The sequence below is a fragment of the Microcaecilia unicolor genome, chromosome 2, assembly GCF_901765095.1.
Source record: "Microcaecilia unicolor chromosome 2, aMicUni1.1, whole genome shotgun sequence".
Taxonomy (NCBI): domain Eukaryota; kingdom Metazoa; phylum Chordata; class Amphibia; order Gymnophiona; family Siphonopidae; genus Microcaecilia; species Microcaecilia unicolor.
This window is the reverse complement of record NC_044032.1, coordinates 555,471,997-555,616,175: the sequence shown is the minus strand read 5'-3', so window position 1 is coordinate 555,616,175 and position 144,179 is coordinate 555,471,997. Positions and strand designations below refer to the sequence as shown.

General features: G+C 43.5%; 1 protein-coding gene across 2 annotated transcripts; it reads right to left on the bottom strand.

Moving 5' to 3' along the window:
• Window positions 1-37,018: 37,018 nt before the first annotated feature.
• Window positions 37,019-117,974, bottom strand: PDGFRA (platelet derived growth factor receptor alpha). Of its 2 annotated transcripts, XM_030191392.1 has the most exons (24): window positions 117,784-117,974; window positions 116,731-117,298; window positions 88,280-88,343; window positions 86,258-86,575; window positions 84,157-84,423; window positions 81,905-82,035; window positions 77,351-77,522; window positions 77,047-77,236; window positions 74,862-74,977; window positions 73,175-73,301; window positions 72,849-73,042; window positions 72,209-72,303; window positions 70,998-71,130; window positions 67,701-67,805; window positions 67,071-67,181; window positions 64,572-64,725; window positions 58,911-59,077; window positions 55,086-55,201; window positions 53,069-53,191; window positions 50,342-50,453; window positions 46,626-46,725; window positions 46,373-46,478; window positions 40,265-40,500; window positions 37,019-37,202 (listed from the first exon to the last, which is right to left on the bottom strand). In XM_030191392.1, exons 3-24 carry the CDS (start codon window positions 88,329-88,331, stop codon window positions 37,055-37,057), a joined length of 3,273 nt encoding a protein of 1,090 aa, XP_030047252.1. In that variant the 5' UTR covers window positions 88,332-88,343; window positions 116,731-117,298; window positions 117,784-117,974; the 3' UTR covers window positions 37,019-37,054. The 2 variants fall into 2 exon arrangements, with proteins under 2 accessions (XP_030047252.1, XP_030047251.1); XM_030191391.1 differs by lacking the exon at window positions 116,731-117,298.
• Between the last annotated feature and the right edge of the window lie 26,205 nt (window positions 117,975-144,179).

Genomic DNA, 144,179 nt, shown 5'->3' with positions numbered 1-144,179 from the left:
TGAAAGTCTTTCAACAATTTACAAAGTAACAGTTTTGTAAAAGCTATTAATGGTACAGTAACTTGGATTTTGTTTATATAAAAGTATCTGACCGGAAAAATACTGTAAGAACAACTCAGGTACAAGACCTTAGGTTACCAAGAGGATAGGATGTATATGTTAGACACAATGATCTGGTTACTGTCAGGATATATTTTTTTTAATTTATGAGATTTTGAAACTAGCTACAGTATGTTGGCAGAGCACACTAGTCAACTTTAAAAGACCAGGATCATTCTTTGAAGCTGGATTGACCTGTTCCACCTAACAGAGCTTATGGAAATGAATAGAAAAGATACAAGTTGGGTGCTAATAAAAAATGAAAAAGCACATTCTGTTCATATTCATGTTTAACGTACATTTAATATACTGCCTGGTCTGAGCGAGCAGGTCTAGGCAATGTACATAATAAAATAAATAAAACTGGACAGGAACTCCAAAACTGGGATAAAACAGATGCAACCATACAAGAAAGAACACACTGTAAGTTAACGACAATTAATAGATAACTTAAAATTTATTCTGCTCTTGTTTGGATCTCAGGACTAGACCACTGGGTAGATTGCACCATAAAGGACCTTCAGAACATTTGTCTCCTGGTGCCCTTCCCTTCTTCACTCACCATACATGCACTCATCTTAGGAACAGCAGGTTGGATAAGAGGATATGTCTTCAAAGTCAGGCGTAGATTTCCCCTTTTTCCCGTAAAATGATTTAGCGACAGATATGGGTGCTCCAACTGATTTTACAGAGAATTGTGCAAAGAAAAAAAAAGTCACTTTGAGGTAGTTTCTATTTAATGAGTTTGTACAGCATTACATAAATATTATTTGTTATCCCCTTCATCTGTTTCTGTAGCCTCTTTCAACAGTGGGAAAAAGTGGCAACATGTAGTAGCTTATTTTTGCCAGAGATCCCTAGAATTGGTGGTGAAGATAGATTTGCTTGGTTGGGATTAGCCGAAGAAACTATGTATTTGTAAGGCTCAGCCTTTGAGTTTAGTACACATATCCCGTGTGAAGTCTGCCTTAAATATTGAGCTAATTATCCATGTGTGATGAGTGTATGTGTATACAGGCCAGAGAATTTTGCTACCCCTTTGCTTGGTAAATCATCCAGTAACAAAAAATCACAAATATCCACTGGTATCCAAATAAGCAGATAAGCTACAAGCTGGGGAGAACAAGAATCAAACAAATTCTATCAAAACATCTTCAGTTCACAGTTCACCCGCTGTAGAGGGTGGACAAGCTTTTCGTTCATTGGGTCTTTACACTGCAATTTGGCTCTTCACCGACCCTACGAATAATGCCAGTAGTCTAATAAAGAAACATAGACCTTTTCTATTTACACTGTAAGCTATATATAAACATTCACAAGATTCCTCCTAAAAACAGTAATGATTCTTATAATATAGATGAACTAAATTCTACTAATATAATATCAATCATGAAATCATCAGGAAATTCCAAACACAGGACTTCTCTTAATGCTACCAAGTAATGGCTCCTGTACCCGGTAGTTCTGTAGTCAATGCACCTACAAAAATGTTGAACCAATGTTCAAATAGTACTGGGAAACATTCCTCTCCATAGCTTCCCTAGACCCAGTGGTGTGCTGGAGCCGGCTCGCACCGGCTCGCAAGAGCCGGTTGTTAAATTTTGTACCGACTTGCGAGCCGGTTGTTCCTTAGTGCGAGCCGGCTCGCCTCCCTCCCTCTCTCCCTCCTGATCCGGTCCCTCACGTCACCGACCTGACTCTTCTAATTCTTCGGGGCAGGCAGTCTTGCCTGCCCGCTGCCAGCGCTGACTCTCCCCCGCTGGCACTGCCGGTTTGTGCTTTAAAAATGGCCGCCGAGACTTCCAGAGGCGGCCTTGCGAGACTTCTGCTGAAGTCTTGGAGGCCGCTCTTGTAAGTCTCAGAGGGGGACCGGGGAGAGAGCCTGTTGTTAAACATTTACCAGCACACCACTGCCTAGACCCCTCTGCTTGGGGCAAGAACCCAAGGAGTGAACTGGAGAACTTGAACCACTAGCTGATGAGAAGAAGGAGAGGGGGAGAAAGAGAATCACCAATCAGGAATTTGACTACAGGAAAAGGTACTGGGTGGAAATATTCCTCGAAGGAGGAGGAGGGGGAGGGAAGAGAGAGAATGAGAGTCTATGTGAAGAGAATTCCAGAATGGAGGGACTGTAGGAACCTGAGTTTTGCACAGAATTTGTGCATAGAAAGTTCCACCAGGTTCCTCTAAAGAAAAATATATTATCTCACTGGTTGCCATGCAGAAAGGTACACTTAAGTGAGCTGTAAGCATTGTTCCTTGTAAGCTGAGGGGGGATCCTACAACTGCATTGCTACCAGTAGGGGGTGGTTCTTCAATATTGTGTTTTCAAATGCTAGAGACAGGCAGGTTACCTGGAGTCCTGCAGAACTTGCCTATCCCTCAGTATTCAAAATATGATGTGGATGGGTATTGTTTTGTCAGAGCAAGTTAGAAGGGGGGCTATGGACCTCATTGTGGGTGGGTGAGGGGGGATCAGAGGGAAATGGGTGAGTTCTGTCATGTGACTAAGCTGGCTCTCCCTGCCATCCTGCCTTGTGGCTTCTTCAAGTACCTTAACTTGGGCCTTAATGGTAGCCACTTTTTTCTCTTGCCAGAGCACCTCCAAGGCAAAGCCTAACTTTACCTTCCTGTGTTCAGAGGCAACAGCAGTTGCAGTGACAACGCAGCATCAGCCACTGCTTTCTTTCCATATTCTAGTCTAAATTTCTGAATCTTTATGGCTGCTTCTGGCCCATGTTTCAGCAGATGCCTGCATAAGGGGTCACAGATAAATTTATCACCAAGTGCAATCCAATGCAAATCTTCCAATACAGAGTTATAAAGAGGCACTCCATTTTTATGCAAGCTGCACTGGTTGCCCATTAAGACCAGGATTAATTTTAAATTATGTGTTTTTGTCTTTTAAATATTATATGGCATGACACCAGATTATATGCAGCTCTTAATAACTATTCCCCTACGCAATATAACCTCTGGTTCTAGGGCTACCTTAGACTTCATCTTCCAGATTGCAAGAGAGTGCATTATAAGTCAGTTCACTCTGCTGACTTTAGATACCAGGGTGCTAAGTGGTGGAATTCACTGCCAATGTCAATCAAGGGTCTGCCTGATTATTTGGTATTTTGTAAAAGACTGAAAATTCTCCTCTTTGAGAGGTTTCTATCCAATGATGGAGTATCTTAGATTGCAGCTGGCCATCAATGGTCTATATTTGATATTTTGTTTATGGCTTTGTAAAACTTTTCTGTTGTTTATTTACTGTTAGCCACGTTGAACTCAAGTATGCTTGGGATAATGTGTGATATAAATGTCAAAATACATAAATAAATGAATACCACAAGGGAAAACGACTCTAGTACACACAACTAATGCAGCATCCTGGTCCTGTGTACTGCTGAAACACAGGGCATGTCGGGTCCTTAATAAAGTCACCTCAAGAAATTTGACCACGTCACTTCTTATCTTAAATCTTCACATTGGCTTCCCATTTCTCATTGTATCACTCATAAAATCCTCCTGCTAATTTATAAAACTCTTGCTGTCTCTGAACCTCTTTATCACCTGATAATGTAACAGGGGGTTAAGGTAAAAGGAGAAGAGAATAAATTAAATATTTACCTGGGGTGCGCTGTTTGGGGCCGATTCGTGGGGCCGTTTTCGGGCTTCGGGCCATCTTTGGGGGTCCTGCGGGCTGTCTTCGGCCAAGAAAAGGGCCGTTTTGTGGCTGAAGGCTGAAGAGGAGCGCTGCAAAGAGCCAGCGTTTTTTTAAAGATGGCCGGCGATTCGAGGACGTCGGCGCGAGAGTGCATGAGGCGGCGCGCCTCATGCACACATCGCGAACGTGCGTTTTTCCGTTTAGGCCGAAGCCGGGGCCTAAATTTTGGGCCCGGCTTCGGAGCTTTTTTTTTTTTGCATCCGGTTTTGCGGGAAGACAGCGAGGACCGGAACCGAAGGCAGGGGTCATGTGAGGGGAAATTCCCGGTCAAGGTGAGGGGTCTTTTGACCCGAAATTTTAATGTATTTATTTTTAAAATGTGTAAATTTGGTTTTTTATTTTTTAAAAATCAGGGTTTTGTTTAATTTAAATTCTGTTTTTGGATTTGGGGTTAGGGAATTTTTTAGGATTTTTGTAGTACTTTAGTTTTTCAATTTTTGTATTTTAAATAGGAGTTTTTGACAGGAGTGGGTTTTATAGGGTTAGGAAAGGGTTAATTTTTTAAATTCGACAGGGTAGGTCCGGGAGGGGAGTTGGAAATTTTTGGGATAGTTTTTAATTGGATTTGGGAATTTTAGAGGGGTCTGGGATAGTTTGTTTGAAGGCGGACGTCAAAATTTGGGATTTTTAAAATTGGAAAACAGGGATGGATAGGGAATGGGGAGTTTAATTTTTGGGTGAAGTTTGAAGTGATTTGAGAAAATTTTAAGGTGATTTTGGTTAATTAATATGATTTTCTATTAAAGTCTATGGGGTTTTATTTTTTAAAATGGAGCTGTAGCAGCGCTGGCCAACATTCCGCAGGTCAGCTCAGCCAGCTTGGAATGTTTAAAAGGGATAGTGATTGGCTGAGCTGGTCTCGGAATGGCAAGCCAGCGCTGGTCTCCCTGGAAACGGTGGTTGAGGCAGTTGGTCAGAAGGTGTTGGTCAGTCAAGGAGAGAGGTGTGTGGTGTGTGAGGGGAGAGAGTGGAAGGTGTTTGAAGGGTAAAAGTGGAGGAATTTGAGAAATTTTGAAGGTAAAAATAATTAGAGAATAGTGTATTATTGAGGGGGTTATAGTGGTTTAGTGGGGAAGTTTGGTTAAAATTTATTAAGTTTAGGAAATAGGATTACTAGTAACTGGGTTTGTTAGGGGTGCGGGTTGTGAGTTATATAAGGGGGTGTTTGGGAATACAGTAGGGGTGTAATAGTTAAGGAATTTTTGGAATTTAAAATAGTTTTTTTTAGGAGTTAAGTGTTAAATTACTGAAGTGGTTAGAAAACAATATAGAAGTATGAATGGAATGTAAAGTGATATAAAGTATTGTGAAAGAGTAGTGAAAGTGCCTAAGACCGGCCAACACTATTACACTAGGGTTAGTTAGGGAAAGAAAAAATAGTTAGAAAAGAAGAAGACTTGAGAGATAGGGACACACTATACTTATTTTAATTTTACTAGTCAGAGGAACCATAGTGTAAAATCTTCCTAGCAGGCAGAATTTCTGCCGTTACTCAGAGCAGACAGGGTTTTCTCTCCATTTACTTTGTTTTGAGGGGAGGTTTAGGAGGAAGACCAGCTGTGCATTTAAGAAAATCTACAAGGGCCCCGGCGCAATAAAGATTTCACCGGCACGCTTGGAAACAAAGGAATTGAGACCTCGACAGCTAAGTGACTTAGACACTGGGACTGAGTATCAAGGGAAAAGTGGGTGCTACTTACTTTAAAGGGAAAAAAAGGGAAAAGAGAGAAGAGAAAAAAAATCCAAATCAAATACTTACCTGTTCCAGAAGGGGGGGGGAAAGAAAAGGAGAAGTTTCCTGCAAAACATAGAGGGGAACACAAAGTATCAAATTCCGGAGAAACATCTTTTGGGAGAGTACAAAGAATTGTTAACAGGGGAAAGATTTAGTGAAAACAAAAACATTATACTTATCTGATGTCTGTTCTGATTCTGCTGTAAGAATACCTGGAAAGAAAAAAAGAAGCGAGTTTATATTTCTTTTTAAAAGAAATAATTTTGTAAGTTGTCTTTAATTTACTTTGAAGTTGAATTTAACATAAATACCTAGTTATTGCATTGAAAAGAACTCTGTGGCTGATTGAGTTGTGTGGGAGCCCAAAAGGGAGAATCCTAAATTTAGTTTCATTTTCCTCTTCCATTCTTAGAGAGTGGAAGACGAGGATAATGATTCTAACACATTTCCGGTAACTTATAGTGTGCTCGCATCCAGGCCCGATTACAAACACCTGAATTTGGGTGAGCACACAGTTACAGCTGAGGTGTCGGAAGTGCCGGTTAGAATATATCTTACTTCTTATACTCAAACACAATCACTAAGATCATTGCAACTCAACCTTCTCGCCATTCCATTGCATAGAGAACTTTTCCATGAACACAGAAGACACCCCATGTTTGTATTTCAAGGACCTAAGCTGTGGAACTCCCTGACATCCTGTTTGTAGAAAAAAAGCTGCCGGTACTCATTATGGGCGGGGTCACCACATATGGTTCCACCTCTATGATAGCCACACCCCCATTAGCCACACCCCTTATACCAGCCATGGCGCATATTAACAGACCTCATTGAAAATATTATACTAGTATAGGAGTAAAAATAATGTGATTTTTTTTCATGATAAATAATTTCTGTAAGCTGTTATAGCTCCAGTATACCCAGTGCAAAATAAGACAGTAGATGTAAATTCTCAAATTGGACATATTCGAAACACTAAAATGAAAATAAAATTATTTTTTCTACCTTTGTTGTCTGGTGACTTGTTTTTCTATCCATATTGGTCCCAGGCTCTGATTCTGCTGCTCTCTGTCTGTTCTCTTAACTCCATTTCCAGGGCTTCCTTTCCATTTATTTCTTTACTTTCCTCCTTTCTTCTTCATTTCTTGCCCTACATCCATAAGTAAAAGCTGGGTCCTCCTCCTTGGAATTGACTGGAGGAGGTATAATGTGAATCCAGCTTTTGCCTATTTTCTCCATCCATGTGCAGTTTTTCTCCTCTCTTCCCTTTCCCTCATCTCCATCCATGTGCATCTTCTTCTTTTCTCTTTCCTCCCATCCATCCATGTCCAGCACTTCTCCTCTAACTTCACCTTCATCCATGTCCAGCATTTCTCCTCTCTCTTCCCTCCCCTGTATCCATATAAAACAATAATTCTCTCTCCCCTCTCCTCCATCCAAGTCCAGCATTTCTCTTCTCTCCCTGCCAACCCCTCCATCCAGCCATGTCCACCAATTCTCCTCTATCTCCTGCTCTCCTCTCCATCCATTTCCAGCATTTCTCCTCTCTCCCCTGTCCTTCATTCCCATCCATCTGCATCTCCTTCCTGTCTTCCCTTCCCTCCATCCATGTCCAGCATGTCTCCTCTCTTCCCTGCCCTCTCCTTCCATGCCCAGCGATTCTCCTCTCTCCCCTTCCCTCTCACCGATGTTCAATGATTCTCCTCTCTCCCCTGCCCTCCCATCCATGTCCAGCAATTCTCTCTTCCCTGCCCTCCCCTCCATGTCCAGCAATTCTCTCTTCCATGCCCTCCCCTCCCATCGATGTCCAGCGATTCTCCTCTCTCCCCTGCCCTCCCCTCCCCTCCATGTTCAGCATAGGCGGTCGGTGGCCCAACTGTTTGGGGAGGCTAAAGGGGGTGGGGTTAGGGGGTGGGGCCAGGGGTGGAGCTTACATCCATAATTGTCTAACATAGAAAAAAAAATAAGTTAAAATAAAATAGTCACAATTAATACCATTTATTAAATTTAGATATTAGATATGTATCATATGACAAAGAATAAAGTGGTTGCTCAAAGCATATACTAACCACAATCACTCAACTGCAAAACACTATGCACAAATTTGTGCAAAAACACACTCAGAACCTTACTGTACCATAAATATTACACTGGGCAATATACCAATATACCACCCATACAGATAACATCACAGACCATCAACAATATGAAACAAGGGATCATATCACAATTCTCATGTACAGCCACAAAACATCCTTTTAGGGTGGATAGTATTCACAATGAGCTCCTTTTATTAATGACCAGGTAGATAAGAGTGTTCAAATTTCAATTTTGGCACAGTATCTCATCACAAACAAAATATAAGAAAACCAATGGACTGCATTAGGGGCTTATAGCCCATTTAACTATGTTCAAACAAAAGAGATCTGCATGAAAGAAAATACTTCTTTTTTATTTTGACTAATAATATAAAACTAAACCTGCCTCAGAGTCAGCACCTCTCCTTCTGAAATCCAACATATGTGTGGCGTGCCCTCAAAATAAGAACTGTAACCGTCGGAGCCAACTTTTCAAAATTTTTGGGGGTGCTAAACCCAGTGGAAATAATCCTTCCTTGGACACATACAAGGAATATTCTCAATATTGGGGGTGCTCAAGCTCCTATGATTGTAACTCATGCAAACTCAATAATAAAGATTTTAGTAAGCTTAGTTGCAGGAAGGAAGGGTGATCAGAATATATCTAAAATTCAATTACATAGATAATTTCATTTGGACTGTAGGCTGGGATTAGAGAAACAGCTTCCTTGTGTTATCCAGATCCGGGGCTATTTCCCCACCATGCAATTTACAGGTAACTTAAGTTTTGTAGTTTCTTGCTAGACCAAAAGCAACTTTTCAGCAGTCTACAACATCCTCGTTTTACTGGGGAAAAATGAAGGAACAGGAATTTTAAAATAATTTGTTACCTATTCCCCCCCCCCCCCCAACACACACACACATACACACTCGCTCTCTCTCTCTTTTTTGTTTTTTAATCCGCCTTCCATAGACGTCCCATGGCCAGTTAACTCTGAACTATGGCTAGCATTAGGGACTGGAGGGAATCGTTTATTCCAAATATCTTTGTTCTGATTTCCTTTGGATTCTGTGGGTGCGCCTCCTGTTAGATACTAGGAATTATGTCTGTAAATTGTTAGTGAACACCCTGACCACAGTTTGAAAGGCAGTGGAACTGAGGCTTGGCTAAAAATACCATTAATTGGAAATGTGATAAATTTTATTTAATCTAAGCTGATTGTTCTTTCATGGCCTCTGCATTGCAGCTTATATTATGGTATTTCACTTCCTGGAACCTTGTCTAAAAAAATAAAAATAATTGAATTTTTAAGAAATGGATTTCTATGACATTTGAATTGGTTCTGTTATTTTACAAAAAGCAACTTAACTAGAGCATTTTTTTTTGTTCAACAACTTACTGAAGGGTCCCATTGAGAGAACAAATCTGCTACTTGACTTGATGAAACAAGGCTTCGCCACAATTTCCTTCTGGACGCTCTGGGAAAGTATTACAGGCAGCCACTCTTAGCCAGAGCCCAGCCTTCCCTGACGGTGACGTGACAGGTTCCGTCCGTGCGCTCCCGGCGCTTTTGCATGATGCAATGACGAGAGCCCTGGTAGGGAAGGCGCAGGCGCTGAAGCAGATGAGATTGTTATCTAATCGATCGCTACAGTACCGCTACTGGTAGCGTAGCGATCAAGGGAGCAGTGGAGCACTTAGCAGGACTTGATGGCAGCCCAGAAGTGAGTCATGCAGCCCGTGCGGGGGAGGGAGAGAGCGAGGAGAAACCACGGGGCGCTGCAAAAAAGAGAGTGGACTGGCTAGCCTCCCCAAGCTTCTTATACCGGGCGCCTATGATGTTCAGCGATTCTTCTTCCCCCAGCCCATTCTCCTTCTCCACTGCCTGCCAGTCAGTGAAGCAATAAAGAAAGGCTGCCAGCGTCGAAACTTCCCTCTGCGAGTCCCACCTACTTTGTTTGAACTTCCTGTTTCCGCATAGGCGGGACTCGCAGAGGGAAGCTCCGATGCTGCCAGCTTCTCTCAATCGCTGCACCGTTCACGCTGCTGAGTCCATAAAAAAAGTAAGAATGGGAGTGGGAGGAAGGGTGCAGGAATCGCCATGGAAATAAGGTGCCAGTACGCCGTACTTGTAAGTACCGGCACAAAAAAAAGCCCTGCCTAAAGTCTGTTTTTTTTAACAATTGCTCTTACAGGCTTTATAATTCTGTTATTCATACACTGCATGCCTTAAGACAATATACTGTTTTAGCCTTGATAAATTTCCTTAGAAAGAGTGCTTTCTTGACTGTATTGAACTGAACTGGATTTAGAGCTAATTAAGTATGTGTCCTCTGAAAGCAGCATACACTGTATAAACTAATGATAGCATTCCTGTCACCATACATCTGATGCTTTGAGTAAATGCACTGAGACATTATTAAACTGAAGTCCACTGAAGAATCCCAAGATTTTTACTGAGACCAAAAAATGTCACTACAACTCACAAGATTTTACTGTTCTGCCCTCTCACTGGGATGATTGGCATGCATTTTAAACCAGAATATAGAACATCACTATGAGAAGACTCAAAACTCTTGAACCAAAATCTTCTTTAATGCAGTAATCAAATAAGGAAAAAATAACTTACATTTTAGATATGCTAGGCAAGAGTTCTCCATGCAGGGGAGAAGCTGGGAGTAATTTGACAACACACTGAGAGTAATGCTTTTTATACTTTCACACTGGTAAAATCTTGATAGCATCACATTAGCCTGAAGGGAATCATGCTGCAAAATATAGCATTGGCAGTTTCAGTTCACAGGGGAGATATGCTGCAGACTAACTCTTACAGACCTGAAGGGAAGAGAAAAGGGGGGCAACTTGCCCAGCCTGCACAGAGAACAAGGCAAGCCAATAGAAATAGTCCCATAAGACACAGGGAATGGGACATGTGCTCTGAAAAAGCCTATCACAGGGAACTACAGGATTATAAGGATTTGTAGTTCAAGGGCATGACCCAATTCCCTGCCTCTATGCAAATGGGGACAGAACACTTTTAGTGACACTCATCCATTTTATCTGTGTCACTTAACCCATTATTGAGCTGCTTCCAGTTTCCAACAAAAACTTTCTTTTGAGTAAAATCATTGAAGCATGCATCATAAGGTGGTAACAAAGATGGCTGGTCTTTGACATTTAGAATTAATTCAATAAGACATGATTTTGAAGTTAACAAGGTGTAAAGTTTATTTTAACAACACAATTGCTAGAATTTATTTTTATATCCAACAATTATAAAGTAAAACGCGGTAGTATATATATTTTTTTCACGGTAACTTAACTTATTACTTTTATTATGCAAGTAACTAGTAACTGTAGTATATTACTTTTTCCTTGCAGAATACTAACTTTGATATACTATTTTTAGAAAGTAACTTACCCAGCACTGCTGCTGCTTCTTCTATGTCATGTCATCAACCAAGGAAGCACCAGTAATTAACACTGCTACTCTCTTATGCCACCTGTTGACAGGAGGGAGGATAGGATGTGTGTAGAAGGGGGGAAGGAGGGTATCATAATGTGAGAGAGGTCTTCAGCTAGCTGTAGAGGCAGGACAACTAGAGGCATATATGTTTCCTCAAACTGAGTGCTTGTTTTGATTATCTCCCCCCCCCCCCCCCCCCCCATCACCACCAAGAATAGCCATACCCTTGGATACTGACTCATTTCTTGCTAGAAAAATAAAATCACTAGTTTTAACCCTACCTGTGATCTATTCTCTCCATCACAACAGGTAATTGTTGTTAGTACTTTAAACTTTCCAACAAACTGTCATGTTAAATGTCCCACCTTACTAAAGCTGCTTTTAAATCTTTATTCCTGTTTCTCTTGATCATAGCCTTGTCAATTTTAACTATTTCCTAAATGAAATTCTCAATCTTACTTATGTAACCTATATGCCCTTTATTTGGCAGACTGATCTCTAATATGTACTACTGACCTACCACTAAGAATGAAATGCTACCATTTTGAAACATAGTGAAGCCAAGACAGGAGCAACTAGAGATTGAGCCTATCCTCTATGGATTTCAGACTTCAGGAACCAGGGCAGAGACTTGACTTATTTGTGAGGGAAAGGTCTAAGGCCATGGAAGGGAATGGCTATCCAGAGAATGTTAGATTAACTTTTGCCCCATACCTAAGCAATGATGGAGCACTGTTTTGGCCACTAGCTCATCTGGGATTTCAAAACTGCCCTGCTACTACTTTGTGAATGGAAGTATATCAAGTTTTTGGAAATGGAAAAAAAAAAGCCCTTTGAAAGGGGGTGGGGAGGGGTCCTTGATACAGGATTGAAGGTAGAAGGGCTAGTTGCTCACTAGGGAGTGTAATATTTGTATTAAAAAGGGGTACTAGTGGAAAATTAAAAAAAGCAAAACAAAACAAAAACCTAAAGCCAGGCCCCTTAAGAACCTTTCTGGGAGCATTGGCTTCATCATTAAGGAGTTGATGGTCCTTGGGAAAATTAATTACACATCTGCAGTTGTAAACTTTTCCATTGCAATATGCAGCAAATGGGATAACACAAGCATGTATTAATTCTTTACATGGTAATGAACTGATTTGCATGCATTTGCCTGCAGTATAGCTCATTATCTTGCTATACTTTGGCCCTGATTATTTTGGCATTAAAACTATGTTAACATGCAGCTTAATAAGATAAATTATATGTTGACAGAACTACCAAATTGATGACTGTGTATCATATATAGAAAGATAAAGAGTAGAGGTCTTTCTCAGAATGTAAACTGAGATCAGCGTACCTATGGAAACAGAGCCCCCCAGTGGAAGATGTGAGACAATACAAAATTAAAAGAGAATAACAGAAATGCAGTTAATGGAAATAGCCAAGGAAGTTGAAATTATTTCCACTTAATCATGCTTGATTATACAAGACGTCTATGGTCCCTATCAGTCATGTTTGATGGAGTCTCATCCTCTTCAAATTATTCATTTTCTCCTAAATATGTTATTAGTAAGTGTTAGTCTAGTAATGGCATAGGATGATTGGGTCACAACAGAGACATTTACTGAGTTCAATTATACTGTCTTTTCATCTATCATTGGGTCCATGAATCAGCTATGCCTTCTACTTAAAAAGTATTAATGAGCAAAAAAAGAAATGTTTTTCAAAGATAGGGGAGCTATAGAAAACAGAGAGTAGGGTTAAATGGTCAATATTCTCAATGGAGAAGGGTAGATAGTGGGGTTCCCAGGGGTATGTGCTGGGACCGCTGCTTTTTTAACATATTTATAAATGATGTAGAGATGGGAGTAACTAGTGAAGTAATTAAATTTGCTGACAACACAAAGTTATTCAAAGTTGTTAAATCATAAGAGGATTGTGAAAAATTACAAGAGGACCTTACGAGACTGGGAATCAAAATGGCAGATGACGTTTAATGTGAGCAAGTGCAGAGTGATACATGTAGGAAAGAGGAACTCAAGCTATAGCTATGTGATGCAAGGTTCCACACTAGGCGTCACCAACCAGGAAAGGGATCTAGGTGTCATCATTGATGATATGTTGAAACCCTCTGCTCAGTGTATGGCGGCGTCTAAGAAAGCAAATACAATGTTAGGTATTATTAAGAAAGGAATGGAAAACAAAAATGAGGACTTTATAATGCCTTTATATCATTCCATGATGCAACTGCACCTCTAACATTGTGTGAAATTCTGATCACTGTATCTCAAAAAAGATATAGTGGAATTAGAAAATGTACATGAAGGGCGAAGAAAATGAAAAAAGGGATGGGACAACTTCCCTATGAGGAAAGGCTAAAGCGGCTAGGGTTCTTTGCCTTGGAGAAAAGATGGCTGAAGGGAGATATGATAGAGGTCTATAAAATAATGAATGAAGTGGAACAGGTAGGTGTGAATTGCTTGTTTACTCTTTCCAAACATACTAGGACTAGGGGGCATACAATGAAGCTACAAAATAGTACATTTAAAATGAATCAAAAGAATACAAGAAACCTGTGAATGACGTTACCAACTACAGTCCAATTGCATCCATACCTCTAATCACCAAATTATTGGAAAACAGAGTGACCTCACAACTTAATGAATATATTCAGAAATTCTCCATCCTCCACGAGTCCCAGTTGGGCTTCCGACCTGCCCACAGCACTGAAATGGTTCTTCTAACCTTAATATCTAAATTCAGACTTGAAATAGCAAATGGATACAACATCATCCTCTTACAATTTGACTTATCCAGCGCTTTTGACATGGTTGACCATTCAATCCTTACCAAACTCTTGGACAAACTTGGGATCGGTGGAAACATTATCAACTGGATTAATAACTTCATTACTACCAGATCCTATCAAGTCAAAGGAGCTACAAATCTATCATCCCCATGGCCATCAGAATGTGGAGTACCACAGGGATCTCCACTCTCCCCGATACTTTTCAACCTTATGATGATCCCCTTGGCCAGAATACTAACCAAACATGGTCTAAATCCTTTCATTTACGCCGATGACGTCACCATGTATCCCCTTTAAATTCAATCTATCTGAAATCCACGACAAAATCAATACTGCCATTACCATTCTAACCTCCTGAGCTAATGCTTTTAAATTGAAATTAAATAAAGAAAAAACGCAGTGTCTGGTTCTCTCTTCCCAATACTCCCCTTATCTCCCGACTACTCTCAACACCCCTGATGTCAAACTCCCCATATCTGACAACTTAAAGATATTGGGAGTAACGATAGACAGCCATTTATCTTTTGATAACCACGCTAAGCTCACCATGAAGAAAATGTTTAATATGATGTGGATATTGAAACGAGTGAAGCCTTATCTCCCACTCAACACTTTCCGGAACCTGATACAGTCCACTGTTAGTACCCACGCTGACTACTGCAACAGTGTCTTTTTAGGATGCAAAACCTAAATACTGAAGAGACTCCAAACTGCCCAAAACACGGCTGCCAGACTTATTTTTGGCAAATCAAAATTCAAAAGTGCATCACCTCTTCGAGCAAAGCTTCACTGGCTCCCCATCAAAGAAAATAAATTTTAAGATCAACACAATGACCCACAAGATCATCCACGGCGAATCCCCTGGCTACATGAATGAATTGATCGACCTCCCTGCTAGAAACAGATCTATTTCTTCATGAACTTATCTTAACCTACACCTTCCCAATTGTAGAGGAATTAAATACAAGACCTACTACGCATCCAGTTTCTCCTTTTTGGGCAGCCAGCTTTGGAACGCTATACCCAGACCAATCCGATTAATAAACGACTTCTTGCCCCTTAGAAAAATGCTGAAAGCTCATCTCTTTAAGCAAGTCTACCCAAATGCTCCAACCTAATCTCACCAACTTCCACCCCTAATTCTGTTCTGACTTAAATACCAACCTCCCATCCTTCTCTTTCCATCTCTCCTTAATTTTATCCCTCCTTACCCTTTCTCCCAAATTACACTATCCTATCCTGTCTACCCTCTTTTATCCTAGTCATATGTTATCTAGCTCAACATATCATACACTACTAAGCCCAACTTTACATTGTTTTACTACTGTTTTATTAAAATTCTATTAACTTTGTATTTCAAATTACTATGTAAGCCGTATTGAGCCTGCATTGTGTGGGAAAGCGTGGGGTACAAATGTAATAATAATAATCAGAGAAAATATTTCCTCAATCAACGTATAATTGAACTCTGGAATATGTTGCCAGAGAAAGTAGTAAAAGCAGTTAGCTTATGGGGTTTAAAAAAGATCTGGATAGCTTCATAAAAGTCCTTGAGTCATTATTAAAATGTACTTGGGGAAAATCCACTGCTTATTTCTAGGATAAGCGGCATAAAATATATTGCAGTGTTTTGGAATCTTGCCAGGTACTTGTAACCTGGAAAAGCAACATCATGAAATACTTTTTCAAGGAAACTCTCCTGGCATTTATTTTTATTAGACTCTTGATTTATCACCTTTCCAATGGTACAATCAAAGCAGTTTACATATATTATGTGCAGGTGCTTTCTCTGTCCCTAGCGGGTTCTCAATCTGAGCTTTCTGCCTGGAACAAGGGAGGGTTAAGTGACTTGCCCAGGGTCACAGGGAACTGCAGTGGGAATCAAATCTGGTTCCCCTGGTTCTCAGCCCACTGCACTAACCATTAAGCTACTCTTCCACACAGGTTGGGACAAAAACAGTATGACTCTGGCCACCTTGCTGTACAGATTAGATAGACCATGCTAGACTTTATCTGCTGTCTACTACTGTTAGGTTAGAGTTTTAATGAATTGTTTTCTCTTGTGTGATGCTTCCACCTTGTGGCCTTTTGAGTCAGGAGACTTGGCATCTGAAACTGTGAGGCAAGAAATAATCCTTGAAATTCTTCATATATTGATAACATTATATATTACTTTTATTTATTTATATACACCTTTTTTATTGGTAGGTCAAGGTGAGTAACATTTAGGTAGAGTAGGTATTTCCCTGTACCCAAAGAGCTTACAATCTACATAAAGCAATGGAGGGTTAAGTGACTTTCCCACAGTCCCAAGGAGTAGTGGTGGAATGTGAATCTTTGTTTGCTCTGTTTTTAGCCCACTTCTCTAACCAGTAGACCACTCCTTCACTCCTAGTAATATTCTTAAAATTAATTAGCATTTTGTTTATTCATTTAGGAGCCCTTCTATAAAATAAAGCATTAGTAGTAAGGTACACTAGTGTTATTTTAAGCTTGATATGCTATTAACATGGACTTGTAACATGTTGCAACTCCAAAACTAATGCTGCTTCTTGAAAGAGAGTTCATTTTTTTACTTAAGGTATTGCATTAACATTCAAATTAACACACAGTACCTGTTCCTGGATAACGCAGTTGTCCCACATTTACTCTGACTTATCCAGTTAGCGTATGGTAAGTGTAATGTGCTAGCTGGCTAATGCTTCCATGCCCATTCTTCACCTATGCCTTGCCCCTGATGGAAAAATTCAGCAACACATGGTTTAACGTGAAGGAACAGGGAAACTGCTGCGCAATCCCTTAACACAGTCATGCTGCTTTTTCAGTGTGTCGATGCTGTTTAGTAGAAGGGCCAGTTAATATGTTTATATTTCACTTATAGAAAGTCTAAAGTGGATTGCAGTAAGACATAAGCTGGCCAATATTCAAAGCAAGTTAACCAGCTGGGAATGGCTAGGGTTACCATATTTTGTCCCCCAAAAAGGAGGACACATGCTCTGCCCCCACCACACACCCCACCCCACCCCTTTCACATCCCACCCCCTTTCATGCCCTCGCTCCACCCCTGTCACATTTTCCCCTCCCCCCCTGTCACACACCTGTCACCCCCTCCTCGACACCCCCCTCCCCTTACCTTACTACTGCCCTGGTGGTCTAGTGACCTCTTTGGGGCAGGAAAGAGCCCCCTCTTTCCTGCCCGGAGCACTGCCCTGCATGCATCCTTCCTGTTGTTGATCTCGGCGCCGATTCAAAAAGATCAAATCTGGATTTCAGGCTGGTTTTGGCATTGAAACCGGAACCAAAATGAAATTTGGTCAGCCTCAACCAGACTTGAATACAGGGTTAAGTCTTCCTCTTTTCTCTCACAATTATCTTCTTAATTTTAATGTATTTGTTGGGGGTGGGGGGGGGTGTAGGGAGAGGAGAAGATTTTAACCTTCAAAGCTCAGGCAAAGAATATAAATATTCTAAATATAAGTCAGTGGTGTTTGAGCATAGCTTTTACTATCAAAATTGTTGCTAAAACAATATAGCACCAAGAATGGGTTCTCTGGGATACATCTACCCTAGCAAACAGAAAGTTAAGTACATATAAGTGTCTGTCTGTGGTACCTTGAAATTTCTTTTCACTGAGCCCTATTGTCCCTCTGCTGTGTAAGAGTCTGTCTGGGCTCTTTTGAGTGGGCAGCTCCTACTTCTTAGAATCTCTGAGGCTCCGATGCTCAAAACTCTGGTGCTGTTGTGAATAGCACTATAAAAATACTGCCAGAGCACTGCAGAAGAACAATGCCCTAATCCTCATCGCTAATGATATGCAAATATAGGCTCGCTCATAGCGTTGAGCATGAGGAAGTTTGGCGGGAGGATTGTGCTTGGCGCATGCACAGAAGAGTGCCATGGTAAGCTTGGCTCCTGTGCACATGCACCTAGTAAAACCCAAACGTGAAGCACGAATTGGCTTCTGTTTTCTGCGGCCTAAATATAAGGGTTTATCATTTTTTTAAGGCTTGGATGCTTATATTTACATGCAGGAAACAGATGCCAATGTGTGCTTACACTGGGCATTTTTAATATTATTTTTTTATGGACGCTTTAAATTTAGACGCAGGAAACAGATACCAATGTGTGCTATTGCTTGGGTCTGCTGTTTCTCACAACCAGTGCTTAAAAGCTTCCTTCTGCTTCCAAAAGCAATCAAAACCAGCAGATTTTGCAGAAATAATCATGAGAGAATCATGAGAAATCCTCTCTTCCAACCTCCTAATGCCTGGTCCGACCTGGCGTTATTTGTTACAACAGTACGGCAGCTTTGTTTTGGGCGCTCTTTTCTGAGCATTTGGGGGAGGAATATAAAATAACCTCGTTTACATAAGATTGACTACATACATTTATTTATTTAGATTTTGCTCACACCTTTTTCAGTAGTAGCTCAAGGTGAGTTACATTCAGGTACTCTGGATATTTCTCTGTCCCAGGAGGGCTCACAATCTATCTAAGTTTGCGTACTATCTGCGCTAATGCCTGGCTCGCTCGTTGTTTCCCACACTAGACCCCCCCTGAACATTCTGCACAGGTAAATTTGGGCGCTTTTACTTTTGAGCATTGGGGCCTGAGGGAAAGGAAGCGACTGTAGAGCTGAACAGTTGGTACAGATGGGCAGACAGGTCTTTTTCGCCCATCATGCTCTTTTTTCCTCTATTTTATATATCTATCTTGGTCATCCCTTGCTGCATGTTATGTTCATACTGACAAATTTGTAAAATGTCCCTTCTAGGAGACTTGATATTTAGCATTATACATCCAAGAGGCCAAAAACAATTTGGTGAATTGTGGGGGTAATGTTATAACTGCTAGCTTTAGTGAAAAGTGTATATTTTCACTATATGAAACCTGTCAGATTTTGAAAGCAAAAGTACACACATACGTTGGCTATGAAAATAACCCCAGGAGAATTATGTGCTCATTAACAGGAAGGTCATGGGGAAATATTGGTGACGCACACTGCTGGAACAGCCATTTGGCAAAAACAAAAAACAAACAAAACCTCATTAAAAAAAAAGAGCATCTTCACTTGGGTTCATGAACATGTAACATAGTAACATAGTAGATGACGGCAGAAAAAAGACCTGCACGGTCCATCCAGTCTGCTGAGGAGGAAGGAGGTGTTTTAGAGAGCTCTGCTGACTTCCAGTGGAAAGGGAGTGAGACCTAGCTCCCTCCCCAAAGATGAGGAGGGTCCCTGGGGAGAAGGCCTCAGGAAAGTCCCAGGCTATGGGGCCTCCTGGGGCCCGGGACCAGAAGGCCGAAAGGAGTGGCTCTCTCCCTGGTTTGACTACCGGGAGAAGGGAAAGGAGTCCAGTGGACCGAAGGGAGAAGCAGCCCAGTGGAGGCCACCAGAGCATTTCCCCCTCCATGGCCCAGCTTGCGGAAGGTAAGCGAGAAGACAGTGGAGGGGGGAGGAAGATAGTACAGGCCCCAGAAGGGCGCTTCCAAGGAAGGGAGAAGGAAGAGGCGATGGAAGTTTGCCAGAAGCCTTTGCTGGAGGCAGCTGAGAGTGAGAGTGAGGAGAGTGGATCGTCAGATGAGGAGTTCCTTGAAGTGAGCTATGACCCTGATGATCCAGCAAGTAGTGTGGTAAATATTGTAAGACGAATTAAGCTGGTGGAAAAAGAAGTAGTGGAGCTAGGAAAACGTCTGAAAATGGCAAGAACTATGTGTAAATTTGCCCCAGCGGAGCACAGACAAATGTATGTTAAAGAGGAAGCCCGGATATCAAAGTTGTTGGGGAAAAAAGAACACTTGTTGAACTGTTTAAAAAAGGGCTCTGTGAATCCTTTGAGGGAGCTCTATGTTAACCGAGAAAGGATGGCTTCAATACCACAGTCTGGGGGTTCAGGAACACTACAGTTGCAGCAAGCTTCAGTGTCTTCAGCAGCATTAGACTCAAAAGAGTTGTCTGGGTTCAGAGGTGACCCCACTTTAAAATACATGAGACAGTTGGCAACACAGTCTAGAGCACTTACCCAGCAGCCAGAGGATAAGGAGGCAGCGGCAGGACATGGCTCTGAGGTGGGGGCTGGAGTAGAGATCCTACCTGTGGAGGGGAGGACAGAACTCAGTAACTTTTCAAAACTCCAGATAATGGAGGCAGCAGAGGGAGACGCAGGTAGCAGCCTGTTTTCTACAGAGGTGGTGGTCGAAGTCTCAGAGGGCTTACCTGCAGTTGTGCAAACAGCAGAGACAGTTGCCGTGAAGGAGGCCCTGTTGGAAAAGGGTCAGCAGAGGCAGACTCCGGTATTTTTGGCTGGGTCTGCAATGACTGAAGTGGAAACCGAAGCAGCATGGCATCTGGAGAAGCCCCGCCCACGAAGTCCGGGAGCAGGGGAGGTCTTCCCTGAGCATGGAGTAGCTGGCGGTTTACAGGAGAGGGGTCGGAGAGAGAGGAATAGGAGCGGGCAGCAGCTGGGAGCTCATTTGACCAGCTGTCCATTACAAGAGGTGAAATCGGGGGGTGCTAACAGCCAGCCTGTGGCGGAATCAGGAACAGACAAGCCATGCCCCCGGGAAGCGCCAGCCATTGGGAGAACGCAGGAGGGACTGCACCAGAAGCAAGGGGGAAGTAACCCGATTGTTGAGAGACTTTCGTTGACTACAGAAGTGGACATGGCAAGTCTAACAGATGTGCAGCAGGTGGTGGAGCAGACCTGCCAGCAGGACGGCTGGGAGCGAGGAGCCAAGGGGAGCGGCGGAGTTCCGGAGGCTTCGCCCCTGGTGCCGGAGGTTGGAGGGAGTTCGGGGGCAGAGCGAGCAGGGAGTCTGGTATCGCCAGCTGCAGACCTGACTGGGCAGGTGCCAGAGTATCGCCAGGAGACAGAGGAGAGGAGGCGATTAGCCCAGAGGCTGGAGCCTGCAGTGGCAGGGACGAGCAGGGATGTTCCAGGAAGTGGAGATGGGCAGGACAATCAGTTGGAGGCAGCCCAAGCCGCAGAACTGACTATGGACGTTGCTGGATGTTTGTCTGAGAGGGAAGGGGACGGGGGACAACGGGAGGGGGAGGGGCGGTGGATATTGAGGAAGGGAGAGGGATGAGGGGAGGGGCAGAGGGACAGAAGGGGGGGGAGGCAGAGGGAAGGGCTGGAACAAGTGTGGAGGGGGGGCGGTGGGGGCTGGGGTCCAAGTCCTTTGCGGCAGTAGTCCAGGGAGGGGGAAGGAGGGAGGGGGGGAGATCGGGTGGTTTTGAGGGCCCAGGGAGGGGTTGGGGGGGAGCGGGGACAGGGGGTGGACAGCTGCCTAAGCGGCGAAATGTGGTACAGCTCAAATGGATAGGGGAGGGGGCAATGCCCTCCAGGGATCGGGTCTTGAGGCTGGTGATGGGGATGGGGTTTATACCCGAGGACTTTTACGCGTGTATACACCCCATCAACATCCCAGAATATGACTTGAGCTTCATGACCCAGAGGGGGATGGAAATATTCTGGGAAAGGTACGAGGGGGTGAGGGGAAAGGGGGAGTGGCGGGACCTCAGGGCCATTCCAGTCAGCAAGCCGGACCTGGTGCAGATCACCCTGCTCGTGAGAAATGAGTCTATCTCTGGGGCAGATTTAGCCTACTGGCTACAGAGGTACGCGGAGCTGAGATCCCCACTTACAAAGTTACCGGATCCAAGCAGGGTTTGGGCAGGAGGTTGGGGAGCCCTGGTCAAATTGAGACAGGAGAGCCATGTGGTCCAGCACATTCCTTCGGCTGCCTTTATCGGTCGTGACAGGATACTGTGCTTTTACAAGGGGCAGCCGCGGCAGTGCTTCAGATGTGGTTCGTTTAGGCACTTCAGCATGTCATGCCCAGTGGTAAAGTGTGGAAGATGCGGGGATCAGCATGCCACAGAGGACTGCACCGCGATCAGGTGCAACCTCTGCGGCGGGTTAGGCCATGCATATCGGAACTGCCCTAGGGCGGCCCATAACGAGTGGGATATGTGGGGGAAGGGACGGGGAGGGGGGGTAATGGAGGAGGGGATAGGGCAGGGGGTGATAGGCAGGGAGGGGCAAGGGGAGGAGAAGGAGGGGATGCAGGAGGGGGGGCGGCAGGGGGCTGGGTCAGGAGTGGAGCAGGGGGGAGAGGGGGAGTGGGTACAAGTGCCACAGAGGAAAGGGAAGTTTCGGAGGGGGGGGAAAGTAGGGGTGGGCAGGGAGGGGTCGCTGCAGGGGAAGAGGGGGGGGAACAGATTTCAGGTGTTGGAGGAGGAGGAGGAGGATAGGGAGGTTGGGAGGGAGGAGGAAGAACAGGGGAAAGGAGAAGAGGTGGAGTTAATGGAGGAAGAGGGGGCGGCAGGGGGGATTGGAGAGGGCAAACGGAAATATGAGGAAGCACTGGAGGAGGGTACTGGTGGTAGGAAGAAGGGCGGGAAGGCTCTGGGGGGAGGGGGAGGGGTGAGGGAGGAGGAAGAGGGAAGGAAGGGAGGGAGGGGAAAGGGGAGGTAAGAGGAAAGCTGAGGGGGCCGGGCAGGTGGTGAAGGCCCAAGTGCAGGCTTGGGGGGACAGAGTGGAGCTAGAGGAGGATCTGGAGGACTTGGAGGACTTGGGGGAGGTGGAGGACTCGGAGGAGGAGGTAGGGGGCGGGGGTGAAGAGGGGAGAGGGAGGGATCAGGGGGTGGGTCCGGATAGAGCAAAGAAGAAAGGAAGGAAGAAAGGGGGAGGGGGGGGGTAAGGTGCAGACAGGACGGCTGCAGGGGGGGGAGGGGGATCTGGCAGGGGATGATGTAGACCGCATAGCAGAGGACCTGCTTCAGGGTAAGAAGGGGGTATCCCAGGAGATAAGGAAAGAAGTTGGGAGTGAGCAGACCCGTGACTCGCAATGAGGATGGCAGGCTTAGTGTTGACATTTGCCACGCTGAATGTGGCCAGCATCGCCTCTCCGAAGAAGCAGTGTTTAGCGTATGACTGGTTCGCGAGGGTCCAAGCAGATTGCTTCCTGCTCCAGGAGACTCGGCTGCGGTCCATTGAGGTGATCAGGCGGGCAAGGCGGGCCTGGAAGTGGGGTCCCTCGGTGTGGGGGTTGGGCGGGGGAGAGGTATGGTGGGGTGGGGATCTTATTTAAGTCCCACCGGGTGAATATTCAGCGAGTGGTGGAGCTGGGGGTGGGGAGATGTCTTGTTGTGGATGCGATTTGGGAGGATAGAGCACTGAGGGTGGTGAATGTGTACGGGCCCCAAAGCAAGAAGGAAAGGGTGCTCCTCTTTGGGAAGATCAAGCCCTACCTATACACTTCGCGCCAAGTAGTCTGGGGGGGAGATTTTAACACCATATTGCGGAAAAGGATAGTGGGGGACGATCGGTACAGGTGGGCTATGATGGGGTGAGGCTGGCAGGGATCATGCGGGAGGCGGAGCTGGTAGACGCGCATGTGGCCTTCTGTGAGGAACAGGAGGGGTTCACGTTCTTTCGAGGGCAGTGTAAAAGTAGAATCGATAGATTCCTGGTAAAGAAGGGGGTTTGTCTGGGGGGTCCACGAACCGTGGACGTGGACTTTTCAGACCACCACATGGTCCTCCTTCAGGTGGGGGGGGCGGCAGCGCAGAGGCCAGGGAGGGGGTTATGGCGACTAAATTTAAAGTGGTTAGGTAGCGAGCAGGTGCGGGAGGAGTACCGCCGGTTTTTGGAAGATCAGGTGTCAGTGCAGGGGGCATTTCAGTCATTGGGGGAGTGGTGGGATACAGTGAAAAGACGAACGCGGGGATTCTTTCTCAGACAGGCGAGAAGGGAGGGGAGGGAAAGGACAAAGTTGGGCATGGCAATAAAGAAAAAGAGGGACACATTGATTTCACAAGGGGGGAGGGAGGAAGAAATACATGATCTCCAAGCACTCCTGGAGCAGGTACAGTACAACCGCTACACCTCCTTGGTGTATGAGCGGGACTTCGGGAAAATGTGTAGCCCGGACCCCTTCGCATGCTGCCGGGAGCGGAGGGCGCGCAGGGTGATGGAGGGGGTGCGGGATGCACAGGGGGTCCTGCAGGACACCAAGGAGGGGATTCTGGGGGCAGTGAGGGACCACTTTGCGGCGTTCCTTTCAGCCCAGCAGATTGATATGGAGCAGATGGAGTGTTATGTGGAAGGAACCCCGGGGATAGGTCACGGGGGACCCCAGCTTCAGGCCCTCTTGAACCCGTGGACAGAACAGGAGGTGGAGGAAGCCATCGGGGCGCTCCACAGGAAGACCTCGCCGGGGCCGGATGGGCTAACAACTGAGTTCTACCAGGCCTTTAAGGAGCAGCTGGTGCCGATCCTGGTGAGGGTATGGGGGGCAGCCCAGTTGGAGGGTTCCTTGCCTAGTTCCTTGACAGAGGCGGCTCTTATCCTACTAAGTAAGGGGAAGGACCCGGCGATGCTGGCCAACTGGCGGCCTATAGCACTGCTTAATACGGATCGAAAAATCTTCGCGCGAATGCTATTCCAGAGAATGAGGCAGGTGTCTGGGGATTTGCTAGCAGCCTCGCAAGCATGTGGGGTTAAAGGGAGAGGGGTCTTGGAAGCTGCAGCGTGGGTGCGGGAGGGGGTAGAACGCAGTAGAGTGGGAGGGCATGGTAGGCTGTTGGTAACACTCGACCAGGAAAAAGCGTTTGATAGAGTGCAGTGGGGTGTCCTATGGAGCATTCTGGAGCGCTATGGGTTTCCGAAGGGTTGGATAGAGCAATTACAGCTACTCTATCGGCATGCGGGGTGTTTTCCCCTGGTTAACGGGTGGAGAGGGCAGGGGTTTGAGGTAGGGGCAGGGGTCCGACAGGGGTGCCCACTCAGCCCGCTGTTGTATGCATACGCCATCGACCCTTTTATAAGACGGCTGGAGAAGGGGGGGGCGGAGGGGCTGGAAGGGGTGGAGGTGGGGGACAATAACCAGTTAAGGGTCGTGGCGTATGCAGATGACGTTACAGTGTGGGTAGCGGACCAGAGGGAGGGAGGTAGATTGCAGAACCTGATCCAGGAATACTCGCAGGCAACAGCGTCGCAGGTCAATTTTCAAAAGTCCAATAGCCTGTGGGTTGGGGATCAGGGGCTGCAATTTGAGTTGGGAGGTAGGTTTCCTACAGCTGTGGAACGTATACGGGTCTTGGGAATATACTTCGAGAAGGGGGATTATAGGCTCTACAACTGGGATAGGTGTCTCCAAGAAGTGAAGGGGAGGGTGGATAGATGGAAGGGGTGGAAAATGACCATGGGGGAGCGGGTACAGCTCATCAAGGCACACTTAGTTCCTTTGTTTCTGTTCGTCAGTTACATCTGCCTGCTGCCGGAGAGCCGGTACGCGGCCTTGTATGGGGTGTTCTTCCGGCTGCTCTGGGGCAACAGGACGAATCCGGTAAAACGGAATGTTACCTATCTGTCTAGGAGGGAGGGGGGGGTGGGCATGATAAACCCAGTCCTGTTTTTCAGCGCTTTGTTCCTGCAGTTCAATCTGGGGAGGGCGGTAGGGCGGGAGCCACCGGGGTGGGCTAGGAGTGTCCTGCAGTGGTGGCCGAGATATTGGGACCTATGGCGGGAGGGGGGGAGGGTAGTGGCACTGCGAAGGGGGGCTCCGGGGGGGGTGAGTTATTGCAAGACCCTAGTGAAATTGGTGAGGGTGTGGGGGCTGACGGTGGGGGAGGTGAAGGCAGGACAACGGGGGGTCTGGATGGACAGAGTACGGGCGCAGGTGTTCTCAGCTCCTCTGGCGCTGAGGGACGCGCCGGCCCCACGGATGCAGCAGGGGTTACGGTTGATTGCTTCGAACCGCATCCCGGTGAAGTATAAAGACCTGGCGTGGCTGTCCTTTCACGGTAGACTGTACGTCCGAGGAAATTTGAAATATCGCAATGTGCGGGATAGAGGGTGCCCACGGGAGGAATGTGCTGGAACTGAAGAGACGATGGAGCATTTCCTGGTGAGGTGCCCATTTACAGTCCAGGTCTCTGACCGGGTTTCCTCGTTGCTGCAGATCCCCAGTTTCCGCAACTACAGCTATGCGGACTGGGTGTATGGCCCAGAGGGTGGAGAGGGACGCGGGGATCCGGTAACACGCTTTCTGATTTCGGTGATATTGCGGTACTGCCTCTGGATGGCGCGCTGCAGAGTGTCCCTGTACCAGGAGGTCCGGCCGGCGGAGGTAGTCAGCTGGGATGTGGTAAGGGCGGTGCAGGAAGCGGCGAAGTGGGAAAGGGTGGAAAAAGGGGTGGGGGTGGCTTCGAGGTGGTGGAGACACGTGAGGCTTAAGCCGCCATGAGGGGACATGCTTCACAGGGGATTGTGTGCCAGTTGTCTGAAGGGGTTGTGGGGGGTCGGGGGGGGGGGTTGATCCATTGTATTATTGAGGAGGGGGTGTACATAGATAGGCAGACCATGTCTAGCTAGGAGCCTGGGGTTTGATTTGCATGTCCGGTTTTTTTCTTTGGTCTTTCTAATAAACAGTTTCCACTGTACTATTGAGGAGGGGGAGGGGGTGTACATAGATAGGAGGACCGTGTATAGCTAGGGGCTTGTTTTTGATTTGTATGTTATTTGTTTTTAGTTTTTTCCAATAAAAAGAGTTTTCCAGTCTGCCCAACAAGACAACTCATGTATTCTACTTTTTGTGTATACCCTACTTTGATTTGTACCTGTGCTCTTCAGGGCACAGACCGTATAAGTCTGCCCAGCACTATCCCCGCCTCCCAACCACCAGCCCCGCCTCCCAACCATCAGCTCTGGCACAGACCGTACAAGCCTGCCCAGCACTATCCCTGCCTCCCAACCTCCAGTCCTGCCTCCCACCACCGGCTCTGGCACAGACCGTATAAGTCTGCCCAGCACTATCCCTGCCTCCCAACCTCCAGTCCCGCCTCCCACTACCGGCTCTGCTATCCAATCTCGGTTAAGCTCCTGAGGATCCATTCCTTCTGAACAGGATTCCTTTATGTTTATCCCATGCATGTTTGAATTCCGTTACCGTTTTCATCTCCACCACCTCCCGGGGGGGGGGGGGGGGGGGATTCCAAGCATCCACCACTCTCTCCTTGAAGAAATACTTCCTGACATTTTTCTTGAGTCTGCCCCCCTTCAATCTCATTTCATGTCCTCTCGTTCTACCGCCTTCGTATCTCCAGAAAAGGTTCATTCGCGGATTTATACCTTTCAAATATTTGAACGTCTGTATCATATCACCCCTGTTTCTCCTTTCCTCCAGGGTATACATGTTCAGGTCAGCAAGTCTCTGACTTTTATGTTTATTGTTTATTGTATTTAGAAAATAAGAATAGCCATACTGGGTCAGACCAATGGTCCATCTAGCCCAGTATCCTGTTTCCAACAGTTGCCAATCCAGGTCACAAGTACCTGGCAGAAACCCAAATAGTAGCAACATTCCATACTACCAATCCCAGGGCAAGCAGTGGCTTCCCCATCAGGGCCACTGAGAGGAGGGTGCGGGGGGGGGGGGCAAAATTCCCCGGGCCTGGGCCTCCAGGGGGGGACCCGGCTCTGGGGTCAGGCCGCCGGCGCTGCAGTTCCTGGACTCACCTGCCTGCCTCCTCGGCTCCAGGCCCTCTGCATTCGAAGCGGCAGTCACAGATCGCCTCCCTTCAGGCCTTCCCTCCCTGTGTCCCACCCTCGCGGAAACTGGAAGTTACATCAGACGAGGGCGGGACCCAGGGAGGGAAGGCCAGAAGAGAGGCGATCTGCGACTCAAGAGAGGCAATCTGCAACTGCCGTTTTGAATGCAGGGGGCCGGGAGCCGTGGAAGCAGGCAGGTGAGACCGGGGACTGCAGCGGCGGGGGTGCTATGGGGGCGGCAGCAGCGGGGGGAGCGATGGGGGACGGCAACAGCGGGGGAGCCTAGTCTCTCGGTGGCCCTGTTCCCCATGTCTGTCTCAATAGCTTAACAATACAGTACCAAGTGGTGTACAATACTAATAGGTGCTGTTTGAGGTGCTGGCACATACCCGTGTAAGCCACAGAAAAACTTTGCTATCTACACATACTTGACCATTTCTGGGAAAAGGTCACTAAAGTCTCCAGAAGCAAAACATGAGGTTTTAATTTGTAATACGATAGTTCAAACCCCATCCTTTTATGTGAAAAAAATATAAAAGTTCCAGAAATTCACTTTAACAGAATGTTTGCTGGACCCATGACATGATTCAACCATTCTCAACATTTTAGATCTGCTAACTTAGTCCCCCTTTCCCCAGAGACAGTCACAAGTAAGTGCTGTATTTTGCAAAATTGCACATCCTAGGGGAGCCAGTTAAAGGATAAAGCTCCAAACTCAGTTTTGGGCTGTTTGAGTTTTTTTTTTTGAACACCCATGAGATGAATACAGTTCACCACTCCTTCACTACTCAATACCCCAGGTCCAGACATAGCGGGACATAATCGAACGGCGCCGGCCAAATCTATGGCTGGCCATCTTTGGGGCCGGCTCCGTAAGGGGTGGAGCCAAGCGTATTTTCGAAATACGCTTGGCGCCGGACAAATGGCTTGCCGGATTTAGAGTAGGATCGCTGGCGGATTGCCGGGTTTACATGAGATGGCTGGCTCCAATTTTCAGCCATAATGAAGTAGAGGAGTGTGGTAGCCGTGTTAGTCCACTCTTAAGGTTATCAATAGAAATCAAACAAAATAAAACATGGAAAAGAAAATAAGATGATACCTTTTTTATTGGACATAATACATTTCTTGATTAGCTTTCGAAGGTTGCCCTTCTTCGTCAGATCGGAAATAAGCAAATGTGCTAACTGACAGTGTATATAAGTGAAAACATTCAAGCATTACTATGACAGTCTGACAGGGTGGGAGGATGGGGGTGGGTAGGAGGTATGCATGGGGACATCAAAGCATATCATTGATATTCTAACAGGATGGGTGTGGATAGGTGAGGGGTGGGGTGATCAATAGAGAAATACAGCTTTATGGTTTATAATGGGCTAGGAACCCCAGATCATTGTTAAGTCCTTTCTGTTGGGTGTTAAAATATTCAATCATTCTGACTTCAAAGGTCTTACGTTCTTGTATGGTTTTAAAGTTACCTTTCAGGATTCTCACTGTGAAGTCACTGGTACAGTGTCCTGGTCCTGTAAAATGCTGACCAACAGGGGTGGGAGCCCTACTGGCACCAGTATTGTTCATGTGATGTCTATGTATCAGCCATAATGGAAACCGGTCCCGTCCATCTCAAACCCGGTGAAATGCAAGGCATTTGGCCGTGGGAGGAGCCAGCATTTGTAGTGCACTGGTCCCCCTGACATGCCAGGACACCAACCGGGCACCCTAGGGGGCACTTAACAAAATTTAAAAAAAAATAGCTTCCAGGTGCATAGCACCCTTACCTTGTGTGCTGAGCCCCCCAAATTCCCCCAAAACCCACTCCCCACAACTCTACACCATTACCATAGCCCTAAGGGGTGAAGGGGGACACCTACATGTGGGTACAGTGGGTTTTGGGGGGGTTTGGAGGGCGCAATATTTATCACCACAAGTGTAGCAGGTGGGGGGGATGGGCCTGGGTCTACTTGCCTGAAGTGCACTGCACCCACTAAAAACTGCTCCAGGGACCTGCATACTACTGTCAGGGAGCTGGGTATGACATTTCAGGCTGGCATACAGGCTGGCAAAAAATGTTTTGTTTTTTTGGGGGTGGGAGGGGGTTGGTGACCACTGGTGGAGTAAGGGGAGGTGATCCCCACTTCCCTCCGGTGGTCATCTGGTCAGTTCGGGCACTTTTTCAGACTTGGTCCTAAAAATAAATGGACCAAGTCTGCCCGGCGAAATGCTTGTTTGAGCCGGGCATTTTTTTTCATTATGAGGCGAAGCCAGCCATCTCGTAACCCCGCCCCCGCCCCTTCCCGCCTTCGCTACCCTACCAACACGCCCCCTTGAAGGTTGGCCGGTGTCGCGATGAAAAAGCAGGTGGGGCCGTCCAAAATTGCCTTTCAATAATACCGATTTGGCCGGGATCAGGAGATCGGCGGCGATCTCCCGATTTGTGTTGGAAGATCGCTGGCGATCTCTTTTGAAAATAAGCTCAATAACATAAATTATAATTAGTTGACAACTATGTGTGCCTCAAAGTAGATGCAAATGCAGACAGGGAAATTTTTGGAGCTATCCCTAGGATTATATATATATAACAACTAACATTCCGCACCAAAATCCAAGCATCTTCTATAACAATGCATTTAACCTAATTGACTTAACAAGCCAATTAGCATTTTTAACAGCACTTACCAAGCAATAATGACCACTAATTGGCAATAATTAGAATTTACATGCATAACTTGCTAAGTGTATTCTGTAATGCACAGCTCCTAAATTCTAATGCACGGAGTCAAAAGGGGGCATGGTTATGGGTGTGGAAATGGGCATTTTGTGGGCATTCCAAAATTTATGCATACTGTAACAGAATATGGCCCTCTGCGCCAAAATGTACATGCCATTATTTACGCCATGATTTCCTTGGTGTAAATGGATGCGCGTAGTTCTAGGCGCTGCGATATCAACAAAGTGTATTCTATATACACTTATAGAATACGCTTAGGCGGAAATTTATTCCATGTGGATTTTTCAGGCGCCATACATGGAATCTAGCCCTATATGTGGATCACTGTTGCAAAATAGAAAACACACATCTAATTTTAAGGTCTACCTTAAAATTCAATGCAAAGAAATGCAAAGTGATGCACTTAGGGAGTAGAAATCCACGGGAGAAGTATGTGTTAGGCAGTGAGATTCTGGTATATACAGGCAGGGAGAGGGATCTTGGGGTGATAGTATTTGAGGATCTGAAGGTGACAAAACAGTGTGACAAGGAGGTGGCTGTAGCCAGAAGGATGCTAAGCTGTATAGAGAGAGGTGTGACCAACAGAAGAAAGGAGGTGTTGATGCCCCTGTACAAGTCATTGGTGAGGCCCCACTTGGAGTATTGTGTTCAGGTTTGGAGGCCGTATCTTGCTAAGGATGTAAAAAGAATTGAGGTGGTGCAAAGAAAAGCCACAAAAATGGTATGGGATTTGCATTACAAAACATATAAGGAGAGACTTGACCTGAATATGTATACCATAGTAACATTAGTAACATAGTAGATGACGGCAGAGAAAGACCTGTACGGTCCATCCAGTCTGCCCAACAAGATAAACTCATATGTGCTACTTTATATACCCTGGAAGAAAGGAGAAACAGGGGTGATATGATACAGACGTTTAGGTATTAATCCGCAAACAAATCTTTTCTGGAGCTAGGAAGGCGGTAGAACTAGAGGACATGAAATGAGGTTGAAGGCGGGTGGGGGGGCAGACTCAAGAAAAATGTCAGGAAGTATTTTTTCACAGAGAGTGGTGGATACTTGGAATGCTCTCCCGCAGGAGGTAGTGGAGATGAAAATGGTAACAGAATTCAAAAATGTGTGGGATAATCATAAAGGAATCCTGTTCAGAAGGAATGGATCCTCAGAAGCTTAGCGGTGATTGGGTGGCAGCACCGATGGTGGGAGGCAGGGCAAGTACTGGGCAGACTTCTACGGTCTATGCCCCAAAAATGGCATAGTATATATATGGTCAGGTATATATATATAAAGTAGCACATATGAGTTTATCTTGTTGGGCAGACTGGATGGACGGTACAGGTCTTTATCTGCCGTCATCTACTATGTTACTATCGTAAACCACATCCCCTTAAAGTTTGAGTGTGCCATGGTACACATGGGTACACATGTTTGCATGTGGCTTTTCTAGAATTGCTGCTTATCCGTGTATCCCTTTTTATGTCTGAAAATTAGGTTTTTACATATATAAATTAGGACCCTGTTTACTAAGGCACGTTAGCATTTTTAACGCGCTTACAAACAAGCGCGCTAACCATGTAGGCGCCTATAGGGATATTGTAGGTGCGTACATGGTTAACACGCATACATGGTTAGCACGCGTTAAAAATGTTAACTCGCCTATAACGCGGCTTAATAAACAGGGGTCTTAGTGCCTTACTTCACTAAAATCCACTCCAACATTTTTAACTTTCTACAGCACTCACAAAGGCAATAAGTTGGAAACACTTAGTTTTTATTACTCTAAAATATCATTTTAAGACATTCAAAAGTGCATCAGTTAACATGCCTGTGGAGTATATCACAGTCATAGAAAAAAAAAACAAACAAACAAAAAAAATCAATGGCAGTGATACAGCTTAGCATAAATGTTTTGGCAGTATTCCAAAAGATGATATTGACATACATATATACAAAATTGATGTATAACATCATTGTAATTTCCATCCTATATTAGATAATAGGACATTTTAATTCATCGGACCTCATTTTATGGATACTATAGGCATTACAAAAATGAAATTGTTCCTCTGGCCAGACCTTTTGATTGTCATTTTATATTTATATAAAACAGGAAGAATCAGCAGTCAATCTTCTTTACACATGCAACCAAAAAGAAGTTAATGGACAATGTGCAACCTAGCAACAATATCACAATGCAGATCCTCTTCTTAGGATCTGCCATTTTTTTAATGGCCTGGTTTTAAGAAAACAGAAAAAGCATAGCATCAGATCTGAAATATTAATTTGTTGAATTAAGAGCTAAGTGATTTTAGAATGATGAGTAGTTCCCAGAAAATCAGGCTGTACCACTAAATAATTATACCTGCCTCTAATGAGATACCCATAGCTAAAAGCAAGAGGTTGATAGCAATTATCAGTGTAGCCACATGGCGTATCACTTTCACAAAATTAAAAATTGAGGGGCTCTTTTTGCTAAGCTGGGTAGGCACCTGAGTGCCCATGTGTCAGTTTTGAGTTACCGCCCGGCTACCGCTTGGCCCTTGTGGTAATTTCATTATTGAAGCATGTCTGCTACGCGCATCAGAAAATATTTTTATTTTCTGGCACACAGGCGGTACGTGCATAGATCATTACCACCCACTTACCGCGTGAGACCTTACCACTAGGTCAATGGCTGGCGGTAAGGTCTCAGACCCAAAATGGACGCACAGCAATTTTCATTTTGCCGCACGCCCATTTTCAGTGAAAATAAAAATAGATATTCTTTACAGGTGCGCTGAAAAAAGATTCTGTGCGCGCCCAAAACACGCATCTACACTTCCGCAGGCCATTTTTCAGTGTGCCTTTGTAAAAGGGCCCCTGAGATTGTTACAGTTTGGTTATCTTTATATTGACAGGCTTCTCTCAACCGACAGCACACACCAAAACTCAGAACCAATGGCCTGCTGAGGGCAGAAAAAAAATTGTAATAGAATACAAATCTTATTTCAGGAACAGGCATCAGCGGCCAGAAAGGAAACATCTAGCAATGTCAGTTCCAGAATGACCCAGTCTAAGTCCTAATGTAATTTTCCTGTGCAGCAATTATGTAAAAAAAACAAAAAGACTTTTAAAATTTAATAGATATGAACTGCAGGTTCTATCTATTATCTATCTATCATATCTATTAGCGAGAACATTTCCACATGTGCAACACACAGATCTAATTTCTACAGAGTGACTTTTATCCCAGAGTCTCATATTAAGTAAAACTCCTTACACTAGCTAACTTCATAGATGTTCCAAACTAATGAGGAAGTCAAAACAATTATACTGACAATGGTAGAATCCCCTATGGAGGCAGATGTTGAAATTACAAGGGCTTTCTAAACATTCTTTCTTCAATCTTCCTCTCAGCTCTAGGATTGCTAACTGCTTTCATTCTATCAGGACAGGTTGGTCCATTCCTGGATTCACCCTATTGCAAACATGAGTTTCTAGTTTTTTTCCCTATAGACACTCCTTAATGGTTTTTTTTTTCCAGAGAGACCAACAACTCAGTAAGGGACCTGTTTACTAAGGCGCTTTAGTGTTTTTAACGTGCCCACAATTAGTGCGCGGGCTGTGTAGGCACCTATAGGGATATTGTAGGCATGTACATGGTTAACGCAAGTACATGGTTAACATGCATTAAAGATGTTAACGCGCCTGTAAAGTGACTTATTAAACAGGGACCTAAATACAGTGAGAAAAACCAGGCCCAGATCCACAATCCCTACTCAACTGCCACTTTAACCATGAAGGTTCATCAGACTTCTTTAGTGAGATGATATCTTCTAGAACTCATAGAGGGCTGGTTGTCGTATGCATTCCATTCTTTAAAAGAAAAAAAAAAAAAAGCAGAGTGAAGAACAGAAGAAACTTACTTGAATTCTTCTGTATCATGAAGTCTAACATCTATCAATCAAGGAACTGTGAAAATCAGCAGGAATTAGGCTGTATTGCAAGTTGACAATGAGCACTGCAGTGGCTTAAGTGTGTAACATGCACCTAACAAGTTTTGTTAATGTTCCCTGAAGAAGCTTGATTGAATAGGTGAAACAGGCCCTGTTGGGTTTTTGGAAGATAAGTGCGTGTCTTTTTGTCTTTTAAAAGATTACTGGAAAAATGTTTCAATTAAGCCATTCTAAATATAGGGGTTTTCTGGACCAATGAAAGAAAATTGAACCAGATTAAGTTGCAGTTTTGAAAAATGAATGTCTGCATTACTGGTGTCTGAGGTCCTTTCCTCTATTAATACAAACTATTAAAATTTATTTTAAAATATTAAAGAATTCTGAAGTGGTTATTATACTGTCTCTGGTAGCCAGACTTTTTCTATTTTGTTGTCAAGTCAATTAATTCCCCACTGCCTCACGTCCCAGATTGTAAACCCTCTAGAGCATGAAAATAATCTATTGTACCTGATTTAACTTGTCATGATCTACAATTGAAAATGGTGTGAGCTAAATTCAAAATCCCTTCCCCTACCACCCACCATAGTTACAGTGAGGTATATTTTTTTTTCCTGTGAAATTTTCTTCATGAAGCAAATTTTGAGCATAGTTGATCTATGTTTTCATGGGTAAGTCATCGTTTTCCATGTTTTTGCATCACAGCAGTTCATGTCCAACCAGAAAGCTATGTGTGAAATTTGAGCCTTTGTAACGGAGAAATAGTTTTCAAAGATGGCTCCATGCACAAAAACAGCAAATAGTGCCCGCTATTAAAAATAGCATGCACTATTTCCCATTAATGCATGCAAATCCATTTTTGTGAAGTTTCTCCCCTTAGTACATTGGCTTTTTAACATGAAGATACTGATACAAGACTTAGGCAGTTGAAAGATTGAGGGGCCCTTTTACTAAGCCGTGAAAGCATCTATGCGCACCCATGCGCACCAAAATGGAGTTACTGCTCGACTACCCCGTGGCTCTTGAGGTAATTTCATTTTTGGCGTGCGTCCGATACGCGCGTCTGAAAAATATTTTTTATTTTCAGGTGCGCGTAACAGATGCATGCCAAGTGGCATTTGACACGTGTAGGTCATTACCGCCTGGATTCTTTACCGCTAGATCAATGGCTGGCAGTAAGGTCTCAGACCCAAAATGGACGCGCAGCAATTTTGATTTTGCTGCACGTTCATTTTTGGCAAAGAAAATATGCTTTTTTTTTACAGGCACCCTAAAAAATGGATTGGCGTACGCCCAACACCTGCGCCTACATGTACCACAAGCCATTTTTCAGCGCGTCTTAGTAAAAGGCCCCCTGAATGTGTAATGGACCTGGCATTTTCATTTGATCAATCTTAAAAAAAAAAACAAAAAAATCACATATCAGTAATAAATACAATATGAGCTTATGGGTTACATGATTCCAGCAATTAACACATATATCAGATACAGTGGTTTTTATATGCCACCACTGAGATCTGCTCATCACAGTAATAAAAATCCGTTTACATGAGAAGTGATCACTTCACATCTTTAGGACCTGAGAAACTAGAAAGCCAAATTCAACGGCCATAACAATACTGTTTGCTATAAAATGTAGTTAAGATGTTTACATTTGAAATCATTCATAGATACGACCACTTTTAGCTCCCAGACCAGCTCTTCTTAACAAATAATCTTCCTATTTTGATGCACTATAAATTCAGTCCTGAGATGTGTGGCATTTTATTGAGAGTTGCATATAATTGAGAGTTGCATCTGTAATTTTTGCAGTCCTGTTTCAGTTCTTGCACTTCCACTCTGAATTAAAATGAGAATTTCAGAGAAAAAGAGATGAACACATTAAAAAAGGGGTTACTGATATTTTGTTACATAAAAATACTTATGTACATTTTAAGATCCTTAGTACCACACTGGTTATTTATTATCTACAGTTTTCTATCCACGTGAATGGGGAAAGGTCATATGAGTGGTCAAGATAATGTTGACTGATTAGACTAACCAAAGTTTTTATGATACATGTGTGTCAGCTAGTTTTAGTCTAGAATAAACATTAGTGTAATTGACCTAACCACAGAACTGAATTCTTTAAATTCATAAAAATATATGTTCAGCTACTCGGAATGTTAAACAATTGTGCTTTTGCTGGCATTTGAGTTATCAAAAATACATTTTCTATTCATTAATGACAACACTAGAAATTAATTATACAAAAAGTTATTTGTAACAACTTGATAAGGTATAAACAAACTTAATATCCACAATCCCTTATAGAACTTTGTAATTATTATTTTCTTTTTTGCCTTTATCCACTATAAAAAAAATAACACTTGATCTTATTTGTACCTTTAGATTTCAAAAGTGGTTTTAACTGTCCTTTCAACAATATAGCATGACTCAATTTTAGGAAGGAAGAAGATTCACCCAGGAAACATTGATTGGTTTGTTCTGCAAGTCCAATAAAATGTTTACCTCAGATGTGAACTCATTTGTGATTAGGCAAAATTATTTACATAATTACATTAGTGAAGATTAACTGCAGAATGAATCCTTTTCTTCAGTTATGAATGCCCTTGAATCACAAAACTGCATTTGTATGGCTTCTCCCTTTGTTCATCCACTCTGTAAAACTATGACTGATATTGAGATGCTACTAAAGTACCACAACAAGGGACTGTTCATAAAAGTTTTGATGTGTCCCATTTTTCACCAGGTTTTGGACAATCTTTTCACCATCAGTCGACCCCTTGAATTGACAAATCATATTTTCTTAAATCCTTTTGTTTGTTTGTTTGCAATGTGGTAAGTGGTTTTTTTCATTAGAAAACTCAGAAGTCTGTAGATGGTAAGGCAAGTTTCCCTTTTTTAAAAAATTATTGGTAGATGTCCACTCATCATGTGCTAAAGGTTACAGGAAGCTGTCTTCAACAAGATCTGTGGAATCGATTCCTATGTCATCCATCATCTCAATGTCCTCCATGGTCTCATCCTCTCGCTTGATGAAAGTAGAGCTGCTGGAGCCAGTCTCAATGGCACTTTCATCGGAGGTCTGAGAGCTGTGAAGACACAAGAGCAATCTGTCATGTAATAAAGCCAGAATAGTGCTGGGACAATGCTGTGTACCTAACACCTGCCACAAAGGAGCCATAGGAGCACTTTCACTACAGTAGGGAAATAAATTTCACTTACAGCATGTTAGTTGCAAAAATTAACACATAGTAACTGCAAGACCTCCTCGCTAACAGTTGGGACCATACTCGGCATCTTCTCATATAGAGCCCCTTTTACCAAGCTGTGGCAAAAGGGGACCTACGCTGGCATTGGCGCGTGTTTTTCACGTGCGCCGAAGCCCCCTTTTACCGCAGCAGGTTAAAGGGAATTCTTTCTTTCCTGCAGAAAATGGCTGCGCGGCAAGTAAAGCACTTGCCACACGGCCATTTCATGGGGGAGCCTTTACTGCCATCCATTGAGGTGGCGGTAAGGGCTCCCGTGCTAACCAGACGGTAACCAGGCAGCCCGCAGCACTACCTGATTAATGCCAGGTACGTTCATTTTGTAGCACCAGATATGATGGCACGCTAAGGGTGAGAAGTACCGCCGGGCTGCTGCGGTAGCCCAGAGGTGCTTCCTGTTTAGCGAGCCTGCGTTGGGCTTAGCGCTGCTTAGTAAAAGGACCCATTGTTAACAGAGACAATTTATTTAGCATTTGCTAACTGCATTATAGATAATGCATATGCACTTAACACCATCTATTAAAATATTGTTTTATATAACTGGGCACCATCACTTGGATGTTTCAATGATGCATGGCGAGAGCCTATTCTATAACAGTATCTGAGCATCTAGATTCTATTTGTACTTCTTTTAGAGATAATGGAACAAGATAATGTCTAAGGCAAAAATTAGGATGTTTTTATCTGGACTTCTTTCAGTCATCACTAAATCACAAAAAGGAGCCATAATTAACCAGCTGACCATTGAAGGGATTAAGGCATGACCCCCCCCCCCCCCCCCATTAATCCCCCAGAGGTCAGAAACCTCTCCCACTCCCCAAAGATGTGACAGTGACAGTACTTCCCAGGCTCAGTGACAGCTTCCGATATTATGGCCATTCCTATTACAGCAGCAAGCTGGTACCAGGAACAGGCTAATGGTCAGTTCAGTGAACTGTAGCAAAAGGGACCCAAGTCAATATCCCACTTAACCAGTACACTTGTGGTGGAAATTGTGAGCCTTCCAAAACCCCCAAAATACCAACTATACCTATATATAGGAGACATCTGCAGACCTGAGATGTACAGTTAGGTACAGTAGATTTTCAGGTGTTCCTGGAGGGCTCACAATACAAAATAAGGGTGTTAAGGTGAGATTTATACATGTGTCCCTTTATGCGAAGTCCACTGCACTGACCACTAGGCTGCCTCTCTGCTCTGCTGGGATGTCTGTGTGGCCAATTTACTAGGAATGGAGCCATACAGCCATCCCTATGGCTTGTTTTAGTGCAGTGGTTCCCAAACCTGGACCTGGAGGCACCCCAGCCAGTCAGGTTTTGGAATATCCACAATGAATATTCATGAAAGAGATCTGCATGCAATGGAGGCAGTGCATGCAAATCTCTCTCATGAATATTCATTGTGGATATCCTGAAAACCTGACTGGCTGGGGTGCCCCCAGGACCAAGTTTGGGAACCATTGTTTTAGTGTGTTTTCTCTAGGACTTATTTTTTAATGGTACCTAAAGAATGTTTGTACGTTTTGGGAAGCTTGCCAGGTGCCCTTGGCCTGGATTGGCCGCTGTTGTGGACAGGATGCTGGGCTCGATGGACCCTTGGTCTTTTCCCAGTGTGGCATTACTTATGTACTTAAAGAAATACATTCTGAGCACAAAAATGTCTGGAAAAAGCTGATTTTGGGAACAAAAAAAAGACTTTTTCCGGTTCGAAAATTACTGTGTTCAGGATGAGAATTTTAGACATATTCAGCCAATCATCTACAATTGAACTTGCTTCTCCACATTACTTACATGGGCCAAATTACTTTAAAGTCTATACCTAAATCAAACGACTTGGATTTGCCATTAACAGCTAATTTCAGGCCAAGTGCAAGTATTCCTCTTACTGAGCTGATCGACAGACCCTATTACAACACGTCGGTAAGCCCAATGCAAGCTTACCACACGCTAAATCGGAACTACTGCTGGCCCAACTCAGCCGCTGGCAGTATTTCCGGTTTGAATATACACCATTTCCAGCATGGCACTAACCCGGTGGTAATCAGGCATTGCCACACGCTGCCCGGTTACCGCAGGAGCCTTTACCACCTCCTCAATGAGTGGCAGTAAGTACTTCCCACCGCATGGCCACACAGTAAGAGTTATCTTGCCGGGAGGATTTTTACCCACTGCAGTACAAAGGGCCATATATTCCGATGGGTGTCTCTAGTGTTAGCGTGTGCAGATTTTTAGCACATGCTAAAAACGATAGCACGCCTATAGCATGGCTTACTAAACAGGGCCCCTAGTATTTCACTTTATTTCAGTTTGACATCTAGATTGTTCAAAAAAAAAAACAACTTATCAAAAATACTTCAGCACAGTTCATTTTTCAGATTAAAAAATTTGATAGATTTTCTCAATTTCTTGTTAAGCTACATTGGCTCCCCATATGAGCCAGTATAATTTTTAAGGTAGCATATGTTGTTTTTCAAACTTTCTATGGTTTCACTTCTGAACTTGTGGTTAATTTTCTGGAACATCCATTGTCTAGATGTTCTTCTCAATCACAGGACCAATTTTTATTACACCGTCCCTCTATTAAAGGTGTGCACTGTAAGCATTTGTTTAATTCTTTTTTGTAACAAGTGATATCTGTTTTGAATGGATTACCTATATCCATCAGAGCTGAACTTTTTGTAAGAAATTGAAAACTTTTTTATTTGATAAATTTTGAACAATTTATGATGGATCTTAGAGTACTAGGAACTCGTCGGCCAATTTTCAACCAGCGAAGGTCAGTGTTGTACTTGTGAACCTTGCTAGTGATTAATTTACCTCCAAAGAAAAATTATTTCCATCCTATTTCATTAGAAGTCCTGTCTGATAATATGTACAGTGTGGTACCTGTGCCTGTTCCTTTTTCCTGATTCATCATCTGAGACTGGGTCAATGTCAGGCAGGGGAATGATGTAACCGCTGTCTGCGCTTAGCCTCTGCTCATCAAATCCACTTTCACGGTCTTTCAGCTTATCGTCATTCTTGTACGTGACGCCACTGTATGTGTTATCACACTCTGATCTCATGCGTGTGACAGCAGGATGGTCGCTCTTCAGGAAGTCACTATGGATTCTTTCATAGCTCTGTAACAAGAAATTAAAAAAAAACAAACTTCTATATAAGTATATCATGTGAATAGTTAACATTAAGTGCAACTCACCTCTAATCTAACATCTTTCAGCTATTTCTCACTTAGCAAAATGTTCCAGTAGCCATATTTTCCCTATGAAAAATTTGCTTCTTTATAAGTTGGCGAGCAGTCTAAGGCACTGGATTAAGGCTACAGTCTCTTTGGAGGCATGGGTTCAAATCCCACCACTGCCAAACTTGCCCTTCTTTTTGGGATCTTGCCAGTTATTTGTGACCTGGTTTGGCCACTGTTGGAAACAGGATGCTGGACTTGATGGACCTTTGGTCTGTTCCAGTATGGCAATACTTATGTACTTATGATATTTTCTTTTCATTTATCCAAAGATGTTGAATGGAAGCTTTCCAGACCCTCTGAAGATGAAAAAGCTGAAGTATATCAGCCCCTCTGCATAATCCTTAATTTGGTCTTTATAATGATATCACAACCTGCAAAGAATCCGGTTTATAGTTTAACATTTTATTGATGACTCGTCAAGGAAAATACAGTCAATAGTTAAGTACACTGAAAATCAAAGAGAACCATACACTCATTGCATCCAAAATAATGCCTTGCGTCATCCACATTTTTGTTTTCAAACCCCTCCCCCCACCCCTCTATTGAAAAGTACAGGCTGATGATATGCTCCACAATGTAATGAAACAAACAGTCATCATTTTACAACTAACTAGTCCTAGTACAAACTTACAACTGTCACAACTGTTGCCTCCAACAGTTCTTACTTTTAAGTTTAACTTTGTTATTGATGACACTTCACGAAATATCTCTTTACATTCTCATAATTAATATAACTGAACATACTCTTGAGAGCACTAGAGCAATACAACCAAGAAACATATCATCAACATTTTCCATTTACTTCCCCCTATCTATCCTACTCCCTCCCTCCCTCCCTCCCACCCCTTATTCCCAACTTTAATATACCAACAGCTTTTATTGTAAACAAATCCAGTTACTCTTTTTCCATCTACAACTTCCTTAGCAGGTTATACGTATCAATATGTGTATATAATGACAGTCATCAAACTATTACAAGTTGCCACCCCTTCCTCTACCCATTTTTACGCCCCTAGTCAAAGGCCTTTAACCAGAATTAGCTACAATCCCTAGGAGCCCTCGTCCTGGGGAAAGTCCTAGAGCCTTTGTTCTTATGGCCCCCTTCCCCCATTCCGGAGAGCATCGCTCTTATTGTGGCTGACTTAACAGCTGAACACCAATCCACCTTATACACGGACTGTCGCAGGACCTAATAACATTTATCCGGTTTAATCCACTAGCAGATTGATCAGCTGTGATGGGATATAATAATAAAAATGTTTGAAACGACAAACGCAATGAATCTTTTTCTTGTACTGACCCACCTTCTTGGGAATGCATTTGCTCTGTTTACAAAAATCTGCAGCTCTCAGTGACTTTAAATCTGCACCAGATGGATGTCTGATAGCTACATATAGGACACTTTCACTAAATTGCATTAGATTTTGCACATAATCAAAGGAACTCTATATATGAGGCTAGATTCAAAATATGGTGCCTAAAGAATCGGCATAGAAAAATAAGTCATACCTAAAGTTAAGTGTAGTTTATAGAATTAGCCCATATTCTATAAATTACATGCATAAATTCTCAGAATGCCGCCAATCTGCTCATGACCCTCTCATTGTGGACTCATGCGTAAAATTTAGACACAGATCCTGTGACTAAATTTACATGCATACATTTCAATTAAAACCAATTAGCACTAATAATTGTTGCTAGGATGCCAATTATCAGCCCTAATTGGCTCATTATTCAATTAAGTTGTGCATGCAAATTGGGCACATGCCCAAATTTGTGTGTACAACTCAAAGTGCCATATATAGAACCAGGGGGGGTGGCACCTAACATTGGGGCCTTTTTAACCCGCTGTGGTAAAAAGTGCCTCAGCATGTGGTAAAAATGGCCTTTGCTGCTTCAGTGGGGCACTTTTTACCAGAACTTGAAAAAAGGACCCCATTATGCACTATCGGCACAAAAAAGCATTATAATGAAAGCAATCAGCAAAATAAGCCAAAAATGGCAGATCTGCCACAGAATAGTTCCATAGGGGGTCTTTTACTAAGGCGCGCTCACTTTTTTAGCGTGCACTAAAAGTAGGCACATGCTAAATGTTAGAAACACCAATGTATTCCTATGAGTGTCTCTAATGTTTAGCACGCACCTGTTTTTAGTGCACACTAAAAACGTGAGCATGCCTTGGTAAAAGACCCCCTCAGTGAGTCCGTGTGGATCTGAAAAATGGGCATAATGATGGAAGAAACACAAGAAAAGCAAACACTAGGCCTTCAGGATTGAGAAAAATGTTGTCCTTTATTCCGACAATAACCCGACGCGGGCAGTGTTTTGGCATGCAAACGCCTGCATCAGGGGTCAGAAAAGTCCTAGAGGTATGCTCAAGGACTAATAAGATAAAATAGAATAAACACTCAGGATATGTATCCCAATGTCTGTAAGTAGTCTTTATACGCTGCGAAAAACGCTGTCAGTGATAAAACCGCAAAAAACGGTTTACTTACAGACATTGGGATACATATCCTGAGTGTTTATTCTATTTTATCTTATTAGTCCTTGAACAGACCTATAGGACTTTTCTGACCCATGATGCAGGCGTTTGCACGCTGAAACACGGCCCATGTCGGGTCATTGTCGGAATAAAGGACAACATTTTTCTCAATCCTGAAGGCCCAGTGTTTGCTTTTCTTGTGTTTCTGTTTGTATGCTGTTACCCTCTCTTTTGTTATCATAATGATGGGAGAAAATGGGCGGCTCAGGAACGTTTCCTTAAATGCACACAGTGGTTTCAATCATAGGAGCTGACTCTGTGGGTGCTGTGGGTGTTTGAGCACCCCCAGTATTGAGAAAATTCCTTGTATGTGTCCAGTGAGGGGTCATTCCATTGGGCTTAGCACCCCCAATAATTTTGAAAAGTTGTCTCCTATGGTTTCAGTTGGTATAAATCCTCACACCCAATGTTGGACGCAGATTCCAGTGCTCCATGCTATTCTATAAAGGGTGCCCATCCTTAGGTGCCCTTCAAAGAATGCTATTTAGCACCGATTTTTTTTCCAGCACTGATTTTTTGACACCATATGCTGAATCTATCCCAATGCGCTTTACGGCAGGAAATTAACATACATCAAGTGCAAAATTAACATGGCACCTAGTGGGGAGATGTGCTCAGCATGTAACTTGCAGTTGTCATGTTAAAATAAATGTATTTATTTATTAGGATTTATGTACCATCTTTTTGAAGAAATTCACCCAAGGCAAAGGACATAGAAAATAAGTAATTAAAGCAGTAAAAATATTCAAGTAACAGTACGTATTATGGCATAGAATGTTATTTAATCTCAATACAATGTACAAAAATGCCCATTAGGGCACAGTACACAGGTTGAATTTAGCACGGAGGCACTTAGGGGCTTATTTTCGAAACAGAGAAACATCAAAAAAAGTGTCACAAACCATACTTGGACATTTTTATTGCCAAAACATTCAAATCAGTATTTTCAAAACTCATTTAAACGTTTTGATATGCAGTTTCTCAGCAATACATCCAGATCAAAGGGGGCATGTCGAGGGCAGGATTTGGGCGTTACTAACACTTGGACGTTTTTCCACCATAATGGAACAAAACAAAAAGGTCCACAGCTACAATCTAAATGTTTTGGTCTAAAACTGCTTTTAGAATGAATAAGGTACAAAAAGGTACTTTAAATGACCAGATGAGCACTGGGGGAATGAAGGCATGAACCCCTTCACTCCCCCAGTGGTAACTGACCACCTCCCACCCACCCACCAAAGATGTGAAAGAAACAGTTCATAGCAGTCACTATGACAGCATCAGATGTGATGCATGGATTTAGGCACACTGGGACATATTCTATAACAATGCATGTACATTTTGAACACCCATTTCCCTGCCCATAAAAAACACCTCTTTTGGCTGAATGCATTAGAATTTAGGCACAGTGCGCTACAGAATATGCTTAGCAAGTTGTGCACATAAATTAAAATTATTGCCAATTAGTGTTCATTATTGCTTGTTAAAACCTGCTATCAATGTTGATTAGCTTGTTAAGCCAATTAAGTTATGCACATTGTTATAAAATATGCTTGGATTTCAGCGCAGAATACTAAGCTTGCTATATAGAATCTGGGGGTTAATGTACAGTTTAATGTGTGGTAAATGCTAGTACACAACCATGTTAAGGGGTTTTTCAGTATTTAGAACATAAGAACATAAGTGTTGCCATACTGGGACAGACCAAAAATCCATCAAGCCCAGTATCCTATTTCCAAAAGTGGCCAATCCAGGTCACAAGTACCTGGCAAGATCCCAGAACAGGAAAACAGATTTTATGCTGCTTATCCTAGAAATAAGCAGTGGATTTTCCCAAGTCCATCTTAATAATGGCATATAGACTTTTCTTTTAGGAACTTGGTGTAAATGGATGCGCATAGTTTTAGGCCCTGTGATATCAACTAGGCCTATTCTTTTTACCATGCCTAAATCTAGGTGCCGCTTACAGAATACACTTAGGTGGAAATGTTTTCCCAGTGGCGTTCCTAGGGGGGCTGACACCCGGGGCGGATCGCCGATGCGCCCCGCCCCCCGGGTGCAGCACAACCCCCCCCCCGACGAAAGGACACCCCCTGGCGAAAGAACCCCCCCCGGTGCTCGCCGCTGGGGGGGGGTGCCGCGCGCCTGTCCGCTTCGTTCGTTTCCATGCTCCCTCTGCCTCGGAACAGGAAGTAACCTGTTCTGGGGCAGAGGGAGCACAGAACGAACGTAGCGGACAGGCGCGCGACACCCCCCCAGCGGCGGACCGCCCCCACCGCCCCCCTCCTTGGTACGCCACTGTGTTTTCCTTGTGGATTTTTCAGGCACCATATATAAAATGTGGCCCTAAGTGCTTAACACACTTTAGTAAAAGAAAATCCCTATGTTTGTAAACCATTTGATTCACTACTTATGTAATTATTCTGTGGTGGTTGTATTATTTCATTTTCAACATGCTCATAAGCACTTCACCTCCCATATTATGAAAGGCAAAAGTTGAGCTTCCTCTTCTTTTCCCAGTCAACAAATGGAAATTAAAACAATTTAGGTGCGTAAGTGTCTATGAATGCCCAACGCGTGCCAAAATGGAGTTACCACACGGCTACTGCGTGGCTCTTGTGGTAATTTCATTTTTGGTGCACGTCTGATATGCGCGGCTGAAAAATAATGTTTATTTTCTGCTGCGTGTATCAGACACGCGCCAAGTGGCATTTGGCATGTGTAGGTCATTACTGCCTGGTTACCGTGTGAGACTTTACTGCTAGGTCAATGGCTGGCGGTAACATCTCAGACCCAAAATGGACGCGCAGCAATTTTCATTTTGCCGCACGTCCATTTTCAGCAAAAATTTTTAAAAGGCATTTTTTTTTGTAGCTGCGTTGAAAAATAATTCTGCGTGCACCCAAAACACGCGTCTACACTACTACAGACCATTTTTCAGCAAAACCTTAGTAAAAGGACTCCTTAATGATTTAATGAATGCCAGGCACACTGGGTAAATTCATGGTAATGTAAAATTAGAAAAAAATCCATCTGGCCCAGACCTGTTGCTACATTCATTTACTTACATGATAAATCACCTCTTTCACTAAGCCCTGGACTCAAACCTTTTGTGCAAACAGCACAGAAGGCAGAATCAACTTTTCATATAGCTCCACCAACAACTAAATCAGATCCTATAAATACTGAAGTATAATACATTTACCTTCTTGTATTCCCCAGGCAAAAGGTTTTCAACAATTTCAGTCAGATGATAAAAAGAAGGTCTTTTTTCAGGTTCTGTATTCCAGCACTTCACCATCAGCTCATACCTGAGGACAGGATAGAGACCAGGGTAAGCAAATAATTGCAAATAATTCAAGTTTAAAAAAAACCCACAATAATAAATCAATACATTTAATACTAGAGGAATATGTAACTAGGGTAATAAAACAAAAAGAAAAAAATCATTTACATACACTTCATGGGTAGCATGATCAGGTTTTGCCATTCTGTAGCCACTTTTGATCTTGTTGTAAAAGGTAGAATCAACCATCATTCCAGGATATGGTGTGCCACCTAGAGGCGAAATGTTAAAACTAGAATTATGAGAAGATTTAAATTTGTTGTGTGTTTAGGATCACAGAGCACAGATATTTCAGAATCTATTTAAGTTTTTATAGTGCTGAAACATTATGGCCTATGTATACTAAAGTACAATAGATTCTGCAGTTCCCAAATGATAGTAAAAATATAGAGGAAAAAAGGCCTTGATGCCTGCCACTGCTTTGACCAAAATGTATATTTCTATCAAAGAGGAAAAAATGGATTTATATATTAAGTACATACAACCCACTGGTCTGAATGCAAAAATTGAATGACGTTATGTGTTTTGCTTATGCTACAGCATTCCCTTTTAAGATCATTAAACTTTTGACCACAATTCTTTGAAATGATTGGTCTATTTTCTAAGCATTCTAAAATTGTCACTCATTTAAAAATTATGAAGTGGTAAGAGCTGATTGTTTCTTTCAAAAGCCCTGAAGGGATGGGGGCAGGCATATGAAGTTGTAGGATCTTTTATCTCAAGCACGCCAGACCATTCATGTAATCTGATGGTTTATTTTGAATAAGAAGCCAGACTGGTTGGTTTTTGGTCACATGACTTACACTGGCATTTTAAAATGTTGGTTATCATTCTTTGACAGCTTTAAATGTAATTATGTAAACTGACAGGAGAGTGTTCTTAAATACTTTTTTTTTGATTGGATGTTTTTTGTAATGTGATAGCTCTGAGTACTCTGAACAAACTATGAGAGACATATAAGCAGGGCTTTTTTTGAGGGGGTACTTGAGGGTAATGAGTACAAGGCACCTTTTCCATTGTCTGTTAAAATTGACCCATGGACCTCAAGTTTTAATGAAAGAGCTCAGGCTCTACACACCAATTCTGCCTTGTCATAGATTCTGTGACTAGTTGCAGGGGGCCTGGCTATTATGGGATGAGCCCCTTAGTGATCATCCCACCCCTGAAGAGTGGCCTAGCATTTGAGTACCGGCACCTTTTTTGCTAGAAAAAATGCACTGCATATAAGTTATTTTTTTGACAAAAAAAACTAGCTATTTCGAAATGACAAGAATATATAACATCTTCTTTTGTCCTTTCCATAAAATTTCACCTCCTTAGTCATATTTGGTAGCTCAAAAACTTGTTTCACCTGATAAAGTCACCTCTTGACAGGCCATAATTGGTGATAGAGTTGATGACATTATGGATAAATATCACTGTTATCAAAATGAAGATTATTGAGGTATATTATAAACATTAAAGGTTGTTTTAGATCACTTTTATTGAAAAATTAATTCACACAAATATGATGTTGTTAAGTTATGGAGGTTTTTTATGACTGTGTGTGTTTTTAAGCCACAAATTATTATTTAACAACAGTGGCGGACACTTTTCAGCAAATGCATCTTGGAATAAGCTAATGTCAATAAACTAGGTGTATATCATCCCTTTTTGATAGATTAACTGAATAAATTTGTGACCAAACTCAAGGTTATGCTCTCTTCACTGGGTCAGTGCATCTCAAAGGGGTATATAGAGAAAGTATATTGAATTCAAAGAAAGGCTACCAAGATGGCACTGACTGTAGTATAAACTTCATGAGAGTAGACTTGAGGACTTCAATGCATATACCACAAATGAAGACTAGCAATTGAGGATATATTAGAAACTTTACAGTAGAACGAGATTTAAATACAAGAGAAAAGAACTTCTGAGTGGAAATGTAGATCCAGAATAAATAGTCATGACAGACCAAATATACATGGACCAGTAATGTAAGCAGTAATATAAGAAAGCATTTCTTTTACAGAAAGGGTTGCAGACTCATCGAGCAAGCTCCCAGTGGAGGTTGTAGAAATAAAGGGAGTATCAGAATTCAAGAAGGCATGAAGCAAGTCCAGGAATCTTTGGCAACAGACAAGTGAGAGTAAAGTTGGAAATCAAGTAGAATGGTAATGCATTAAGTAGGAAAAATGAACAGCTTAGATGGGCCCAAAGATTTTAACAGCCATCAATTACAATATTTAAAGTTTGAGCTTCCAGCTCAGTCAGAACCAGGGCAATTCACTCAGAACCACATTGGGGATAGGGGGGGGGGGTCCTCTATTTTATATCCTCTCTCAAGTCACGTATCTCAGTCATTGCAGTGGCAAGCCTTGATCAAGGAAAACACACCAAGGATCCTTCCAGAATTTTGAAATCATAAGCCCATAAACTGAACATTAAGTATCACCGTTGCACAATGAATGAACCTCCCTCTCCTCCATGGACTGAACTCTATTTCCATATTATTCCTACCCCTTTCTAACACAAGGAGGCATAAGATCCGACAAGAGGATTGAACCCAGGATTTTCTGCATGGCACCAGGCTAGCCCCTTTTATCATTTTGATTGGTCTGGCTCTTTTCATTTCAGGCGTACTAACAAGAGAGCTGCATGGGAACAGTATTAGAGGAACCCTGCAGTGACCGCGGGGAATCCCTCCAGGTCCACGGGACTCCCATGGGAATCCCCTCCAGGGCTGCAGGAATCCTGAACGGGGATGAATGCAGTTCTTGCGGCGTTCCCACGAGTGTGCACCAGGTCAGCGTAACTGTAATCCTTACAGGTTCCAGGACTCCTTGTGCCATGACCACCTGCTCTGATCAGCGCAGCTGCAGAAGTACAGCCCCATCAGGTCACCTGATCTACAGGCACATACGTGTAGCAACTGGTGATTGGTGGCCACTTCCCAGTCCTGCCTCCTGACTCAGCGCCATATTACTTTTCCTCTTCCACATGCACGAGAAGCTACAGCTAATTTGTTTGGCACATCATACTGTAAATCGTCAACAGCCTTTTTTTGACATGCACACTGTTCTCACTTTCTGGAAGAACATTCTCCTGAGGGATTATTTTGCTTTTCTGAGTCTCTCACGGTGAGATGCACGCATGGTGGAGATAGTTTGTAGGCAGATACCAACGTTTGCAGTGCAGACCGTTCTGGAGGCAGGGGGTGGGAATCAGGGGATCGGGGGCAGAACAAGAGCTGCTCCACTATCAACAACCCCCTTCCTCAACCAGCCGCTGTTGTAAATACTGTAATTATGTGCAATAGAATGTGCAATGTATGGTTCCACTACTCTGCATCACTAGAATCAGATTAACTGTATGCTCTGGTCTGGTGCAGGACAAAAATACTATACATTAATTTAAAGACGTTGCATACTTTAACAGGTTTATTCAATAACTGAAAATAATTTGCCGGATTGAATTTTGCAGGTCTTTTAGCTGAATGAAAACTGCCAAAAAGTGAATACTTTTTATTTTATTTATTTATTTTAATGGGAATGAGCGGGGATAGTGGAGATTTGTGGAGACAGGCAGGGATGGAAGAGACTCCAGTGGGGATGGCCGGAGACGGGTTAGATTCCAGCAGAGACAGGTTAGATTCCAGGGGTGGGGATGGGTGAAATTTCTGTCTCATTGCAACTTTCTAGTACTAAGGATATACTCCATGATATCAAACTTTAAAGTTGCACAATATTTGATCTAAAGTTGACTCCAAGTGACACCCTTCAGTCTGTAAAAAATGCATGCAACTTATGTGGAGACATGTTATTAACTAGAAAAATGACCACTACATACCCAGGGAAAAGATTTCCCACAGCAGAATGCCATAAGACCACACGTCGCTCAGTGTTGTGTACAAATTGTCAAAGATGCTTTCAGGTGCCATCCATTTCACTGGAAGAAACGTCTGCATCAAGCAAACAAGCATGAATACTTAATAACAGATTATGGTTGCCATATTGGTTTAATAGAGAATATACTACAAGATCATCATTGACAATCAAACACCAGTAAAGTACCAGTAGGTGTCTGATGTTTACAAGCTTTGAGCAATGTTAACCTTCTTTGTCTTTCTCATTAAACTTGTAACAAACTGCATAAGCAACTGCTATTTAACATCTTAGCAAAGCACAGACATATATATTAAGAAGCCCTTTTACTAAATGGTGGTAGAATTTAAACTTAACAAACATTAATAGCAAAGATTAAGGTGCAGTTAATGCAAAGCCTGTGTGGTAAATGCAGAGGACATACCTTGTATCTGCTCTGCATTTACTACGCTGGGCAAACTGGTAACACAGAGTACCACATGACCTGGAGTAGTGGATAGCGCAATAGTACCATGCTGTCCACCACTGCAGGCAATGCACTGTGGGTCCCCATAAAATAATCAGCCTGAGTACTGCTGCGGTGGTGCACCCTCCCCCACACCTCTTCCCGAGATCTGATCCCCACACACACACACACACATCAGTTCTCCCTGCCATCCCCCCAAAAGCATTGATCCCTTCTGAAAAGCTCTGATTCCCCCATAGTTACTATCAGTTCTCCCTGCCATCCCCCCCCCCCCCCCCCGAAAGCATTGATCCCTTCTGAAAAGCTCAGATTCCCCCATCCTCCTGCCAAACATCCAATTGCACCCTTGGTGACACCACCAGCCCCAACCTACCCTGTGCATAAACCCTGCCCTGTGCTTAAAACCCTGTTCATCCCCCGCCCCCCTCCCCAATTAAAATATCCCCCCAGAGGTCTCCCCTACCCCACCAACCTGACCTCCTTGGAACCTACCACAGGAGCAGTCCATCTCTTCTCCCACCCAGACCTCAGCCAGTCTCCAAAATGGCATGATGCCCCCTAGCAGAATCACTGTGGAACTACCACTAAGAATTTTGGTGGCCATTTAGGAGTCCTGCCGAAGCCCAGGCGGGAGCAAAGGGTGAAAGCTCCTACCTGGGACTGCTGAGCTATTGCAGAAAATTCACGGGTACTGACTTGTGTGGTAACTACCACAGTCGGCCACACCTCTGTCCATTTATGCCATGCCCATCTTCCGTCCACTCCTGTGATAGGCAACTATCATGGCATTTTTACCACACACTGCTATTATTAATTCTGTAGATAGTAGTGTGTGCCTATGTTATTGCCTACCACATGGTAAAAGGCAAATTAGCTGTGGAATAAAGTTTAGTAAAAGGGCCTCAAATGCATTTCTGTGTCTTTAGAGACAACTAGGTAACAGAACAATAAAAATTTAAGGAGAGCTGCTTTTTAATTTTATATAAATATTCTTCCCTTAAATTTAAACACCATGATCAAGACTGAATTCAAACCCTGACTGCAGCAATTAAATCTATAGCTGCATATTAGCAGCAGTTAATACCTGAATATCGACACTGAATATCTGGGTATATAATGGTCGCTGGAAATTAAACGAATATTGCTGATATTCAGCACTTGTACTTGCATAATTATCTGGGTCAGTCAGGACAGCATGTGGCCTGGATCATTATCTGGGTACCAGTGCTAAGAATCGGCATCACTCAGATAACTTCCAGCTCTGCCTTGATTCTGCCCCTGGACTGCCATAATTCTATAACAGGGGCACATTTTTAGGCACCTAGTTGAGCCTATTCTATAAAGGGAAGTAAGCATCTACTTTCCTTTATAGGATATTAGCACAGCAAGGCAAAGATGTGATCCCTTATACCAGCCATAGACTAGTGCAAATGCTCACACCTAGGGCTCTGTTTACTAAGCAGCGTTATAGACACGTTAACATTTTTAACGCACATAAGCCATGTACACATATTAACCATGTTCATGCGTACAATATCCCATATAGGCACCTACATGGTTAATGCATGCGCTAATTGTAGGCACGCTAAAAACACCAACTCACCTTAGTAAACAGGGCCCCTAGATTGCTAAATTTACATGAGTTATTGTGTGTGTCTCCACTTAGACTCCACTCATTTGTACACTAGTGGCATATTTAAACTAGGTGTATGTGTTATGTATTCACTCCCTGTCAGGCCTTATATCATTTCTGCTGCATTCTGACCCCAGGCAGCAGCAGCGGCACTCATAGGATTTCCTCTCTATAAACGTCCCACCTCTTCTGATGCAACTTCCTATTCTTCAGAGGGCGGGACAGTTCAGAGAGGGCAGGCAGCCTGTGAGTGCCACTGCCACTGACTAGATGAAAACTGCAGCAGAGATGATTTTAAGGTACCAAGGGGAGGGGCACAAGGGGGAGACGAGGGGTCGCAGAGGTGATGCACCCGCTATAAAAAGTTCCAATGCTGTCAGAGATGATAATGCAACTGAAAATCCAGAGAGGGCCCCAGCAAGCAGCATTTTCTGGGTAGGAGCAGCTCCTATCTGGAAAATTGCAGCTGAATATTGATCCGATTGTTCTTTGTAAAAAATAAACTTGGGGATTTATTCTATTTTAGGGTTTTTTTCACCCATATTCCCAGTTTTGTAGACCTCAAAATGTAACCAAACTGACAAAATACTTACACTGCCTTTAGAGACATAGTTGGAGTCATGCATGATGTCCCTTGCCAGACCAAAGTCACAGATCTTCACAATCTTCCCCTGAGCTAGAAGGACATTACGAGCTGCCAAATCACGGTGTACACACTACCCAAGGAAAAGAAAAAAGAAATATCAATGGAGAGATCATACCTACTTGGTAATGTTAGACTGATATACAAATGTATATCATGGGTAAGACATTGTTGACTCATATTAAATTCTCATTAATGTGGGTTCAATGTGTTTAAACTCTGCCTAACCCTTAATGCATGTGAGTACCAGCCTATATTTATATTAACCAAGTGTTATTGCATGTTCATACCTTAAATAATAATGAAGACATTTGTAAAAATTCATCCACAGCACATTAATATATTTTTATTGAACCCTTCCTGAGCATTTTGTGAAGGCGGCATACAAATCAAATTAAACAGGGTTAACTGAACTTGTGTTAAGCAATGCAATTTGCATTAATTCATTAGTTAAGTTTTTGCTTTGGTCTCTGAGGGTAACACACGGCCCAAAATGGACAATAATGACCCCAAAGTCCTCTCTCCCAGTGAAGTAAACAGCCCCTATGAACTAAAAGAGTTCTCTCCTTCTCCTTTCTATCCCCTGACAAAAGGTCCCCACAACCAAAGGAACCCCCTCTCTGGTCTTCTTCCCCCACTCCTCCCTAATAAAGGGACCCCAGAGACCACAGGAGAATCCTCTTTGTCACAAAAGTCTTCATATGTCAAAGGACCACCCCACCCCCTCCAGTTCCTCCTGATTATAATAATAATTTTAGGATTTTTGGCTCACTTTTCCAAATAATCCTCAAAGCAGATTGCAGCAGTTTTAGAATCCTGCTGCGATAAGTTCGAGCTAAAAAAAAAAAAAGCTCATCTCCCCTGCTGGCCCTTCCAGCTCCAACATGCAAAATGGCAATGACTGGCCTTGTGTAGATTTTTTGTAGTAGTTTTTGTTGTTGTTAAAGAGAGTACTTTTATTTATTTATTTATTTATTTTTGGCTTGGATAGCCTTCTATTGTCACTCAGGGAGGGGTGTTTTAGGGATCATCACAGTCCACATCAGGCCTTGTAGTAGCCCCTGGAGCATAATGTCTGTACGTTATTGGCAGTGATAACATAGGTACATTATCACTGGTGATAACACATCCAGAGCAAAAAAGTCACAGCAAAGGAGACAAAATGGATGATGGAAAAAAACTTCTACTGGGCTCAAACAGTTCACAGCATCCTTGTTTTTCCCTATTTTTTCTTTTTTGTTCCCTTAATTTTTATGTATAAATATATTATTGTTGTGCACCAATTTGGTCTTATGTATGCAATGCCATTCCGGAATACTAATGATTTTTCATGTACTTACCTTTTTTATATACAAAAGATTTTCTTTTGATATATACATTTGGTTGTATGTAAATGTCACTTTGAAGATACCAATTACTTTTCCATTTTGTGCACATGTATTTTATTTTAGATTTTATTAATCTAAATTTATCTGTGTCTTTGCTTTGCATTTTGATATACTTTCTATTCTGCTTAACTGCTTTAGATGTTTACCAACATGCTTTTTTACAATATGTGTGCTTTGTACCATTTTAGGGGCTCCTGAGGTAGGCCGGAGTGGCCGAAACATGACTTGTGTCGAGTCCAGGTTTTAGTAATAAACTTTTGCTGTGAACTGTTTTGAGTCCAGTAGAAGATTTTTTCCATCATCTATTTTGTCTCCTTTGCTGTGACTTTTTTGCTTTTTACCTGTGCGAAGGTTTGTGTTCTTCTGTACTTGTTGATAACACATCCACATTATTTCTCAAAAATTCCTGGGTTTAATGTTATTTTGTACACTGCGCACTGAGCATACTCTTTTCCTGGAAATAATGCCAGCATTAAAATTGGTTGTTAATGTGTGTATACTGCAGTTTTAATACTTCTTATTACTATATATTGACTCCTAAGGAAGGGCCAAGGTATGATATTCATAATCTGCACTTACATTTTTAGATGCCAAAAACTCCATTCCACGTGCGACTTGGTAGGTAAAGCTCAACAAATCCAGTAGAGAGAGGCCATCTGAACTGTCATCTGAGAGGAGATTTTTGGTCTCTGGGTCTATCAAAAAGAAAGCAAAATGTTTGTTGTTTAAATATATAGTACAATAATTATGTGTTTTGGAGCATAATTACTTCAGGATTTTCCTAAATTTTGTTAGGTCTCAGATAGCTGAAGGATCCCCATGTGGTTGCATCGTGAGCTGAATTATTATGATGTTTTGATACTGCTCATTTGGGGGATCCTTTTACTAAGCGTTGGTAAAAGGACCCCTGGAGAGGCGTCTGTGCGTGGGTTTGCCACACACCAAGGCCTCCTTTTACTACTGCCATTAAAAGGACATTTTTTTTTTAATGGAAATGGTGGTGCAATAAGTGTAACACATGCCATTTAGCCATTTCCGGGGGAGCCCTTACTGCCTCTTCAGTGGTAACTGGCAGCGCACAGCACTGCCTGATTACCGCCGGGTAAGCCTCTGGTGCTAAAAAAAAATTGTAAAATAATTTTTGGGTGCGCCAAGCCCATGGTAGCACTTCTATGGCTTGGTAAAAGGGCCCCTTGGATTGCTAAAATTTAATGCTGCCTTGATGCATCATCTTTCCTAATTATCTTTAAGCTTTGTGTATGGCTCCTTAATATCTCTCTATATCTTCTCTATTTCTTGGTTATAACATGGAATAAAATGGAAACATCATGGAAAGATTCTTTTCTCTCCTTTTTTTAACAGTTTTACGCTGAAGAACAGATTTTTTTTTTGAGTGTGGTCTTTCGTAAATTTCAAAATGTAAAAGTTTGTAATATCAAGAAAGTTATCCTAAATTGTTCTCTAGTTTCCAGCTCACATTTGAGTATTTCCTCTCTAAAATTTCCATTTCATGCGTTCAGTCACTGAAGAATGAAAGTTTTGATGCCTGCCCATCATTTAGACTTTCCTGAAGACTAATGCTGTCAGCTGCAGAAAGAAAAGAATTCATTTTCCTAGTGCATTAACTAAGTGCACAGAAATTCATGTTAATCATCTACTAGATAGGTCATTTCTGCACAATGACTTTTATCCTTGGAAGAACACTTGAGAATTAGTAAGTGCTATGAATTCTTACATGCAATTGCACAAGACTTGTTTGAATCATATTTGGTCTCCAAAAACTCTTTAGCTATAAATGACTAGTATTCAAAAACGTAAACATAAGTAACGTAAGTTTAGGACGTCAATTGAGGGGATGTATTATTACTAAGAAATCTTGAAGAGTAAAAAGAATTCACTGTATTTAACAATAGTCTTCATGAACTGTTCAAGATAGTAAAAGAACGTATGACAACAAACTGTCATACAGCTCTAGATGAGTCTTTAACTAATGCTGGGTTTACAAATTTCTTTGGGGAAAAAATAGCTAAGCTGTTCTCTAGGAACACCTGATATCATCAGGAGCTGAAACAGTTGAGTTGGCAATTCAATGTGATGGAGATGGTGAAAAAAGTGAATCGGTTGAGGAATCTGTTGATTCATAATAATCATTGGCACAATTTTCAAACTGTTTCTTGTTTTGAAGTTGGCAGATATCTTCAATCTATAAAATCTTCTGGGTTATTCTCAGATTATGTACCCTATTACTATTTGTCTCAATTGAGGGGTCCTTTTACTAAGATGCGCTGAGGTAGTGTAGGCATGTGTTTTGGGTGCGCGCAGGATCATTTTTCAGCGCACCTGCAAAAAAGGCCTTTTTTAAGATTTTTGCCGAAAATGGACGTGCGGCAAAATGAAAATTGTTGCGCATCCATTTTGGGTCTGAAACCTTACCGCCATCCATTGACCTAGCAGTAAAGTCTCATATGGTAACCGGGCGGTAATGACCTACGCACACGAAATGCCACTTGGCTTGCGTCTGATACGCGTGTCTGAAAATAAAAATTATTTTTCAGAAGTGCGTATTGGACGCATGACAAAAATGAAATTACCGCAAGAGCCACACGGTAGCCGAGCAGTAGCCCCTTTTTGGCGCACATTGGACACACATAGATGCTTACGTGGCTTAGTAAAAGGACCCCTCAGTGAATCTGTTGCACCTATTTTTTAGTGTATTTAATAAATCTGCCACTTCAGAAAGGTAGTGTCCCAAGTGGACTTAAGCAAGTTGTCGTTACTCCAATCTTGAAAAAAAGGAAGCCATGAGAATAGTTGTTTTTAGGATTTTTGACCAATTTCCAATTTGGCATTATTGTCAAAGGTACTAGAGAGGGCAATGTTAGAGCAGCTAATCGAGAGCTTCTTTTACAAAGGCTGCACTACCGATTCTTGGTGCGGGAAATGAGAGAAAGCCCATTCAATTCCTATGGGCTTCCTCTTATTTGCAGCGTGGGAATCGCTGGCACAGCTTTGTAAAAGAAGCCCTGAGATTTTGGAAAGGAATCAAATATTACACTACATTTTCTTGATTTTTAAATAGAATAAGTTGGAAGAAAGTTTAAGAAACCTCCTATTCATTTCAAGCTACTCTTGTTTGGAATCATTTCCCTAGGTCTGTTAAGCAGTAATACATAGTAACAAAGTAAAAGATGGCAGATAAGGACCTAAATGGTCCATCCAGTCTGCCTAACAGTCACACTATCAATTCATAATTAAGCCAATAATGAATGTAATATAATATACTTGATCATGGTATTTCTTTGGCATTTCTGGGACATAGACCATAGCTTGGCACTGTCCTTACGTTCCAACTACTGGAGTTGCCATCGAAGCTCACTCCAGCCTATCTGAATCCATCTTGTAATTTGAGAAAAATAGACCATAAAAGTCTGCCCAGCACTGTCCTCACATTCCAGTTACTGAAGTTGTTGCTGAAGCTTTTCCATTCCATTGTAGATTGTCATAAACAGGACACAGACTAGATTTGTGTGTTCTTGGAGTGGAAAGCTAGTTGTGGGGTCCTAAAGGGTTCTTCCCTATTGCTCTCTCTAATATTTATTTGAGTGAGGTGGGATGCATATTGTCAAAATTGGGAGTTATGATCTTCTTACACTGATGATATTTTTCTGTTATGCACTGCTTTGGATACATTGAGGACAATCCTGTAAATTCCATATAGTGCAACTAGAGTTGAATGCAAATCTGGGCGTATTCTGATTTGCGCACACAACTCAATTGGTTAGCAAGCCAATCAGCACCAATTGGATGTTAACAAGCAATTAACAACCCTAATTGGCAGTAATTAGAATTTACACACACTACTTGCATTCAATTCTGGTTGCTGTATCTCAAAAAAATGCTAAATATAGCGGAATTAGAAAAGGTTCAAATAAGAGTGACCAAAATGATAAAGGGGATGGAACTCCTCCCATTTGAGGAAAGGCTAAAGAGCTTAAATCTCTTCAGCTTTGAAAAGAGATGGCTGAGAGGAGATATGACTAAGGTCTACAAAATCCTGAGTAGTGTAGAACAGGTAAAAGTGAATTGATTTTTCGCTCTTTCAAAAAGTGCAAAGCCCAGGGGACACTCAATGAAATTACATGGAAATACTTTTAACACCAGTAGGAGGAAATATTTTTTCACTCTATGAATAGTTAAGCTCTGGAACTCGCTACCAGAGGATGGGGTAACAACGATTAACATATCTGGGTTTAAAATATTTTTGGACAAGTTCCTGGAGGAAAAGTATAGCCTGTTATTGAGATGGACTTAACAGAAGCAACTGCGTGCCCTGGGATTTGTAGCATTATATATTGCTACTAATTGGGTTTCTGCCAGTGCCAGTGAGCTTCATTTCCCAGGTACCTGAAACAGATTTCTTCTTGTATGATGCAGGGCGGTCATACATGGACCTCTGGATATCTGAATATTTGGAGCCCTCCTTCCGTTCAAGCATTGGAACATACTGGGTAGTATCAGCCTGCTTCATGTCCATGTAGTCCCCATTATTCTCAAACGACAGAATAACATAACTGCAAACAAAGAAGAATACAGTTTTCAATTTGTTTCTTGAGGAAAGTACTTTGGTTCCAATGTTAAATCTGTAGAAATAAGGGTCAACCAATAAGCTCTAGGCCAGGGGTGGGCAACCATTATACAAAGAGGGCTACGTGAATGTCAGTACTACTCCAAGAGGGCCGTATGATTACTAGTACTTCCCAGGGGCAGACTAACTATTGGGACAATAGGGCAGTGCCCAAGGGCCCAAGAAGTAGGGGGCCACTCTGCCCTAGCTTTCATCTAGTTTAATCATTTTTGATAGGAGGTTAAGGTCCCATGACCCTTAGTGCCCAGGGGCCTTGATCACTGTCAGTCTGCCCTTAGTACTACCCTTAGAAGGCTGCAACATTATGTAATGTCAGAACCGGAAATGCACAGAGCTCTATAGACCTTCTGTGATAAATTTAAAAAGTACAAATTTAACTAAAAATGATAAAACCAAACTGCTAGAATGACTATTCTGAAAAAAATATTTGTAAAATACAGTATTTAAAATTGCAAAAACTCTGGTTAATGATGTTGTCTGTGTATACGTCCCATAGTCTTGGGGACTACATTTGGCCTACAGTCCGTAGGTTGCCAATCCCTACTCTAGGCTATGCAGACTGTGGTAGCATTCATAAAACCAAAAGAGAGATTATTTTAGAAGAGTTAGGTACCATTTACGCATGTAAAAAGCTGGAGCCTAATAATCCAAAAAAGCTGAGCTCCTAACCAGCCAATATTCAGTCCACAGCGGTGAGCATTTTTTTAAAATGCTGACCATCATGGGCAAACGTAGTCTCAAATATTCAATGCCAGGCCATGGACCACCAGTGGGGTAGTATGGGCCTACAGGAGTGGGGAGAAGATGGGGGCATACAGGAGTGGGGGGAGAATGGGGGCCTCAATCAGCCCTTACCTATATGTGGGGTGGGAGGGTAGGGGGATTGGGGTCACAGGGAAGGGAAGGGCAGCAGGAAAACTAGTGCCACAACCTGGAAGCTAACCAGGCATTGGGCAATATTCAGACGAGTGTCCAGTTAGTTTTGTGGCTAAAGTTAGGACTGCTTTTCTGCTAACCTAACTGATTAGCAGTCTGAACATAGCTGCTAACTGGTTAGATCCCAGCTCTTCCCATACTTCACCCAAGATCCGCCCGCAGATTGCCCCAGCACTAAATAGACAGTGCAGGAGAGGTCTGTGGTGATATTCAGTGTCACTGTTTGATTACCGGTCAGTGCCACTGAATAGAACCACTTAGGCAATCAGAAGTGATTTAATTGGGCAGGAGCCTCTCCCCCAGTTAAATTGCTTTTAATATCAAGCGGATAAATGTTCAGTTGAAAATTCATTTTAATTTAGGAGTTTAAATGTTATGCTTATAAATTTGTATCTGCCTTTCATCTGTCTAGGTTTATGATCCTAATTTATGAATCTAGTGCTGTTATATGTCTAAGATCTTAGAAAAATTAGCATTTACTCAACATACATCTTTCTCTGAGAAAATCCTTGCCTTACATCCCCATCAATCTGGTTTTAGAGTTCATAATAATACAGAAACTGTTATTGTGGTCATCACTAGTGAACTCCACTCTCACTTTGATCAACACAGGGCTATCCCAGCAGTATCCTTAGACCTGTCTGCAGATTTTGATTTGGTTAACCATTCCCGCCTGCTCTCATGTCTATCTTCTTTAGGATCACTGGTACAGTCCTCTCATGGTTCATCTCCTTTCTTTCAAATCATACTTATCAGGTCATTCTGTCTGACGCAACTTGTAAACAGAGGGAGTTACACCATGGGGTACCTCAGGGTTCAATACTTTCTCCACTACTCTTCAATCTCTATCTGAGTCCCCTTGCTGCCCTTATTTAGTCTTTTGGGCTTTCTGCCTATTTCTATGCTGATGATATTCTTCTGCACTATATCCCACTTTCCGTCTCCCCCTTTTTCACACCACTGCAGACCTGCCTTGCATCTGTAGCTAACTGGCTTAAAGAACATCAGTTGGTACTTAATCCTGATAAAATGGTGGCCTCTTTGGCATCTCAATCTCAGCAGTGTCTAGCTTTCGATATTTAGGCATTATACTTGATTCCTTTCTCTCATTTCTACCTTAAATATCGCACTTGAGCAAGGTTAGTTTTTTAGTCCTCTGTCAACTGCATGCAATTTGCCACGTCTTTGACACGCAACATTTTCATGCACTGGTCTTCTCTTTCTTCACTTCTCATCTAGATTACTGTAATATAGCTTAGGCTGGTCTACCCTGCACTGCATTGAAGAAACTGCAAACACTGCAAAATACAACTATTAGGTTACTGTGCTATGCCCACCGCTTCAAACACAATATTCCTTTACTGAAACAATATCATTGGCTTCCCATCGAACAGCGAATCAGATATAAGGTTGCTATTCTCACGTTCAAGGCCCTAAGATTAGGTACTCCAGATTACCTTTCCTCGCTTACTATCCCCTACTGTCCTACTGGGTCTCTACACTACCTAACTGACCACTGTTTAGTTCTGCCCAGCCCAAGACTTGCCTACTTGGAACCTAAACGTCATAGTGCCTTTTTCTTTCTTGCACCCTATACTTGGAATAACTTCCTTCTAACCCTCCTAGTAATCTCTCTTTCAGGAATTTTAAGATATAATTAAAACTTGGCTCTTTCAAATAGCTTATGAACAAGCAGTGTGACTGAATTCACCAGCTGTATTTGCGTAGGCTGCATAAGCTCTTTTCCCCTCTCCCTTTCTCCCCCTCTCTTATTTTCACCCTTGGTATGATTACTTGCTTTTCTATATTTTAATGGAGTTCCTTTCTTGTTTCTTCATGTAGCCTGTACACCGCTCTTATCTGTCCATCAGAGCTGTGTAGAAAGTCTTGGAAATAAATAAATATAAGTACATAAGTAATGCCACACTGGGAAAAGACCAAGGGTCCATCGAGCCCAGCATCCTGTCCACGACAGCGGCCAATCCAGGCCAAGGGCACCTGGCAAGCTTCCTGAATGTACAAACATTCTATGCATGTTATTTCTGGAATTGTGGATTTTTCCCAAGTCCATTTAGAGTGGTTTATGGACTTGTCCTTTAGGAAACCATCTAACCCCTTTTTAAACTCTGTCAAGCTAACCGCCTTCACCACGTTCTCCGGCAACGAATTCCAGAGTTTAATTATGCGTTGGGTGAAGAAAAAAATACTTTTTACGCTCCTAAATCTAGGACTTTACTGAAATTTTGGACCAGACATTCAGCCAGAGGCAATCAGCATGTTGCTGACAGCCACCAGCGTTGAACCCAGAAATATGATGCTGGGTAATGTCCAGGCACCAGTTTTGAATTTCTGGAGCCAGCTAATTATGTAACGTCGGATATGACAGCGCGCTGGGAGTGAGAACTACTGCTGGGCTGCTGCGGTAGACCTGCGATACTTCCTTTTTAACGAGCAATAAGTCCGCATTGGGCTTACCACCGCTTTGTAAAAGGGGCCCTATATTAGGTGTGTATCCCCATTGTTTTATAACAATGCACGTTAACTGTAGGAACACCCCCGTTCTGCCAATGACCCTCCCATTTCTGAGCCCTCTTTTTCAGATCACATATAAAATTTAGGAGTGTAGTTTCTTCTCTGACTTTTTCTCTGCCTGTTTCTTGGTAAGGGCAGTGAGGCTCGGGCTTGCTAACCAGCTTGATTATTTTTTGGGGGGATTCCCCTGGGATTGGTAGTATGGAATGTTGCTACTGTTTGGGTTTCTGCCAGGTATTTGTGACTTGGACTGGCCACTGTTGGGAACAGGATACTAGGCTAGATGGACCTTTTGTCTGACCCAGTATGGCTATTCTTATGTTATTAATTAAATTTAATTAGTGCTAATAATTTACTTATTAAAAGCCAATTATTGGGGCTAATTAGCTTGTTATTTAATTAAATTGCACACACAAATTGAACACAAGCCCAAATTTGTGCGCACAATGTTTGGCAACTTACAGAATTAAGGGAAAGGTGGCTTACTCTAGGCACCTGCTTTTCTTTATAGAATAAACTTCAAATAGGTGCTTTCCTAGCACCTAAATCTTGGCACCTTCTGTAGGATCACCCTCTAAATGCACATTCCTAGTATTTCACTAAAACATTCCAGGGCCTCATTCTGAGGAAACATTAATAACAGAAGAGAAAATCTTCTAGCCCTTATATCAAATCCATTCTTCTTATACTTATGAGCATCATACAGGTAGATATGAGTTAACACAAAAACTAAGGCCCATATAATTATAGAAGTATTTCTCATTAGTGGGCATAAAGCACACAATTTTGGCATAATTTCAGATGTTTTCAACCATGCTAATTTTTTCCAAGATCTGCTTTAACTATGTACAGACAGGGCAAAATTACTTCTGTCAGTGAAGGGTTCCCCAAACTTATCTTTGGGTCCTGATTTCCAGTTCTTTTTTTTAAAGCTGTCCATAATGAACATGCAAGAGATAAATGTCTATAAAATGGAGCTCTGTCTTAATGAAAAATTGTAAGTGCATACACAGTCAGCATGATATGCAAAGTAATATCATAACAGCCTTTTAAAACTATGGGTCTTATATTCAGCCAGTGGAGGTGAGCATTTTGCTCACTGCCGACAGAGTTAGTCCCAGATATTCAAAGCCAAGACTTGTGCAGGCTTTGACTTTGAATATCTGGTTATTTTTAAGCCAGCTTAGACATAGCCGCTTAAGCCCTTAAGCAGCCATGGACTAGTGCTTAAAAATAGGCCAGAGTTTTATGTGGTCCTGTTTATGCACTACACCTGGCCACTTACCCCCGGATTCTATATAGTGCACCTAGCATTCTGCACTTAAATCCAAGCGGATTCTATAACAATGTGCATAACTTAATTGGCTTAATCAGCGTTGTTAACAGCACTTAAGCAATAATGAGTACTAGATGACAATAATTAGAATTTACTCACACAAATTGCTAAGCGTATTCTGTAATGCCAAGAGCCTAAATTTTAATCCATATAGGCAAAAAGGGATGTGTGTGGTTAGGGGTGGGGAATGGGCATTTCATGAGTATTCTAAAATTTACACGTGTAGTTATAGAATATGGCTCAGTACGCCTAAATCTACATGCCAGGATTTTTGCCATCTTTTTGTTGGTGTAAATAGACGCACATAGTTTTAGGTGCTGGGATATCAACTAAATGTATTCTATATACTGTGCCTAAATCTAGGCACTGCTTATGGAATATGCTTAGGCGGAAATGTGTACTGTGTGGTTTTTTTAGGCGCTCTATATAGAATCTCCCCCTTAAGGACTGAATATCGGCACTTAAGTGGCCAAGTGCTGACTCCATCCCCGGAACACTCCCAACATAGCTGGCTCTGAGTTAGGCGCTAATTGCGAATTTCAGCAGCACTTAGCCGGTTAAGTGCATATCGACCCCTATATTTTTTATACTAAGGTTTAATGTATTTGTCCTTTACCTTCTTGTGCTCTCATCTGCTGGATTCATCCCAAATATATCCAAGTCTTTTTTCATCTTCTCTGGGTGTCTGTTCAGAAAGTTGTCTCTGTTCTTGTGCAGGTAGTTTACCAAATCCCCATAAAAACAATATTCAGTAATAATGTAAATGGGCCCTAGAGAAATTAAGCAGAAAGAATAGACCACTGTCAGAGCTGCCATAGAGACAACGAGACGTAAATGCAGCACAGTTCAAAAGAAGAAGTAAGCACGTTTGTGAAGAAAAAGTCAATGGACTTACTGAAGAATACAAAGAGGTATTAATAAACCAATATTTAATTGATGGCTGTCAAATGGCTCTCTTATGGTGGCAAATCTAGAAGTAGGCATCTCCTTGTAAGCTCCTTGATGTTGAAAGTGAAGTAATAGAAGTGTACAGGGCCACCGATGGAGCAACGAGGTGGAGCCAGATTCCAGAGGAAGCAGTTTTAGTCAAAGACCCAATGCCTACATCAAGGGCTTCACTCCTCAACAACAAAAGCAAACCTTTCTATATTGCACAACAAAGCTTCTGTTGTTGAGGAATGAAGCCTATCCACAGGAAGATAAATAAAGCAGTCATCTTTTTCTGACCCCTGACGCAGGCATTTGCTGAAACACCGGCCGTGTCAGTACTTTGAATAAAACTGGTTCCTCTGGAATCTGGTTGTGCCTCGTTGCTTCATCTGTGCCCTGTATAAATTCACTATTCATTGTGCTGATGTTTCCCTCTGATCTGCTTGTTTTGAATCCAGATTCCATTCTAGAATACTAGCATAATCCTGCATTGGTAAGTCATACATTCATGCACCCACAGTTACACCAGCCATAGACCTGATGTACCTGTGGGTGCCTAAATGTGGCTGGAATACATAAGAACATAAGAATAGCCATACTGGATTAGACCAATGGTCCATCTAGCCCAGTATCCTGCTTCTGACAGTGGCCAATCCAGGTTACAAGTACCTGGCAGAAACCCAATTAGTAGCACCAATTTATGTTTCCAATCCTAGAGCAAGCAGTGGCTTGGTAATAATGGTTTATGGCCTTTTCTTCCAGGAATTTGTTTAAACCTTTTTTAGATCCAGCTGTTCTGGAGGCTTTGGTGATAAACACGAATCAAGTTAAAGATATCTGTATGAAACAGCATGAGGTTAATATCCAAAACTATTCATATGATTACTTCAGAGTTAATCACATAAATTGATCATGCTAATCAGGCCAGTTGCCACATAACATTTTGAAACCAAGCATGCGCGATGTGAGAGAAAAAGCAGCCGCAGGGGTAGGGCAAGCAATGCACAGAGTGAAGAACAGCACTGGAGGAAGACTTCTTCTGCTGGTAGGACCTCGGGATCCCCCCAGCCAAGGTATTTGGAGTTGCGGTGGGGGTGGGGGGGAGGCAGCAGCGATCTTGAAGGATGTCAGCGGCAACAGTCCTGGGGGGGGGGGGGGGCGGCAGCGGCCCTGCCTCAGGCCAAGTGTCGGCTGCTGCAGCCCTGCCCCAGACCCAGCTCAGCCTCTACATAAATAGCTGTTCTAACTTAGGGGCCCTTTTACTAATATGCAGTACAATCTGGGTTTAGAGCTTTCTAACATGGATTTACCTGTTTGCTAAGCCCAGATTTACCATGGCATATTTGTAAGGCCTTTTTTGGCAGGTTGTGCACTAATGTTTGCATTACTACATGGTATCTGCAAAAGTTGACTGGGGAGTACTTACTGTATCCTATTTCTAAGGTGCTAGGGCTCTCACTTTAACCCTGCGTTATCCAGTTAGTACACACTAAGCTTAACGTGCTAGCTGGATAACATGGGAATGCCCACTCTCTACCCATAACATGCCCCTTCCAAAAATAATTTTAAAAAATAGCAAACATACAAGTTACCATGCACTAAAAGGCACCATTTCGCAGAAGCCTGTTGGTGCATGCTAACCACACATTAAGGGGTGAATTCTATATATGGGGCTGAAAAAATCAGTGCTGAAGAAAGCACTATTCTATAAGCCACACTTAAAGTTAGGAATGGTTTATAGAATAACGCTTAAGCCCAGGAATCACGCCAAACTTTAGGCATGGCCATTAGTACCAACTGAAACATGGTGCAAATGTATGCACCTAAATTATGCACGTATCCTCCCTCTTTCTATAACAACGCTCTGAAGTTTTAAGAACACCCCCATTCTGCCCATGCCCCTCCCAATTCCACACCCCTATTTTCAACTCACGCATAAAATTTAGGCCTGGATCCCATGCCTAAATGTATGTGCGTAAATTCTAATTAAATCTAATTAGTGTCAATAACTGGTTGTTAACAAGCCAATTATCAGCTCTAATTAGCTTGTTATTCAATTAAATTGTACATGTAAATTGGGCGCACACCCAATTTTTTTGCATGCAATTTTTAGCGACTAAGGGCTTAACGCCTTTTAGTATAAAGGCCCCTTAAATGGATAATCAATACTAGTTCCGTAGCTCACCTGATTTTGTGCATGCTCCTAACAAGTTCACAATGTTCAAGTGAGGCCCAAGATGTGTCATTATTTTGAGCTCTGACATTAGAGCCTGCTTTTCACTAGATCTAGCTGTAGCTGTTTAAGGAGAAAAAAAAATTCTAGTTATGAAGGCTGTTACCAATTCTTGAAAGAGTGACCAAGGTATTGTGAACAGAAATGTGATATAATATAATCATATACAAAAACAGTGCTCTTTGTTTTCTGATTTAAGTTTGTGATGAAATCTAATGAGGACTTCAGAGTGTCAATTAGTAGGGCTTAATTTCTGGGGAATGTCTTGGAACCCAGTTCCACCATGTCTTTTCAGACTCCAGAGTAGCAAGAATGTTCTGCAGGAAGGGAGAAGGTGAAGCTAGATCAAGGCAGAGAACAGGCACTTACTCCCTAATCCAGCCCTCCCCTCCCTCAATTCCACTTCCTTTTGGTCTACAAATTAAGCCCTGTTAATTAGAATGACTTAGTCAAGGACCAGAGAGAAGAGTTTCAGACACAGATAAAGGACACTGATCGATAAACTATTAACATTTGTGGTCCCAAATGGAAATCTGTGTTTTCATGTGTACATGTATGTGTTGCCTTAAAACTTGTACTCACGCTTTAGCATTTTCACAGCCACCTTCATCACTGGCTGAGAACGACTTAAACCATATGCAGTTCCTTCAACTACTTTGCCAAAGGCACCTGACCCAAGAATTCGACCTGCACAGGATAGATATTGATGTTCACCAACTCATCAGGACATCCTTACATAGTATTGCAAGAATTGTTCTTAATGCCCCCAATAAAGACATGACTTTTTAGGAATTCTTCACTGAGAATGCTGAAGAACATTACATCAATATTCATCATATCCTTGTTCAACTGACATGTAAATTTCTATTGCCAGGAAATTATACATGTTCAGTTAAAAAGGAAGAGGATGTAAATCTGCTTTATGATTCTGTTCATCATTCTCTCCGTCAAAATTGCTGACAATAATCTATTGGCTTCAGATGAGCTAGTGACAGCTTCAACTAAAGCCAAAGATTTATGGGCCTTATCCCATCATACCTTATGTTTTTATGTAAATATGCTGGAGAACTACCACAAACATTTCAACCTATCCTTCAGTTGACACAGAAGACCATGGATCTTGACTGTAGCTGAGTAAAACAAACCCTAGGCCCTAACTTACAAAAATATTTTTTCCATTTCCTCTCTATGGAAGGAATAAAGTTGAGAAGACCTTGCCCCTATTCTGTTTTCTCATAGAGCATATGATTTGAATGCAGGATTCTTATATTGTGATTGGCTACATTAGTGGTCATTACAAGAAAACTTCCACATTATAGTAAGTTATGCATGTCCTTAGCGCCTCTAGGGCACACAAACTTATGCCAACTCTAGGGTTGGTGTAACTGCAGTCACCTAAATGTTAGCCGCACCAATATTGAGTTACACTATCATAACTGAACTTGGATACCCAACCGCACAGCCTCAGGATGCCTATATGGAGGTGCCCAGTTAGAGAATTTCCCCCATAGGAGGCAGTTATTAGAATTATTCTGGGGACCTTTTACAAAGGTAACATTGAGGAGACTAATTGAACGAGGGCGCCCATAAAGGGGCGGGGCATCCCGTATTATCGAATCAAAAGATGGACGTCCATCTTTCGTTTCGATAATATGGTCAGGGACGCCCAAATCATGAAATTTAGGTTGACCTTAGAGATGGTGGTCCCCGGTTTTTGGCGATAATGGAAACCGAGGACGCCCATCTCAGAAATGACCAAATACAAGCCATTTGGTCGTGGGAGGAGCCAGCATTCGTAGTGCACTGGTCCCCCTGACATGCCAGGACACCAACCGGGCACCCTAGGGAGCACTGCAGTGGACGTCACAAAATGCTCCCAGGTGCATAGCTCCCTTACTTTGGGTGCTGAGCCCCCCAACCCCCCCTCCAGGTCCGCCTGCCTGAAGTACACTGCACCCACTACAACTGCTCCAGGGACCTGTATACTGCTGCGATGGACCCGAGTATGGCATTTGAGGCTGGCATAGAGGCTGGCAAAAAGTATTTTTAAACTTGTTTATTATGGTGGGAGGGGGTTAGTGACCACTAGGGGAGTAAGGGGAGGTCATCCCCGATTCCCTCCTGTGGTCATTTGGTCAGTTCGGGCACCTTTTTGAGGCTTGGTTGCAAGAAAAATTGGACCAAGTAAAGTCGGCCAAGTGCTCGTCAGGGACGCCCTTCTTTTTTCCATTATCGGCCGAGGACACCCATCTGTTAACCACGCCCCATCCCGCCTTTGGTACACTGCCGACACGCCCCCTTGAACTTTGGTCATCCCCGCGACGGAAAGCAGTTGAGGACGCCCAAAATCGGCTTTCGATTATGCCGATTTGGGCGACCTTAGAAGGACGCCCATCTCCCGATTTGTGTCGGAAGATGGGCACCCTTCTCCTTTGAAAATAAGCAGGATAGTAACATAGTAGATGATGGCAGAAAAAGACCTGCATGGTCCTTCCAGTCTGCCCAACAAGATAAACTCATATGTGCTACTTTATGTGTACACCTGACCTTGATTTGTATCTGCCATTTCAGGGCAAAGACCATTGAAGTCTGCCCAGCACTAGCCCCGCCTCCCACCACCAGTTCTGTCACCCAATCTCCGCTAAGCTTCTGAGGATCCATTCCTTCTGAACAGGATTTCTTTATGTGTATCCCACGCATTTTTGAATTCCGTTACCGTTTTCATCTCCACCACCTCCCACGGGAGGGCTAACGCATGTATAGCGGGCGTCCAATCGGCAGTACTACCAAAGTAACGTGTGCACAATTTTTTATTTTCTACCTTGGGGGCATTCCTGGCAGGCCACTTTTTACTGCGGCTTTGTAAAAGGACCCCTCTGTTCTTTGTCTTTATTGGACAGGATTGCTGAACTGTTTAGTTATTTTCATTTTTGTAGCACCAGTGTTTACCCAGCGGTAATCAGGCATTGGTTTAGCATGGGAGCCCTTACCGTCACCTCAATGGGTGGTGGTAAGTGCTCCCCCTGAAATGGCCATGCGGCAACTGCTTCACTTGCCGCACAGCCATTTCTTTTTTTTTAAAAAACAGCCTTTTACTCGCTGCGGTAAAAGGGGGCCTCAGCATGCGTCAAAAACATTTTGTTGAAACTTAGTAAAAGGACCCCTAGAACTCTCTTTTTCTTACCAGGTTGTGAAATTCTGGTGTTCCCTGTCTGTTTTCCTTAGGACAACATCAACTTATCTGAATTTTAAAAGAATTTGAAGACTTTATCTATTTCAAAAAATACTATTGTTAAACTGTTTTCTTCATTCTGTCTTAATTTTGTTACCTGCATTAAACTAGTAATTGAGAGTTGGCAGCCGGGGATCTACAATAAGAACCAAGTTACTTCACAATAATCACAATAATTCATTAGCATGCCTTAGTAAAAAGACCCCTTAATAAATTGAAAAATAACATTGGTTTTCCCAGATTCTTTATCATCTTCTTCTTGTCTGAATCATTTACCTCATTACTTATTATTACAAAGTGCCCTAAGCAAGGCTTCATACAGGAGCTGAAACAAATGAATGAAGGATAGAATGAAGGATTGGATGATTATAATAATTTTAGAGTTATAAAGTGGGCCTTTAACAGAGACGAGCTAGCGTTTTTGGCACATACCAAAAATAAGCATTCGCTAAATGCTCTAGAGAAGCCCATATATTCCTATGAGCATCTCTAGCATTTAGCACTCGTTAGTCATTAACACATGCTAAAAACACTACCACGCCTTTGTAAAAGACCCCATAATTACTACAGTCTTCTTTTTCTCCCTCAGTCCTTTCCTGTTTCCCTCCTTATAGTGTTCAAAGGCTGACATGTTCAATTTCACTTACCCAAAACAAGTCCATCTCTTGGAAATTCCCATCTTGAGTCATAGGGCAGCTGCATTGGGTCCACATAAATGTACTCATGGCCATCAGGACTAATGGACTCAATCACTCGCCATCTTATTTCATATCGTGGTTTCTGCAAAAAAAACAACAGTATGTCACCTTCTTGTTTTTTTTCTTTTCATCTTCTGTGAGTCCAGTGTACTAACAGTGGTCATTAGCATATGTAAACACGACAGAGTGGGGACTAATGAACAATATTAATGATATACAAATGAGACACACAGTGTATAACATAAAGGGGTCTTTATACAAAGCCACGGTAAAAAGTGACCTGCAGTAGTGTGGGCACATTTTTTGGGCCTAAGCCTTTACTGCCACCCATTAACTTAATGGTAAGTCTCACGTTTCCCACACAATAACCATGCAGCGCATGCGAATGTGGCCGTGCTGCTGATTACCGCTGGGAATGCCCCCCCCCCCCCCCCCCCCGTGGTAGAAAATAGAAAAAAAATATTTTCTACCGTGGGATTCGGCGTGTGTCAAACTCAGAATTACTGTCAGGTGCACACACTACCCCAGCGGCAGTGCCAATTTGGCATGTGCTACCCGTGTGTTAGCCCTCCCATGGCTTTGTAAAAGGGCCCCAAAGTTAACTAAACCTGCATCTGCGACACAATTAATGTGTTTGCATTTTAGCCGAGCTCATAGGTAATGTGTTGTTTTGCATACCTTTGTTTCTCATTAAATCTTTTGCATGGCTTTTCTAATACAAAGCTTGAAAGCAATTAGAATGTATTAAAACCTAATATTAGCATCATTAACACTTGCAAAAGCAGTAACACACTTTCATGCATTGGTTCTTGGGTGGGCTGCCAGTGACTGAATGGCTGTAGAATGCCAGGGTTCATTGATAACCTTCAGACATATCACTGAACAGCTTCCTCATAAGTCATAAAATCCTCCGGTTGAGTTAACAATTTATAATATATTAAATTCAAAATATTTTCAAAATTTCCAATATGAACTTGATTTAAAGTTTTCATATAGAAATTTTTTGAAAAGATTGCATATTGAGTTTTTTTGGAAGATTTTCTTAAGAGCAAGCTTGAAAAGCCATTTTGTTTGGTAATCGTTTGCTGTACATGATAGCACCCACTTTATAGAATTACTCTCTAGATTCTAAGAACTAGAAAAGAAACCTAAATTCAAACCTGTTTCCATATGATGACCAGCACAATCAGTGAGATGATCACAATCACCAGCAACACCAGAACTGCTGCAGCTACAGTTAATTCAGAGCGCAGCACTGCAAAAGCAAAAGAAACAACCAGGCTGAATGTATTTTCAACTCCTTTGAATGCTGGAATTATATTTCCCTGTGAGATATGCCCATATTAAAGCAATCGATGGATGATATCCTACCGAATCACTCTTCCCTCTATCATGTCCCACCAGAGAGAAACAGGAAGCAACGTCAGTGAGGGTGGAATTTGGCAGAGGGAGGTCTGCAGAGCAGATGTAGGTGGTGGATGTGTGTTGTTGCCGCCGCCCATGAGGTAACTGAAGTGCACAGGGGATGGGGGACAAGCGGGTGGCTGTGGTGGCAAATGCCAGATCTGGGGCAGAGGAGAGGGAGCAAGATATAGGATAAGGGGGGGCGGGCTAGTTTTGTAAGTTCATCATATGAAGTAGAAGAGTAACTAGTCTTAAATGATGACAGGAATATCCTATTGCACTCAACGGCAACTTCAGGGGAACATAGAAGACTGGAATATCACCCTTTGTGGAGAGCTTATCCAAGACTTTGTGTAAGCAAAGAGAGACGGGATTCCTCTATTTTTGTATACTTACTAGGAGCCACTAGCTTCAGTTCTCGAGCTGCAGTTCCAAGATCATTCTTTGCTATGCATCGGATTGCCAGAGTTTCTTCTACTTTCTGGAAGGTCACCTGACTTTCTACTGTGTTTCCTTCATCTAGACGTGTGTCCATGCTAATATCAGAAGTGTTGGTTGTCAGAGGAGCCCAAGAGCTCTCATTGTTACACCTGGAGAAAACACATCATCAAATTCATCAGATATTAGAGTTTCTGAGATATGTTCTGTAGGTCAAGAACATACACTTGGGGTAAGTTAAAGAAAAAGTCAACATTTGTACTGAAAACATCACTTTCTCTCACTTGATAATGCCTTTGCAAACCATCCATTCCAAGGCAGGGACTGGCATCCCCTTCGCCAAACATTCCACTGTCTGTTCTCCAGAAGACCCATGATGATCATCCACCAGATCTAAAATCAAAGCTGGAACTGCAAGAGAATAGTGAAATGGCATCTCTCAAAATGTTTTCTTAAACTATTAGCACAAGCTAAAGAGCCCAGGACTTGATATGCAGGCAGTATGTAAGAAATGAAATAAAATATAAATATATACACTTTTAAAACAAAGTCCTCTACAATAATTTCCCACCTCACCACATCCCCCACCCAAATCACTCTGCCAGCTATCATTCAGAGAGATCCAGAAAAAGTAATGCTGAATTTGCTGTGCAAACCTGCCAAATATACTAGTTCACCCACTACTAGACAGGTTGTATGTATATATTTATTTATTTATTTATAATAGCTTGATATACCTCTAATTGCAAAATTGCAGCAAAACATTTTGGGGATCTTGCCGAGTATCTGTGACCTGGATTGGCCACTGTTGGAAACAGGATGCTGGGCTCGATGGACCTTTGGTCTTTCCCAGTATGGCAATACTTATGTACTTATACTTATGTACTTATGCAGTTCATAATAGTGGAACAAGATATTAGCCAGGGCTTGTCACAAGAGTGGGGAAAAGCCTACTACACATCCTAGAAGACATTGAGAGAACCAGCTTAAAACCCGGAGTGGTGCTGCCTTGATGGAATAGGAACCTGTACTTCCAAAGACTTCCTCTAGAGAACAGGGATCCAGTGGAACGGCCCTTAGGAATAAGACTCCCCACCAAGAAGGTAGATGGGGGAAAGTTACCTATTATGACAGCCAAGGGGAGTCCTAGAGACATATGCTAGTTCCCATAGGGGGAAAACCATACTGAAGTCCTCCTCACAGAAGAGGGGTGGGGTAGGCTGTGGCCATTCCCGGGCAGCTGAAAGCATGCTGAGCTGAGCAACTGAAGGAGAGTCTCAGAGGGGCTGAAAGAAGCCCAAGAGAGGAGGAGGGAGCAAGGATCTCCCTCAGAGTTGGCTGGCTAGGAGAAAGTGGGCTACCCAACCCGGGGCAATGAGGTCTCCAAAATTGATGCTGCACCAGGGAAGAACTGGTTATGGACTTCTGTTTGTTTGAGGTATGAAGAGATTCACTTTTAGTTTGGTTTCTTTTGTGTTGTTGCTGAAAGCCTTGTAGCATGTTGGTTAAAATAAAAGAGAAAACCCGGACTGCTAACACACTTTTACTTGCCAAAATGCATGTTATACTTATTCCCATGTTTTTACACATTTTAAACCCACCCCTGCAGTTCATTTTTGAAGTACAGAACATTTTTTTATTTTTAAAAAATGTAGCAACGAAAGAAAAAGGAGGGTAAGTGATAAAATGTATCTCCTATCCCTTTCTTATTGTGAATAATTTCAGGCTCCTAAGTGATCTAATCTTTAAATGTACTTTGTTCATTGGATATTATTCTACTTTTGACCTTGATACAAGGTAAAAATTATATTTCAGCACTAGGATAGCTAATTGACATCCAATGAGTTTTATTTATTTGGACCTGCTTTGATTTCAGACATTAGAAGGTATGCCTCTCCCACCAACCTCAATCATGCTTCTATATGTAATACATCTGCACAACATGGCAAGGTTCTTTCACTAAAAGCTTACCTTTAATTTGCAATGAAAATGTATAACTTTTTATCTCATCGCCATTCTGAGCTACAATAGTGTAGAATCCACTATCTTCTTCTTTGGCACGAATCAATTTTAATCCACTTTCATACCTGTAAAAAAATAAATGGAGATTGTTTGCACTAATTCACTAAGGAGCAGATTTACTAAAGGGGTTCTTTTACTAAGGTGCGCTGAAAAAATGGCCTGCGATAGTGTAGGCACAGGTTTTGGGCATGCGCAGAATCATTTTTCAGCACACCTGTAAAAACGGTCTATTTAAAATTTTTACCAAAAATGGATGTGTGGCAAAATGAAAATTGCTGCACATCCATTTTGGGTCTGTGACCTTACCGCCAGTGGCGTTCCTAGCCTGGATGACACCCGGGGCGGATCGCCGATGTCCCCCCGGGTGCAGTGCGCCCCCCTGCAAAATGACACCTCCCCCCCTGCGAAATGACATCTCCCCCCCCGGCGAAATGACACCTCCCCCCCCCCGGTGAAATGACCCCCCCGGGTGCACGCCGCTGGGGGGATGCCACGGCGCGCGCCTGTGGGCTCCGACTTCACTAACTTCGCTCGTTCGCTGCAGCTCCTTCTGCCCCGGTGGTGGACAGAGAGGGGTGGGTGGAGGGGGGGGGCGGCGATGATGATGACCTCGGGGGCGGGGTCCCGGGGGCAGCCTTGCCCCGGGCCCGGTCCAGTCTCTCGGCAGCCCTGCTGAACACCCAGATGCCATTATAGAATAGGCTTTCACCACCCGGCATGTGTCTAAATTGAGGTATCCACTATTTTAAAAAATTTGCATCTTTTTTGGAGCAGGTATCACTTTGTGCACTGCAAGGGCAGGCTCTGACCCTCCCGATATTCAGCCAGCTGTGGGCAGCACTGACTGCCCGCTGCCTGTGTTCAACCCAGATATTCAATGTCATGTCATTTCCAGCGACCAGTATTGAATATCCAGGTTTTCCAACCCTGGATAGCGCATCACTGGTTAAGTCGATATTCAGGCTTAACCAGCCATGGTTTAGCAGGTAAAGATAGGTTTGTTTTTTATGTGGCCTTATTTGGCCATTAGGCCTGGCCGGTTAAGCTCCGAATATCAGGACTTAACTGGTCACGCCCCTGGAGTGACCCCAACATCACCAACTTTATTTTTAGTGCTGCTGACTGGTCCAATGGTCAAAATGATGCAGTCGAGTTAGAAACCAAAGTATTAGGGGTGGTGCTTGACTCCTCACTCACGTTCTCCTCACATATTAATCAGCTGTGAAAGAAATCTCTATTCAAAATGAGACAGTTTTGTCTAATCAGATCTCTCTTTGACCAAAAAGTCTTGACTCTGCTGGTTCAAATGCTAATCCTACCACACCTGAAATACTTGGTATTGTCAATATCAGGAAAAATTGCAGATCATATAGAACACTGCTGCCAGACTAATATTCAAATTGAATAGATATACTAGTGGTTCATCTTTTCTTATCAAACTTCACTGGCTTCTCATATCACATACAATCAGGTTTAAAACTGCCTGTTTAGCTTTTCAAATCTTACAGGGTTTTACATCAGAATTGCTAACTAAAGTGGCTTCACTAGGTTTGGCCCAGTCCAACAGACTAAAAGAACAATTGACACTAGTAGAAGGCAATCCAATATCAGAAGATCTTTGACTCTCTATTCCCTGTACTTGGGAGTAACAATATGGAACTCGCTACCTCTTTCCATAAGAAAAGATAATATCTACTTTAGATTCTGGAAGAGGCTAGAAACCTTCCTATTCCCTAAGTATGCTTCATAAAATAAATACAATGCCTGACTCTTCATATTAGTCATCTAATTTTCTTATAAGGCTGCTTTGTCTCATGCACACACTAACAGTTTCTGCTTTGTCAAACCCATTATGTAAACCACACTGAACCCTAATAAGGGGATTTTAGTGGTATACAAGATTTGATTTGATTTAAATGCTGCTGAAAATGAACAATTATCTGCCAAGACGCAACTAGTTGGTGTCATTTCTGGTTGATTAACTTGCACTGAATATTAGGCCCCAAGTGTCTATTTTATAAATGCCCAAGCATGCTATAGGAGCCATTTTGATATAACACACGGGTGCCTTCGTATTACATAAGGGTGCTCTTTACATTGAGGTGAAGATAATCGACCCCTAATCCTTCCTTACCTGGTTTCTTCGGTTGGGATCAGTGTAGCAATGATCTCCGTAAGGTTCTCAATCAGTGTCACATTGTCCTTCAGCCAGAACACCTTAGGAGCTGGGTAGGCTTGAACATCCACTGTGAATCTTTTGACTTCGTGGAGATTTGCAGATTCCACCATTCCAAATTTAGGTTCTAATCTAATGAAGCCTTTTTCTGCAAAAACATTTTTTTTTAAATTGGATATACAGTTAGTTTTACTGACATATGGGCTAAGACTGTTGTATAGCTATGCATTAATGATTGGGTACTGGAATAAGCATATCATACCATGAACTGAAATAGATATTTTCTTTATTTCCTTGGTATCCTGTGTGGCATGTCTGGCTGCACATTCGTACTCTCCAGTGTCCTTCTCTGAAGCATTGGCAATGGTCAAAGTGTACTCTAACTTCAAGGATGGCATTCTGGTTTCTTCAACTTGAATATTACCTCTCCCTTTCTGCGTTTGGAGAAAAGTGCACACGCATAACCAACCTTGCTCAAGAAAAAAAAATAAAGGTCTGCTCTGAATGAGGGATAAGAACTTCTTAATATGTACCTGTGATGGGGGTTTAAAGAACACTGCCCCTTACCCTTAAGAAAAGTCCTTCTCTAACTAGCCTGGGCCATCATAAGTGTACTGATCTCGCCCCAAGAGGAAGTGAGCTGGGAGGAGAGGAGTCAATACCTGGGAGTTTAAAAGACATGGCTAAGCTTAGGTTAAGGAGGCCCAGAGAAGGAAGATTGGGAGCCCCAGCAGATGCGGTTGCAGTTTCTGTATACAACTTGTAACTTGGCTGAGGTAAGCCAACTTTGATTCTTGTTAAGACTTACAAACCTTGCTGAGCTAGACCCAAGTTTCATCAGACCTGAGAACTTACGGGCTGGTTTTGGACAGCGCAGCCCCACCAGCCGTAGACTGCTTGGCCTGCTAGCCAGAGAGCTACTCTAGACTTTTACTAAACCTGAGAAACTGTTGCATCTGAGCAGGGCTTTTTTTGACAGGGTACTTGGGGGTACTGAGTACTGGCACCTTTTCCACTGTCTGCTAAAATTGACCCATTGTCCCCAAGTTTTAATGAAAGAGCTGAGGCTCTACACACCAATTCTTCCTTATAGATTCTGTGACTGGTTGCAGGGGGCCTGGCTATTGTGGGGTAGGTTCCTCAGTGATCACCCCACCTCTGAAGGGTGCCAAGGCATTTGAGTACTGGCCAGTGGTGTTCCTAGCCTGGATGGCACCCGGGGCGGATCGCTGATGCGCCCCCCCCCCCGGGTGCAGCGCCCCCCCCCCCACCTGCGAAATGACACCTCCCCCCCCCCGGAGAAATGACACCCCCCCCGGTGCACGCCGTTGGGGGGGGTGCCGGGGCGCTTGCCTGTGGGCTCTGACTTCGCTAACTTTGCTTGTTCACTGCAGCTCCCTCTGCCCAGGAACAGGAAGTAACCTGTTCTGGGGCAGAGGGAGCTGCAGCGAACGAGCGGTTAGCGAAGTCGGAGCCCACAGGCACGCGCCGCAGCACCCCCCCAGCGGCGTGCACCCGGGGCGGACCACCCCCACCGCCCCCCCTTTGGTACGCCACTGGTACTGGGACCTCTTTTGCTAGAAAAAACACACTGCATCTGAGGTTCATGGCCTGTGAGGTTAATAAAACATTTTATTTTGCCTATTTACGTATATACATTGTCTGGCTGAGTTATTCTCAGGGCCACCCGATAACTCTTGCCCAGGGTCTTACTGTACCCTTTTCATTTTTGCACCCCCTCCCCCCCCAAAAAAAAAGTATCAAGCAGCTTCTACTTCTGCCATTTATGCTTTCCACACAGTTTCCTCTTTTAGGGGACCTTCTATCAAAGTGCAGTAAAGTTTTGCATTTACTATGTAATAAGTGCTCAAATTACTACACAGTAAGGTCAAATATGCCAATATATACATGTATTATGCCTCTTAAAAAATTTATCCCACATGTAAAATCATACTCGATAGCAAGATTTCATGTAATTGCATTGAAGTGTAGGAGGATAACAGAGCCGGTAGTGGGAGGCGGGGCTGGTGATTGGGAGGCGGGGATAGTGCTGGGCAGACTTATACGGTCTGTGCCAAAGCCAATGGTGGGAGGCGGGGATAGTGCTGGGCAGACTTGTACGGTCTGTGCCCTGAAAAAGACAGGTACAAATCAAGGTAAGGTATACACAAAAAAGTGGCACATTTCTTGGGCAGACTGGATGGACCGTGCAGGTCTTTTTTTGCCGTCATCTACTATGTTTACTATGAGTGTTCTGTGCACAATTAATCAAAACATGGGCAGAATTGTGACTTACATGCTTACTTTATAAAATATATGCAGTGGTGTGCTGGAGCAGGCTCTCAAAGGCTCGCAAGAGCCGGTTGTTAAGTTTTTAAGAATTTTGGGAGCCGGTTGTTAAAGTAGGGCCCTCCATGGTTACTTTAACAACTGGCTCCCAAAATGTGGGCTTGGGCCCCCTGCTGAATTATCTTTTATTTTGCTGGTGGGGATGCTGAGCCCCGCCAGCCAAGTAAATAGACTACTGCTGCTCCCCGCTCCTTGTTTCTAGCTCTGGGCAGCAGGCTGGGACTTCTCGAGCATGTGAGAGAAGTTCCAGCATGCTGCTCAGAGCAAGACGTTGGGAGTGGTAGCAGTCCATTTATTGGCTGCCAGCAAAGGTATGCCTAGCGTGCCCGCACAAAGGGATGGAGGAGAGAGAGGCAAGTGTTGCTCCCCCCCCCACCCCGGCCACCCCTGGCCCTTCCAACTGCAGAGCTGGCTAAGTCTGAAGAAAGAGCCTGTTGTTAAAAATTTACCAGCACACCCCTGAATATATGTGATTGTGCATGTTATACACACATGAATTTGTTCCTGCTCTCAAGCAGGTGTAAAACTGAGCATGCCCAAAGTAAGCGTGCCTGTTGGACCCATGATTTCTGCAGGACTTATGCAAATAGGAGCCGTTTTACCATTGAGGTGGTGATAAGGAGCTCCCCTGTTAACCAAGCGGTAACCCCCAGCGATATTAAATTATACAAAAAATTCTACTCTTGCCATGCTTTAGTAAACGGGCCCCATGGTTGCTTATCTATCTTTATAAAATAGGCGACTTTTTGGGGAGTCCTTTTACGAAGTTGCAGCAAAAAGGGGCCTGCACTGGCATCGGTGTGTGCTTTTGACGCGCGCTGAGGCCCCCCTTTTACTGCAGCCGGTAAAAGGAAGATCTTTCTTTTTTAAAAGGAAATGGCCAAGCAGGGGAGCACTTACAGCCACCCATTGAAGTGTCGATAAGGGCTCCAGTGCTAACCCAGCAGTAACTACCGGGTATACACACCTGCACTACAAAAATTAAAAATATTTTTGCAGCACCAGAAATGGTGCATGCTGGGGGAGGGAACTACCGCTGGGCTGCTGCGGTAGCCTGGTGCTACTTCCCTTTTAGCAAGCAGTAAGCCCGCATTGGGCTTACCACAGCTTCATAAAAAGGGCCCCTTAATCTCTTAATCCAAGCAACTAGTTACAGGTCTACCAATCATCCTTGCGGTAGGAACTGTGCCTGACACCACAACCACTCAGTGGCAGAATTTCTCAGAACAGCATTACAGTATCACGCGATATGTTCATTTGCCTACATTGTGAACTAAATTCTATAAACGGTGCCTAAAAACAAAATCAGTGCTGAAAAACAACACGCTTAATGCTATTCTATAAACCTTGCCTAAAGTTAGATGCAGTTTATAGAATACACGTAGCGCCCATTCCCATGACGTCATTTACATTTTAAAAAAACCTGATGTACATGCCCATGCCTAACTTAGGTGCAGATTGGGCATATTTTATAACAGTGCATGTAAATTTTAGGAACACCCATGCACTTCCCATAGTCATGCCTCCTTTTGAGATCTGCACAGTAGAATTTACACTCACCATTTTATAGAATACTCCTAGGGCCTTGTTTACTAAGGTATACTAGCATTTTTAGCACATGCTCACTGTGTAAGCACCCATGAGAATATTGTGGGTGCCTACACAGCGCATGCTAATGGTTAGCATGCACTAAAAATACTAACACACCTCGAGCGCGACTTAGTAAACAGGGCCCTTAGTAACTTGTATATGCGTAAATTCTAATTATTGCCGATAATTTCTTGTTAGTGGCCAATTGTTGGTGCTGATTGGCTTGCTAATCAATTAAGTTACACGTGCAATTTTAGTCATTTATTTATTTATTGCATTTGTATCCCACATTTTCCCACCTTTTTGCGGGTTCAGTGTGGCTTACAATATATTATGAATCATGGAAATACAAATTGTTACAACTCGGTTATGGATTACATTGTGATGAGTTATGCGAGACATAGTCAAAGTATCGTTAAGAAATATAGTAGTGGAAAAGAGCATTGAAACATTGGAAGGAAATAACGGAAACAAAAAGGGGCAATATATAATAATAGGAAAATCTTTGGTGTACATTTTCTGTCAGTAAAGGTATGAGTGTGGTGAGATTACGGGGGATGAGAATTCAGAAGTGGCTGTATTGATGCATTACTGAGCAGTGAGTGTGGGCTTTATGTGTTTTGGTTCTTTCCGTAAGTTTTTTCAAAAAATCAATCATATATATAATCTGGGGGTATATGTATAAAGCTAATCTGTATTTACAGATAATTGCTACAAATATTAAACACATAGGTGATTCTATTGGTAGCTCTTGAGCAATAAGACATCCCTTCTCTTTGCAAATACAATAACAAGAGATCATATGGAAAAACATAATATTAGAAAGAGCTATGTTTTGTTTTCAGTATCATCAGTAATTAAGAAAAGTGACACTTACCGTGCTCCCTGGATATCTCCACTCTAAATCAACCACTTCATTGTCCAGGACCACACATTTAACTATGATGTTTTCACCAGCTTTGAATACAGTTTTTGGGGCCTCAATATTGACCGGAATCTCTGGTGTAGCTAGAAATATAGTGGGAAAAGCAGAACTTTTAAAAGGATCACTTTGTTTGCATCTTTTTGTTGAAATTGTGCACAATTTGCTTCACACCAGTTCTACTTTCAGCAGTTAAGATTTTACACCAATCGAGGAATATTTCTTATTGACTTCAGTTGTAGCCAATGAAACATAACTATCTGACTGTTCTGAAGCATGCATAAATATTATTTTTCTTGACCTGATGCATTTATACAAGCTTCGGTAGCCTTTAGCTAGTTTCAACACAGCTAAGTACATTGCTCTGTTGGACTGAAGAGCAGATAGTTTGCAGGCTAGGTTCACCTATTAAAGATTTTTCTGTCTCTAGATCGCATAAACTGCAGGTTTGTGTTAAAATGCTATGATCAGAAAACAACTAAACACCTCAAAGAAGCCACCATTGTCACCCAAAGGGACAACCTTTAGAGCTGTTATCATGATATCAATGGGAATTACAACATATGGAATCATGCGTGTGCCTGTATCTGACAGACAGTGGATCCTCGCCTAGGCTTTCAGATAATACAGGTTATACATTTTTTAAATAAATAAATAAATCATATTTTTAAGTTCCTGGAAAAGATGCCCTTCGGAGACCATCCGACTATGTCATAGCCAAGACGTGCAATGCTTGCAATTGTGGACCAGTTGGAGTATCTTCATCATCTCTTAGATCTGTTTGTTGACTCCTGTTGCTCCCTGGACAGACAGCCTATTTTAGGCATCCAGATTCCCTAGCACCTGGGATTTTTTTCAGCTTTTCTTTGCTATACTAATAGCAGAAGAAAAAATAGTAGTAGACAGATAAGAAAATGTATAAGGGATGGAAAGCCAGATGGGAAAAGTCAAGAAGATGAGATACAGGAAGGGAAAAAGGATTACGGATGGACAACAAAAGAAAGATTGGAGATATAGATATACAATATGTAGACAAGAGGATATGGGGGTTTGGAAAGGTACAAAGTGGTAAGGGATGAGGAAGGACATAATTTGGAAAGAGACAAGGAAGATTACAGAAGGGGTAAGGAGGTTTGAAAGGTGGTGAGGCAGAAAAAAAATAGGAAAAAAGGTGAAAGTGAGACCTAGGAAAGAAGGGCTGGAGAAATCTCAGGTGTTAGGTCATCTGTATACCTAAAATAAGATGCTTGCTGCTTTGTGCTGCCCAGAGACCAACAGGAGTCACCAGACAGACCCCTGAGATGATGACAATAATGCTCCAACTGGTCCCCTGCCATTGGTGGTACAGAAAGGAATCACTGTTGTGACCCAGAACAGTCTTCTGTCACCAAGCCACATTTAAAAGTGTTAGTATGTATTCTACAAGGGTATGTTGTGAAATTGACACCTGCACTTACACTTGCCAAGTCTCATGTGATGCCGCTCTTTTTTAAGGTTCCTGTAAGTTTGTGAAATTGATACTACTTCTCTACAGGCCAGAAAATGCCTCCATCCTTATATCCTTTACAAAGCCTTCTCTAAAACACTCAGAAAATTGTGAATATCCAGATTTGGATGTCCCAATTGCTACCTAAGTATCCTATGTAAAACAAATGGGGCTAGACAGGACTTTAGTGATTTTTAAATTATAATACCTGGGGGAAGAGGGGGTTTCCAAAACAATTTACTAAGGTAGCTAAAAGTTACCTGGGTAAAATGGGGCTGAAAATTGCTCTCCCCGCTGTAAAACGTTTTTATGAGAGACTGATCCCAGAATCTAGCTTGCATATGTTTTAACAATTACACCAGCAAGGCTATTTTTGGAATTTTATATCAGCTGGTGACCCACTGCCCCTGATGCAGCCATTTTATACTGGCGAAACATGGCCATGGTAGGCATTTTATGTTAAATTTCTGGGAGCTTTTTAATCTATTAATAAAAACTGTGTTTTTTACAATGTCTGCCTTGCTGTTTTATCTTCCATTTTGGATTTGGCGAACCATCTCCCTTGCTGCTTTTTGAAAAATAGAAAAAGGCCATTTTTACAGGTGTTTGCCTCTGTTTCCACCTTAATTAGTATTAAAGCTAAGAGCCAAATCCTTGAGATGTCCATCTAAAAAGATAAAGTACTCTTTGCAACATTCTGTTTATTAAATTGTGAGATTACCTTTCCATGTGTGCACGATAAACGGCTCTGTTTGGAACTCTTCACCATTGATGATGGTCTTACAAACATAAGACCCTGATGGAAAGCGTCCGAGAAAGCCCTGCTTGCTGTCATACAAGTTGTACACTATCTTGGATTCCTCCATTTTAATCAAGGTGACCTCAGCCTTGGGATTAGTGGTGCGACATGGGATGATGGCCAAGTCATTTTCTTCCGTAGCAATAAAATGATCCAGCATTGAAGAAGGGACAAAGGCTACAGTTGGATCTGTAGGAAACCATAATTGTATGTTGGATTCAAATGGTCTATATATACAATATATAGTATTTACAATATATACTAAATTCTATAAATGCTGCCTAAAATATCAACGCCAAAAAAAGGCTAATTCTATAAATGGTATTCAAAGTTAGGCACTGTTTATAGAATAGCACTTAGCACTGGGAACTGTAACTACTTTTAGGAGCAGACATTTACACCAACAAAACCCTAGTGTAAATCCCCACATCTAAATTAGGCGCGGATCCCCTGAACTCTATAGCATGTATAAATTAAAGGAATGGCCCTGATCCGCCCATGACCCTCCCAAAGCCATGCCCCCTTTTTGGACCAGCACGTCAAATTTATTTGCAGATCCCATGCCTACATTTAGGCACGTAAATTTTAATTAAAGCTTGTTAAAATTCCAATTATAGGCGCTAATTGGCTTGTCATTCAATTCAATTGCATGCTCAGATTGGGTGTGTACCCAAACTTGTGCATGCAATTTAAAGTGCCATTTATAGAAATGGGGGTGAATGCTGTTCAATATAATAACATAGTAGATGACGGCAGATAAAGACCTGTATGGTGCATCCAGTCTGCCCAACAAGATAAACACATAATATATGGTATGATGTGATACTACTTGATCTTAATTTGTCCTTGCCATTTTCAGGGCACAGACCATAGAAGTTTGTCCAGCACTGGCCTTGTTCTCCAGCTACTGAAGCTGAATCTGTCCAGCCAGGATCAGGGCACAGACCGATCATGGCTGGACATTTTAGATACTATTACATTGTTTCTAAATTTGTGACTTTGAATGGCAGAACAATTCTATTAAAAACTAGAGCCTCAGCTTCATGTCTTTTGATTCATCCTTTCCAACAATAGTGTATGAAGAATAATTTTAGACCTAAACACACACACACACACATACACACACATAGGGGTCCATTAACTAAGCTGCGGTAAGTGCTAGCACTTTGCTTACCATAGATTAAAAGGGTTTGTCGCAGGACACAGTCAGACATCCTGCAGTAAGTTCATAATTCGTGCGCACAAATATTTTTACTTTTTCCAAGGAGGGAGTGTGTCAGGGGATGGGAGTGGGCGTTTCTTCACTGATCATTTAGTGTAGCTACATTACCAAGTGCTGATTAGCCTTTACCACCTACAAAATAGGTGTCATGTGCTAATTTTTTTTTAAAGGCTGTGTGCAATTTAAGGCCTCCCATCCAATCCTTTCCCTCCTGCACTTCCAATCCTCCCCTTAATTCCAGATCCCCCTCTCGATCTTCTCCCCAAAGTCATATCTTCTAATCTCCTCCCTGACAGCAAAACCCCATTCTGACCCCCCCAAGCACTAATGTCTCCCCCCTCTGGGACCTACCCAGGGTTCCATATTGGTGGCTAAGTAGTCCCCAATGGCAGTAATCCCCCTTCCACTGTCATCCAGGTCAGCACCAGTATCCAAAATGGAACCGATGACTCCTAACAGTATCCTCATAGTACTATCGCTAGAAGGGCATCCATCTATATACATGGAAGGGTGTAACCTAGTGACAAGACACTTATGCTTTTGAAAATTGAAACATACACACATAAACCCAAGCCCACTCCAGCTGTGCCTTCAGCAGCACCTCTGCCCATTCTGGCCACAAGTATGACTATAATGGCATCACAGGAATATTTTTACCCATGTTTTAAAAGAATCCATTTCTTTGCATAAACCTCTATTTCATAAGGATAAACAGCTTTTACAATTATTCTCTTACTGTATGTCTCATAATCATGGAAGGCACATTTGCCTAAGACAACAATATTGCACAGATCCACCAACCTGGCACGTAGACATAGATTCCTTTCCCCTCTATGTCATGGTCTTCAATTTGACTATGGTTATGATAACAAGTATATAGCCCAGTAAGGGCACCCAAGGCATTCTTCACTTCAAGCAAAGATACAAAAAGGCCACTGTTGTTCTCTTCCCTTCGGATCTCCAGTTCGGGACTATCTTGATCGGGTTCTGGATATTGCCAGCTTAGTTCACTCTCTCCAGTGCACCTCAGAGTAAAGGAGGAATGTGGCTGAACCACCATCTCTTCGTCACTGGGGAAGAGAGATGGAATCGCATTCTGGCAGAGGCCTAACAAAGGTCCTATGAACAAAGGAAGAAATGATCAACCGAGATGACAACAAAGAACATTTTCAGTCAACCAAGCTTAAAAATTACCGCCAGCCGCTCAGCAGCAAAGTTATGCATAGGAATTGTCCAGAAGGGCCCTCACTCTATGGGCCGGATTCAGTAAACGGCTCTGAAAAGTAGGTGCTGAGTGATCTTTATAGAATAGCACTTACCATGTATTCCAACAAGCCGACTTTGGGTGCGAGGACTTGCATCAATTGAAGCCTAGTGTAAATCCTGGCATGCCATTTTTCGGCGCACCTTAGTAAAATGACCCTTGAATCTCTAGAGACACCTGGTAAATCTTTATGTGCCTGCTCATCTCCCCCTGTTTCTGCAGGAAATACCCAGTGTACTTAAATGTAACTCACCTTGAGCTACTACTGAAAAAGGTGTGAGCAAAATCCAAAAATGAAAAAAAAAAATGATTGAGTTATTGGAAGGGGGAGGGAAACAACAAACAGAAGGGCTGGTTCGAAAGCAAAGCTCTGCAAGGGATGTGGCGTCACAGGGTGAAAATATTGAGTGGTGCAAAAATTGCTCCCAGCCAATCGCCTCCTCTCATTTGGAGTGGTGAAGCAGGCACTGAATGCCTAAAACCCCATCAGACAGGTTAAATACCCGGCTCTTTACTTCAATCTAGGAGGCCAAAGCAAAGAAATTCACATACATCAAAGGCCTTTGGGAGAGAGAGAGTGGGTCCCACTTAATGACAGCGAGTTCACCCAGAATTGTCTCAAAATCCCTCAGATTGTTTTTTGTTAAGATTTGGAGCAGTGGCCAATAGAGATAGATGTGTGCAAGAACGTAAGATTTGGAGCAGTGGCCAATAGAGATAGATGTGTGCAAGAACGCTGGTTTCAGAATGAAGAAATGGAGAGAATGCTAAAATCAGAGAGGGGTAGGAAGAGCATTCCAGGGTTGAGTTTAGAGATGAAGAAGAGTACTAGGGTCATCCCTGGAAGGAAGGAAGGAGATTGTGTGATTGAGTGAGACACAGCAGACAAAACTCTGACCAAATCTCCTTCTCTCTCTCTCTCTCTCTCTCTCTCTCATCATTCTCTGCCTCCGTGTGCAGGGGCATAGTCTTATGCTCCTCACTTCAATTCTCTTTCATCCCCCTGAGATATTCATAATTCCATCATCTATTCTAGAACAATCCTGTAGAAATGGATAGGTGAACATCCTACTCACAAATATTAAACTGTTTTGTATGTACATGTGTAATGAGGGCAATTTTCAAAAGCCATTTGGGTAAATGACTATTTATTCAGGTGAATGGGCTATTTAAAAATTAGCTGCTCTATCTGCAGGTAAAAATATGTGTTGATGGTTCTTTCAGTTTAAGTGACTGGCAGAATCAAGTGTTTTGTTGACTTCATCTGTTCTTTGTGCCTCCAAGAAGCTGCTGCTCTAGGCAACAACCAGTTTGCCTAATGGTTAAAAACCAGCCATGCATGTGCTAACCTCCCATTTAGATATATTGCAAAAGAGAGAAAAGAGCTGAGAAAAAAGCAGCACTTCACAGGAACAAAATAACAGGGCTCAGCCAGTATTACCACAGATTGGCAGATTAAATACATTTTAGTGTGCCTGCGATAATACTTAGCACATCCATGCTAAATATTGTTAGTCTGAAATTTAGTGAACCAACCATAAGGTGTTTATAATTCCTACCTATTGTCAGCAAACATTCCCAGACTAGGACTGCTTTGAGGCTGGAAGCCATAATTGGGGACACCTGTAAGAGAAAACCAAAATCAAAATAGGTATGTTTCAGGAGCAGTGAGATAAAGTGCAGCTCCCAGCTATGCCTTAGAACAATTGCCATCTTAAAAGTAGAATTACTTTTAGCTAAGAAAGCATTAATTAATCTTTTTCAGGTCTAAACCCTAGCCCAGACTTAGGGGGGAATTATCAATGTAGGGCTACTTTTAAAATGGGTTATTTTACCACTAACTGATGCTGTGTTAGCACAAGACCCATTTTATGCAATGAGACTTAAGGGTCCTTTTGCAAAGGCATGGTAGGGCTACCGCCTGAGTAGCATGTGCCAAATCGGCCCTACTGCTGAGGTAGTGCACAAGCCCAGAGGTAGTTCTGAAGTTGCGATGTGCAGTTTTCAGCAGTAGAAAATAATTTTCCACCACAGGGGGCATTCCTGGTGGTAATCAGCAGCGCAGCTACATTGCCGTGCATTCCCCGATTACCACAGGGTTAGTGCATGAGCCCTTACTGACAAGTAAATAGGAAGCGGTAAGGGCTCACAAGATAAATGGCCATGCGCTAATTTTGGACTAAATGCCTGGCTATTATTGCCGAAAATAGAAATTTGACTTTTGGGCAGATGCGCTAAGAGGTGGCCTGAGTGTGCGGGAAAATCACCGGCTAAAAGTATCGCAGGCCACTTTTTAGTGTGCCTTTGTAAAAGGGCCCCTTAGTTACTAATAATCCAGGTTAACGGTAAAATGGCACATCTTAACAGTAGGACACAGGAAAAGACAGAAGAACAGTAACCCTTGCAGTACCGCGAACGAAACAATCACAGCAAGGGTGACAAAGGAAAGAGCAGCAGATGATGTCCAAACAACTGCCTTTATTGTAACATCCAAGACTCAATGTGAGTCGTGTTTCGGCCTCAAAAAGGCCTTCCTCGGGAGTCTACAAACATACATATACATAAATTAAAATCAAAATCATATGTAAATTAAAAACAATAACAAATATAAATAAACATAAAATTGAACTATATCCACTAGTAATATTACACTAGTAATTACACTATTACACTAGTAATTTCACTTTGAAATTTGGGGGAGGAATTACCAACATGAACTATCATTAAGATGTGCTATTTTACTGTTAACCCTAGTTATTAGTAACTAGGGGGCACAGTTATCAACTCCCTCCCTAGGTCATATTACATAAAATGTGAGTTGTGGTTAAAAAAAAAAAGCATGAGTTATTGGTCAAATAATGTCTTAGAGGGAAAGTTAACAATGTGGGCTACCTTTATGACATGTTATGTTACCACTAACTCATGCCATTTTTTTTTAGCACAGTTCCTATTTTATGCAATGAGACCTACTTACTAATAACTGGGGTTAACAGTAAAATAACACATTTTAATGGTAGCCCAAATTGATAATTCTCCCATCCCCCTCTTTGGATGGTAAACCCTTTGGGGACAGGCCAGTATCTACTGTGCTTGAATGTAATTCATCTTGCGCTTCCAAATAAAAAAGAAGCCCTGTTAACAAACTGTTTTAAGCACTTACCCCCAGATTCTATATAGCGCACCTACGTTCTGCGCTGAAATCCAAGCAGATTCTATAACAGCGCATGCAACTTTATTGGCTTAAAAAGCCAATCAGCATTGTTAACAGCAGTTAAACAAGCAATAATGTGCACTAATTGACAATAATTAGAATTTACACGCACAAATCGCTAAGCGTATTCTACAATGCAGAGCGCCTAAATTTTAATGCGTGCAGGCAAAAAGGGGCGTGGTTATGGGCAGGGAAATGGGTGTTTAATGGGCATTCTGAAATTTATGCACATAGTTGTAGAATATGGCTCTCTGCGCCTAAATCTGCCCTTCAGAAAAGCATTGGACTCATCTCTTCAAGAAAGTCTACCCTAATGTTTCAACATAACTAAGCCTGCCCACATGATTCTTCCCGATGATTGTTTATACACTGACCATGTCTCCTATTATCCTATTACTATCCCTTCCATCTTCCTTACGCCTACCGCTTAATTCCTTACGACTTTGTTATTCTTTATATTGTTATGATGTAAGCCGCATTGAGCCTGCCATGTGTGGGAAAGCGCGGGGTACAAATGTAATAAATAAATAAATAAATGTCTGCACCAGGATTTACGCCATGTTTTAGCTGGTGTAAATGGACGTTCATACTTTTAGGTGCTGGGATAAGCTAATTCTTTATAATGTGCCTAAATCTAGGTGCAACTTATAGAATACGCTTAGGTGTGGCAAAATGAAAATTGGAGGGCATCCATTTTGGGCCTGAGACCTTACCGCCACCCAAGGCCTCATGCATTAACCGGGCGGTAATTGTCAGTGCACGTACAATGTTGATTATCACCCAGCGTGCATAGCGGATGTGCATAAAAAATGAAATTACCGCCTGGGCCACGCGGTAGCCGGGTGGTAGTTCAAAACTGACGCACGTATGCGCCTAAGCAGCTTAGTAAAAGAGCCCCCTGGTCATTTTAGCCCCTGAAGCAGCCATTTAGCCAAGTCAGGCTCTGTGTTCAAAACTCTACACTCTTGTTGCATAATAAAGGTGTTTTGGACATCTGCAGTCTTTTCGTGGTCTGTTCACCAGTTCCTTTTCCTTAAATTATGGGAATGCCCTTGACTCACCCATTCCTCTCCCTTGGCCCCTTTTGGAGTTGCACATGAGATGAATTGGGTGCTCAGGTGATCTGTAATCCAAGCACTTGTTAAGGCCAATTATTGATCATTACCACCATTTTAGCCAATTAATTTAGGGGTGGATCTACCTATATAGAATTTGGGGGTATGTGCACATAGTGCACCCTCTTTGTTCACTTTGAAATTTGGGGGAGAAATTACCAACATGAACTATCATTAAGATATTCACTTGTTCAGAACCCTTATTTTATCATCCTCACCTTAATATTCCCTTATCTCTTGTTTGTCCTGTTTGTCTGTCCTAATTAGATTGTAAGCTCTGTCGAGCAGGGACTGTCTTTTCATGTTCAAGTGTACAGCGCTGCATACGTCTAGTAGCGCTATAGAAGTGATAAGTAGTAGTAGTAGTTTGTACATAGTCCCCTGAGTTCTATAAAGTTGTGCACCCAAATTACTGACTAGCGCACAAATTTGAGAATGCAAGTTATAGAATAGCGTCAGTTGCTGCACCCAAGTTAATTGTTAAATTAGGCAGCAATTGGCTTTAAGTGCCAATAATAGCCCTTAAGTGGCATTAATTGGCATTAATTTGTAGTTACACATATAACTGCACCTAGACACTATTCCATAAACTTACCCCTGGATTCAAGTTATTGTGCCCAAAGATGTGTGTCAAAATTTGGGAGCGCACCCAAGATGCACGTGTAACTTAATTGATTAAAAAGCCCCTAACCAGCAATAATTAGGCACCAACAACCAATTATTGCTGTTAATGGAATATAACATAAGAACATAAGAATAGCCATACTGGGTCAGACCAGTGGTCCATCTAGCCCAGTATCCTGCTTCCAACAGTGGCCAATCCAGGTCAGACGTACCTGGCAGAAACCCAAACAGAAGCACCATTTCATGCTACCAAGCAGTAGCTTCCCCATGTCTGTCTCAATAGCAGGCTATTGACTTTTCCTCCAGGAACTTGTCCAAACCTTTTTTAAACCCAAATTGGCATTGATAAGAAGTTGTATGTGCTTCTGGCTATGTGCTATTCTATAAGGATTGGTGCCAGGGGCATGTCAGGGCACTGCCAAACGCATATAGAATTATAGAATTTGGCCTAAGCGTGCCTAACTTGGGAGCCGGCATTTACACTGGGTTTAAGCAGGCATAAGTCTGGTGTCCAAAACTTAGGTGCTTAAGTGCTATTCTATAAAGTGTGTGCACCCTTTATAGAATCACTAGTAAAAGAGGCCCGTTTCAGAGCAAATAAAACGGGCGCTAGCAAGGTTTTCGTCGCCAACACCTCCCCCCCTCCCTGGCCAACCCCTTTGTTGTTCTGCCATTGCTCCGCCCCCAACGTCACAACGTTTGACGCGAGGGCGGGGCCTGGAGCGATTTCCCACCCCCCCCCGCCTCCCTGCCTCCCTCCCTGCCAACCCCTTCGTTGTTCTGCCATTGCTCCGCCCTCGAGGGCGGGGCCCGGAGCGATTTTGGTGGCTTCACCACCACGAACCTTCGAACCTTTTTGAAGGAAGTCAGGGCTTGGCTTCACTGACGTCAGTGTCCTCAGAACGTTGAGGGTGAGTTTTATTATAGTAGATGCTTAGTGCTAATTTTTTTGGGTGCTGAATTTTGAGTATCATTTATTGAATCCAGCCCTTAGGGCCTTATTCTATAAAGGTTATGCTCCTGAATTTACACTCCTAAATTTATGATCTTACATTTATGCTCCTACATTTTTGCATAATCTATGGTCCTAACTTTATGCTCCTAATTTAGCGCCTATTGCACTCGTAGATTTAGCATAGATTTAGGAGCATAAATTCAGGAGAATAAATTATGCTCATAAATTTAGGAGCGTAAATTTAGGAGCGTAATCTTTATAAAATAAGGCCCTAAGGGGGAGAGTATGGCATTTTCAGAGAGTCCAAAGTGAATGAAAGTTTGAGATTACTGAGCTTGCCCCCTTTTTTCGGAAATTTGAATTTTTGGTCTCCTGAGATAGGCGGGAAGTGAAACATGGTTCATGTCAAGACCTGGGACCTCAGCAAGTTGAGGTTTTTTTTAAAGATAAGTACATTTTTTAAGTACAATAGTTGAAATTGTTTTAAAACATATGTTAAAGTGGAAAACATTGTTAGCTAGATATGTGCAATGATTAACGCTCGTGAGAGAGGTTCCCTGTTGGGATTAAAGAAAATCTTTTGGGATTTATGATGGTCCCTCTATTATATATGAGCGCATGTCTGTATGCATAGTTTTGATAATCTTTTGTGATATTTTTGCAGTATATTGATTCATAAGTTATTACACTGAGGGTTTTTGAGGTATGAGCTGGGAATCAGCATTTACATCAGGTTCCAGCTGGCTTAAATAGAGGTGCTCAACTTTAGGCATGGGAATTGACTTTGGGCCCTGTTTACTAAGCCACACTGTAGGCACACTAGCGTTTTTAGCGCGCGCTAAAAGTTAGTGAGTGCTAATGCTAGAGACACCCATATATTCCTATGGGTGTCTCTAGCATTAGCACACGCTAATTTTTAGCGCATGCTAAAATCGCTAGCGCACCTTAGTAAGCAGGGCCCTTTAAGTGCTCTTCTATAAACTGCACTCCTCCCAGAGCACCCTTTATAAAATAGTGATTAATGCTAATTTTTGAGTGCCATTTATAGAATTCCCCATCCCCTGGATTCTGTACAACACGACTTAAGTTGTACATGGAAATCCAGTCGTATTTTGGATTTGGGCATGAAACTTAATTACTTAATAAGCCAATCAGTGCTGATCATTGACACTTAACAGGCAATTATTGACACTAATTGGCATTAATTAGATTTTATGCGCAGAACTGTCTAAGCATTTTCTATACTATGATGTGCAATTATGGAATTCCTTGCCAAAAGCTATAAAAACCATTCACAACCATCTAAATTTCAAAAAATCTCTAAAGACTTTGTTATTTAGAAAAGCTTACCCCAAGGACTCAACATGTATCTCCACTACTTGATTCATAACAATATAATGACAATTTTGGACACATCCCTTCTCTCCCCTAATTTCCCTGTTCCTTTCGTTTCTTCCCCATCCTCTCCATTATTTCTTATGTAGGTTTCATGATGTATTAGCTTAATTTACTGCATTGATGTCTGCCTTTGCAGTGTGATGCAAGCCACATTGGGCCTGACACAGTTGGGAAAATGTGGGGTATAAATGAGATAATAAATAAATAAATTCTAAGTCACATAATTGAAAATGGAGCATGGCCATGGGTGTGGAATGGGTGGGTCATGAGCATTTCTAAAATCTATGCACGTTGTTATAGAATACACCCAGTCCGCAGGTAATTTAGGAGTTGGCATTTATACTAAGTTTTGCTTGGCGTAACTGCCCATGACTAAATTTAGTCGTGCGGACGGGTGCTCAGCATATTCCATAAATCGCATGGAAATTCAGGCTTGTTCTATAAAGTACGCCTAAATTTAAGTGTACTTTATAGACTACGCCTAGGTGTATTTCGTTTCAGTGCCGATTTTAAAGGTGTGATGTATACAATCTAGTCCTATATGCATAGCTATTTGGAATATACCAATTTATGCAAATGCCACTGTTCATTTATATGGTCCCCACCACCACCTCTGAAAAGAGGAACCTAAGATTCTAATCAGTCTCAAACACAAAACAATTAAACTAAAATGTTTATTATTAAACAAGAAAAACAATGAATGCAAAACAGGATTAAACGATACAAAACAGGCAGTTAAAAGCAAAGGGATTTCACAGTACATCAAATATTTCACAGTAACCTGTCTCCTGAGTTAAACCTCTGTCTTTCATGGATCCTGCTAATCCCTCAGCCCTTTTTAGTCTGGGCTGTCTGCTAACTGAGTTAAGGAATACATTTAAATCATCACTGAGCTTCTCCATCAGCTCTCAGCTGTTTTTCTAATTTGGAATACTGATTTGCTTTTCTCAGTGGACAGTGAATCCAGTTAACTTTGTGGACAGCTGATGTCACTACACAGCATCAGGAATTAAACTCCTCAGCTCCAACAGCTAGTGACTGCAAAATGCTGCCACCTAGGAGTCAGTTTAGGGGACAGGATTTTTCCAGGAAGAAATAAAACCAGGGCAAAGGTGCAATAACCCTGTTTTGCCACATTTGTTAAATAGGTTTGCCCAGACATACCACTGGAACTAAAAAATATGAAGAGAAATTGAAATAAGCACAGTGGGCACTGGCTATCCTGGAGGGGTCAGAGGTATGACCCAGGTGAACATAAGAACATATGCTTTGCTATACTGGGACAAACTGAATGTCCATCATGCCCAGTATCCTGTTTCCAGCAGTAGCCAATCCAGGTCACAAGTACCTGGCAAGATCCCAAAACAGTAAAACAGATTTTATGCTGCTTATCCTAGAAAAAAGCAGTAGATTTTCCCCAAATCCATCTTAATAATGGCTTCTGAACTTTTCTTTTAGGAAAGTATCCAAACCTTTTTTAAACCCTACTAAACTAATTGCTATTACTACATTCTGTGGCAATGAGTTCCAGAGTTTAATTACACGTTGAGTGATTAAATATTCTCTCCAATTTGCTTTAACGTTAGTACTTAGTAGTTTAATTGTGTGCCACCTAGTCCTTGTACTTTTGGATAGAGTAAACAAGTGATTCATATCTACCCATTCCACTCCACTCAGTATTTCCTAGACCTCTATCATATCTCTTCTCAGCTATCTCTTCTCCAAGCTGAAGAGCCCTAGCCTCTTTAGCCTTTCCTCATAGGGAAGTCATCCCATGTCCTTTATCATTTTCATCACCCTTCTCTGTACTTTTTCTAATTCCACTATATCTTTTTTTTAAGATGCAATGACTAGAATTGCACACAGTATTCAAGGTGCATTTGCACCATTGAGCAATACATAGACATTATTTTTCCATTCTTTTCCTAATAATTCCTAACATTCTCTTTGCTTTCTTAGCCGCTGCTGCACAATGAGCAGAAGGTTTCAATGTATCAACAATGATACCTAAATCCTTTTCCTGGGCGGTGACTCCTAATGTGGAACCTTGTATCATGTAGCTATAGTTTGGGTTCCTCTTTCCTACGTGCATCGCTTTGTACTTGCCCACACTAAATATCACCTGCCATTTAGATGCCCAATCTCCCAGTCTCAAAAGGTCCTCATAATCCTCTGGTGTCCTGATGTCATGGGAGGAGAGATGTCTGATAGAGTCATCCTGAGATCCCAGGTGAATAAAGATCCAGACTCCAGGTAGGGGTTAATTCTGTCTGCACTGCAGGAGCAGCAACTGCTCCCTCTGACTAAGGAGGTATCTGGGTGCATCTCTGGCATGCTTGCCTTCTCCATTGCTCTGTCCTCTGTCTCATGGCACCTGCAATGAACCTTACCACCAGGTTTCAAGAGTTTCTATTTGTAGACGTACGGTCATAAAAGAATAAGATCTAAAGGGGTCATTTAGTCTATCCCTTTTCCTCCAGGCAGGATTCACTGAACTTTTAAGATGTCTAATGTGCTTTTAAAATCCTTTGGTGATTGAAATTCCACCCTTCCTCTTGGTGACTCTTACCAGTGTTTGACTACCCTCAAAGTTATAAAGATCTTCTCAGTATATAACCTATATTATGTTGTAATTTAAGCCAATTGCTTGCAATTTCCTCAGTGAAGAGGGGAACTGTTCTCACTGTAAGCCTCAGGTCCCAGGTCTCGACATGGTGTTAACCGGGCGGTAATCAGCAGTGTATGCATGCCAATGATTACTGCCCGGTTAATGCATGAGATCTTACTGCTAAGTCAATGGGTGGCGGTAAGGTCTCAGACCTAAAATGGATGCTCACCAATTTTTATTTTGCTGCACGTCCATTGTCAGCCCCCCAAAAAGGTCTTTTTTGCAGGTGCATTAAAAAATGGACACTACCACAGGCCATTTTTTGGTGCACCTTAGTAAAAGGAGCCTGAGACTTTTATAACACCGGAAATATCTCCTACCCCTAGAGGGCTCTCAAGTACAGTCCTGTGTACTTCAAGAGTTGGAGTATTGTGATACAATTTATCTGGGGGGGTGCAGCTTTAACTGCCAGAGCAATGCAAATACTGTAGAATGTCACTGCCTGTTTTGTAATGGGGATAAGATGGGTCAAATCCATCTCTCTCAGATTAATGGCATTGTATTGGTTACCAGTTCAGTACAGGGTACAATTCAAAATCTACTCAATTCTTAAGCAATGCAAGGTGAGGGCCTTGGTATTTTTCCCCCTGAAATTATTAAGCCATATTCTCCCACAGGAGGTCTTTGATCAGATGGAAGATTACAATTGGTTGTATCTTTTTTGTACTAGTTATATTTAGTCATGACACAAACAGTCCTGAGTTTGTGGACACTTAGCCAATGCAACCACAAGAGAAGCAAGTGTATTCATTATTTAGAAAGAAGCAAATGGCATAAGAAGATGGATGACTTTTGAGCAAGTTCAATACACTGTAGAGGTAGGGTGGGCATTTTTCTCTGAAATTTTATTTTTCATTGTTTTAAATGTTAGAATTGTAATCCACAGAGAACAATACGGTTAGATCTACTGATATACTGTTTTGAAACAGATATTTGAAATATGGAACTAACGCTGGAACTGGGAGTATGACAAAAGAAATGGGTAGTTTAAGACTTGATTAATACATAATATGATAGGACAATGACAAAATAAAATGTGATTCTTTTCCACATGCAACTATTAATTTCCTACTTTTCTATAATAGCATATCAACAGTGCAAGAATTTGGGAACTGAAGTTCAATTTAATTTGAAAAGACACTCATATTCTGTTTAGTTTCACATGGGATTCAAAGTGGAGTACAATCAATGTTAAAACATAAATATGCAATATTCACAGAACAAACAATTTACAAATGCTGCACCTCTTAAAATCAAAATTATAATCATAATGTATGGCAAAAAAACCTATCATAAATAGCTAATCATCAATCAAGCCATCTTAACCACAACCTTCCACAAGATCCAAATAAATATGCAAATAATTACATTTTAATTTCTTTCTAAACATTATGTACATTATTTCATGCTTCAGATTCCCCCAACTGATTCCAGATTAGTGTGCCTTGACCCCTATCCCCACCCCACATGTATGTTTCCATGTTGACAGCCGTATCCTCAAGTGTAAGATGGGTATCCAGGAACATTCCAGGGTGCGCAATGCTTGAGGTCATAGGAAGATTTTATTTATTTATTATTAGGATTTATTTACCGCCTTTTTGAAGGAATTCAACTCAAGGCGAAGTACAATAAGAATAGATCAAACATGAGCAGTGGGCAATTAGAGCAGTAAAAATATTCGAACAATAATACAAAGTATGGCATGGTATACTGCTTGCAATGACAACACAATATGTACTAGAACATTATAATTGGTAATGAGGGGTAAGGCAAAGTTGTAACATATAAATGAGTAAGAAAGTAGGAAGAATTAGAAAGTAAGGTGATTGATTTGAAGAAAGTTGCACGTGAGGTCAGAGAGATGGTTAAATATTATCTCAGCTAGGGTAGGGGTGGATAAACATGTCCCGCTGCAGTATGTGCAGTCCGAGTCAATCCTTGTGTGTGTGAGTGAGACTAACAAGTTAGTTACTTCTTCCATTAAAGGCTTGGTTGAAGAGCCAAACTTTCACCTGCTTCCTGAATTACAGGTAGTCTTGTGTTAAGCGGAGCCTTTCAGGCAATGCATTCCAGAGTGTGGGGGCTACTCCGGAGAAGGCTCGCTTGCGGGTATCACATCATGTAATGTCTTTTGGAGAGGTTGTAGTTAGTGAAAGTCCTTGGGAGGACCTTAGTGTCTTGGCGGTGTGTGAAGGATCGTCCTATTCTTCAGATACTCGGGGCCATTTCCTTTCAGGGCCTTGAAGATCAGACATAGAATTTTAAATTTAGCCCTGTATTGTACTGGTAGCCAATGAAGTTTTTGCAAAAATGGTATGATGTGGTCACGTCGCTTGCAACCTTCTATGAGTCTTGTATCAGTCATATGAGTCATATATCAGATTTAAAAAACCATCCAAAGAAACAGGAGCCCCACCTTAGAAATCAAAGACTCAGCAGCTTCCCTCCTCAGAGTCCTGCATTTCTCTGCAGGACCAGCAGCTGTGGCTGATATCTGTCTCCCCTGATAGCCAGCACTTCGGCTTCAAAGAATCTTTACAGTTTGAGCCTCCCTCCACATTTTTATCACATTTATATCCTATTTTGCTCAGGATATAGACCCAACCCACGGTACATCTGTAAGACATTCCCATAACTTCTATCAGAGAGGTTGCTCCTACCTCCATTCTTGTCTACACTAGTCAGGATAACCTCCCTACCAGAAAAACAGGGATTACATTCTCATAGTGAAATATTTCAGAATATTGAAAAAAATATGTTCAGTGTTTGAAGGTTACTAGTTAAAATTCAGGCTGCCAGATGTAATAGTTATCTTGTAGACTCCTCAAGGTTTAACAGATTCATTGTCTGCATTGATCTGAGCATGAAGCATGGGCCTTCAAAGCTATACACACATTATATTTACTTCTACATAAAGGGACAACTTACAGCTTGTTTGTTGACCTTTCACTGTCCGTTAAAGTAATTGAGTTCCTAGTTCATTGCAGCTCGTGCTTACAGGAAAGATGTTTGATGAATTAGATGATAAATCAATATTTAACCATTTAAGAACCTATGGTAGAGAAGCTCTCCAATTTCAAAAATACTTTTACTTAGAAACTAATGGAAAGTCTTCCCATGTTTGAGCTATTTGAGAGTAAAATACTGGAGCTTTTCACATGAGCAAACATAAGGATACTATTGTTAAGCCATGTCAACCAGTTGTTCAAATTATGCATCAGGAACATGACAAAGGACCATGAGAAGTGACATGAGACTTAGAGAACAGCATAAATACAGACTTGAAACTTTTTAAAGTTTTTCTGTGTTAAAATAAGAACAAAGGTAATTTGTGTTTATATGATTTAACATCTACATTTAGTAATGACTCATGGGCGCTGACCTAAGGGTGACGGGACGAGCAGGGAAAGTTATGACCTATATTATCCCCAGCCCCAGCATAGTATCTTGAAAGAGGTGGAAAACCTGGCAATGCCAAAGAAAGGGAAGGGACCCAGACAGATAGATCCCAGGCAATTTCAGAGGCAATCCCCTACAGACAGCCCAGGATCCCAAATTAGCCCAGGCTCCCTGGCTGACTAGGCAAGATAATATGGTCACATGCTGCAGCTGGGAAGGGGAGGGGCCCCCATGGGCTAATAAGAAAGAGGAACTAGGAAGTGCACAGAGGTGGAGATGGAGTGGGATGATCAAGTGGTGTCTCAGATAGGTCCCACCAGAGACAACGGTTCCTGAAGAGGAGGAGAGAATGGAGGTGTCTCCTGAGTGAATGAAACTAGCTGCTGGGAGCATCAGTGGCAGGGAGAACTCTGGTGTTTTCACACAGTCCCAGAGGGAGGACCGGTGTTGGCTTATTACCGGTAAGAGGGTGGCAGGACAAGCCCAGCTAGAGATATGCTGAGGCTGTCTGTGAAAGTGTGAAAGCTATTAACTATTTGAAACTGTGAGATGAACTTTAAATTGGCAGCAGTAGATGTGCTTTGATTCCGGTTTTTTGTGTTTTGTTTTGGAGGCAAGGCTGTGCTCAGGGGAGGGAGACGTTTAAAGTTCCCTCTGCGTTTTCCAGCACTGCTGTAGGACAAAGCTTAAACAAACTGATTATAAAAGGGCTTTACTGGGAAGGGGAAGGGTGCCTTCCTTTATTTTTGGATAGTGGAAGAACAAACGGACAAGTACTGTGCACTACTACAGAACTGTCTCTACCAAAGAATTACTGGGAGCTACCCTGATAAGCAAAACTGAAATCCTGGACTGGATTGTGGGATTGGGATTGCAGAAAGTTTTTTTTTGTTTGTTTGTTTGTTTGTTTGTTAGTTTTGTGTTTTCTGAGGCTTGCTTTTCAGCAGCCTCCTCAAAGACAAGAAAAGACCCCAACTAGACTTCATACCAGCAGTACTGCCAAGGGACCCATTTCAATTTTAATATATATGTTTCAGGGGCATATCTGTAATGGGGCCAACGGGCGCCTGGCCCCCGTACATTTGGCCCTGGCCAACGCTACCGCTGCCACCCCCCGTGCCGCCAATGGAAACCTATGGGACACGCTGGGGGGGGGGGCAAAAACGGCCCCCACACTTCGGGTTCTGGCCCCCCCCCCTACCGGGGAAAGTCAGATACGCCCCATTATGTTTGCACATTGCAATGCATCTTTTCTACTATTCTAGGAAGAGAGAGAAATGTTCAATAGCTATCATTCTCAAAACACCTGTAGACTAGGACTTGAATTCAAGCGCTCATCAAGCACCAAAAAGTCCTTAGCTTCAGACTTTAAACTCTATAACTGGAGGAATAGACCTCAGATGCTCTATTTACTGCATATTCTGATGTCTATACAACATCAGTTGTAGATTCTACTGTGCAACATCATTAGTCTCCAACCTCCTTCCTAACACTTATTAATATTTTAATATTTCATTATTCTAGAATTCCAAATGACTGACTAATTGGTAGCTAAAAGTCACTACTTAGCTTTATGAACTGGCTCAGACTGCTCTACCAAGCCTGCCTGTTTCACTGCATATAGCTTCTTCAGGAGTCGCCAGTTATATCGCTACCTCTTAGTTTGTGTGGATCCTTCTTCCCACTAAGAAAGATCCACACTGGTGAGTCGCCAGTTATATCGCTACCTCTTTTAATTTGTGTGGATCCTTCTTCCTACTAAGAAAGATCCACACTGGTGGCTCCTGAAGGCAGCATAACCAATCTAAAATCATATATTAAATTCTTGCTTGAAAAAAAACTTGCTTTTCAAAACTGTAGATGTTCTCTAAATAAAGACAGGAAGGCGAAGAGTTCCATAATGTAGGTACTATACAGGAAAACGCCGGGGCCTTTGTCTCAGTTTTATGCATCATCTTTAGAGAGGGGAGTAAAGACACTATTAATCAATTCCAATCTTCTGATCATAGTAACGTAAAAGAAAAAGAGGTGCTTGCACTGTATCGTGCTATAATAATGTGCAAAATCATGCAAAACCTTTAAAACAAGGGTCAACATTTTAAAGCGCACTCGGTAAGAAGCCAATAACAATGTAGTTTTGCCAAACAAGGAGAAATATGGACTATTTTTGAAAACCCACAAATCATCTGTGTAGCTACATTTTGAATAAGTTAAGAAGTCAAATATAATAGGCAAACCTAACTATTTTGCAGAAGTGGAGAAGTAGCCTAATGGTTAGTGCACTGGGCTGAGAGTCTGTGGAACTGGTTTCTATTCCCACTGAGGCTCCTTGTGACCCTGGGCAAATCACTTAACCTTCCGTTGCTCCAGGTATAAAAACACTGAATAATAAGTCTAAGATCCTGCTGAGAGAAAAATAATCTCAATCAACATAGCAAGAAAAGCTTATAAAATGCAGCCATTTTAATGTGAGTTACCAAAGAAAGTCATAAATCCAAACAAATGCCTAAGTACAAAACCTCAGTTCTAACCTGCAACTATCTCCAAACCTGAAATTCACCTGTTCCATTCCCATCTTTGAGTGATTATTCAACAATACTTTTGTCTAAAATTAAGTGTGAGCTCACTGCATTTTAACTAATTGGCAACCGTGCACAGCCAATTGTGTGAAAGATAAAGCTGTTTTAATGGGTAGTAGAAAGATCAAGATATAGTCAGCATAAAAATGGTAGTCTAACCCTAATTTCTCATTCAACTTATAAGGGTAAAAATCAGCAGAAAAACTGAGAAACTTGAGGAACACCTCTACTCAGATGCCTCCAATCTAACAACTGAACATTACAAGCAAATATTTCCACCCAATCATTTACAAAGGACTCAAAGCAATTCTAGAAATTGTTGTCCTGCATTGAAATCCTTCAATATACTCAATAAAATTAGATGAGATAAGGTATTGAAGGTCAAAAGTGTCTAAAGCGATAACTAAGAGTCTAAGCCTTGCAAAAGCATATCCACCAGAGATAAAAGCAAGATCTCAGCCCCATACTTTAGCCAAAAATCGTATTGATGAACATCTAAAAGTAAGAAACTCATGCAACTTGAGCAAGACCACCTTTTCAATAAATTTGCCTATAAAATGGAATATTAGATATAGGTCTACAATTAGTTGAATCAGTAATATTTCCAGCAGGATTATTCATAATAGGGGAGATCAGTGCAGGTGGCATAATACAAGAACTGCAAGAAAGATTTGCCATCTAGGAATATATAGGAACCATAGATTGATTCAAGCATTTTAACATCCAGGCAAGGCAACAATCATAACGACTGGTGATGTTAGATATGGAGATACTACCTCCAACAGTTCACCTTCACTCAGCATCCTAGAGTGATCATAACTAGGACTCAACACAGGAATCTCAGGTGAGATTACATCAACATCCTCTCTAAGCAGAGTTAATGGATCTTGACTGGAAGATCTAAGAGCAGAACACATGGTTTCTATAACAGAGCTAGCCATCTGAGTGGTAAAACACAAGGCAGAATAACGTTCAACTATATTAATCCTAAATCTTTTGAACTTTAGCCAAAAAATAATTAGACAACTCATGAAGCTGTTGGCTCTACATCTGACCTCCTAGAATGCTCAATAGTACATAGCCCCCACCAATGTGCTGGTAATGTCCCAGTTGCTTTCTGGTGCCAAACCAGCTATCCCATATTCCAGGGATTGGCAACTCCAGCCCTCAAGTGCCGCAGTTACATCAGGTTTTCAGGATATCCACAATGAATATGCATGAGATTGATTTGATATAAAATGGAAGTAGTACATGCCAACTGATCTCATGCATATTCATTCTTGGCTATCTTGAAAAATTGATGCATCTGTGGCACTCAAGGACCGGAGTTGCCTATTCCTGCCATAGCCTGAAGTATCATTTGTTCCTGCTTCCTTTATCCACCATCCCTTGTGTCCTTATCACCTCTCTCCATGCCTCTGCTCTCAAGGGAGTTAAAGTTGGCTGTTTACAATATTGCAAGAGCCTGGCCTTGTTCCTACTACTCTCATAGAATGACAGGTGACAAAAACTTCACAAACAACAAGTCCACTACATCTCATAGCACAACATCACAGACAATCTCCCCTCACCTTCTTACCACATTTATTTTATATTTTAATGATATTTATATCCCGCATTATCCTAAGGAATCTTGAATTCAATGTGGCTTACATTAGATAATCAAAATAATAATGGAAGGAGTGTGACAGTATTGGTGTAATTGGTTAATTGTGGGTTGAAAAATTATAATGTAAGGATAGTATTTTTACGTACGATACCATGAAAATAATCAAAAAGTAGGTCAAGAGTTGAATACATTAGTTATAGATCAGCAATAGTTGGAATTAAACATAGGATTGTTAATCTGTTGTCAACAATTTATTAAATAGATAGGATTTCAAAGATTTGGGGAATCCTATATAATAATTCTCACCTCCAACGTTCTGAGGCTGCCTGGAACAGCGGGTCCGTCGGAGGTGGTCTGCTAGATGGAGTAGATAATAGTGACGTCAGGGAGAGGGGAGGAGCCGCGATGCAGGGAGCAGCGAATCGGCTGCGGCGAGTGTACAATGGGAGGGGGAGGAGTAGGGAAACACCCTACTCCTCCCCCTGCCTAGGAATCGCTCGAGACTGCCTGCCAACCACCCGCGCACAACAACCGCACTAAAAAAAACGCCACCGCCCTCCCTCTCCAAGTCCAGATTCGGACGCCTCGGGTGAACCCATCAGGAGGTGGTCAAGAGTGCAGACCGCAATGCGCAGAAGCTGAGAAGTGCTGGGAATGCGACAAAGGGGCCCCGGATCTCTCAGTGAACTGGCAGCGGCGAGGAGGCAACGAAGCTGGCCCTGTTAGAGGCAAACATGCAAGAGGAACGGGAGATCCGTAGGCTGGAGAACAGCCTGCAGCTGCATAAGCAGCGGAATAAGAGCATTTTGCCCAGGACGGACTGGATTATATATTGCGTTGGAGCCTGGACTGGACTGGATTATATGCGTTGGAGCCTGGAACCGCTGACTCTGCCCTATACGAGAGTGAGGAGGAGACGGAGGAAGCTGGCGCACAGGACACTGCCGGCAGCGATCACAAGGAGGGCCAAAGTGACTCGGGGGAGGGAGTGGAGGAAGACGACGATACCGACGAAACGCATGACCCCCAGGAAGAGCAGAGTGATCCCGAGGAATCTGGAGGAGAGCTACAAGATCAGCTAAATGATAGCAGGACTAAAGACTCCTCTGGAGAGGGGACGGTATAATCAGTGGCGTAGTGAGGGCGGCTGACACCCGGGGTGGGTCGCCGCTGCGCACCCCCCCGGGTGCAGCACGGCGCACCCCCCCTCAGCGCGTGCACCCCCTGGAGTGCATTATTACCACTGGCGCTCCACCCCACCGAGTGCACATCATCGCTGGGAGCTGCGTCGGCTCCGTTGGTTCCCTGCTCTCTCTGCCCCGGAACAGGAAGTAACCTGTTCCGGGGCAGAGAAAGCATGTAATCAGAGGCGCCGACAGCCCCTAGCGGCGTGCACCTGGGCCGGACCGCCCCACCGCCCCCCCCCCCCTTTCCTACGCCACTGGGTATAATGGCTCACAGACACATCTCTCTCTGTCTCACACTCACTCACACACAGAGGAGCTGCTGCTTCACATTGTCATTTTTAAATTGTTGTTCCATCTGAAACAAGTCTAAAGCTGTTTCAACTGCATAGACAGTGCTTTAAAACATGGAGGACACAAGGGGGGGGGGAGACAGGCAGACCCTGTAACTGGGAGGGAGGGAGGGAAGGGGGGAGCCTGCAACTGGGAGGGAGGGGGGACCCTGCAACTGGGAGAAAGGCAGACAGACAGGGGACCCCCCTGCAACTGGGAGACAGACAGGGGGGGGGGGACCAACGACCCTGGAACTGGGAGGGAGGGGGGACCCTGGCACATACTCTCATTGTCACACACACACTCGCACCAGTCTCACTCTCTCTCTGTCACACACAAACACACACACACACTCGCACATTCACTCTCTCAAACATACACACTCCGAGGAAAACCTTGCTAGCGCCCGTTTCCTTTAAAACAGAAACAGGCTTTTTTTTACTAGTATTAGATAATTATGTTGATGTTTGATAGGTTTTGTTAGTAAGTTCCACCATTCTGTGCTCAGATAAGTGAGGTCAGTTGATAGAATAGATTTATACACAATTTTTCTGCAGTTTAGGAAATGTAGTGTAAGAAAATCTCTTGCTCCTGGGCCTTCATTGCACAGGAGAAGTTCTATGAGTGGTTGAATGTAATTTGGGGCTTTTCCATAAATTATAAGATGAATAAAAGCACATCCATTGCTTATCCCATGCAGTCTTGAATCTGATTATCATGTTTATATCCATCTCTTCCACTGGATAGCCATTCCAACTCCATCACCTTTTCAATGAGGAAATATTTTCTAATAGTGTTCCTGAATCTGTCTTCCTGGGAGCTTCACACTGTGATCTCTTATGCTAGATCATACTTTTATCAGAAAAAGATTTCCTTCTTGTACCTGATTCATTGCTTCAGGGCAGTTGAATGTCTCTACCATGTCATCCTTTTTTTCCTCCCCATTTCTTAGGTCCCTAAGTTTCATTTCTTATGGCTTTTGGTGCAGATCCCTCACCATGTTGGCAGCCTTTCTCTGGACGTCCTCCAATTTTTACATCCTTATAGGAGGATATTCAGGCATAGGAATCTTATAAGAATTTAAAAAATAAACTGAAAACTTATTTTTTTTAGAGAAGCTATTGAATTGTAACTCCTTTTCTCCAGTTTTCTAGCGGACTCCTGAGAGGACTTCTGTGTGACTATGATTCTTGGAATATGGTTTTTGCTTTTCTTGACTTATGGCATTCCTTTCTCCCTCTTTTATTGTGTACAGTGACTCACCTAGACCTGTTTTGATGCGGAGGTATATCAAACTGTAAACTCCGCAGAAATTAGAAAACATGGCAACAGGCACAGGCAGAGTAGTGGAAGTAGGCAGGAAAGAGCAGGATTCTTTCCTGCCCCTGAAGAAGCCACTTGACCACCAGGGCCCTTCAAAGTAGAACCCACTTGCAGGGGTCTGTAGTGTGTGGGAGGGGGAAGCAGTGGGGTGGGCTGCGATGTGTGGGAGGGGGTGATGGTACAGTGGTGGGGGAAGTGGCTGGGGGCCCCGACCATTGTCAGTCCACCCCTGTCTTCTACTAAACTGCGGTAGCATTTTTAGTGAGCCCTAACAATAAGTGTCCACTAAACACTAGAGACACCCATATATTCTTATGGGTGTTTCTAGCGTTTAGTGCCCGCCAATCATTAGCATGTGCTAAAATGCTACTGCAGCTTAGTAAAATACCCCCTAAAATGGCAATTCTATAACTGGGTACCTGCTATTTATTAAATAGCAAAATACTAGAACTTTTGCCCACAAGCGAACATTTACCCATGAAAATACCAACAGGATGCCAAAGTGTTATTCTGTAATGGCACATGTAAGTGGCATAGGGGTGAATTCTACATAGGGTACTGAAAAAATGCTATTCTACAAGCTGCGCTTAAAGTTAGCTGCAGTTTATAGAATAGCGCTTACGCCCAGGAATTGCATCTAACTTTAGGAGCGGCCATTTGCGCCATCTGAAATGCAGTGCAAATGTGTGTGTACCTTAGTTAGGCACATTTCCCCATTATTCTATAACAATGCATGTTGATTTCAGGAACACCCCCATTATACCCACAACCCTCCCATTTCCACACCCCCTTTTCAACTCACATGTAAAATAATTTATGCACATAAAGTTCAATTAAATGTAATTAGTACCAATAATTGCTTTTTTAAAAGCCAATTATTTTGTGCTAATTAGCTTATCTAATTAAATTGGATGAGCAATTTTGGGCGACTTTTACAGAATTAGGGGGATAGCGTGTAAATGCAATGGGGTGTACATGTGGATGGAGCACGGATGTGTCTCCAACTTGCATGCATAACTTACAGAATACTGTAAGTTACGCACATCCCTGCTGCATTTCGCCAGGTCTATGGCTGGTGAAACTGCAGGCATGTGAATGTAAGGTACATTGATACAGGGTTACACTGGTATTTTATAATGGAGTATTGGTGTTCAGATACCATTATAGAATAGCTCTCACCATGCGGCATCAAGGTGCATAAATGGAGGCACCTACTTATGAAATTGTCCCAAAATGTATAATTATGCATTTTTTTGCATTGAATCTTAACTATCAACCACTCCTTCAGCACTTTTAGTTCATTCACAGATGGGGGGGGGGGGGGGGGGGGAGATAGGGAGAAAGTGAAAAGATCCCAGAAAAGGAGCCTCTTGAATGCAGAAAAGGATCTGGAGCAGGGGAAGAAAAAGGAGGAATGAGGGAGCAGGAAAAATTGATCAGGGACTGGAGAAGGGAAAGGGAGGGAGAGAAGATTCCTTTCATTCTCCCTCCCCCATCTGTCATTGACCCTTTCCCGCTTATACACGACTTGCCACCGATAACCTTTCTATCTCCCGCTCTTTCACACATACACATTAGGGATGAGCAGTAAGAAATGTTTAGTGTCATTTCCCATGTCGTTTTATGGAAATGTTTGTTTTATTTGGGGTTTTCTGGCCATTTTGTCAGTTTCCGAGAATTTCCACTGAGTGTGCACTATTATCAGTGAACAACAAAATACAACGGGGACCTTTTACTAAAGCTTAGCACAAGCTAACAGAATTAGGTATAAAATGGGCTTCTTAGCATTTAGTGCACACTAAACTTAAGTAAAAGGGCCCCAAAAATGTTGTGTTCTTTCTGCTCATTTTCATTTGGTAATAACAAGCAATGACATAAAATATGTCATAGCCATAGAAATTCCTATATTGCTGGAAATGAAGCTCGTCCGTAATACACATACACACCTTTCCACTCTCTACCTTGTTTCATATATACCATCTATCTCCTATCCCCTCTCCCCTTTCTGATTGGCCATTAGAAAATTAGGGACAGCTGTGGTGCTTTCGTTGGTGAACTTCCCCTCTGCCCGGAATCCAGCTCATACTTTGAGCTATGTGAGATGCCTTAGTACAGCGTACCTCAATCCATGAGTCAGATCTAATGCAGCCTCGGGGCACTGCCATTCGCCTCCATCTACTGGAAAACTGAGGGACGGGGTGAGTCAAGCTGCCTACCCCATACCCAGCTCTGCCCCTGTTTTACCATGATTCCATACAGGAATGCGCAGTATCTAATTAAGTTTCTGGTTTTTGGAGACTAATGGCCTTGATTGTAAGCCACAGAACAGTATAAGTATCCCCATCAGGTGGAAAATAACCCTTTACCCCTTCAGCGTAGCATTTCGCAACTACACATGGCAAGTAGCCATACTCTGATTCAATGTTGAATCATTAATCATGTTTGAAATTCAAGGGGCCATGACTATCCCACAATTCTCCTAACAGCCTTTGAACAGATGTGCTAACAGGAGGATCAGGAATTATTTTATGCTTACTGGATCTGATTACTCCATTCAAATTATGATATCATACATGTCCTCACATAACAGACCCCGTTTCATACAGAGCCATTTGCAATCCTGTTCTGAACATTGCTGCTCCACCAGGGAATGTTTACACTTCAGCATCACTTAGAGGCCTGAGTACTCTTCAGTTCTGCATCTTAAGAAAGTACTGAGGCATCAAATTGGATCTCCTGAATTCTGAAGGGGTGGTAGGGTAGGAGTGACACCCTATAGTATCCTCCGTTGCCTTTAGGTTTCAATCTAAATAGGAAGCAGGACTGGGATCTGGCACCACGACATATGCAGATAACAGGGAATTCCCCCTCCCCCATTTTATATCCTGTGCTAGAATTTCTCCTGTTTTGATATCCCTGCAGTAGCTCCTGCTGCAGCAATGAATTCAGTTTAAGGTATTGTGAAAGCCACGGTGCTGCATGATGGTCAGCCAGTGTGCTTTTAAGGGAAGCCATGGAGCACTATGTATCAAGCTGAACCTTGAGGTCAGCTGGATCCATCAATTTGCTATTCCTGGATTATGGGTGGCTATATCAGGGGGTGGGGTGGGTGCATGACTAAATTCTCCATCCATTGGAACGATTACAGCTGTAGGAGAATTACTCTTAGTTTCAGAGAGGTTTAAGAACATTGCTGTTTTGGTTCACTGGTGAAGGTTAGTGGGATTAAAGAGAGAGCCGAGATCTATGGGGTGGGGGTGTTGATGGTCTTATTGTCATTGTAGTTTCCTGTTTTTATTATGAATGTAATGTTGAAACCTTTCTTGAACGTTAACTAGTTAAATGAGTTGCTAATCAATCAAGTCACATCTCATTTACGCTGTGGCATTCCCTAAGTGGGGGTCAGGTATCATGGCTTCTTCCAGGTCCCTGTACTCTTGGGCTTCATATTTGGTTATGAGGTTGTCAGCATTGTGTGATAACTTGGACGCCCTCCTCCTCTGTAGCATCTCCAGTCCTGGCCAACCTTGGTAGTAGAAGACCTGAACAAAGAATCAAACCCAGGTCCAGGTCCTCCAGATTGCTCAGCACTGTCACTGAATCACCACATTGGCCCAGCTCCTCTGCTTTTTAATACAATTTAATTGAATAACAAGCCAATCGGTGGCGATAACAAGCAATTATCAGCATTAATAGGCAATAATTAGAATTAATGTACGCATTTTGTTAGGTGTATTCTATAAAGAGGTGCATGTAAATTCTAGTGTGTGGATCCGAAAAGGGTGCATGGTCATGAGAGGAGCATAGGTGGGTTTGGGGCATTCCTAAGATATATTCATGTTGTTATAGAATTAGGGGGGGTCACACCTAATTTATGTGTGGGGATTTACACCAAGTTTAAATTGGTGCAAATGGTCATGCCTAAATGTAGTCATGGTTCCTGGTACTAAGCCTAACTTTAAGCATGGTTTATAGAATAGCACTAAGAACTATTTTTTAGGTGTTGTTTATAGAATCTAGTCTTTAATGTGCTGCTTTGTTATTTTATATGCAAAGCTCCTAACTCCCTATCACAACTTCAGGCCAGGTTCTGCAGCAAGGCTTAGAAAACCCTAAGAAACATTTTTCCCAAATCTGCAGTAAAATTTCAGACACAGAAAAATGTTCATTGTATGAAACTCTTATCATTTCATTTATCATCTGTATTCTTTTTTTGTTCAGTGTTCTCATTATTTTCTCTATTTTAGTTCTAGGTTTCATTTCTTTTATTCCCCTTCCTTTTTTTCTCTCATTCTTCGCTCCTTCTAAAAAAAAAAAAAAACCCCATGCTGCCTTACAGGTTACAAGCACTTGGCAGATCCCAAAAAGTAGAATTTTCACAGCTCCTTTGCAGAGATAAGAGAAGGCTTTCTCAAGTCTGCCTGGCTAGTAAATTTTTGTGGTCTTTTCTTCCAGGAACTTGTCTAAACCTCTTTTGAATCCAGCTATGTCAGTCACCTTACAATGTCCTATGTCAGATTCCACACTGCAATTCTGCTGCATGAACACAAACTGGTTTAGGAAATGTCTTCCACATTCTGGCTCCTTATTCTCCCTCTAAACTTTCCCACTTCTCTCACTTGCCCTTTCTACCTTTCCCTGACATTGTTTCTCTCGCCCATGTAATCACTTCTAGTTCCAAGAACTCTGTGATGCTGGCAGAAACAGTTCTAGCAACATGAAGAAGCTTCAGTAGTGAGGACAGGGTGGGACTGTGTGACATTTTGTTTTAGGAGGTGGGTTAGAGTATAAAAGGTCATGGTTAAGCAAGTATTGCGGGGGGGGGGGGGGGGGGGGGGGGGGTAGGAAAACATGAATCAGATTGGGAGAGGTGAGAGATGCCAGGAAAGATGCCATGTACCAGCCTCAGCAAGAAGGAGCAGCTAGAAGGATCCTGCTTTCCTGAAGTAAACGGCAAATCCTGCATCAGAAGACAGATTCAGCAGCAGTAATGCCAGCTGCAATATCATAGAATACGAGGGACCCTGGATGTCTGGTACTAGAAGGCATTGAGGTTTAATATAGGATTAATGTACTAACACTTTACGCTAATTTTCCTTTAGTGAAATAAACTGGCCAGACTTATCCAGGAAAACATCGTATTACTTTCAAAAGGCACAAAATTGTTGTCCTTGCTGAATCAATAAAGACTAACACAATCGTTTTATAAATAAGCTTTAAATATTTGCTCGCATACACCTTGAAGCAAGAGAAACGAAAGAAAGAAAAAAAGAGCATACAAAGGCATGAGACCAGAAAAATTAAAAGAGGATTTTAGGTAGACAGTGAACTTGGAGTCCTAGTATTCAAATTGCATGAAACTATCATATTTCCACAAAGGGATCTCAGAGGAATCAACACCTGGCCACATTTTCCTGCCATCAACTCATCTGACCACTTGAGGGCACTGTTGATTCATATAAATCAACCCCTAATTTCTTAAAACAAAGAAACAGGTCAATAAGGTAAATTTTATAATGAATTTTCATTATTTTGACTTTTTCAGTAAAACCACTATGTTTGGAAAAGATATGCAAATTTCAGAAGACAGAGTTAAATGTGTAATTTCCATCTCAAAAGAAAAGCCTATTTTATTTTCCTGGATCAATTCTTTATAGCCTGCATCTAGTTCTCCACATGCAAGACTGGATTATTGTACTAATAGTGTTACTGGGTAAAAACAATGGACTGTAACACGCTTATTATTCTTAACAACAAACTCATTCATTAATTGGCAAGAGCCATAGCCAACCCTCAAACAAAAACAAAGGAAGAAGGTTATTAATAAAAAGGAATTACAGTTCCTGAACAACCTGGAATACGAAATGCGTCATCTCAAGTGATTGAAAACACATATCTCTTTCAAAACAACAGCTGAGTGTGTGATACTAAGAGCTAAACTAGCACCATAAATTGCTTTACCTTGCAGTTACTTTTCCTGTAAGATTAATATATATATATATTGCTCTAGTCCTTCATAAAAGTATATTTCAATAACTACAGCTTGATTTATTCATTTAGAGCGGGCAAACTTCTTAGAATACAGTCCATATGATGAAACTACCTTAAAAGATGTACTGAGGCATCAAACGATCACTCAGAAATAAATGCTAACTTGTAGAATTAGAAAATGTTCAGAGAGGAATGAAATAAAATTATAAAGGGGGTACAATATAGGAAGAGAAGTTAAGGCTCTTCTGCTAGGAAAAGAAAAAGTAAATGAAAGGACATAAAATCATGAATAGGGTAGAAGGTTAAGTAGAGAACAGATGCTAATCTGCCAAACACCAGAAAAACAAGAGGGCACTCTATGAAACCAAAGCACCCAGACTGAAAACAAATCCAAAAATATATTTTTTAAATTATTTATTCAGTGCTTAATTAAGCTGTGAAATCAGCTGCCAAAGGACATGGTCAAGGCAACAAACATAGCAGGATTCAAGAGAAGTTTGGAAAAGTTCCTGGAGGAAAAGTCCATAACAAATTATTAGCCATGCAGCCTTTAGAAAGTCATCACTTATCCCTGGAAATGAGCTATGAGAAATATGATCTACTGGTTTGGATCCACCAGGTACTTGTGACCTTCACAAGTTGGGGATACTGGGGTCCATGGACCCTGATAGTCTGTTTTTCTTTTTAAGATCTTGTGAGTGAACCAGCTGTCATACTAAGAATGGTCGCTGAGGGGAGCAGAGCTCTGAAAATCAGAATCCTCCTGGAAAGAGACTACAGGGACTCAGCAGTCTCACTTCTCCCATCTTCCCAAGACAGTTCCAGCCTCTGGCACCATGCTATCTCCCACATCACACAGACACCATCCTGAAACAGATCTGGTTTTCTTCTAGCTGCCCAGATAAATCGTAGTTTTTGTTTCTTTACAGATGTCTGAAACAGCTTCAACACTTCTACTGAGCAGAGTTTGTTCCCAGGATAACCTATCTGTAATTGTTCTTTTAACTCTTCCCCCCCACCCCCCTGTGAAAGCCACAAACTGTTTTGAAGTGAAATATCTTGCTTTATAACTGATCGTTAAAGTGCTGTCCTATGCCGGGGACTGGTTAAATTCTTTCAGAAACTAGATATAGGGAAAACGAATGGGGGAAATAAATTTAATTGGAGAAAAACCAAACGTGATTGGCTGGGGCTGACGCTTTTTATTATTTTAACGAATGGAAAAATGGATAAAAACTTTGAAAGTAATGTCTGGTGAAAAGGCCCTTAAACAGTCCCAAAAGCTCGTATCCCAAATGTTTAATGAAACCTACCCGCTCTTTAACTGCTTTCCTTATTTTGGGGGGTTATAGAGTGGTCTTTAGAAAAATATAAGAAAATCAAATTTTTAAATAGATAGCAGAGGGGTTTCGTGTTAACAGAGACTATGACCAGGTTTTGAAAAGTATTTTGAAGACACACAACAACTCAAGCAGAAAATCGCTGTGTCAAGTTTTTATAACAGAATAAAAGTGGATCGTTTCACACGTTTTCGAACCTGGGGTTCAGAAAAGTAAAACTTCTGAGCAGTAAAAGCAGCTTCCTAGCCTAAAGCAAAAGAGACGTCTTTCACGGATTTTCACCTTCACCACCTCTCCCCCGCACTCTAAGGTCAGATTAAAACCTCTCTCCCGAAAGCAGTTTAAAAGTAGCCGCTTTCAGATGTAGTGAAAGAGGGATCTTAAGACTGAATTAAATAAATTAGCTGACAACGTGTGAAAATGCCACTCATTTCAAGAAATAGGTGTGAAAATTAACGTGAACATTATCAGCGTGTTTACATATAAGCGGAGACAATTCCATTCGCACGCCGGGACCTCTTTTTTTTTATGCCAAGTGATTTAAATTTACAGCCTATGAACCAGTTACACCCTATCACCCTGCTTCGTGTTACCTGCAATTCTGGTGCAATCCCTTCCGATCCGGTTCCCTGCCAGCTTTTCCCTGAAACAATGGGCAGCTAAGCTTCTTGCAGTCACTTTAATGTTCCCATAAATCTCACATTTTGCATCCCGTACAACGATTTATTCCACTTACCCCCCCCCCCCCCACCCAACCCCCCTTCATTATTTACACCTTTTTCAATCTTAAAGAGTTGCCCGGAGAAATCTCTTTATTAGAGCTGAATGAATCCCAGATTGGACAAAAAACCTTCAGTCCCGAAGGTGGCACAGGACAGAAGGGCAAAGACTGCTCTTACTCAGAGAGAAGGGATGAAGGGTGCCAGGGTGCTACTGCCCTGGGGCACCAATAAAAAGAGAAAAATAAAATAACTCCAGCAGCAATTTACTTCCCGCCCTTTAATCTTCATATCAACAACAGTCGCCACTATCCAGATTTAATTTGCTGACCTATTAAGCTGAACGCTTACGTCCCTAATATTCAGGTACAAACTTTTAGATTGTGAGCCCTCCAGGGACAAAAGAATTTTAAAAAATTACAAATGTACAGGCTTCAATAGCCTTCAAGTTTGCAGGAGGTAAATAAAATAAATTGTTTTTAAAAATGCCCCTCCCCCACTCCCCCGTCAGTCTAAATTATGCTTAAAGATGTCTGGTGCCAGTTTTTTGCTGTAATCCGGACACTGCACCACTAGTCAACAAAGCCTTTCCCCTTCCAGGGTTGGATTTCCCCCCTTTCTTGGTACTAAGCAGGTTCGTTTCTAGAAAACGGGATTTCACATGTGAAAATATAAGACGTGAGGTTATCACTTTCAAATACTCCGGGGATGTGTGTGTTGGGGGGGGGGGGGGGGGAGGTGTCTGATATTCGCGACAGAGCCTTCATGAAACACTAGGTAACTAGCTGAATATGTTCTAAAAACACATTCTTTTTTTCTTCTCTGGTCTGCAAGGAACCTCAGCCTTGCTGATACATCTGTATATATGTTTTCTTTGGTCCAAAAAGCTGTCCAGTAACGTCTTCTGAGTTCCAGAAACCCAATCCAAAAATGTTGAGCAATGCTATGGGGAGCCAAGAAGTCATTTCCCGGCTCTCCCAAGACTCCTGCAGGGGAGTCCAGCCTGGCAGGAGGTGACATCTGCAACCAATTCACCTCGGACTGGAGCCTGGAGAAAGGGCAAAGAAGCAGAGGGACCCGGGCGGGGCAAAATCTGCCCCTGCCCCAACGCCACCCTGCTCCTCGGGGGGCACCGAGCATGGAGCCAGGGGACAGGAAGTCCACCGTTTGATTGCTCTTAAGGAGTTTGTCACATTCATTTCCTCAGGAGCCCAATTAATGGCCCTGGGCTAGCTGATTCTTTCATGCAACAGAGATTCCTTGTCTGTTCGCCCTTTCTCTTCACTGACTCTCTCACTAATTGTGAAAATCCACTTACAGGGGAATAGACAAACACAAAAAAGGGGGGGGGGGTATATACGGGGACAGGGGCAGAAGAGATTCCCTCCCTTTCCTCCAGGCAGGAAAAAACATAACAGAGCCAAAGAAATCAACGAAAAAAGCTGAAGGCATAAAAGTGTATATGTTTCATCCAGCGAAGCGCAGCACTTTGGTCTTAAGTGGAAAAAAAAAAACCGCGAACTGGAAACGTTTATGATGAAATAAAGCAAATTAGATCTTACCTTCTCCCAAGCTTTCTTTTTTTTTTTTCAATGTATTCTCCCAACTATACAGATTATCCAGTTATTATTGGCAAGCTTTCTATTTCCCTTCGTGTTATGGAATTCGTCAACAGATCATACATGTACAACAAGAACTTCATTCCAAGCAGAAGAGGAAAAACACCCCTCCCAGTCCTAGGAGCCCCAATTCCAACCCGACATTCCAGATATCCCAGTTCCAGGAATGCGATGGCTCGTCTCTACCAAATGTGTTTGTCATTAGTACCAAATGGCTTCTGCCCCAGAGGAGAAAGTGCCTGCAGCTTTCAAATCGGAGGCATCCCAAGGGGAAGGACCACAAGTCAACACAAGGAAGATCCCGAACTGCAAAAAAACAGAGCCACCTTCATTGTATGTATCCAACGGGCACAGAGGTGATCTGAGAGGCTGGGAAGGACGAGAAACCAGATGCAGGGCTCCGGGCTTCTCACGTCAGCCTCTGCCGAGTATCCTCGGAAGCTCATCACCTTCAATCCTCTCCGGTGCAGCGAGTAGGAGCTGGGACCAGCACATCCTCCTCTTTCCACATCTGGAAACATACAGCCTACCTCGTCTCTTGGGCTCCCAAAATTACAGCATTACGTCGAGCAATCGCTTTCCCAGTCGGTGCTGAACAACTGTGGCTAAACCCTCTTCCCCAATCCCTAAATTAGCAAGTGGCCAGGGGATGAGTTAGTTTAAACCATTCCTACCTCAAAGATGTTGCCCTTTTAGAGACTCATCTTGTCCCCTAACTCCTCCTCCCCTCCCCCACCCAAACCAGGTTAATTTCTAGAAATCGGTATGTTGTTTACATATGCATGTATGTAAAATGCAAACAAACACCGCGTTTTTGTGCTAACAGTCCATGTTAGACTGAGCTCAGGACCGCCAACTACAGAATCGTTCCAAATATTGTCATGTTTACTTAAGCCAGTCTTTCATAAGACACTAAAACATAGGCTTAAATAAACTTGTTTAATTAAAGTCTGGTTATGACTTTTCCCTCTGCAAAATGCGAATGTAATCCCTTACCTTCTTCACGTATCTTTTAATCCGTAATTTCAAAAGCTAAACAGATAAATCTAGGTCCTATGACTTTCCTCCTTTCTCTAAAGTTTAAACTGTAATGCGCTCAATAACCGCGTCTTGTAATTGATTCAATGTTATAGTCCATCCTTCCAAAACGAATCATCTGCTTTAAGTAAATAGCTGTCAGGAAATGAAGCCCCTCTCTGGCCGCTCTGCAGTAAGACTCCCCCCTCCCGGTTTGGGCAGCCCTGTGCGCCCCCTCCCTCCAGTCTACAACCTCTCTGGGCTGTCGCGCAGCAGGGTTCAGCCTCCTCCGCCCCCCCCCCCCCCCAGCCAGTCTCCTCCAGTAACTGGGCGGTGGAGGAGGGCTGAAATTTGCCATATGGGAATCTAAAATGGCTTAGATCTGCAGTTCAGGAGGGGAAAGCAATACTATTTCATCCCCAAACTGTGCAGATTTTCATAAATGAACTCACTCCAGGGCCCTTCCTCAAGTTGTGGGGCAGTGGACTACTGTGAGATTTTTGTTTTCGCTTTCCCTGCAAGTTTGCGAATAAAACTTGGATGAAGAGGTGCTCCTCTGATGTGCCACGCAGAACTCGTGAATGTGGCATGATAGTATAGATGTCTGTCGGGGACATAAAAACGATACGGAGCTAAGCTTGGTACTACCTCACAGACTTCAGTGGAGAGATGGGGAAAGAAAATTTATGTTGTGCTGATGAAAGATTCAATTGCTGTAAATTCACTTATGCCAAAAAAAAAAAATTCAACCAGTGATTTAAAGAAAGATTCAAGCAGTGATTTAAAGAGCTCAAATTAGAAACGACCTCAGAGTGTTAGCAGTCACTTTGTGGTTTGAAGCATCTTGGGTGTGCACTCAACTCAGAGAAGGACAGATTTTGCAAACGTCAGCGCTAGTTTTCATGCAATGCAAATGCAATTTAAACAAAAATAGCTGTCAAAATGAAAATACACCAGCATTTCTAAATGGAAAAAAAATGCAAGGACAAAACTTAGCTATTTTTATACTGTGTGCGCAAACCTAATGCAACCGTTTGATAAAGCCACTCACTGTATCCTTGAGCGGTGAGTGAGCCCCGAGTTTTTCCAGCTCAGTTTAGCGAGAAATAAAAAGTGAAAGACTATTTACACTTTGTGCGACAGGGGGCGCTGCTGCTCCAGGAAAGATGAAAGCCATTTCCTCAGGCCCCCAACGCTAAACACTGTATAAATATTTTTTAAATGGCATTTATATTTTCAGTTTGTGTGTGTGCGTGCGTGTGTATTGTTATTAGTATTTTAGGATTATCTTATCCATGCAGTATTCGACGTTTAGGAAGCTTTTCCAAACATTCACTTCTCCTTATGGATGAAGGATATAATACAGCAGAGAGACAGACTGGGGAGAAGAGTCTGGAAGGAAAGTGTCTAGGATCAGTAAGGGGGTTCTGCCAATAAGTCTTATCAGGAAACTCCTGTAGCTAGCTGGGTTTAGATAGGGATCCTGGTGCTCCCAGTACCCCGCAGGCTGCAGTCTTTTTCTCTGTATGTTCTCCACTACAACATCTCCAGCCCGGGTGACTACACAGCCTCAGCTATTGCTTCCACATGTTCCTCCAGGAAATCTTTAGAGGCTGATATATGAACAGACCCTTGTTCGGAATGCTAACAGGATACCGTAATGCCTGGAAAGAAGTAACAGAAATGCAGTCGGTCAGACAGCACTGCAGTGTGCACCAGCCTGCAAATGCATATAATAAGGTGTTTTGTTTTTTTTCAAAAGTCTTTGGGGGCTATGAAAAAATAGTGCATGGGTGGGAGGAGGAGGGGTAGTCTTTAAAGAAATAGTACTAGAATCAAGTCAAGAGAGATGAGGAAACTTGTACAAAAGAAGGTAATAGTTAACAAATGAATATAGAAGTTCCAGGCAATATCCCTTACTGCCTGCTGTACATTGTAAAATAATTTGAGTAAGTATAATAACTACCTCAGCAGATATGTGGGGGGTTGGTGGAGACTAATGTGTTAAAGCAGCCTGGGGTAAGTTAGGCCGAGACTCGGGGGGGGGGGGGGAGGGGTTGGGGGAGCTATGCTTCAGATCCAGATGTGAAGGCAGAGCTCCTCTGTAGAAAGATTCCCAAGAACACTTCCAATACCTTATAGCCGCCCTTCTGCTTGTAATTACTAGGTTAATTTGAATAATTTCTTTGTTTTCACCATTAGCAAACATTTGCTAAGGGTTTCCATATGTGAAGTTTGCATAGTCTCACCGAAAGCCCATTTGCTCTGGAGATAGAACAGAATTACGGCTGCTGATTGTCTCTGGGGGTAAAGAGAGGGGGCGGGGGACAAAAGGAGCTGAAGGAGACATTTGCAGGCCGTAAACTGAGATAAAGATGGGGGCCAGCTCCAACCAGCCAGTAGATATTCAAGTGCCTAACAACTCCAAAGGGCACTTAGGCTGTGAAACCAAAGGACCCAAGATTCTGGAGTACCCGAGCTTTTGAACCTCAACGTGTAATTAAACTCTGGAATTCGTTGCCAGAGAATGTGGTAAAGGCGGTTAGCTTAGCAGAGTTTAAAAGAAAAGATTTGGATGGCTTGCTAAAGGAAAAGTCCATAGACCATTATTAAATTGGACTTGGGGAAAATCCACTATTTCTGGGATAAGCAGCATAAAATGTTTTGTACTTTTTTGGGATCTTGCCAGGTACTTGTGACCTGGATTGGCCACTGTTGGAAACAGGATGCTGGGCTTGATGGACCTTTGGTCTGTCCCAGTATGGCAATACTGATGTACAGTCTCTGAGGAATTGGAAAGTGAGGTTTTGTGGGTTCTCCTTGGACAAGTCAGGCACCAGGGCATCTTGTTGGCTCTTTAATAGGTCTTATAGCGCTACAGAACCAGCACTAGTGCTCTACAATGCTTGCAGACTTTGGCTTATAGTCCTAGCATTGAAACCAGACAAATTGCTAGTCAGTTACCGGATCCTCCACTTTACATGGGGCTATATCTCATTATATATGCACATGGTATATATATATCCTATATAATAAAACGCACCTCCAACATTCTGAAGCTGACTGCATGGCTGAGGCATTCCTGCTCTCTGTATCCATCTCCTGAATTGACATCACGTACTTCCGGGTTCGTCACAAGCAGTAGTGACCAACCACATGAGGTTTCTCGGCTTCAGAATGTTGGAGGTGCATTCTATTAAATAGGATTGGTCAGTTCCTTGAAGCACAGCCAGATCTCAGCGTCCTGCACAGTAACGCTCAGACACCAGGGAGGGAGGGGGGGGGGGCCTGACACACTGTATCACATTCACTCTCTATGTGTCACACAGTCGCTCAAACACTCTCTTGGTCTCATACACTCAGTCTCACAGAGAGTCTGTGTCTCACACACACTCTCTCGCACACACTATATCTGTGTGAAACACACACTCTCTCTCTCACACTGTGTCTCACACACACACTCTCTCTCTCACAGACACACTCGCACCCAGACTCTCTCTCTCTCTCTCACACACACACACACTCGCACATTCACTCTCTCACACACAGTCACTCTCACATACACTCTCTCAAACATACACACTCCGAGGAAAACCTTGCTAGTGCCCGTTTCATTTGTGTCAGAAACGGGCCTTTTTTACTAGTCAAACATATAAAATGCAAGTGACCGTACTCACCTGCAAATGCGCAGTAGAGACTTCCCTCTCTGTCCCGCCTCCGCATCAATAAGTGATGACGAGGGAGGGACAGAGAGGGAAACTGCGCAAAGGGGGGAGGGAACCGCCCCCTCTGAGGTCGCCGCTACTGCTCCCCCCACCCGGAGTCACCACCGCCGCCCCCCCCCTCCACTTGGCCCGGCCCTCTCTTTGCTATTGAACTTACATTGCCAAAAACGCAGCAGGGCAGATCAGCTGAGCTCCCGTTGGCCTTCCTTCCCTGCCTGTGTCCCACCCTTGCCGACGTTACGTCACACGAGGGCGGGACACAGGCAGAGAAGGAAGGCCAATGGCAGCTCAGCTGATCTGCCCTGCTTTGTTTTCGGCGATGTAAGTTCAATAGCGAAGAGAGGGCCCGGGCCGGGTGGAGGGGGCGGCGGTGGTGGCGGGAACTCCGGGGGGGGGGGACCGGTAGCGACGACCTCAGGGGGGAGGGGTGGCGGAGACCTTGGGGGAGGGGAGGGCAGGAGAAATGCTGGACATGGGAGGTATCAGAAGGAGGGGGGCCTTGGAGCTGAGAGGGAGGTACGGACAGAGGGGGGCCTTGGAACTGGGAGGGAGGGACAGAGGGCCTTGCAGCTGACAGGGAAGGAGGGGGGCCTTGGAGCTGGGAGGGAGGGACAGAAGGGGGCCTTCAAGCTGGCTGGGAGGGAGGGACGGAGGGAGGCCCTTGGAGCTGGGACGGCATGGGGCCTTGGAACTGGGAGGGCAGGCAGGGGGCCTTGGAGCTGGGAGGGGGGGGAGGGACAGAGGGGGGCCCTTGGAGCTGGGATGGGGGGAAGGAACGGAGGGGGGCCTTTGGAGCTGGGGGGGAATGGGGCCTTGGAACTGGGAGGGAGGGCAGGGGGCCTTGGAGCTGGGGGGAATGGGGCCTTGGAACTGGGAGGGAGGGCAGGGGGCCTTGGAGCTGGGGGGGAGGGACTGGGGCCTTGGAGCTGGGAGGGAGGGACAGAGGGGGGCCTTGGAGCTGGCAGGGAAGGAGGGAGAGCAGGGGGCCTTGCAGCGGTGAGGTGGGGGAGGGGGCCCTGGAAAACCCCCATACCAATACTCGCCTGTTTTAACGGGCTTAACGGCTAGTGTGTGTGTATATATATATATATATATATACATACATACATACATACACACACACACACACACACACACACACACACACACACACACACAATGATCTGTTCCATTTATGATATGTTCCATGGTATATTTCTTACCATGTATGCTTGCAGATTATTGCAATACCATTTGAAATTCTGTTACCCGGACATGGCATCCGCCATTACGGCAAAAATAAGCCACATTGAGCCTGCAAATTGGTGGGAAAATGTGGGATACAAATGCTACAAATAAATAAATAAACAAACAAACAAATCTGCATTTCTCTCACTTGCTCAGCCTTTGGAAGGCATTGAGCATTCCTGGATCCTTCAGTCCGTATTGTACGAAGCAGACGCGGAAAAAAAAAATCCGTATTTCACTGTTACGACTGGAAGGGGGGGGGGGGGTGGAAGACGGTGGCCAGACTCTCAGCCCCGTTTCGTGTGGTCCTTGGCTTGGGAACTGGGGTGAAAAGTCTTTTCCATTTTACAAGCATGTTTATTTTGATTCTTATCGGAGGATCAGCTTGATAGAGAGCAAGGGAGATGCGCACCATATGTTCCCCCAATCCCCCCCCCCCCTAACTGAGGTGCCTTCCCCGTGCTTTGCCAGCTGCCTGCTTCCAGCTCAGCTCCCCAGGGCCATGTGCTGCAAGAGACCCCCTGACAAGGAGCTGCTCCCAACCCCCCCCCCCCCCCCCCCCCCCCCACTCCTACCAAAAGGTCTCTGGCAGTCGCTTCACTCCTAAAAGGCAGAAGGGTTCAAATCAAAGGACTTTTGCTTTGACTGATCGCTGTTGCACTGCACAAGGTCCCCATTAGGTGTCCGTTTTACCTCCTTATTTCACTGGGATAATTACATTTGAAGTAGGAGAAGCAACACAGTGTTCTGAAAACATGCTTCTTGTGTACAGAAACAAACTCGCCCATTGTTCATGAGCTGCCTTTATTTACAAGGAGAGGTGTCATTAAGGCTGATGTATTTAGGCAAATGCTTGATTACACAAGCTAGCCAGATAAATTACAGCATTGCAAATCACTTAGTGTCTGTCCCATGTGGCTTCTGTGACTGTCCCTTGTTGTTGTTGTTTTTCAATTTAAATCCCATTTAGTTAACTGCAGTAGGTCCCGTGGAACTTAACTTCGTCTGGGGTTATTTTTTCTTTCTTTCGTTCTTCTGTTTGTTTGTTTTTTAACAGTTGTAGAAGATGCAGACCGTTACATGTCTAAGGTACAAACTGTTTATTTTTCTGCTTCTAATAAGGGAAGATTTTGAATTGCTATCGAGAACTACTGGGGAAAATAAAACGAAACAAGGGGAAGAACAATTTAGATGATAGTAAAAATCAGGGAAGAATACAATTTTAAAATAAAATCTTTGGATAAAAGAGCTGTTCAGATTGGGATCTAGCTGTGTACCTGACTGGACCACAAAGCTTGCTGAGGGGGTTTGTATAGACAAAAACGTTACTAGAGATAAAGAAGAAGGCAGGAAAGACTGTAGAGTGTTTTTTTTTTCTTTACATGAAACATTTAAGAAGTTTGTGAAAGTAAAAAACATCTAGTAAAACATCAACACATTTGACTGTGGTCTCAAGCATCAACAACTTCGAGTTTGAACGTAAAACAGCAAGATTAAAAACTAAGAACATTGGGGGAGGGGACCCCTATTTGCTTAATCTTTAAATAATTGAAACAAATCGTTTTCCTTCGGTGTAGTCTGGAGAAAACCTTAGGCACTTTGGATTTACAACATCACTGAAGAACTGAATCGCGTGTATCTGGGGCGGGGGGGGGGGGGGGGGGGGGGGGGAGAGGTGGCAGTGAGCCCTCTGGCTTGTTTATATGCAGGCACATCTGACCTTTCCCACTTGCTATAACTTAAACAAAACCTTGCAATTGCAGTTGAAAATATTTGCTTTTAAAATATATGTTTAGGCGTACCCATATTTAAATGTATATACTTTGCTGCTTGGCCTGACCTGAAACCCAAAACTAGTCATTTTTGAAAAGAGCCTCTCAAGCTTGGATTTCAAAGCCTGCAAAATTCTGTCTCTTTCTTGTGAAGCAGTAAACCTCAGCTAGTGAGTGCTATTGAAAGGGCAGAGTTTTCATTCTCCCAGCCTGTCTAGTGACTTTTATTGGTTTGGGACACTCATCCCTGCAGTGTCATTGGCTCTGATGCAGAGAGGCAATTTGCTGCTAATAAAGCCACTTTCCAGAGCCTTTCTCTGGCCAGGGCTCAATGCTAAATGTGACCAGCCCAGCCCACCAGGGCATTAACCAGGCTTGTTTTCCTTTCCTGTGCAAGACGTTCAGATGAACAGTTGTACTTTCCTATTCCGTTCCTCCTCATTGTATTTCCATTTGCTTATATTCAAAGTGGGTGACCAATTTATTGATTTTTGTATTTATTTCTAATATCTGTTCGAATCTATTACACATAAATGCCCGAATTGTATATATGGTGCATAAGTACATATGTAAGTATATAAGTATTGTCACACTGGGACAGACCTAAGGTCCATCAAGCCCAGTATCCTGTTTCTAACAGTGGCCAATCCAGGTCTCAAATACCTGGCAAGATCCCAAAAAAGTTTAATACATTTTATGCTGCTTAGCCCAGAAATAAGCAGTGGATTTTCCCCAAGTCAATTTAATAATGGTCTATGGACTTTTCCTTTCGGAAGCTGTCCAGACCTTTTTGAAAGCCTGCTAAGCTAACTGCTTTTACCACATTCTCTGGCAACAAATTCCAGAGATAATTTTTCTTCACTCGATGTGTAATTTTCTCCAATTTATATTAAATTTACTGGAGTGGAGTAGCCGCCTAGTGGTTAGAGCACCAGTTTTGACATCCAGAGGTGGCTGGTTCAAATTCCACTGCTGCTCCTTGTGATCTTTGGCAAGTCACTTAACCCTCCATTGCCTCGGGTACAAAATTAGATTGTGAGCCCTCCTGGGACAGAGAAATATCCAATGTATCTGAACGTAACTAACCTTGAGCTGCTACTGAAAAAGGTGTGAGCAAAATCCAAATAAATAAATACTTTGTAACTTCATTGCATGCCCCCTAGTCCTAGCATTTTTGGAAAGAGTAAACAAATGATTTGCGTCTACCCATTCCACTCCAGCCATTATTTTATAGACCTCTATTGTATCTCTCCTCAGTAGTCTTTTCTCCAAGCAGAAGAGCCCTAGATACTTCAGCCTTTCCTCATAGGGAAGTTGTCCCATCCTCTTTATCATTTTTGTCGCCCTTCTCTGTACCTTTTCTAATTCCACTATATCTTTTTTGAGATGCGGTGACCAGAATTGAACACAATATTCGAGATGCGGTCACACCATGGACTGATACAAAGGCATTATGTCCTCACTTTTGTTTTCCATTCCTTTCCTAATAATAACTAACATTCTATTTGCTTTCTTAGCCACTGCAGCACACTGAGCAGAAGGTTTCAACGTATCATCAACAATGACACTGAGATCCCTTTCTTGGTTGGTGAATCCTAACGTGGAACTTTGCATTGCATAGCTATAGTTCGGGTTCCTCTTTCCCACATGCAACACTTTGCACTTGCTCACATTAAACGTCATCTGCCATTTAGACGCCCACTCTCCCCACTCTCTTGTAAGGTCCTTTTGTAATTTTTCACAATCCTCTTGCGATTTAACAACTTTGAATAACTTTTGTGTTGTCAGCAAATTTAATTACCTCACTAGTATTCCCATTTCTATATCATTTATAAATATATTAAAAACCAGCGGTCCCAGCACAGACCCCACTATCTACCCTTCTCCATTGAGAATACTGACCATTTAACCCTACTCTCTGTTTTCTATCTTTTAAGCAGTTTTTAATCCACAATAGGACACTATCTCCTATCCCATGGTGATTAAAGTTGTGAGTGCAAATTGGCCACACAACCAATTTTCATGCACAGCTCAATAACTGGCCACTATCAAGCAATTATTGGCACTAATTGGCACTAATTAGAATGTATGCGCACAACTTTCTAAGCGTATTCTGTAAAATGGTGCAAGTAAATTCTAATACGTGGATCTGGAAAGGGGGCGTGGCCATAAGAGGGGCATTGGCAGATCATGGCTATTCTTAAAAATTATTCGCACTGTTATAGAATATGCCTGATCTGCATCTAAGTTAGGCATGGGCATTTACACCAGATTTTTGTTGGCATAAGTGGTTGTGCCTACATTTTAGTCATGGGAATAGGTGCTAGTCTATAAACCACGCCTAACTTTAGGCAAGGTTTATAGAATAGCGCTAAGCATGTTTTTTTAACAGCACCAATTTTTTTGTTGTTGTTGCTTGTGATATCTCATGCGAGGGTGAGCCTGTGAAATAACACAGTTGAACAAAAGGATGTAAATGAAAACAAGTGTTTATTTAATTGAATCCTGAGGCCTGTTATGTCACAGGGCCAGCAATACAAAGTGAAACGCAGGACCGGTGTTAGGGTTTCTGGCACCCCCTTGCAGCCTATTAGTTGGTGCTCCCTACCCATCCAGCATCTCCTCTCTCTCCATCCATGTCCAGCAATTCTCCTCTCTCCCCTGCCCTCCCCTCCATCCATCCATGTCCAGTGATTCTCCTCTCTGCCCTCCCCTCTCATCCATGTCCAGTGATTCTCCTCTCTCCCCCTCCCTCTCATCCATGTCCAGTGATTTCTCCTCCCAATCCCTCCCCCCTCCCCTCAGTGATAGCAACATAAACTCCTGTACTACCAGAGACCTGCCCCCAGTGCTTTTTTTTGTAGGAAAAAAGGTACTGGTATTCATTATGGGTAACCTTAGGGGTGAGATCACTATGACTCCACCCTTATGGTAGCCACACCCATGGCAGCCACATCCTTTTTACCAACCATGGCACATATAAACAGGTATCATTGAAAATATTACACCAGTATAGAAGAAAAATAACTTGTGATTTTTATATTATATATAATTTCTGTAAGCTGTTACAGCTCCAGTATACCCAAAATGACACAAACCAAATTAGCACACAGACCAGGAATTAGAACTGTCTTGCCAAATCTGAAACAAAATATGTTATCAAAATCTCAAAATCTAAAAAACAGATCCCTATTCAGACACTTGGCCTTGCAGAACAGAGATAGCTCCTGTTCAAATTCTTCAAAAATTACCCTGAAATCCGAAGAAGCTAGACTCTGCATGCAGCACAACACCAGAAAAACAGAAAGAAGCAGTACAAAATAAGACAGCAGATGTAAATTCTCAAATTGGACATATTCCAAACACTAAAATGAAAATAAAATGATTTTTCTACCTTTGTTGTCTGGTGACTTTGTTTATCTGATCATGTTGGTCCCAGTCTCTAATTCTGCTGTTGTCTGTTCTCTTAACTCCATTTCCAGGGCTTCCTTTCCGTTTATTTCTTTACTTTCCTCCTTTCTTCTTCATTTCTTGCCCTATATTCATAAATAAATGCTGGGTCCTTTGCGGACTTGACTAGAGGAGGTATAGCATGGATCCAGCTTTTGCCTATTTTCTCTATCCATGTGCAGTTTTTCTCCTCTCTTCCCTTTCTCTCATCTCCATCCATATGCATCTCTTTCCTCCCCTCCATCCACATGCATCTCCTTCCTCTCTCTCTTCCCACCCCTCCATCTATGTCCAGCATTTTGCCTCCCCCCTCATCCATGTCCAGCATTTCTCCTCTCTCCCCTCCATTCATGTTCACCTCACTTCCTCTCTCTTCCCTCCCCTCCATCCTTGTCCAACATTTCACTTCTCTCCCTTCCCCTCCATCCATGTGCATCTCCTTCCTCTGTCTTCCCTTCCCTCCATCCATGTCCAGCATTTCTCCTCTCTCCCATCACCTCATGTGCATCTCCTTCCTCTGTCTTCCCTCTCCTCCATCCATGTCCATCATTTCTTCTCTCTCCCCTCTCCTCCATCCATGTGCGTCTCCTTCCTCTGTCCCCTCTCCTCTATCCATATCCAGCAATTCTCCTCTCACCCCTGTCAATCCCTCCATCCATATCTAGCAATTCTTCTCTCACCCATGTCATCCCTTCCATCCATGTCCAGTGATTATCCTCTCTCCCCTTCCCTCTCATCCATGTCCAGTGATTCTCCTCTGCTCTCCCCTCCCATCCATGTCCAGCAATTCTCCTTTGCCCCCTATCCTCCCCTCCCACACATTTCCAGCGATTCACCCCAGCCTCCACCTGCCTGCCTTCTTCTCCCATGACAGCCGCCTTTTTGCTCCTTCCACCCTGTGTTTAAATCTGTTTTACCTCAAGTCAAAGTGGCAGTGAAAGAAGCAGGCTTGCCTCGAGCCTTCCCTTCCCTCACACAGTATCCCGCTCTCACAGAAACAGGAAATTACATCAAAGGAAGGTAGGACACTGAGAGGGAAGGGAAGAAAAGGCTCAAGGCGAGCCTGCTTCTTTCACTGCTGCTGCAACTTTGAGGTAAAACAGATTTAATCGCAGGGTGGCAGGAACAAAATGAGAGCTGTTGTGGGAGCTGAGGTTGGGCAGGTGGGGACCTGGGGCTGGAACTGTGAGCCACTGGAAGAGGTAAGCATGACTTATGGTGTCCTCCAGAGGTCAGCACCCCCCTGCCATGCTTATCACGCTTACCGGGTTGCGCCGGCCCTGGTAAAACACCTCTGTAGTTCAAGAAGCACAGTCTTAAGCAGGCCTCTGGCTGGCAGGCCCAGAACACAGTTGGCTGGTGGGGCTACCACACCCCAAATACAGCCTATATGTCCTTCTTGGTTCTTCTCCGAACTCTAGGGTCTGACTGCAGCCAGACCTTAGAGCAAGGCTTGCAAATCTCAAACGGGAAACAAAAATGGCTTACCTCAGCCAGGCCACAATCATTAAACGTGAGTTGTAGTGGCATATGCTGGGGCTTCAATTATTCCTTCCCTGGGCCTCCTTAACCTCACTCCAGTGGCGTACCAAGGGGAGGGGCAGTGGGGGCGGACCGCCCCGGGTGCACGCTGCTGGGGGGGGGGTGCTGTGCGCCTGTCGGCTCCGCTCGTTCTGTGCTCCCTCTGCCCCGGAACAGGTTACTTCCTGTTCCGGGGCAGAGGGAGCATGGAACGAGGGAAGCCGACAGGTGCGCGCCCCCCCCCCCCAGCAGGTAAAAATGCACCTGGGGGGGAGGTGTCCTTTCGCTGGGGGGATGGGGGGTCGCGCTGCACCCGGGGGGGCGCATCGGCAATCCGCGCCGGGTGTCAGCCACCCTAGGAACGTCACTGCCTCACTCTGGCCCTGCCTTTTATACTTCCTGGTTCTGACTCCACCCATCCCAGCTCACTTCCTCCTGAGGCAGGACCAGTCATCTTAAGGTGGCTCAGGCTATTTGAGGGACTATTCTTAAAGGTGAGGGGCAGTGTTCTATAAACTCCCTCACAGTGCCATATATAGAATCAGTGGTGTGCTGGAGCTGATTTGCACCGGCTCACAAGAGCCGGTTGTTAAATTTTTTACCGACTTGCGAGCCAGTTGTTCCTGAGGGCGAGCTGGCTCTCCTTCCTTCCTCCCTCCCTCCCTCCTACAGGGTCCGGTCCCTCACCTCCCTTGTCCAGTGAATTCTTCAGGGCAGGCAGTCTTGCCTGCCCACTGCTGGCACTGACCCTTTCCCGCTGCCGGATCACTCTTTAAAAATGGCCGCCGAGACTTCCAGCGGCGGCCTCGCGAGACTTCTGCTGAAGTCTTGGAGGCCGCCCTTGTAAGTCTCGGCCACCATTTTGAAGAGCGATCCGGCAGCGGGGGAGAGTCAGCGCCGGCAGCGGGCAGGCAAGACTGCCTGCCCCGAAGAATTCACTGAAGAACCTCGGTGGCTGGAGGAGGGGCAGGGGAGAGAAGACAATTGCTGGCATGGGTGGCTGGAGAGGGGGCAGGGGAGAGAAGACAATCGCTGGCATGGGTGGCTGGAGAGGGGGCAGGGGAGAGAGGACAGTCACTGGGTATGGGTGGCTAGAGGGGGGCAAGGGAGAGAAGACAATTGCTGGCATGGGTGGATGGAGGGGGGAAGGGGAGAGAGGGCAATCACTGGGTATGGGTGGCTGGAGGGGCAGGGGAGAGAGAACAATCACTGGCATGGGTGGCTGGAGGGGGGCAGGGGAGAGAGGACAGTCACTGGGTATGGGTGGCTAGAGGGGGGCAAGGGAGAGAAGACAATTGCTGGCATGGGTGGCTGGAGGGGGGAAGGGGAGAGAGGGCAATCACTGGGTATCGGTGGCTGAGGGGGGCAGGGGAGAGAGGACAATCGCTGGGTATGGGTGGCTGGAGGGGGGCAGGGGAGAAAGGACAATCGCTGGCATGGGTGGCTGGAGGAGGGTCAGGGGAGAGAGGACAATCGCTGGGTATGGGTGGCTGGAGGGGGGTAGAAGAGCAAAGAGAATCGCTGGGTATGAGTGGCTGGAGGGGAGGGCAGGGGAGAGGAGGGTTGCTGGACATGGGTAGATGGAGGGGAGGGCAGAGGGAGAGGAGGGTTGCTGGACATGGGTGGGTGGATGGAGGAGAGGGAAGGGAGAGAAGAAATGCTGGACATAGATGGAGGGGAGGGAAGGGAAGAGTGAAGAAGGAAATGAGATGAGGGAAAAGGAAGAGAGGAGAAAAACTGCACATGTATGAAGAAAATAGGCAGAAGCTGGATCCACTGGACAGTCAAGTCTGCGAAGGACCCAGCTTTTACTTACGGATGTAGGGCAAGAAATGAAGAAGAAACGTGGAAAGTAAAGAAATAAATGGAAAGGAAGCCCTGGAAACGGAGTTAAGAGGACAGACAGCAGCAGAATCAGATACTGGGCCAGCATGATCAGAAAAACAGTCACCAGACAACAAAGGTAGAAAAAAAAAAATCATTTTATTTTCATTATAGTGTTTGGAATATGTCCACTTTGAGAATCAGGTGCTCAACATTAAAAGTTTATATTTATTTACTTATTTATGGCATTTTATCCCACATTAAACATGAATTAGATTGGATCCTGGGATCATTTGTTTTCCTGGAGTAATGCATTGCCCCCCCCCCCAGGCTCTCTCCCCGGCTATAGCCAGCTCTGCAATTTGGGGGGGGGGGGCGCAGAAGTGGATGGGGGGGGGGGGGTGCAGAGGTGATGGGGAGAGAGTCTGTTGTTAAACATTTACCAGCACACCACTGTATAGAATTCACCCCAAAAAGTGCAAAGGGGGATGGAGGAGAAAAGATTACAAAAGCTTACAACTTAAAACAGGCATTGGACCAACAAAGATGCCAGTTGCACCTATTTAAATATTTTTATTTAATTTTACAAATGCAAAGTGTATGCAACGATATTCAATTCCAATTTTCCTTGCAGTGGAATTCTATATCCTGATTCAGCAGATCTGGCCTTGATTAATGCTCTACCATTGCTGTACTCATCTGAAATCTTGGCTTTGGAGGCAATTTCTGTTGGATTTTACTTGGTCCACACCCTCATATCCTGCTCTGCTCTTTTCTCTGTTTCTCCTCTCTCAGAGGCTTGTCGGAGATCCTTTTTTGTTTTTTTGTAAGGAATTTTGATTTTCTTGCTGATCTCGCAAAGATTCCAAAACATAATGGTTTTGAACTAGGATCTCCTATTTATAATCACAGTTTTCCTTCCTGATAACCTAGTCCAGGGAGAATCATCTTGTGGCCAGACTGGGAATTTAGTGCATTGTCCCAGGCTTGGCCCAAAGGCTGGTGGCCAAATAGAAATTCTAGTGGTCAGAATTATTTGTTTCTTCGGGTGTTTGTTCTTAAACAAAAGTATAAATGCGGGCATCCTGCTGTTGCAGCTGAGCTCCAGTATCCAAATACACTAACATCTGTTAGTTCTGGAAACATGAGAGGAAAGGGGCCATTCTCTCCATTCACCCTAACTCCTGCAGCCGCATTGCTGATGTACAGTACATATATTACTCATCTATACACACATATTTTTCTTTCTCTCTCTCTCTCTCTCTCTCTCTATATATATATATGTGTGTGTGTGTGTAATAGCAAGAGCATTTTGTCTGTCTGTCTGCACAACTGAGGTGTGTATGCATATTTCCCCACACTCACCCTTCCACACCTCTCATCACTCTTACCAGTCAGTAGAAGTACTAGTGAAGGTTGCTACCTTTCCCTTCCCCCTCCTACCTCCCCCCCCCCCTCCCAGACTCTCAGACTGCAGCAAAGGCTAATGTTAGACACACTGGGATCAGGGCAAAAATTTAGGAGGGGGCCTCAGTGTCCCTTGCTATAGGTTAAGATATGTGTATATGGAATGTTGTTGTTTTTTTTTTTTTGTATTATACTTTGATTATGAATGCATTTGTCTGTAAACTCCTTTGAACAAGTATTTGGTACCAGTGTAAGCGGTATAGACATTTTTAATAAAGAGAACGATAAAGATTATGCCTTCTTCAGCTTTGGATAGGTTTGAGGTCCCTTTATAGCATGGGGTTCAGGCAATTGTCGTGGTGTCATCCCATGATGTGGGCTCTGACTGTAGCAGAGGTACCCATTCCCCTACTGGAAAAGCTGACTGGGACCACTGCCCCAAACCTGTTAGAGCTGGTGGAGGTTCCCATCAGGGACATAGCTACGGGCGAGCCTGGGCGGGCTCAGGCCCATCCAATCTTGGCTCAGGCCCGCCCACCTAGTTTTAAGCGTGGTTGAAAAGCGCATAGCAAAGCAACAGCTACACTGAAGCCTTTCACTTTCTACCGGTGGTGGCCCTCTCAACTGACCTCCCAGTGCCACCTACCTTTTGGCAGAGGCAGGCACGGCAGTCGGCACTGGAATAAACATGCAGCCAGCAGGGCAGCAGTGAAGACACCAGGCACTTAGGCAGGCACAGTGTAAAGAAGCCACACCCACTACACACCCAGATGAGTTGTACGCTGGAAAACGTGGGTGCTAGTCTGGCGCTAATGGCCTCTAGCACCCGTGTTTGCTTCTGAGCATCAGGGTCTCAGTCACACTGTCCCTCTCACCATTTATTTAGATTTTGCTCACACCTTTTCAGTAGTATTTCAAGATGAGTTACATTCAGATACACTGGATATTTCTCTGTCCCAGGAGGGCTCACAATCTAAGTTTGTACCTGAGGCAATGGAGGGTTAAGTGACTTGCCCAAGATCACAAGGAACAGCAGTGGGACTTGAACTGGCCACCTCTGGATTGCAAGACCGGTGCTCTAACCACTAGGCCACTCCTCCATACTCCTCCTAGGCCCCCATACTCTTCCAACACATAAGTCCTCAGCCACCGCACCCACCACATACCCCATATTCCACTCCACCCACAATACGCCTTCTACCCCTCTCACTTAAGTGCTCCATACTCCTTACCCACCATGCACCCCATACACTACTCCTCATTCACCATGCAGCTTGCACATCTTATTACCTGCCATACATCACACGTCACCCAACATACATCCTACAGCCTCCTCACCTAACATGCACCCACCCCCCAGCCCTCAACAATGACATACTACACCTCATCCCACGTCCCACCACACACCCCACACATCCTTTCATATCACCCTTCATCACCCTTCATCCAATAAACAACCTACACCCTCCTCACGCACTCCACACTATCCCTCATCACCACACACCCCTCACATCACCCCTCATCCACCATATGGCCTACATATTCTTTCACCTGCCACATATTACCTATCATCCAATATCCAACCTATACCCTTTTCAACCATCCCACTTTACCTCTCAACCATGACATACCACCCCACACATTACTCCTCACCCACCTCACATTTCTTCACCTGTCACATATCAACCTTTATCCAACATACAACTTATACCCTCCTCACCCACCACTTAACCAATCTTATCCCCTAAACCAGGGGTTCTCGACCCAATCCTTGGGACACACCTAGCCTATAAGGTTTTTAGGATATCCATAATGAATATGCATGAGATTAATTTGCATGTACTGTCTCCATTGTATGCACATCTATCTCATGCATATTCATTGTGGGTATCCTGAAAACCTGACTGTCTAGGTGTGTCCCAAGAACTGGGTTGAGAAGCCCTGAGCTAAACCATGACATATCATCCCTCACCACCACAAAGCCACCAGAGACCAGCGTTATTTAACATTCTACCTCCTCAAACGAAACAAAAGCCATCTCATTCATCACAGAGAAAAACATCCCCTCTCACCTACATACCATCTCTTAGTCAACAAACACATTATACCCCCTCTCAGCTACCTCTCATTAGAGGTGGTCAGCCAGAAAAGTTTGAGGTGTATCATTTTCTATGCTGTTTATGGGAATGTTTGTTTCGTTTAGGGTTTTCCAGGCATTTTTTTTCCTTACAGGACCTATGTTGTCAATAGTGTGCACTATTCAAAAGAGTGGCCACATTTCACAAAGAGTACGCTCCCTTTGCAAATAGTACACACTCTTTCAAAATTGTTTGACAGCAAACAAACAAAAACACACACACACACACACACAATTTCATGGAGTTTTTTTCTGCTCATTTGCCGAGAACATAAAAATACATGAGAAAAGTCTTTTGACATTAACCATGTTGTTTTAATGAATGCACATGCCTACCTCACATATCTACGCTTAAGCAACACATATACAACACACACACCAACCTACCATACTTCCAGCACAACACCAATGTTCACTTTAAACTGTGCATGTGTTCCTGCACACAGATTGTGAACTCCACACACATGGCAAAAACATAACACATAAAAGAAAAACACCCTCTTGGGTGAATCTCTTTATGAAGGTGGTTAATAAATCCCAATAAATAAACGAAGGGTCTTTTAAAAAGCTGCAGCAAAAACTGGCTTTATTGCTGCCTTATGCGGGTTTTTCCCGCATGCTAATACTGTTTTTTTCTGTAATATCTGTATTAATGGTCATGTTCTAACGTCATTAGCATGCACCAATGGCGTGGCTAGGGTAGTTGACACCCAGGGCAGGTCATTTTTTAACACCCCCCCCCCCCCCGAAATCCAGTACTAGGCATACCGAGAATACAAAACACTCAGAACCTATAGAGCAATTCTACCATACCATAAGCAGTAATTTGTACGAGTCACACAAGGAAAAGGAATGCATCTTAAACACTACAGTGAGCACTAGAACATCAATTCACCTATTGTAAAACGAAAACAGACAGATTAGTACAGATCGTCGATCCTGCACAGTCAATGCCAACCGAAAGCCATGTCTTTTTCACAAATAGATACACCCTAATCCACTATAGAATAAGTAATCACAAACTTTCTATTTAGACAAAAATTAAACTGAACCCCCGATGCCAGACTCTGCATACAATGCAACACCACAGAAGCAGAAAATGTCCTCTAGTACTGTGCAAAATATAAAGACAGCAGATGTAAATTTGAAAAAACTAACAAATACCAATCACCACTTTACAAATTAACAAATAGAAATAAAACAAATAATATCATTTTATTGGACTAATACATTTAGCTTTCAGAGGCCAAAACCTCCTACCTCAGGTCAATTCAGTATAGTACTGTTAGTGTCCTATCCTGACCTGAGGAAGGGGGGTTTTGTTCTCTGAAAGTAAAATGTATTAAAATTAGTCCAATAAAAAGATTACCTTATTTACATGTTCTATTATAAACATTTATTAACACAGCTACAATACTACTTTATCCTCAAGCAAAAAAATAAAAATATATATTTACAGTTCGTTGTCTCTGGTTTCTGCTTTCCTCATCTTTTCACTGTCTTCCTTCTATCCAGCATCTGTCTTCGCTCTCTCTCTGCCATCCAGTGTCTGCCCTCTCTCTCTGCACCTTCCATCCACTGTCTGCCCTCTCTCCCTTCCATCCACTTCTGCCCCTTCCATGCACCATCTGCCCCAGTCTGCCCTCTTTATCTCTCCCCTTCCACCTACCATCTGCCCTTTCTCTCTGCCCCTTCAATCCGTCTGCCCTCCCTCTCCCATTCGTCCAGGGTCTGCCCTCCCTTACGTGCCCCCCTTCCATCCAGGATCTGTCCCCTATCTCTCTGCTCCCTCTTTTCAGCCCCCAGTTCCAGTCCCCTTCATCCACCACATGCCTTGCATCCCCCCCTTTCAGCCCCAGACCCATTCTCCCACCTGCCCCAGGCATGGACCCATTTTCCCTCCTGCCCCCTTGTCAGACCCCAGTTCCAGCTTCAGACCCCTTCTCCCATCTGAGCACTCCCCTCCCCCCTAATCCCCTTCTCCCCTCTCTGAGCACCCATCTGACCTCCCCCACCCTTCCCCAATCCCCTTCTCCCCTCTCTAATCCCCTTTAAGCACCCCTCTGAGCTCCCCCACCCTCCCTAATCCCCTTTAAGCACCCCTCTGAGCTCCCCCACCCTTCCCCAATCCTCTTCTCCCCTCTCTGAGCTCGCCCACCCTCCCTAACCCCCTTTAAGCACCCCTCTGAGCTCCCCCACCCTCCCTAATCCCCTTTAAGCACCCCTCTGAGCTCCCCCACCCTTCCCCAATCCCCTTCTCCCCTCTCTGAGCTCCCCACCCTCCCTAATCCCCTTTAAGCACCCCTCTGAGGTCCCCCACCCTTCCCAATCCACTTCTCCCCTCTCTGAGCTCCCCCACCCTCCCTAATCCCCTTTAAGCACCCCTCTGAGCTCCCCCACCCTTCCCCAATCCCCCTTTCTGAGCTCCCCCACCCTCCCAAACCCCCTTTAAGCACCCCACTGAGCTCCCCCACCCTTCCCCAATCCCCTTCTCCCCTCTCTGAGCTCCCCCACCCTCCCTAATCCCCTTTAAGCACCCCTCTGAGCTCCCCCCCCCCTCCCCAATCCCCTTCTCCCCTCCTTGATGCTCTCCCACCCTCCCTAATCCCCTTTAAGCACCCCTCTGAGCGCCCCCACCCCTCCCCAATCCCCTTCTCCCCTCTGAATCCCCCCCCCCCCGACCGACCCAACCTGAGATCCGTTCTCCTACCCTGTCCTGCTTTAAAAAACTTTTTTTGAAGCGCTGGAAAGTGGCAGGCAGCGCGCCTCGCGTCTGCCCTGCTAGTAAAGAAGATCTCGCTGACGTCGTCGCCCTTCCCACATTGAGTCCCGCCCCCCTCTGAGGCAACTTCCTATTACCGCGAGGGTGGGCGGGACTCAGTGTGGGAAGGACGACGACGTCAGCGAGATCTTCTTTACTAGCAGGGCAGACGCGAGGTGCGCTGCCTGCCACTCTCCGGCGCTTCGAAAAAAAAAATGTTAAAGGTGGAGCAGCGGGAGCGGAGCACCCCCTCACCCGATAACACCCGGGGCGGACCGCCCCCACCGCCCCGCCCTTGCTACGCCACTGGCATGCACCCATTACAAAATTTTAACATATGAGCACTTACCACCGCCCATTTTTTAGGCGGTTAGGACTCAAGCATTATCTGTTCACTAGCCAGTTTGTGAATGGTAATGTAGCTATGCTAACTGATTAGCTCAGGAACGCCCACGCGTTGCCACCTCCCAAAAATAAAAAAAAAATGTTTCGTGCAGTATTAACGTGCAAATTTGGCAGTTACTGCAGGATGCCTGAACACATCCCGTATATGCCACTTTAAGCTGCATTCGGCATGTGCTAGCAATAATACATCTTAGCAAAAAGAGCTCCTAAATAATTACAGTACTATGACAAATTTTAATTAACACAGGCAGGCTGCACATGACTCACTTGGGGCCCAAGCATACAGGTGAAACACAGTGTCAATCCCTAATAAGTAATACACAGCTACCGGTTTCTTGGTAAAATTGTAGGAATTCAGGTCACAGCTTTATTAATGAAGATTAATGAAGCACCCGAGCCAATGATCGAATAGTCTAGCTGAACCACTCCCTGCCTTGCACCAGCTATGGAGGTATACCATCTTTTCGTGCAACCTGGCCCGCCTTGCATTTCCTCTCCATAATCTTCGGCCACATTCTTTCTCCATGCCACAATGGCCGTGCTCCAGCTAGATGCAGGGCTGGACCAAGGCAAGATGCTGCCTGAGGCAGAGCTAACATGTTGCTCCCCCCCGGGTGTTTTACCTCATCACGGTGACGTTCCAAATCTAGTAGTGGCAGCGATTCCTATACACTGCCCTGCCACCACCAGCACCCGCCTCTTCCCTTTACTGCAGCTGTCTGAGTCGCTGATGAAACAGGAAGTTACTTCAGAAATGTGGCTGCAGCGAAGGGAAGAGGCAGGTGCCAGCGGTGACAAGGCAGCGTATGAGTATCCCTTTACTCATTCTAACTAGTCCAATCAAAGATGAGACGTAGTCAGATCAAAGATGAGATGCAGTCCAAATTTGACCCCCCCCCCCCCCCCCCCCACACACACACACACATACACACACACTGATCTTTCGCAAGTCAGGGGGCACAATTCATTCAGCCATTGCAAAAAGCACCTCCAGGGCCTACTGAAAGTCATTGAGCAGGAGGTCCAAGGTCACATCTGGAAGGTGGACTCAATTCCTCTGATTGCAGGGTCAGCCCAGTAATGCCAAATCTTTCCCCTTCCAAATTGCATGTTCTAGAGCCCGAGCTGGTTGTTCACTTTTTTCAGGCTTCTGGCCCAATGCCTGGACCCTTTCCAGCGTAACTTCAGGAAGATGTCTGACCAGCATATCCAAGTCCCCTGGAGGAGCACTGATATCTCAAAAAGGTCTCTTTTTGCCACTGAGATAGCGTCCTTGCAGGATAGCTGTCCAATTTCATTGGTTCCTAAGTGAATAATTAGAGCATCAGGGGAGAAATTGTTTCAAGCTGCTCTGATAAGAAAGCCGTGAGTTTATGCCAATGCATGCTGGAGACTCACAGCCATTTGATGTTCATGGATAGTCCCAGATGTGTGCCCAGAGGATGTGAGTGCGCTCTCTGACCTGCACGTGGCCTACTATCAATACAGTATGCTGTTGATCCGATGAGCCTGAAAGACAGGTATATGAAAAGTCAGTCTTTATTTTGTTTTTTTTTTAATTGCGAAGGAAGCCAAATGTATTTTTTGTAGGCCTGTAACTTCCAGTGCCCCAGGCGTTTGATAGTGCAGATTTGGAGGCCCTGTTTTGAGGCAGCGGTGACACCTGAGCCGATGCGGAAAGAGTGTGACCCACAGTTCTCTGGGCTGAGCTGTACGTGGTGAAGGACATGCTGGAGTACTGCCACAAATTGGAATCTGGTCAAAGAACTCCAGTCTGCATGCGTGAGGAGACTCGATCCTCCTGGAGACCACAACTGGAGGTATGTTCTGAGGTTCTCGACAGGGCAGGTAGGCAGGTTTGGCACCTGATGGAGGGTGAGCTGTTGACCTTTGGCCATCTAATCCATCTTTGTCCTGGGAATGGTGATTAAGATGCTGTTACACTGCAGCTGGACCTCTGAGATGCTGAGTCTACCATGCAGTTTGCTTTTGGATTGGACAACTAGCTCACCAATGCAGCAAAGAAGGCTAGAGTAAGGGCTGATCCAAACAATGATGCTTTGATTGCAGTCATGTTGAAGTGATTCCCATAACTGAACCATGATGTCATGCATTAATGGCTTCCTCCTGTCCTGTGCTGCAGGGTTTTTCTTTGCCCATCCTGTAATCAATGTCCTAAGGAGGAAACTTTGTGTGGGTTACCCCAGCTGAGGAGCCTGGCAATGAATGCAAATCCGGCCAACCTCAAATTGATGAGTGCCCGAGAGTGCCCTGTATCATAGGCGTCTGCAAGCAGATCATCTGAGATAGGGCCATACCTCTATCCTCTTTGGTAGAGTAAGCGAAAGACATCATTGAATGCCTTCCTGTATGCTCTCCACATCGATAGTGCCAGGGCTCCTAAAATCTGTAGTGCTTCCCTGAGATTCCAAAACTCCTTTGGGATTGGTGTTGGTACCTCCTTTGCGCAAGGTGTGAGCTATTGAAAGAAGGAAAATAGCAGGGCTTTTTTTGAGGGGGCACTTGGGGGTACTCAGTACCGCCACATTTTCCTTTGCTAAAATTGGCCCATGGTCCCCAAGTTTTAATGAAAGAGCTCAGGCTCTACACACCAATTCTGCCTGAAGGGTGGCCTAGCATTTGAGTACTGGCACCTTTTTTGCTAGAAAAAACACACTAGAAAATAGTAAGTGTGAAAAGATATCAGCAATGCTATTGTTCACGCCAGGCACGTGCTTGGCCCAAGCAGTCACATTTAACTGCAAAAAATGGAGTACAAGGATCCTGGAGAGCCCAACCACCACTGGGGATCAGGCAGTCTGTCTATTGATGCTTGACAACTTGCCTCATTTTTGGTCCTTTCAATGCTTTTTTGGGTGATACTGCCTTGTTTGTGTCAGTACGTCGCCTAGGGCTGGCTCTCTAGGGTTGTCGATCAGAGCTGCTTGAGTGGATGTGCTGGGAATGATGATGACTCCTTCTATGCAGCGATCTCTGATGTGAGAGCTAATTTGAGCGCCGGTGACTGCTTCCTCTCCAGTGACTGCTGCTCCTTTGGTGACTGCCACTCTGATCTCTGGATTGGGATCCTGGTCCTGCATCATCGGTTGTGGCTCCTTCTGGAATGTCCGGAAGATGAGTTGCTGAAATACCTCTGACAGGAGTTCTTCCTTCACCTACACCAGGAGGACCTCCATCTCCACAATGATCTGGATGCTGTGCTCTGGCTCCTAGACAAATCCCACACTGTGCCCAAAGATCTGTTTCTGGATCGGTGCCTGCATCTGCTAATGTTACATGCTGAAGAGCCCAGACTCTGGCTGGGCTTCAGCAAGCTGCATTGTGAGCTTTCTGGTTTGTGGCCATGATGAACTGGGCTGTACATTAAATTCTGTAGTGCTGCCTCTGCTGGTGTCAAGAGGAGGCCCAACATGGCCCCTGGGGGTGGGTCTTCCAAGGCAGGTAGGCTCCAGTTTTGGACTTGGATCATCAGGTGGTTCTGCAGCACATAGCTTCGAAACACCAGGACCTTCTTGGCTGTTGGTGTCTCGTTCGGGGAGGGGGGGGGTGCAATTGGGTCCACTGATGACAGGGTTGATGGCTCTGCAGGACATGTAGCCGCTACTGAGAGCAAGGCCGTATGTGGGAATGGAAGGTCTGCCGAATTAATGTAGCACTATGGAGTTCTGCATTGCCTCCTGGACAAACACACCCAAGATTCACAGCTCTTTCTTGCACTCCTAGCAGCTACAAAGTAGTAAATTTAAAATAAATCAGAGAAAATATTTCTTCACCCAATGTGTAATTAAACTCTGGAATTCATTGCCAGAGAATATGGTAAAAGCAGTTAGATTAGTGGGATTTAAAACTGCTTATTTCTAGGAAAAGCATTGTTCTGGGATCTTGCCATGTACTTGTAACCTGGATTGACCACTGTTGGAGACAGAATGTTGGGCTTGATGGACGTTTGGTCTGCCCCAGTACGGCAACACTTATGTTCTTATGGAGATTGTAAACTCTCTTGAGCAGGGACTGTCCTTCCCCATGTTTTAACTTGTACAGCGCTGCGTAACCCTAGTAGTGCTATAGAAATGCTAAGTAGTAGTAGTAGTAGTAGAATAGCGCTTCCAGCAGTCTGCTTCTTAGGTGGACGAGGCATGGTCTACAAGGTTCCTCCTAGCAGCTGGGACTGCACAGTTTCCATGTCTCAGGGAAAATGAAAGACCAGCTCACCCAGGGGGGGCTCCCAGGCTGCTCCTGCGGGACACTAGTACAGACCACCCCAAACAGGTCACTGCGAGGACCTGACGGAGAGGACAGGTGGAAGGATCCTCCTCTGGTTGCAGAGGAGGCCACGTGCAAAGCAGCCTGGAAGGGGAAATCCCTCCTCTTGTTATTGCAGGCTTCCCTGCTACAGGTTCATCTGACTCCTTTGCCTTCCGGTCAGCAGTTCCTGAGTTAGGTGACTGAGCAAGTGATCTCGATGCTTCTCAGACTGCCAGCAAAGAGTTGTTCTGCAAAGCTGTTCCGAAGCGAAGAGGAAGTTCTTTAGATGGAAGTGGGCTGTTTAAGCCCAACCTGCAACATTGTGCAGGGGAACTCCACCCTCCAGCAAGCTGACCTCCAATGACTTCCCCAGACATCACCGGTGACATCATCAGTAAAGTCTGGAGGGAATCCCCCGGGCCCTTGCCTGACTTTCTGGCCAAGGAAGGCATGATGCAGGCTGGATTCCACACATGGCCATGCGATGACTCCTCCCACATGCCTATTCTAGGTTTTCTAAAGCAGCACAGGGAACCTGAACTGTCTGCATCTGCCTGATCTTAGCAGCTGATGTTTTCTAAATATTTAAAACAAATGATGTGCTAAAATAATTTAAAGTACAACTACTTCATTAAAACAATTAGTTAAATAACACTTTGGAAATTCCAAAAATTACAGGGAACATTGCCCAACACTCTTTACTTTACAGCTACCCTACTGAACCCCACCCCCCACAGACACACACAGGGCAGAAGAACACATTTTTGGCTGGAGGGATCAAACAAACCAATCTCTGGCTCCATCCCCAAGCTCTAAGATTGCTAGCACTGTGTTGAGCAAAATATTGGTCAGGCCATAGATCCAGGGTTCCACCTTCTGAGACATCATGCAGAATCCCTCACCCAACATGGAGCACACACCAATGGTTTACCAGAACAAGGGCCCTGATGATCAGAAGCAAATGCAAGCGCTAGAGGTCATTAGCGCCAGACTAGGGCCCGTGTTTGCTTGTGCCCAGGATCAGAGCTGGTGAGTGCATGAAACACGCTCATTGGCTCTGACCGCTAATTGCATGCAAACGAGGGTCTTCCACATTCCTCCCTTATGATCAGTAGGCAGTGCACCAAGCAAGGGGAGTGCTTCCGCTGCAAACCATATGCCAGCTTGGAGCTGGTGTTAGGGTTTGCCAGCAAGGGAGGAATAGGGGAGACCAACAGAAGAGGTTTGAGAGGTCCGTGAATTTCTCCTACACCTGTCAAAACTAAGCCCGCTCCCCCCCCCCAAAAAAAAAACACAAGGCCTGAAGGTCCGGTGGACTTCCAGGCATCTTCCACCCGCAAACACTAAAAAGACCTTGTGGTCCAGTGGGACCGCTAAACCTCCACACACCTCCCCCTCCATAGCCTACCTCGAAGTTGGGGGAGGGAGGGACTAGCACGCACTCCCTCCTCTGCGGGTGCCTCCTCAAAATGGTGGGGCCCTGCCTGGTGCATCCTGTGATAGGAAGGGCAGGGCTTGTTTTTTTGACAGCCCGCATGACCAGGCACAATCCTCCCACAGAAGTACCCCTATGATCAGAGCTAATAGCTCACCTAAATTTGCATGCTATTAACTCTGATCATAGGGGCGTTAATGCCCCGCGCTGTTCCAGCACTAAATTTAGAGTGTTCTTTGCAGTGCTTTTTTTGTAGAAAAAAAGGTGCCGGTACTCATTATGGGTGGTGTCACCACATATGGCTCCACCCCGTTTATAGCCACACCCACATTAGCCACACCCCTTATACCAGCCATGACACATATAAACAGACATCATTGAAAATATTATACTAGTATAGGAGAAAAATATAACGTGATTTTTTTTCATTATAATTTCTGTAAGC

What these genes read in the sequence shown, in the direction of transcription:
- PDGFRA (XM_030191392.1), bottom strand. Translation starts at nt 88,331, where the DNA reads ATGGCTTCCAGCCTCAAAGCAGTCCTAGTCTGGGAATGTTTGCTGACA. An exon ending in AGGAGCATGCACAAAATCAG is followed by an intron (nt 64,726 to 67,070) that starts GTGAGCTACGGA and finishes TAATTTCTCTAG; the next exon opens with GGCCCATTTACATTATTACT. An exon ending in GATCATGCTACCCATGAAGT is followed by an intron (nt 46,479 to 46,625) that starts GTATGTAAATGA and finishes TCCTGTCCTCAG; the next exon opens with GTATGAGCTGATGGTGAAGT.